This window comes from Leopardus geoffroyi, chromosome B1 (assembly GCF_018350155.1).
Source record: "Leopardus geoffroyi isolate Oge1 chromosome B1, O.geoffroyi_Oge1_pat1.0, whole genome shotgun sequence".
NCBI lineage: Eukaryota > Metazoa > Chordata > Mammalia > Carnivora > Felidae > Leopardus > Leopardus geoffroyi.
This window is the reverse complement of record NC_059327.1, coordinates 163,481,015-163,625,193: the sequence shown is the minus strand read 5'-3', so window position 1 is coordinate 163,625,193 and position 144,179 is coordinate 163,481,015. Positions and strand designations below refer to the sequence as shown.

Here is a 144,179-nt window from a genome sequence, read left to right as displayed (position 1 = left end):
GGTCTCTTCCTGATTGAAGACTTCACAGTGTATCTTCATGCTGGTGGGACCAACACACTCTCTGGAGCCTCTTCAATAAAGGCACTAATCCCATTTATAATGGCTCTGTCCTCATGATCTAATCACTTCCTGAAGGCTCCACCTCCTGGTAGCACCACCTAGGGTATTAGGTTTTCAACATATGAAACTGGAGGGGACACAAACATTGAGACCATAGCAATAAGTGAATGGAGACACAAATTATGCTATAGCCGTACAATGGAAGAATTCTCAGGCATAAAAATGAATGAGCTTCTGGTACATGCAAAAACACAGGCGAATCTCAAAATAAAGGTCCTGTGAAAACAGCCAGATAAAAAAGTGCACAAACTCTTTGATTCCATTCATATAAAATTGTAGAAACTGCAAGCTAAATTAGAGTGACAGAAAGATCAGTGATATTCTAGAAATGAGGGAGGCAGGCTAGGGAGGAAGGGATTAAAAGGGAACAGAAGGAAACTTTGGGGAGTGGTGGTTATATTCATTATCTTGATTTGAGGGGATAGCTTCATAGATGTATTCATATGTTAAATCTATCAAATTGTGGAATTTAAGCATGGGTGGTTTGGTGTATTTCAATTATACCTTAATAAATCCATTTAAAGAAATAATGACGTTTTCTAAAATTAGTGAGAAAGGTGTCATTGCCTGATATTTCTGCACATTTGTTTTGTCACACTTAATAAAAGACAGCTGGATTCTCATATCTGCTTGCTACATTTAATATGTAGAATTATGTCATTTTAGTTTAAGTATATAAAGAAAATCCATTTTCACACAAATATATAGCGAGAAAAGGGAGAAATATTTTAATAGCCTTCTCAGGTACTTGTCGATATTCTTCCTTGATATCACATCAAAACTTGACAAGTGGTACTTTCTTAGAAGTTAGTTGCGGTGTAAAATCTTAAACCAGATTAATGAGTTTTTCATACTCTGCTATGTTAAAATCCCCTGATTCATTTTATAGTTTGAATGGATCTTTTTCCATGTGTAGTTTTATTATAGCATGCATTGGTCATTTGGAAACTATTGACTCACTGAGTTATGCAGAGTTTTCGAGTGTAGACACTGATCTTATCAAAAAGTCCTCAAGTATTGGAGAGCTGCCAAATTCACTGTGGCAAGTACAAGTTTTCCAAAGCTCCTAATTTTCCCTTGAAAACTCAAGTCTTAGAATTGGCAGCAGATGCTATTCATTGTTTTTCTCGAAACAACAACCTCCTTTCAATCATTTTCTGAAAAAAAAAAAAAAAAAGAAGAAGAAGCCTGCCAAACATTCAAATCTAAATACCCATAGTTTCTATGTCACTTATTCTCTTTAAAAAAATGGTTTCCCCTAAGGCTAGTGGCGAGTTCGCTTGCAACTCCACCATTTCACAAGGGCTCTTTTGGAGACGGCCGTCTTCCTTTGGTAGACAGCAAAAATGCTTCATGCATACCTCTCATCCCATCACACCACATATTAAAATGTTCTTTTCCAAGGATTTGAGACTGAGTAGAGGAAGTTTTCACATTGAGAACATTCTTTTTTTTTTAAGTTTTTTTAAATGTTCACTTATTTTTGAGAGAGAGAGACAGAGTGCGAGTAGGGGAGGGGCAGAGAGAGAGGGAGACACAGAATCTGAAGCAGGCTCCAGGCTCTGAGCCATCAGCACAGAGCCCCATGCAGGGCTCGAACTTGCGAACCACAAGATCATGACCTGAGCCAAAGTTGGACGCTTAACCGACTGAGCCACCTGGGTGCCCCCTTACATCGAGAACATTCTTAAGTGACACTGGTCCTTCTATTTTGGTGAGGGCATGACAGGGAATTGGATATTGAGTGCTCTGCTAATAGTTTGGTGCCACTGCTCTAATGTGTACTATGCCATTGCAGGTTTACTCCCCACTGTTTTTGAACTTTGTGTCCAAATGTTAACACAGTGAAAAGGGGTCTCTGGGACCCCTATGGGAGCACAGACCACGTTTTAAGAACTGCTTCCCTAGACTGAAATTACAATGCTTGTTCTTGACCCTCATCATCCTGCCTAGAAATCAGTGTGCCCTTAAAACCAGTCAAGCTTCCAAAGTCCTACTCATTCATCTCGTACGTGTTTACTGAGTGATTACTTTGGGCCAGCTCCAATTCTAGGTGCTGAGAAGAGAGTGAAGGAAACATAAGCCTTGCCCCCTTAGATCTTATATTCTGGGGGGGGGGCGGGGGAGACAGACCATAAACAAACAAAAAATAAATAATTAGGATGCCCGATGATGATAAGTGTCATGCAGAAAAACACAGTTGGGAGATGGAGATACGAGGAGGGAACCTCCATTAACAGAGGGTCAGGAAAGCCCCCCTGATGAGATGCTTGAGGTAAACCTTAAAGAAAGTGAAAAAGCTGACTGGGCAATATCTGTGGGAGGAGCATTTCTTCGGAGAGGAGCAAGTGTAAATGCACTAGATGCTTGGCTCATTGGAAGGACCTCAAGCAGGATGTGTGACTGGAGGACGGTAGGTGAGGAGAGGAAAACGTAGTATCAGAAGTGAGGAGGGAGCATACCATGTAGAGTTTTGTGGGCCAGTGGGTTTTAATCTGAATAGGATGGGATGTCATCAAGTGACTTTGGCCCAGTGAATAAATAACATGATCCACTGAATGTTTTCTAAGGACCCTTCTAGTTGATGTTTTAAGAATGGGCATTAGAAGGTACAGACAGAAGCATGGAACCCCAAGCACCAGGCCAGAGCAGGAGCTGCAGAAGAGGTGAGAAGCAGTCAGATTAGGGATATACTTCAAAGGAAGAGCTAGTCGGATAGTATAAGAGAAAGGGGTGACATTTAACCCCAAGACTTGGGCCTGGATAGCTAGAAAAATGGGATAGCCATTTATGGAGACGGGGAAGCCTGCTGAAGGTCGGAATTTGGAGGCCAGAGGAGACAAAGAGCTCCATTTTGGACATCTTAAGCATGAGATACCTTCGGCCACCCAAGCTCCCTTACTCTTTCCTCCCTGTAGTCACCTTGCAACATAGAGTTGCTTTACGTCACATGATGCCAGGGCCGGTTTTACAGGCACACGATCTGTGTAGTGGGACAGGACCCACCCTCAAAAAGATCCCATTCTTAATTTAATGCTCTGCCATCACTGCCTTGAGACTTCTAAGAATTTTATCCTTGAACTTGTGCTTTGTAGGTGAAGTCCAATGGGGAAATGGGGCGTGCCTGTGAGCAGCAGAGATGCACCAGACGGCCACACTCACTCCCAGGCACAGGGGGAAGCTGGGGTCTGAGCAATTGGCCTTGCAGCCTGGAGCGCATGTGCATACCTCAGGGCGGTGGGACCTGGCCACAGGTTGACTGCGGTAACTGAGGCAGCAGCAGCAACAGTGCATGTGGCCGAGGGAGGAAGAAGGGCAGCAATGAGATCCTTAGGGGGAGGCCGGCTGGTCCATCCAACCTCCAGAGCCCACCCCTGCAACATCAGCACAGACAGCTTCTGGGCCTGAGCACCAGGACCGGAACTGCTAGCTCTTGGGCAGTGACCTCTGCCGATGACTTATTACAAAACAGAGACATACACGTGGATATTGCAATAAAGATAAGCAGGTAATTCTTGAAAGAAACTCCAGTTTTAAAACCCAATGCAACATCAGGGCGCCTGGGTGGCTCCATCAGTGAAGCGTCCGACTTCCGCCCGGGTCATGATCTCACGGTTCGTGAGTTGGAGCCCCACGTCGGGCTCTGTGCTGACAGCTCGGGAGCCTGGAGCCCGCTTCGGATTCTGTGTCTCCCTCTCTCTCTGCCCCTCCCCCACTCATGCTCTGTCTCTCTCTGTCTCTCAAAAATAAATAAATGTGAAAAAAAAAAACCTAACGCCACATCACAAAGCAAATATGCACAAGCCTAGAAATTAAGATGTAAAGATCATCACAGCTGATAGAAAAGAGAGAAATTTTCAGATAAAGTTTCAGAAGAACCAATCTTTGAGGAAGATGATTTTAGAAGGAACTTTTGCTGCACTGAAGCAAAACAGGCTTTTGGAATGATGTCTGTATCACGACGCCACGTTCTGTTTCTTGCACTGCCTCCACGTGCTACAGGAACCACCAGGAGAAAGACTAAAATGCTATTGTATAAATTAACAGTTAAAATTAAATCATTTCAGACTTACTCAACGCAGATTTGGATGAAGGGTCAAATCCCTTTAGAAAAAGAGGTCGGCGAGAACCATCAGCTCTAGATGTGCTAAAAATTCTATTTTGAAAGAATTCTCAACACATAGGTCAGTGTTGTTCAAACTATAAAGGAATCTTAGTAACTGCGATCATGGTTGTCAGCAGAAAGAACCTTCTTAAAATGGAAAATGATAAAAAAAATGATTTACAATCTCGCATTGGTCGAAAGCAACTGAGGTCTTTCAATTATATCAATTGAAAATAAAGCTGCTAAAAGTATAAATTGTGATGAGCTAATACATTTACAGAAAAGTGAGCCAGGAAAGAAAAATCTTATGATCAAGTTCTCACATTAATAAAGCGTTATTATGTAGAATATTGTACAAAAATATAACACTAAAAATATTCTTTGCAGTTTGCAAGCTTATGTTGTTACTCACTTATCACTCTTCCTCCTATTGCATTTTATAAGTAATTAGTGGTTTTAATGGAAAAAGCTTTATATTTTAGTAAGTATAATAGCATTTTTTTCCCCTGTTCTTTTTACACAAAGGCCTCCTGTCTGACAAAGAAGTCTGACCAAGCTTCCGGTGGGTTTCAGTGCATTCCGACCAGACTCTCCACATTGGCCACAAACCAACAGGGCAGTGACTGGATGGGGCCTGTGTCTTCAGGTACCTGCCGAAATTAGCGTTGACTGAGTGATGCATGAATTCAGGGATATTCTGGCTTCCTTCACTGGCAATGCCAGGATACTTAGAAACTACTTTGTAAGGGGATTGTTTTGAGTATGGAAACGAAAAGACACAACAAATGATCACACATGGTTTATTTAACTATGACCATGTTCATCTCAGGTTCTGGATATCCTTTCTACGCAAAAGTAGTTTTACTCAAGACCAATATAAATGTCATTGACTGAGGTCAAAGTGTCATGAAGAAGCTTATTCATAAGATCGTAGGTCCCAGATGGAGTCTAAATGACAGCCGGATATGTCTGGGCACATTTGGTAAAGTGGCCGTGTGGGTCTGCCAAATACTGACTGGCAGAAGAAGATACTGGATAAAACTAGCAGGGCTTAATAAAAACGCCTGTGAGTAGAGGGGAAGGAGGCTGTTTACAGCATGGTGGTTGTAACTTGGTTCCCTCTATGATCCAAACCCATAGCTGGGTGCCAGGATTATAGAGAGCAAAGTAAAAGCCATAATAGCTACTTGGCTGATGTGTGTAATTGGACCCCAAGCAGCACTAGTATAGGGCACCTTTAACAGAGTGTAGCACAGGGGTGCCTGGGTGGCTCAGTCCGTAAAGCGTCTGACTCTTGATTTCAGCTCAGGTCACGATCTCATGGTTCATGGGTTCAAGCCCTGCGTCAGGTTCTTCACTGAGCGCACGGAGCCTGCTTAAGATCCTCTCATTCCCTCTCTCTCCGCCCCTCCCCTTCTTGTGTTCTCTCTCTCTCTCTCAAAATAAATACACAACAAAAATTAAAAACAAAACAAAGAGTGTAGCACAATGCAAGTACAGACAACGACACTGGGGGGTGGGGGGGGGGCGGTGACGGGGGTGGCAAGGAGCATGGACCTTCCCACACTTTCATCTACCTTCCATCCCTAGTCCAACCAACAGCCAGAGAAACCTCGAGAAAACAAACAAGTTTTGCCTAGAACCTTTCAGATTAATCTAAGGACATGGTTTTTCTAAGATAAGATCTTGGGATGAAGTCCAAGCTTAAGTCACAAACATGTCCACTAAATTGCTATGCAGAAGACAATGAAGGAAATAATTCTTACTCCTAGAAAAGATGGAGAAACGGGTGTCCCATCCCAAATCATCGGTAGAGTGCCTAACACCCACAGATGTTTAGTGTGAGGGCACAACCAAGGCAGCATTGGGGGCAGCTGGTATCCAGGATTCAGAGGAGGCCAGAAGAGCCAGAGTTCCCCTGATACTTGATGGAAATCCCTGGAAAACCATTGGACTTGCACATAGCATGGGATGGTGGTGTTCAAATAAAGCTCATGTAGATCTCAAAGAATAGGGAGTTCCTGGTTGGCATCTGAGATAAGGTTGAATGAATGGAATGAATGAGGAAATGAAAGAATGAATGGAGTTAGAGGTGTCAGTTACTTTGAAGTGAGAATGGAGAATTTTAGCATTTTATATACTTCAGTAATCCCAAAGGAGTCTACGATGATGTCTGAGTATCAGACACTCCAAAGTCTATCCATTTGATTAGAAATACCTCCGATAATACTTCTAGGCACTTTAGCACCAGATTTCAAGTTTTCATCAGTCTAAAACCTTGGGGTCAGTCTTGTATCCTCTTTTCCTCTCATACCTCACATCTCAGCTGTCAGTAAATCCCAGTAAGTCTACCTTCAAAACATATCCAGAATCCGGGGCCCCTGGGTGGCTCAGTTGGTTAAGTGTCTGACTTCGCTCAGGTCATGATCTCACAGTTCGTGAGTCCGAGGCCTGTGTCGGACTCTGTGCTGACAGCTTGGAGCCTGGAGCCTGCTTCAGATTCTGTGTCTCTCTCTCTGCCCCTCCCCCACTCACACTCTGTCTCTCTCTGTCTCTCAAACATAAAAAAAATTTATAAAAAAAAAAAAAACGGGGGCGCCTGGGTGGCGCAGTCGGTTAAGCGTCCGACTTCAGCCAGGTCACGATCTCGCGGTCCGGGAGTTCGAGCCCCGCGTCAGGCTCTGGGCTGATGGCTCAGAGCCTGGGGCCTGTTTCCGATTCTGTGTCTCCCTCTCTCTCTGCCCCTACCCCGTTCATGCTCTGTCTCTCTCTGTCCCAAAAATAAATAAACATTGAAAAAAAAAAAAAAATTAAAAAAAAAAACAAAAAAAAAACGTATCCAGAATCCAACCACTTCTCACCAGTCCACAGCTACCACCCCAGTCCCAGCCAACACCATCTGTTTCCTGGATAATTGTGGTAGCTTCTTTATTGATCTCCGTGCCTCCATGCTTTCCTCCCTTGGAATTGTTCTCAACTGTTCTTAAAGTTTTCAGGTCTTGCTACTCCTGCCCAAAACCTTCAGTTGTTTCCATATCTTGGCTACTTTGAATAATGCCGCTACAAACATGTGAGTACAGATATCCCTTCCGCATAATTATTTCATTTCCTTTGGATAAACATCCAGAAGTGGGATTGCTGGATCATATGGTAGTCCTGTTTTTAATTCCTTGAGAAACCTCCATACCGTTTTCCACAGTGGCTGCACCAGTTGACCTTCATGGTTGTGTTAACTCAAAGGGAGAACCCTTCCGCGATGTATACGTGTATCAAACATAGGGTATGCTTTAAATATCTCATAATTTTATTTGTCAATTACACCTCAATAAAGCTAAGGGGGAAAAGTCTTCAACAGCTTCCATTTCACTCAAAGGGAAAGTTATAGTCCTTACAATGGCCCACAAAGCTCTATGGGATTGGCCTGCCCTAGCCCCGCCTTATCGCCTCATCTCCTACTGTTGTCCCCCCCCCCCCTTCTCTTCACTTAGCCACACTGGGTTCCTTACTTTGCATGTGTCTCATGTCATGGCGCTAGGCATCTCCTCTGCCTACTACATTCTTCCCCCAGATAGCTGTACAGCTTCCTTCTTTGATTTTGTCAAGATTTTGCACAAATGTCACTTTCTCTGTGAAACTTTTTCTGGACACCCTTTACCACTGTGAAACTCTCAACCACCTGGGACCCTTCCCTTTTCCTGCTTCATTTTTCTCTAACCATACATTATCATCTGACATAGGATATATTTCATTTAATGGTTTTATTTGTTATCTGTTTCTTCCCAATAGAGTGAAAGCCCCACCAGAGCAGGGATTGTTATCTATTTTATCAGAAGCATATCCCTAGCTCCGCTAACAACACCTGACCCTACCAGGTGTTCAGTAAATAAACAAATAAATGTGTTGGTCATTCTAACTCTTATTTGAGGCCATTTCTCCTGCCAAACCTCAGTTTATTTACAACCCTCTTCACGGCGACCCGATCCTGGCAGCTGGCAGTGGCATGTGAAGGAAATCGTGCTTGGAAAAACACAGTCCATCATCGGAACCCCTAGGGGCATTGCTAGGGCAACAGAGATTATGGGTCAGCTAGTTTGGACTCAACTGCTTCCTCTCATCATTCATAAATCTGGAGCTGAGGTTGGCAGAGAACAAGTGGACTCTGGCTGCCCAGCAGTTAGAGGAGGGACCTTTGATAGGCCCCCCCTGAGAAGTCTAACAACCCCGTCCGAGAACCAGCTGGACTCTGGCAAAATCCTCAGAATTCTGGGAAGCTGTGTCTCAGCACAGGAAGTACTAATTCTCCCTTTCTTGGCCTGCTGACTGGTCATTCCCCACAGAAAAGTCCTTCTTCCTAAACAACAACTATTTCACTAAAATCAGACCAATACCCCTGCACTGCTTGGGATATGTATATTCTTCACCTACCCACCGGTTTTGAGATTAAAACCATGACATCTTATGTTGGCTGTGCATCTGTCCATGAAACGCAATAATTACAAGTTGACTTTTGATGATGCTTTCTGTAAGAACAGACTCTGGCGTGGGGTGGGGGCGGGGGGTGGACGTTCTAGGACAGGTAAGGTAACCTTGCCTGCCTGGTGTGAGTGCTGACATTGGGGGAGTCTACCAATCCCCAGAAATTCTTCCTTACTCTAACTCACCAAAACAATAGAAAGGTTAGTCAAGAAGGCTTGCTGCCTTGACAGGATAGATTTTACCACATTGTATGGGCTGGACTGTATCTTCCCAAAGTCATATGTTGGAAATCCCAAGCCTGGTACCTCAGAATATAACTGTATGTGGGGATAATGTCTTAAAGAGGTGATTAAGTTAAAATGAGGCCATTAGGTGAGGCCCTAATCCAGTATGACTGGTGACCATAAGAAAAGGAAAGGGTGAGTGCACACAGGGGCGATCATGTGAGGATACAGTGAGAAGGTGGCCATCTCCAAACCAAGGAAAAGAGCCTCACAGGAAACTCACCCTTCTGGCACCTTGATCTTGGACTTCCAGCTTCCAGAACTGTAAGAAAGTAAATCTTTGGTGTTTAAGCCTGCCAGTCTGTGATATTTTATTTATTTATTTTTTATTTTTTTTTTCAACGTTTATTTATTTTGGGGACAGAGAGAGACAGAGCATGAACGGGGGAGGGGCAGAGAGAGAGGGAGACACAGAATCGGAAACAGGCTCCAGGCTCTGAGCCATCAGCCCAGAGCCTGACGCGGGGCTCGAACTCACGGACCGCGAGATCGTGACCTGGCTGAAGTCGGACGCTCAACCGACTGCGCCACCCAGGCGCCCCTGTGATATTTTATTATGGCAGGCCCTAGCAAACTAAGACATGACCTTATTTCTCATGCTCTATTTCTGTTCCTATCTGATCCATCAAAATCACAAAATGCTGAAAATTCTGAAGATACGAGGGCCTTCCGAAGCAAATGCATTTCTTTTTTTTTTTCCTTCATGTGTATTTATTTATTTATTTTTGAGAGAGAGAGCACAAGTGAGAGGCAGAGGGTGAGAATCCCAAGCAGGCTCTACTCTGTCAGCCCAGAGCCCGATGTGGGGCTCGATCTCACGAACTGTGAGATCATGACCTGAGCCAAAATCAAGAGTTGGACACCCAACCCACTGAGCCACCCAGGCACCCCTGCAAAGGCATTTCTTACGTACCCACTGCAAAGTTCTTGTAAATGCCTTTAGAAATTATAGCCCGCAAGATGATTCCTATGGCCCTTAACTCTCATGGCGATATAGAGTAACTTAGGGACAACCACGTAGGTGATTTGCAGGAAAAAGCTGACTGGCATCGTGCTCTTAATTTTGTTAGTGTACCAGAGTTGGGTGAGAAAAGAATGCTGACTTTTACCGCTGAAACTCACTGAAATATGTAAACCAAACTGCAGACGTATTACTTGACAGTGAGAGTTATCTCTCTCTAGTGGTTAAAATACTGCTACTCCTATCTGAGGCGTGGTGTTCCCACTCACAGAACACTGTGGGAGACATATTGGCAACTGGTGATCAGAAGTTGAGCCACGTGTGTGGCATCAGATCAAAGGAGGGTAGTGGATAGTCACCCAGGTGTTTTTCCAGGTCATGGTCCCTGTGCCAGGAGAGAGCCCTTCTCCAGGCACCAGAAAGCTGGTGCTGCCCCAGAGCATCTCCCTCACCCAGACAGTGCCAGGTACACACGGACAACTTTGCACGCTCCAAGCTGATGCCGCCCTTTCCTGTTCACCTACCCTTTCTCCTCACAGGACACTATGTGATTGATTCGACTTCCTTTTTCTCATGACAAATCACATTGGAGTTGGAGTTTTAGCTGTTCCCAAATTCGCTGAGCCCTCATTTACAGTTTCTTGCTTTACCCTCAGAGACAACAGTCATGTTCATTTCATGTGGATTTTACTAGAGAAACACTGAGGGCAGCCATTTCTCCAGGTTTTAGGGAGCACGTTAGCACAACAATTTCATGAATGGATAATAATACCTGGTTTTCAGTAGGAAAAAAAATATGTTCTGGGTGTTATTGTTTATTTTATTCCCCTTTTTCAATTCCTGGGGGACGGGGGTGGGGGGTGACAACCCAAACCGAAGCCTCCTTTCGCTGCTCTTCCCCTGCTTCCTGCCCTGTCATGTGTGTGTTTAGCTTCTCCGGCAAGTTCCACTTATGGCGGCCAACATCCCTCTTGAGTACCTAGAACAATAGAAGTAACAAACACTTCAAGGGATCTAGCCAGAATTTGTTTGGTTGCAAGAAATACCCAAGCTAGTTTGAATAAAAATAAGACTTCCTAACAAAGATACACAACCTATGGGAAACAGAAGCTATTAAGTCCAAACCTCACCCAGGCAAAGCACATCCAGTCTGGCTCCAGTGCAGGGGTGGGAGGAAGGGAGAGCTGGAAGAGCAGGGTTTTCCCAGCCCTGCAGCGATGGATCCAAAATCTGTGAGATCTTGTGTAAAACACCCTTCAAAGTTACTTGGGGGGTCTAAGAAGAAAAGGAAATCATTAAAATATATCTGTACGTGATTTTTGTTCAATTATAGAAAGCATTCTGCTGTGCCTCAGGATGAGACGGTGTTTTGATGGCAAAGACCCCCTCTGTGCATCTTTCCTGTTCTTTCTCCAGGAACTGTTGGAAGATTGATTAAGAGGGTCTCTCACAGAGCTTTCGAGTAATCTTTCTCTGCATGTCGCCCTCTCGTCTGGTGTCTCCACCATTTCTCTTTGTACCTTGCTTCCGTTCTTTCCCTCGCTCTCTCTCTCTCTCAGCTGGCTTTCTCACTGGGCCATTTCTGCACCTTCTCCCTTAACTGAAACTTGCCCTGTGGCCTTGGCATCTCTTCACTGGGCCACAAAACTTATTCTGTAGCACCTGTCAGTGCAAATTACTAGTCTCTGTTACTCCCAGGCCAAATTACCAAGAGGGAGAGAATCTGAAGGCCATCAGGTAGCTGGGTAGGTCTGCATCAGGCGTCCCCCATGGTGTAATCAGCACTGAAGAAGGTAGAAGTGCTCACCTCTCACATAGGATGGGGCACAAGAAGCCAAGAGGAAGGGTTGGGTGGCAGCAAATAGATCAATATGTTCCCTACTCCCAAGTCTCCTGGCTCCCCCTGGAGACACCAGCCCTGGAGGCCGAGGCTCCTGATGCCCATTCAGTGCTGCACCCACTACAACATATGCAGTGAATACACTAACAGTAGAATTCCTCCATCCAGAAATAGACCCACAGATACGCTGTCGCTTGCTTTACGACAAAAATGCCACCATACCGCGGTGAAATGGGATGGCCTTTGCATTAAGTAGTGCTGGAACAATTCGATATTCATATGGCAGGGAAGGGAAAGGAATAAACCCTGACCCCTACCTCAGGTCACACTCAAAAGTTAATTTGAGATGTATTATGGATACAACTGGACCTCTTACGCACCGTTGATGGGATCTCAGCCATTTTAGAAAACCATTTGGCCATGAGCACTAAAGTTAAACAAGCATATACCCTCTGAGCCAGGAATTCCACTCCCGGGTATGTACCAAAGAGAAATGAGTTCTTGTGCCAACTAAAAGACATATGCCAGTGTGTCCTTAGCAACCTTATTTATAATGACCCAAGTTGGAAAACAACCCATATGTCCATCAACCGGAGAATGGTTGAATTCTGAGATAGCCAGCTAATGAAATGCATTACCTAGTTTAAGAAAGAAAAATCCACTGATGCAAGCAACAGCATGAATGAGCTTCACAGACGTGTGGAGCGACAGAGGCTAGACACAAAAGACACACCCTGTGTGCTCCCGTCGATACGAAGTCCACCGGAAGGCAAAACTAACGGACGGTGATAAAAATCATGAGTAGTCACGTCTAGTAGGGGGCTGCACACGGGCAGGGGAGAGCATAAGGAACCGTTCTGACGTGCTGCAGATTTTCCTATCCCGATCTGAGCGATAGCTACGTGAGTGCACACGTATGCCAAAATGTATGGAGCTCCCTACTTACAATTGTACGTCTTGCTTTGTCTACTTCGGCAGGCGTTCATTTTTGTGCCACAAGAGAAAAGTAAATGCAGTGATTCCAAGTAAAAGTCTAAGTGGTGGAAGCGATGGTTCTTCTCATTTTTTGTCTTTTCTAGACTATGCTCAAAGCCACCATGAAATAGGGGAATTGAAATTAATAGCACTGCCGCAGTAACGAATCATGAATAGTCTTTAAAAGAATCATCACGTCACCATATTGGGGGTCTTAAAATCATTTGTCCAGAAATCTATATTTTCTCTCATATGGAAAAAAAAATACATTTTACATGTTCTGGGCAGTCTTAACTTTTCTCATCGGCTACCCTTACACCACTCTGGAAATCTGGTGGGTTAGGAAAAATGAAGCAGGGAAAACAGTTTTTATCTTCTCCATCTGAAAAAAAAAACACAAAACCCTAAGGGGGTTTCTATAAAGGAAGAATAGAATGGATTGTTCATGCTATTAACCATGTGTGCAATGGCCTCTCTGGCGGGCAATGCAATCACTGTACAAGTACTTCCCACACTCGGTCTCCTGTTTGTTAGGAAAATAAGAAACAAGATGTGAACACTGGGAAGATAAATCTTGAGCAGAACTCTGCTCCAAACAAAAGTAATAGAAGCAGCCGCCGGTTCAGGACTGAAGGGGCGAAGGGAGGGTGGTGTGCACACGGAGATAAAGTCTGGGAAGCAAGAGGCTTTATCTGGAAGCAGTGTGCAGAAAAGCATCAATAAGCTTGAGCAGACAGAACACGTGGGTCTGAGTGACAGCTTACCTTCGTCCTTAGTGCCTCTGTGCTGACCTTCCAAACACTAGATTTGCACCTGACGGGAAAGTCTGCGTAACTTTCCTTAGCCATTATTTATTTTTATTTTTTTATTTTTATTTTTTTAAAAAATTTTTTAACGTTTTTTTTGAGACAGAGAGAGACAGAGCATGAACGGGGGAGGGGCAGAGAGAGAGGGAGACACAGAATCGGAAACAGGCTCCAGGATCTGAGCCATCAGCCCAGAGCCCGACACGGGGCTCGAACTCACGGACCGCGAGATCGTGACCTGAGCTGAAGTCGGATGCTTAACCGACTGAGCCACCCAGGTGCCCCCCATTATTTATTTTTAAAAAATATTAGATAAGAGAGTAATAACACTTTAAAGGGGGAGGGAAGAGTGGACTTGTGGAACTGAAAGCCTTTTCCAAGTATTTCTCAAAGCCTGGTTCTACTGTGAATGGGTTATGTGGCCTGGTGTGAGTCCCCCAGCATTTCTGGGGGTTGAGCTCTGCACTTGCAAAACAGAGAGACTGAGTTAGAGTCTGAGTTTCTATCAGCTCTCCCTGCCCTGACATTAAATTGTGCTCCATATTCCCCATTTAAAGCACTTTTGGAAAACATGTGATAAAGTTTCAGAAAGATGTTCATCAAATATGCTTCACAGTTTTATTTGTTTATTTTGAGGGAAAGAGAGAAAGAGAAAGAGCATGAGCAGGGGAGGGGCAGAGAGAGAGAGAGAGAGAGAGAGAGAGAGGATCTCAGGGCTTAGAGGATCTTGGTGCAGGGCTCGAACTCACAAACCGTTGAGATCATAACCTGAGCTAAAATCAAGAGTCAGACACTTAACCAGCTGAGCCATCCAGGCGCCCCTCAGATATGCTTTAAAAATGAAGGTTGGTGCTTGAAGGGCTAAGCTTCTGGTAATGTGACATTTTGCTCCTTTGAACATCTTTTGTGAGCTGGTTTCATTTGGGTACTTTTCCTCTCTACATAGAGGATCTTCCAAATGACAGCTTCTCGATTATCATCAGCCTCAACTCGGAACATCAACCACCCTTGTTCTACTTCTTTTCCTGCACAGTCTCGGGGGCCCCAAATAGGGGACCACTAGAAGAGCAGTTTTCGTCTATTCACATGACTTTCATCTACCCTCATAGAGAGGAGAACATAATCATGGCCGCAGTTCCCTCCCTTTGAGACCCGGAACACGGAAACCTACCAGCCACAAGGGAAGGGGGCTTGACGCTCCGCAGTCCTGCCAGGATTTCTCCACTGGGCCTCCAAGGCAGACCCTGGGAAATCTGAAAACAGAGGAGTGTCATGCTACACACAAAAGACAAGGTGGATGTTTATTCTGCATTTACATGATGCTGGATCTCAAGTTTTTGCTGCCCTCAAGTTTAGACCAAACCTGTAAAACGTCCGTGACACAGAAACAATTCACAGCGCTTGAATTCAATACAACAGGTGTTTAACTTTGGATCGGTCCAACAAGTTTCTGACTCAAGATTCTTTTTCAAATGAAATTGCCTTTTTTTCCAGGACTGCCTGGCTGAACATGGTGTTGCTACCTATACTTTATCATTCAAGTTAGCCAGGAAGACATCTGACACAAGTCTGCTAGGCTGAGAGAGTGAAGTAGCCTCTCTTCATCATAAAACGTTCTTTCTTTTAGGGGGGAACCAGCAGGAAGACAGAAGGCGAAATGCTTTGACCACAGTTGACCTTGAAAAGGGTGATTTGGTCTCAGCGGACACTGATCACAATCTTCAATAGAGCTCGGAGATCTGAAGGAAATGGCGGCATTTAATACCACCCTCCCTTCTTTTCTTAACTTTTCTGCATCAGATACCATGCTGTCGTCTTTTTAACATTTTCTGCTTCTGAAATGAGTACTTAAAATCCCCAACCGCGGTCACAAGATAGCGTGTGTAAAGATGTAATTCCCAAAACACGACCCGCGAACAACCGTCATCCAAAATCCACTGGGCGTGGGGGCGTGGTCCTCGCTAAAACGCAGATTCCTGGGCCCAACGTCAGAGCTACCAAGTCAGAATCTGTGAAAACGGGACTTGGCCGTGTGGGCTTTTAGCGGGTGTCCTGAGTGATTCTAAAGCACAATGAATTTGAGAACCATTTGTCCGGCTTCCTTGGCCTCAACAAAACTTGAGGTTTCACCGTTCAAGTTTAACAACAGCTAAAGGAAGACAATAGAAAGAAGTCCTCAGATTTCTGATATATTTGAGGACAAGGCAGAGGAGCTTTTCCGGTTGACCAACGTGGGCTCTCAGGAGGAGGGGCGTGGCTTGTCTCCACGACTGCCACCACTCCAGTGGAGTCGCACTATGGAGATGGGAGGCCTCTGGGGGGATCGTCCTTGGGTGATGGCATGCAGTGTGGGCCACACGAAGTCTGAGGTGCACACTAGACACGCAAATGTCGGCATCAACTAGACAATTGAATAGAATTTTCCAGTTTGGGAGACTTTACTGGTCCACACCCACAGAATGTCCAACACCAAGAGTGAACCCTGATGTAGACTATGAACTCTGGGTTACGATGAGTCAACGTGGGCTCATCGGTTGTAGCAGAGGTACCATCTGATGGGGATGTTGCTAATAGGGGACTGTGCATGTGGAGGGGGCAGGGAGCATATGTGAAGTCTCTGCACCTTCTCCTTGATTTTGCTGTGAACCTAAAACTTCTCTGAAAAATAGTCTATTTAAAACAAAACAAAACAACGACCACAAAAATAACCTACAACCTGGGATGCCACCCCCCTGATACTGGCCACCAAGCCAGTTATCTCTTTAGAAGAGAAGTTTAAATGACCACAGATCGTTCTATGATATGGGGTATCAATGTGTGTGCGTGTGTGTATGTGTGTGTGCTTTTCGTGTGCGCAAGGCTTACCTGGGGATCTTGTTAAAATCAGATTCTGGTTCAATGGGTCTAGGGTGGGTCGTGACCTTCCGTGGTTCCAACAAGCTCCTGGGTGATACTGGCTGCTGATGCGTGGTCCACACTCTGAGCAAGAAGGGCCTAGAGCTTTAGGTCCATTCTGGAGTTCTCGATGTGTCTCACAACTGAAGGACCTGGTCTCTGGCTTCTGTGAACCCATGTACCTTCTTACTGACATGCCTGCATCTGGAACATTCTGGTAACTGATTTGGCCACAGCCCTTTCAGAAGCTAGCAGCATTCTGAAAATAGTGATGAGGGTTTCGAAGTTACAAGTTTGGCTTCATGTCCCATTTTCACTGCCTGTTTCCCGCGAACAACCTTGGGCAGGATACTTAAGAAGCTATGCCTCAGTTTCTTCGTCTATAATGTGGGTATACTAATGCCTAACCCTCCATGTTGTTGGCAGAATCAGGTGAGGAGATGGAAAGTAACAACACTGTAAATTACAAAGGGCAGCGTCACTTCATGGGTGACTGAGAAGGTGGGCTCCAAAGTTTGACAGAATCATTGTTTTCCAGTTGTGGCACTTTAGATGAGTCCCATAATCTCTCCGGGCTTCAGTTTCCTTGTTTGTACAGTAGACCTGTCTCATGGAGTTAAGAAAATTAAATCAGATCATGTGCAATGCAAGGTCCATAATTGATATATTTCAAATGTTAGTAAAAACATTTTTTTTAAAAAAAGGGGGCCCTTGGGGCGCCTGGGTGGCGCAGTCGGTTAAGCGTCCGACTTCAGCCAGGTCACGATCTCGCGGTCCGTGAGTTCGAGCCCCGCGTCGGGCTCTGGGCTGATGGCTCAGAGCCTGGAGCCTGCTTCCGATTCTGTGTCTCCCTCTCTCTCTGCCCCTCCCCCGTTCATGCTCTGTCTCTCTCTGTCCCAAAAATAAATAAAACTTTGAAAAAAAAAAAAAAAAAAGGGGGCCCCTGGGTGGCTCGGTGGGTTGGGCATGTGACTTCAGCTCAGGTCATGATCTCACAGTTCATGAGTTTGAGCCTGGCGTTGGACTCTGTGCTGACAGCTCAGAGCCTGGAGCCTGCTTTGGATTCTATCTCCCTCTCTCTCTGCCCCTCCCCTGTTCATTCTCTCTCTCTCTCTCTCTCTCTCTCGCTCTTTCAAAAATAAATAAACATTAAAAAATTTTTAATATTACGATTTTTTAAAGATATTTTTTATTTCACTATTATAAGCGTTTCAGTACATTCCGATTTTTTTAAAGAAAACATGTACTATATTCACAAATCAGATTAATAAGTCACAGTTCCTCATGTGACAACCTTTCCTGGGTTTATCTAATGTCTAAACCCAGTTAAACACGAATCTCCTGAAAAAGACCATTAGGAAGGATCAGTGGTAGGAATCTGGGCAGAGTGGATGCTGTGGGATGAATTGTATACCCCCAAAATTCAAATGTTGAAGTCCCACAAGAATATAACAAGTACTTGAGAATATAACAAGTTTAGAAATAAGTTCTTTAAAGAAGGTGATGAAGGGGCACCCGGGTGGCTCAGTCGGTTAAGCATCTCTTGATTGTGACTCAGGTCACGATCTCACGGTTGGTGAGATCGAGTCCCGCCTCGGGCTCTGTGCTGGCATCACAGAGCCTGCTTGGGATTCTCTCTCTCCCTCTCTGTCCCCCTCTGCCTGCTGCTTCCCCACTTGCTCTCTCTCTGTCTCAAAATAAGTAGATAAACACTTAAAAAACATTAAAGACGGTGATAAAGTTAAAATGATGCCCTTGGGGTAGGACCCTAATGCAATATGACTGGTATCCTTATAAAAGGATGACTCCAGAGGCGTGTGGATAAGGGGGCGACCAGGTGAAAACACAAGGAGACGACAGCCCTCTGCAAACCAAAGAGAGAGGTCTTAAGAGAAACCAACCCTGTTGACACGTTGATCTCAGACATCCAGCCTCCAGAAGTGTAGGAAAATAAATGGTGCCAAGCCCCCCCCCCCAATCTGTGGTATTTTGTTCTGGCAGCCTGGCACACTGCGGTAAAAGGAACTTGTGTCGTGAGCAAACCATACTCTACAAATACGCTGCTGTTTTCCAGGAGTGCCCCCCAATTCCACCTCATTATTATTACATTCAATAAAACTATTCAATGCACAGCTGACATGTGTCATTCTCATACTTTCACATGTGGAGGTTCACATTTTTCACGTGACCCACTTTGTGAATCTGTTCGTCATACCGCCGTATGAATTTTGACTCACACTCCAGTCTCCCTCTGGGAGCTAACAGGTGCGCCTGTACGTGAGGCTCACGCGAAGCCACCACACGTGGGGACCACTGTCTCATCTGGCATGCCTGGGGAACTGTGCAGCTTGAGGAGGAGCGTGCTGTGCAGAATAACAGCCCCTCAAAGAGGTCCACGCCTACGGGGCGCCTGGGTGGTTAAGCGGCCAACTTCGGCTCAGGTCATGATCTCGCGGTCCGTGAGTTCGAGCCCCGCGTCGGGCTCTGTGCTGACAGTTCAGAGCCTGGAGCCTGTTTCAGATTCTGTGTCTCCCTATCTCTGACCCTCCCCTGTTCATGCTCTGTCTCTCCCTGTCTCAAAAATAAATAAAACTTTTAAAAAAATTAAAAAAAAAAAAAGATGTCCACGCCCTAATCCCCGGAACCTGTGAAAATGGTAAAAGGGACCTTGCAAGTGTGGTTAGGGTAAGCGTCTTGGGATAAAGGGTGATCCTGGATCATCCAGGTGGACCCAATGGATTGACAGGGGTCCTTAAAAGAAGGAAGCAGGAGGGTCAGAGTAGGGAATAAGGGATGTAATGGTGGAAGCAAGAGGTCAACAGGATGTGAAAGGGGAGCCATGAGCCAAGGAATGCAGAAAAGGGCAAGGCACCATTCTTTCCGGAAGCTTCCAGAGCACCATAGCTCTGCTGACACGTTGATTTTAGACTTTGACCTCCAGCACTGCGAGGGAAGAAATCTGTGTTATTCTCAACCTAAATCTGTGATAATTCATTGTGGGGAGCTCTGGTTTGCAGAGGTGACTGGTTCCCGAGGAGCAGGCTGTCTCCCCAGTGGGTGACAGTGTCGTCCAGGGCATGCCAACTGCGGGAGTGTTTGTGGCCACCTCTCCTTGCTCCCAGCTGTCCACTGTAGGGCATTGCCAGCCCCCCGTCTCTGTCTGGGCACCTCACCGACCTGTAGCCAGTCTGACACCCCAGCCTTCCCTGCCCTGCTTACGGGCATGAGCGGTCAGAACTGTCCGTGCCAGGACCTGGAGTGAGGTCTCAGAGGCCCAGACTGTATGGGTTCTACCCTTTTGGTTGCTGGATCCTGGGAGTCTGGAGGCAGGGGCCTGGGCAGCTGAGGGCAGCAGGGAACAGTGGAAGGACACCGAGGGACCTGGGATAGTAGCTATGGAAATATTTCAGTATTTTAGCCTCTTTGGCAGCCTCACTTATCTGACCTGCTTGTGATCCAACCCCACCACACTCCTTGTAGGGTTTTGTCCTTGATCTCTGCCAGAGATAGAGGCCCCACAGGTGAGCGACAGGGCCAAGATGGATTGGGTGTCCCACCCACGGATACTCAAACCGGCAGCACAGCCACCCCGGGCAGCAAATCACAGCCCAGCCACGGGGCCCGCGTCGGACTCCAGTCTGCAAGACAAGAGATGGCAAGACACCAGTTATTGGAGCCAGAACTCGGATAGGGGAGTGAGAAAGGCCCCCATTATGGAAGGAACTTCACTGTCACCAACCAGTTGGGAGCAGATCTGAAACACAGCTTTTCACGTGGCGGGATCCTGCTCTCCTGATACTGCGTTGCTCTTTGAAACAACAGTATGGAAAACACCAGCAGGAGAGCCAGGGTCCCTGGAACCCGGAGCAAGGAAGAAGGACCGACAGCATCTGCCCACACACACCGGCTGTTTGCAGCCGTTAGTCTGCAGCTGCACTTCCCGGTAGAACCGAGATGACCTTCTGCCTTCAGATGCCGGAGGAACAGGCTGGAAAGCGGCCAGGGAAGGCAGTGGGAGCAGGAGTGCTTTTAGCTTATGCAGCACTTAGAAACCCAGATCTCCATCTGTGTTTCCCCCAAAGATGTTTTCGGTCTCTTTGAAAAGCACTCATTCATCTTATAAATGTCATTAGGGAAATTGCATGTAACAGGAGGTAAAAGCAGGACCAGAGCATCCAGAGGCTTTGAGGACTCCCTACCCCGCTCTCCCCATCTCTTTCTATTGTGCTCTGTGCTCTCTCTCCCTCTCTCTCTCTCTGTCTCTCACTGTTTGAATCATGCAAATCTAGAAAGCTCTACTATTTGTAAAAGATTCAAAACAATAATACTTTTCAATAGCAACAGACATTCAATATGTTCAGCATTCTTTCACTTCTTCTTCCCTTCATGTACATTACACACACACACACACACACACACACACACATCAGCTTGATCCCCGTATGATCTACAGGGCCACACTGCCAACTGTGACTTCGGGACTGGAGATCTTCAGCTGACTGCCAAATCAGGAAGGCAGCAGCCTGCCAGGATGTATCCCTCTCTGAAAGCTAGATGTACGGATAGCTGGGGAAGCCTTAATCCCCAGATCAGCTGCCTGTCCTTGGGCAACACTGTTTCATTCATACCATGAAATGAACTAACCAGATTCTTTGGGTATCTTTGATTATTTCCAGATGGGACTTGGGTCTTAGAACCTACCTGAACAGCTCAACTCTGGTCCCGCACACAAGGGAGTTTGCCCTGCATCTTAAACTTAAGAGGCTCCCCAAACATTTTGCATTGTCGTAAGTATTGTGTATGGAGCATTCAGCATTGATGTCTTGGGAGTCTATAAATGATACCCTCTTTCTTCCCACTCCAGAGCTTGGAACGTGAGCAGTGAAACATGGAAGGACAGATGGAGACCAGAACACAGCCCTACTACTGATGAAGTGGCCACAGGACAAGACTTTAGCTCATACACGAGTAAGCAAATGTATATATTTGATCCCTGAATTGGACTGGATCGCCAATTACAGACAACACTCCACAACCACAGACCCCTCCCCCTGAGGGCGGAGCTAGTCCCCCTTAACCTACCTCATGCGGAGACAGACCAGAACACATCCCTCTGTGGCCTGGCTTGTTTGAAATGACAGTGACTGAGCCGTTGGGCTCATTTCTTCTCCCGGACTCCGTATTGGAGAAGTCACTCTGCTGTCCTTCTGGATAGGGGTTGGGCGGTGGAGGGGGAGGGGAAGAAGTAGTGACTGAGGAAAGATTCCTGAAGTCCCTTCACCTGGTAATACAAAAAGTGACATTTCCCCAACATTTCTTGTCTTGGAGCACTGTGCTAATCGTCTCCCTACCAAGCATCAATTCACGTAATTCCCCGAATAACCTTGTGAGTTAGGCTCTCTCATCTAACCAGATGGGCAAATCTGGAAACTTTGGCTCAGAGAGATGCCCAAGAACCCACGGCCAGTGAGTGGCGGCACCAGACTTTGAACCGAGCCAGTCTGATGCTAGAGCCAGGCAAGCCTAAATCGCTTCATTGTAACTGCCCCCATCCATCAGTGTTCCTAACACCCCCGTAGAAGAGAAATCACAAAGGTTACAGGTGGAAGGGCAGTTACATGCAGCCATTCCACCCCTAAAGAAATTCACGTACCTACGCACAGGAACTTTGTCCCAGAATGTAGAAAGTACCATTGTCAGTGAGGGCAAGAGCCAGAAACAGCCCGTGATGGAAGAATGGATAAATAAATGATAGGGGCCTTCCAACAGCCATGCAATGCAGGTCAGTGAAAGGCAGTGAGTCACAGCACACGCAATGATGAAGAAATCTCGAGAACGTGATGGTGGGAGAGAAGCAAGAATGAGAGTATGGTTTCATTTAACCTAAGTTTACAACATTCAAAACTAAAATATACACTGTTTAGAGACAATCAGAGGTGATAAGGCTATAAGGAAAAGCAAAGACTTAATCAACAGAGAATTCAGACAATGGTCACCTCCAGAGGAAGGGAGGGAAATTCAATCAGGGAAACCGCACAGGAAGCTTCTGGGCTTTAGATCATAGTATTTCCTGGCCCAGGTAGGAGACGCTTTTATGTTGTGTTGCTATTCTTCACATTGTAGAAGTATTTTGTTAAGTTTATTTATTTATTTTCAGAGAGAGAGAAAGCAAAAGCAGGGGAGAGGCACAGAGACAGGGAAAATCCCAAGCAAGTTCCCCACAGTCAGCACAGGGCCCAACGTGGGGCTCGACCTCACGAACCACAAGATCATGACCTGACTCAAAATCAAGAGTCAGATGCTTCACCGACTGAGCCACGCAGGCGCCCCTGTACAGGTATGTTTTATACACTCTTGTACGTAAGGTATGTTTTACAATAATGTTTTTAAAATAAAAACAGTCGGCACATTAAGACGCAAAGAAGTCTGCAAAGTGACCCCAGTACAACGTTCATGAAAGAGCTGAAAACAAAACTCAACCTTTTCTGACGCACGTAGGTTACAACTGTTATGGCAAATTCTCCTCTACATACAGTGAATCAACATTAACTCATTCAGTGAGAAGCAAGAGAAGATTCCTTGGCTTTGCAAAACACCCAGCTGCCAGTCAGTATCCTTTGTCCTGGGGATGCAGGGGTTAAGAGGGCAGACCCCAGACACTGACTTCATTGGTAAAATGAGCCTAAAAGTCACGTTTATCTGTCAGGATTGATGTGTCTTAAAAATGATCGTGCACATAAAACCCTTTAATCAGTCCCTAGAAAAGACAAAGTAAAGACTCAATGACCATTAAGAGTTATTACTGGCCTAGAGACGAAGAATCATTTCAGCAAATTTAACTTTCAGGGCACTACCAGAATAGATGTTTCACACCTTCTAGTATTTTTGTGTTGAGGGTAGGTTAGGGACCGTGGTTTTTCTGAATTAGGAAATCAATGAAAAGAGAAATCTGAATTCGTAGCCATGGGAAGAAAGACTTGGCTGCAATCGTGACGTGTTTCAAGAGTGGAATCTGGAACTTGGTCAGAGGCTCTAGTTTCTTTCACCTACGGCCTGCCTCCAGCCTCTTTGGTGCCTGAATTTTCAGGGATCGAATTGCCCTCAAGTTCCTTTCCAAACTGAGGGTCTCATGAGATCTCATGACACCTTCACATTAGGGATCTTTATTCTTTTACTCACCTATCCAAAGACAGGAGTCTGCATTCTGTTGTTGATATTAGTCCGGACAAGACAGAATTGGACAAGCAAATATGTTCTCCTGCCAATGTCTCCAACACCCACCCCCCGTATTTCTTGAACTCCGTCCTTGCTCAATTTCCCAGATGCTAGCACTGCAAGCCATATGGGGTAAGAACAAAGACTCTGAAGTATAACAAATCTGGGTCCAAATCTTAGGTCTGCCACAGGCTAACGGTGTGACCTTTGGTGAGTTATTTACTCTCTCTAGACCTCGATCGCCTCATCTATAAAATGGACATAATTCCAACTTTATCACCATTTTATTATTGTGAGAATCAAATCACATACCGCATGAAAAAGTATTTAGCAGAGTGCCAAGCATATAGTAAGCATTCAAAACAATGGTAGCTATTCTTACACTCTCCCAGATGTTATCAGACTCGATAAGCACCCTGTTGGTTTCATTGCCTGGCTGACCCTTTCTGCCTGCACCATTGACATCGGGTTTCATTTCTCCCCCTGTTTTGCACACTTACCCAGGGAACCTCACCCAGTCCCATGACTTTCACTGCCTACCACAGACAACGCACACACTGATGATGCCCAGAGCTCTCTGTCCAATCTTGTTTCTAGATTTGTATTTCCACCTATCTGCCCCAGCCCCCTACTGCCTCTGCTTTGGTTCTGGTCCTCCTTACTTCAGGCTGCTTGAAGGAAACGGCCTCTATTTGTCGCCTCGTGCCCCACACACTAACTCCCTCGCATACCCAATCATTCTCTAAATGCCACTCAATTTGTCTCCTTCAAAAACAAGCCATGGACGGACTACATCAATACTCTCTGAATGCGGGAGAGAGGAAACATCTTAAATATTTAACAGTGAAATATTGGGGGCATACCCACTAAGATCAAGAAGCAAAAATGATGCCTAATAATGGTATTATCGAACATGGTTCTGGTTTTTATCATTTACCATGGGTATATCCTTCTCCCAGATGGAAGCAGTCGCTCTGCCTTCTAGCCCCCCACCACACTTGCTTAGCGCTTAACATGTATAGCAACTCATCTTTCCCTCCCTGCCTAGCCCACATCATTGTCCTCTTTATATTTCCAGAATCTGCTGTCATGCCTAATGCATAGGCAGAACTTGTTAACAAACAGAAAACAATCTTATAGTTGACTTTTTGTGCTTCCCTTTAAAAGCAAAGACAATTGAAATTTTTCTTGAAGTCACAGAAAGACAGTATCATTTTTTGTGGGATCTAAGCATTTTCCCTTCTTAATAATTCAGAAGTGGTTGTTTTTGTTTTTTTGTTTTTTTTTAATTTTTTTTTCAATGTTTATTTATTTTGGGGACAGAGAGAGACAGAGCATGAACGGGGGAGGGGGAGAGAGAGAGGGAGACACAGAATCAGAAACAGGCTCCAGGCTCTGAGCCATCAGCCCAGAGCCCGACGCGGGGCTCGAGCTCACAGACCGCAAGATCGTGACCTGGCTGAAGTCGGACGCTTAACCGACTGCGCCACCCAGGCGCCCCTGTTTTTGTTTTTTTTAATTCGTTGGCTAGGACCAAGGAGTGGGAAGGCAGCTTTGACCTATAACAAATGATTCATTTCTTAGCTTTGAGTTTCAAACTAGACTTTTATTAAGGAAGTAGAGAGAAAGTCTTGAAGGAACCAAAGCTTGGACAACGGAATAGACCAGAGAAGGAGGTCTTTGAAGGAAGCTCTTGGCCCCTGGGAGGGGAAGCCTTTCCACTTGCAGGAGACAGTCAGTGTTCCAGAAACTTAATGTTATCTGTGTATACAGGACAACTAAGTTTGGAAGGTCAAGCTTCACCCTAACTAAATTCATAAGAGATCAGTGCATAAAACACAATGGCAGGGGTTGGTTTGGTTTATAACTGATTCACCCATTTAACAAGGACATACAGCAAAAGGTTAACACCAGTTCCCGAGTCAAACTATCCAGGCATGAGCCATTCACTAGCTGTGCGACTGGGGCCACAGACTCAGTCAGCCAGTTTATTTAGTCCTTTAGCACAAAGCGAAGATGGTGTTCCCCCCTCCTGTAGAGTCTCAATCTTCTATTCTGTCTATGTTTGTCACATCCTTAGATTAGCATCTAGGAAGAAGTTTCCAAATATTAGCTATGGTTATCAGAACTAAAGTTGTGGCTACCTGATCCCTGTCCTTATGGTGCTCCCTGAATGCCGGACTAGAGTTCTGGTGTTCTTCATCAATGCGTTCTTTCCTCACGGGAAATCTGTGGAAGCCAAATGATCAATGGCTATGTCCCTGGCAAACAGTAGTCAAAGCCAGGGATGTTAGTTGGCCCATTGGTTCTAGTTGTCACACTCTGAAGCATCTTTCCTTCTTTGAAATCACAGGTGCATGCTTCTTGAAGACAAGGAACTCATTTATTGTAGCAGAAACTGCTGTGTTTGCATCAAAGACTCTTCTTACCAGGCACATACCTAACCTCCTGTCTCATCTCCCAGCTTTCCTTGCAGTTAGGGGAGGTTGTGTGACTGGGCATTAGCCAATGCAATGTGAATGGAAGTTGTGTGTGCCCGTCCTGGCCTGGCGCATAGAAACTCCCCCCAAGCAATCCTCCACACTGAGACTTTGAAAGCCGCATATTGAAAAAGTCACAGCCACAAGAGGAAGAAATCCGGGTCCTCAAATTTCTACTTGAATGAGGCATCTACTCATCAGCAATGCCCACCGTGAACTTCATATGAGGAAGAAATGAACTTCCATCATATCTGAGCCATTACACACTCTTGAGTATTTTTAGTATATTTGCTACACATTCAATAATTACATCAACAAATACATGTCTTTATCTTCGTGAACTTACAGTTCCTACAGCAGTGCCGGGTACATAGTAGCAACTCATGCCCACAGAACCCCAGATTTCACTAGAAAACGGAGCCTGGTGTTTAAACAGCAGAGTAAGGGTCATCATTAACATGCAGGAGGGGCGCCTGGGTGGCTCAGTCGGTTAAGCGTCCGACTTCAACTCAGGTCACGATTTCGCGGTCCGCGAGTTCGAGCCCCGCATCGGGCTCTGGGCTGATGACGGCTCAGAGCCTGGAGCCTGCTTCCAATTCTGCGTCTCCCTCTCTCTCTGCCCCTCCCCCGTTCATGCTCTGTCTCTCTCTGTCTCAAAAATAAATAAACGTTAAAAAAAAATTTTTTTTTTTAAATAAAATAAAAAAAACATGCAGGAGACAAACTCCGGAAATTTACAGACGAATGTAGTTATTGAAATTTCCAAACCATAAGAATGCTACGTCCAGGAAGAAAATATAAAGCATTTTCTCCAATTTCAGTTCTCCTTAGATTTCACAAATCAGATCATCCAGATCCAGAATGACCGGAAATGATTTCACTTAGAAACAGTAGAAGCCAGGCCATGTACGTGTGAGGAGAGCAGCCACGCTCTGAGAAGATTCTTCTTTGCACAATCACTGACAGCTATTTAAAGAGATGGAAAATTGATATTGAATAGATGGGAGAAACTCTAGGTTTGCACTAAATAAAAAGACTGACTGAACCATGTGACCCCCAGACTGGCACTGTCCCGGGATACCAGCAGTGTCTGGATAGATGCCTGAGGGAAAAGAACAGTGTTTGGATAGACGCCTAAGGTTTCTTTGCCAATACCTCCCACCCCGCTCCACTTCTCCACATTCCCCAGAAAGTTCTTCCTCTGGGAAGAGTCCCAGCATACTGCATTTGCCACCGATGGTGCACAAGATGTGTGTGTTGTTTCACACCACCATGAAACACTTCCTTCTTCTCAAAGTTTTTTTTTTTTTAATTAAAGAAGCAAAATCATACCAGCTCTCCACCACCCCATCTGTTACTCCCAGTTAAAGAGAAAAGTAACACTTGGGCTCTGTCCAAGTAATGCAGGTGGCAACCTATAAAATGTGATCTTGGGGGACACCTGCGTTGCTCAGTGGGTTGAGCATCTGACTTTTGGTTTTGGCTCAAGTCATGATCCCAGGGTTGTGGGATCGAGCCCCGTGTCGGACTCTATGCTTAGTGTGGAGCTTGGGATTCTCTCTTTTTCCCTCTGCCCCTCCCTCCCACTCATACTCTCTCTCCTTGTCTAAAATATAAAAACAAATAAATAATTTTTAAAAATTTTATCTTAGACCAAGAAGATGAGCATTAGACAGGAAAATGTCATTGTAGGTGGGAGTTAGAGGCAGTCCACGGGTGTATATGGGACAGGAGAAGTCTTGGAACTCACCACTCCCACTGACCCCTCATAAAGGGTTATACACAAGGTTCCTCACTTCACTGAGATGCTGGTCCGTAAGCATAAATGGCCATGTCTGTGCCCTGCCTCCAGACTCACAGCTTATCGAACCAGAAATGGACATCCAACCCAACGTAGTCGACTTAGGGTTGACCAGCAGTCTATGGGAAGGCCTGGTGAGAAATGGCTTCCTTCAGAGATGATGGTGATTAAGGCATCAAATTATCTTTCTCAGCAATGTGAAATGAAGCCAAGAAGAGAGTCTGTCTTTGGTCGCAAGAGAGAAGGATAACGAACAACACAGGGAAAGGACAAACAGGATTGGAAACAAATATTAGAAGGTCAAGGGAAAGCAGAAATTGTGAAACTCCAGGAAGCAGAAGCTATGGGGACACAGAAGTCAAGATATATGCACGTAGTGAAGTAAGTAGCTATTCACAGTGGGTTGGAGATACAAACGGGAGGTGTGCCCCAGAATAGTTGACCACTTGAAGATCAACACATTCCAGCTTCTCAGAAGGAGAAGACAGGCGCTGAGGCTGGAAATAGGGTAACTGGTCTCAAGGACGATGTGAGTACTGAATGACCTTCCTGGTGCCATAATCCATTCTGGGCTCTGTGATGCTGTGCTTCCCGGTGGCTCTTACTCCTCTAGACAGGTTGCATGGCTTTACTTCGATTCCCAAATGGCCCCAGCAACAAGCTTGAGATTCCGGTCTTTCTTATTCCCATGAAGACACGAGCAATACCCACCTTAACTTGAAGTGACACAGGTAAGTATATTCCTTTGTATTCCTTGCTATTGAAGAGTGGAGTGTGTGTGTGTGTGTGTGTGTGTGTGTGTGTGTGTACAATGTGCATCAGCGTGCGGTGGGTTGGCAAGATGAGATGAGACGTCAAAGGATGTTGCAGGCAGCAGAGCAGTGATAAATTTGGGACAGCAGGGTTCTAGGGGAGGAGACCCCGGTAATGGGGGTAAAACAGAAATGGACAAACTCATTGGTGCCTTTTCACACTTTGTCTGGCACCAGTGTGGCTTCCTGTGTCCCTCAGATTCCCTTTCTCCTAAATATATTGCATGCAAAGAGAAAAGGGCCCATGTCCCTTCCATTCACATCCTTTATCTATGATATTTACTCAGAAAGTCAGCTCATCTTCTTCTAAGGAAGCATTTCATGCTCAGATTGCTCAGGACTCTCGGTGGAAAAGGGCAGGAGCTCAGTTCGGGCTAACCTCTGGGACTGGTCTCTGATGGCTCGTCGGGTATCTTCTCACAGGCCTGCTGTCTGCTGGAGGCAGGAACCGTGAGGGGGTGGCTCCTGCCCTCACTCACATCCCTGCGGCTTCACCAGTCTGGACCCCAGACATCCCTAGAGCAAGAGCTGTAACCAGAAGGGAACCATCAGCTCCTATTTACGTCAAATGTTAGACCCGTGGCAAGGTGTGGAGGGCAGACTGGGCAAACTGCCGGGGGGTTGTTGGGACCCCCCCACACACACACTGTGTCTGTTGCGGGGCCTGGGGGTCTCACTCTGGGCTGTGACCAGCACAGCAGCAGTTGTGTGTGGATGCACACACACCTGCCGCTCCCCTCCAGCCCAGAAGGGGGCAGCATTGTCTCCCTCTGCCTGCGAGGCCCTGGCCTCCCCACTGGCTGGGATTCCAGGCTTCTGTCTCAGCAGGACTAGAAATGGAAAAAAGATTTTATCTTACGAAAACCATCATGCCGCCAATGTCAAGACTCTCTGAGGTCAATCTAGATTTTCTTCCTCCTTTTAAAGTCTCAACTTTTAGGGGAACCTGGGTGGCTCAGTAGGTTAAGTGACCAACTCTTGACTCAGGTCATGATCTCACGTTCATGAGTTCGAGCCCCGCATCAGGCTCTGCGCTGACAGCACTGAGCCTGCTTGGGATTCTCTGTCTTCCTCTCTCTCTCTCTGCCCCTCCCCTGCTCATGCTCTCTCTCTCTCTCTCTCTCAAAAATAAGTAAATAAACATTAAAAAAATAATAAGGCCTCACATTTTAAAACAGCCATAATACCCCAACGCCAGAAGGAGACTTTCGGATTATATCCTATCTAGCACTCTGGTTTAAAGATGAATAAATAGGCCCTATAAAGGAAAAGAGACTCAAATACATATTTCAACATTTGGTAGCAAATTGCTAAGTCACCTGAATCAAACATAAAAAGCAACGAAGGAGAAATAAAATATCTGAATGAAATATTGGGTATCAGTTTCTAGAAGGCAGGACTAAACTTTCAACAGGAAGACAACTTGTCAAAAAAATACCCAAATAGCCTTTAAGAGGAAACACGCGCACAAGCGTTTTGGACACGCACTGGGGCAACAGAAATATGATGTAAGCCAGATGTTAAGTCATAGATGTAATTTTTTGTAATTTTCTGATATGAAATTTATTGTCAACTTGGTGTCCAATTTTAAAGTGGTTGCTAGAAACTTTTTTAAAGGTAAAAATCAACAGGTGAAATTAATTTTAATGGTACTTTAATTTTTAACCCATATATCAGAAATATTATTTTGCAATGTAATCAATAGAAAATTATGAATGGTATCTTTCACGTGCTTTTTTCATACCAAGTCTTTGATCGCTGGTATGTATCTTATACTTAGAGCACATCTCAGTTCTGACTAGCCACATCTCAAGTGCTTGGTAGCCACACGCAGGGAATGGCCACCGTATTGGACAGAACACAACTGAACAACACATTCCTTCTAGACCTTGCAAAGACACTGCACAGACATTTACACTCACTCCAGAGCCCCCTGGAGAAATGTTTTATACAAATAGACTATAATGGACTGATAACTTTTGATCAGAAGGAGCTTCCTGTTTCAAAAGAACCTGCTTTTAACTTCCCCCGTCCTCCTCAGAGAAACCCCAGAAGGACGCATGATAATTGCAACATTATTATTCCTAAACAATGAACTGAAGTTGACGTTGTCCGGTCAATGCCAATGGGAATTTGGTGGAAGAGGCCTTCTGTTTTACTCCCAGAGGGACCGCCCACTCCACGAGCCAGAGGGTTTCATAAGATCTCATCAAGCCAGCTGAGAACAAATGGATATTTTTTTTTCCCCCAGTACTGCAAACACCAGCGACAATTTTTGTATAGCTACCCTCCCTTTTTCATAGGAGGTGATGGGAGAGGCAGGCCGTAATCACAGTGTGTTATTTGAGGACAAATAGAGCACGTCAGGCAGATTGCTCTTTCGAAAAAGCAAAACAGCTTTCAGGGTTTCAAGTCGGTTTCAAGAGCTCAGGAAAGAATCGCAGTTTAAACTTGCCATCAAAATGGCGGACAGTCAAAGCCAACCGGGGCACGGCAAGGAGTGGATTCAGAATTCCCCAAGCCCCTCCTTCCCAGTAAAGATGGAGGTGCACGCCAGTGTCCCTTTTGGGGAGGGGATGTTTCACACTCTGCTCTCCTCAGCAGCAGCCTTTGAGATTTGTTCGTTATTGTTGCCTGGCATGGAGACAGGCACAATGTTTGTGCACACCTCCAACCACCTCTCCCTGGGGCTGCTGCTTCCCTGTCTTCCTCAAAGCCCTTGGCAGTGACCTCTGAGGTGAGGGTTTCTCACTCAACAGTGAGCCGCGCTGCAGGCACACCTTGACCCAGCCTCATCCTGACTGCATTGAAGTACAAGCATCTCCCCTAAAAGGAGGCAGTGTCATCCCTTTATTGATGGAGTCTTCCCTCCATGGAAGAATCTGTGATGAGGATATTTGTCATTCCCAGCCTCTGAGTCTTCCGTTCTAACAATAATGATTGACCTTCCCTGACCACTTAACTACAGTCGCCTGGGGTTCGCGTAGTAACTCACTTAATGCCCTTTTTCTGTTCCAAGTGCTTTACTTACTGTATCAGTTTTATGGGGCTAACAAAGGATCACAGACGGGGTGGCTTGCACCACAGAGTTTTATGAAAGTCCAAGGTCAAGGTATTGGCAAGGTTGGTTTCTTCTAAATGTTTCCAGAGAGAATCAGCTCCTTGTCTCTCCCCTAGCTTCTGGTGGTTTGCCGGCAAACCTTGGCGTTCCCTAGCTTGTAGGTACATCAGCCCAATCTCTGCTTTCATTTTCACATGCGTTCTCCCCGTGAATATCTATGTCCGCGCTTCCCCCCTATCTGTAAGGACACCCATCACACTGGATTAAGGCCCACCTTAATCACCTCATCTCAATTAATTGCATCTACAGTGACCCTATTTTCTAATAAGGTCACATTCTGAGATATTAGGGGTTAGGACTTCGACATCTCTTGTTTGGGGGACCAAATCCAACCCGTTTCATATACATTAACTCATTTCATCTTCCCCAAAGCCCTCTGAGATACGTTCTTAGAAGATTTATCCCCATTTGCATAAGACACCTGAGACACAGACAGAGGAAATGACTTGCCAAGGTCATATGTCTGGCCAGTAACAAAGCCACCCCAGACCGTCCAGCTGCAGCACCCAAGAGGCAAGTGTGTGCTATGCAGCCCTGTGAGATAAGCACTGTTATTTCCAAGTAGAACTTACCCCTGAGGAAACTAAAGCACACAGAAGTCATGAAACCCACCCAGGTCTACACAGCTAGTGATTGGCAGAATTGAAATTTGAACCCACTGCTATTTGGCTCCAGTGTCCTAGTTGTTAACCACTAAGCCATACAACATCTTTAAATTAAAGCAAGTTCTCAGAATTCAGGAAAGGCCACACTTTCCAAGGCTGCACAATTTTTTGGTATTGTTGATTCTATGTCATGTTAGCCCTTGGAAGGGAGCGATACTGGTCATTTGTACCCAGTGGAACCAGGCTAATACCAGGAGTGGGGAAAAAGGATTTAGAAACTTTGCCAAGTGCTTGAGGCCGCTTCCCCAGCACCGCCCTGGACCACCTCAGGCTGTACCATGGCCACGGGAAGAGGGTGGACAGGTACGGAAGCCATTCTGGGCTGCTTTGGCTAAATGAAAAAGGGGGGTGGGGGTGAAAGGGTTCAGGTCTTTAAAAGAAGAGTCTGACAGACCCCACCTGATCCATTCTCCATACCTAGAAGTAAGTGAGGCTCATCCCACTCTCTCAAGAGGAATAGGGGAGTCTAGCTCTTGAGCAAGCGGACCAGTCTTGCTCTGCGTCGCAGTGCCATGATTTTTCTCTCTGAAAAATTTAAATGAAGGGACACAGAAACTGGGAGCTGAGACCTGAGTTTCACTAATGTCATCGCTGGTGAACCACACGGGCCTTGGGATCGGCTGTTCAGCTTCTCCTTGAAATCTGAGAGAAATCCTTGGAGTTCCCCTCTCCCAACCCTGCTACTTGCTGTCGGTTAAGAGAGCTTGAGTTGTCTTTTCAATACATTTAGTAAGAGTCCCATATAGTCAAAACAGTAGTGGCGCTAGCTTTCATTTCTTCGTTCCAAAAACCCTTCTCCCCGGGTTCACCCAACTGGAAGAAGGTCCTTCACTTGGTTCTCACAAACTAGGTACCATACTTCAACTAGCTGCTTCTAAAATAAACCAATTCTTTTTACACTCCTAGGGTAAAAGCGCCCCGAGGATAGCATGTGTCGTCTGTTGTATTTACTTCTGCATCCTGAACACCTAGTGAAATGCCTATTACATGGTAGGATTCAGTAATATTAATGATGGATGTATAGCTATGCATAAATAGTTTCTCCCATTTTACGCATTTACTTGCAATATATGCCGTGCTGCATGTTGCTTTTTTTTTTAAACTTATCCATATGCATTGGAGATTGTCAACTGTTAGGCAGGAGGCAGGGGGTGGGACTCTCCTTTCTGTAAAGCAGAAAATAGGAAAAAAAAAAGCAATTCTCCGACCCCTTCATGCGCTAATCCCAGGATACAGCCATCACCCAGCATGAATTAAACCTGCCGTGTAGGGCATGCCTTGTATGTGACACAGACTTCTCTTTGTTGTTTTGAAGCAAGATGACCCACACGACAGCCACTAGTTCTTAGTGCCCAGCGTTCAGGATCTGGCTACATTTTTTTAATGTCTATTTTGCCTGTGGACTCCTGTTATCTTCCTTTCAAGCTAAATATGAGTGACGTCCGCATCACGGGTACTCAAACACGTATGGGATGGATTAAAAGTTAAGGTGCACTACGACATAAGTTATATTAATTTTTCTAATTAGGGTCATTAAAATAACAATAAGATACCGGTACTGTGTCTGGCCAAAATCCAGAACATTAACAACACCAAATGTTGGAGAAGACAGAGCAACCGGAACTCTCACCCATTGCCGGTGGGAATGCAAAATAGTACCGCCACTTTGGAAGACAATTTGGCCGTTTCTCACAAAGCCTACAAAGCTAAACCATACAACCCAGCAGTTGTGCTCCTTGCCATTTACCCAAAGGAATTGAAAACGTATGTCCATTTGCGAGGTGGATGGAGCTAGAAGGTATTATGCTAAGCGAAATGAGTCAGTCAGAGAAAGACACATACCGCATGATTTCATTCATATGGGGAATTTAAGAAACAAAACCGGTGAACATATGGGGGGGGGGGGAGTAAAAGAGAGAGAGAGAGGGAAACAAACTGTAAGAGACTCTTAAAGATAGAGAACAAACTGAGGGTTGATGGAGGGAGGGGGATGGGAGATGGGCTAGATGGGTGATGGGAATTAACTTGTGACGAGCCCTGGGTGTTGTCTGTAAGGGATGATCTGAATTCTACTCCTGCAACCAATATTGCACTGTATGTTAGCTAGCTAGAATTTAAATAAAAATTTGAAAAGAAAAAAAGAAAGAAAACATATGTTCATTCAAAAACCTGCACACAGTTGTCTGCAGCAGCTTTACTCATAGTTGCTGAAACTTGGAAGCAACCAAGATGTCCTTGAGTAGATGAATAAATGAATAAGCTGTGGTATGTCTAGGCAATAAATATTATCCAGGGCTGAAAAGAAGAGAGCTGTAAAGTCATGAAAAGGTAGGCAGAGGCCTTAAATGCAAATTACTAAGTGAAAGAAGCCAGTCTGAAAAGGCTGGATATGGGATGATTTCAACCATATGACATTCTAGAAAAGGCAGAACTGTGGAGACAGTAAAAAGATCGGTGGTTGTCAGGGCTGGGGTGGGGGGGGGGAGGGTAGGAGGATGATTTTTTAATGTTTTTCAATAAGGTAGCTTTTGGAATACCCTTGGGACTTAACACAACAGGCTACTTGTAAAGTCTTTTAAGTAGCTTGTCCCTGCTGCCTGCCCACCCATTGTCTTCATGCCCTAGAGCCAAATTCTTCTGTCTGCACTTGGGTGTGGACTGCTTCCATAAGAACCAGCTAATTCAAGAGTTCTATTCCCAGAGTCAGCTTTCTCATTTATGGCCAGGGACATCTCGGTTGCTTCCAGATTTTGGCAATTGGTGCAACGTAGGATAAAAAGTGGGATGTGGGCAGATGTCTCAGAATCTAGAAGTTGTAACAGCGGGAGACAAAGGGGTCATCTGAGATCAAAGGGGACCATTTATCAGGGTTACTCTTGTCATAGACTGTTTCTTCAGGACATTTACATCACCCTCTGAAATCACTGTGACCAAGAGCTTCTTTTTGTCTCTGTCTCCTCTCAATGGGATGTATGCTTCATGAGATGGGTGCCTCTGCCTGTCTCGTTCACAGTTCTATCTCCAGTGCCTAAAATCACTCCTGGCATGTGTTCGGTGCTGAACACTTATCTGTGGAACGCATGAACAAAGCAAAGAGAAGGATGGGGATGGTTTTCGGCTTTGTACCAGTCCGGGTGCTTAGGAGTCCTTCATTTTGGGAACCCGTCTGGAAATTATCTAAGAAAGCTTTTCCCTGACAAACGAGAGGATCGTTGAGAAAGGAGCAGCCATCTGGGGTTCGGTGGAAAAAATGCTCCGAAAATGTAGTTACGGCCTGATGTCAGTGGAGCCTGACTTCAAGTGTCTCCGGTCATTCTTCGGGCTTTCGCTAACATTCCTCTCCACGTCCTTCGGCCCACCACCCCACTCAAAAATCACACTCCTATTTTCAGGATTTTGTTATGACGTCATCCCTCTTCCAAGTACCAATATCTACATTGGTTACCAATTGCTGAGTAAAAACATCACCTCAGAGTTTAGTGGCTTAAAACAATCATGGTATAATGGGAAATATATATCTGGTCTTTGTCCCCAGTCCCCGACACATAGCTCTTAAAACTCTTGGAATGTACTGAGTGATAAGTGTCTTTATATGCTAATGAGATGAGGGGCGGCCGGGGGAACCCCTAGATAGCTTCAGGATGGTGGCTGGCCCCAAAAACACCAAAGCATAATTAGCAAGTTGGCTCAGCCCCTCCTACACCCCAATGCCAACCAGCGGGGGGGGCAGGAGGGGGAAGGTTGAGTTCAATCACCAATGGCCAATGATCTAATCAATTGTGTCTATATAACGAAACCTCCATAAAACCCCCTGAACAATGGGGTTCAGAGCTTCTAGGTTGTTACACACAACAAGGTGCCGGGTGGGTGACGTCCCCAGGCAGAGGATGAAGGCTCTGCCTAGCATCCCCTCCCCTATACATTGACCTGCAGATCTCTTCCACTCGGCTGTTCCTGAGTTGTATCCTTTATAATAAACCAAAAATAACAAGTAAAGGGTGTTCCTGAGTTCTGTGAGCAGTTCGAGCATGTTAGGAAGCCTGAGGAGGGGGTTGTGGGAACCCCGATTCATAAGCTGATGGGTGAGAAGTACGAGAGGCCCAGGCTTGGGGCTGGCGTCTGAAGTGCGAACGGTCTTCTGGGACTGAGCTCTTACCCTGTGGGGTCTGCGCCAACCCCGGGTAGTCAGTGTCAGAATTGAATCCAATCGTTCAACACCCGCCTGGTGTGCAGAGAACGGGAGAACCGGTATTGGTATGGAAAACCCACACACATTTGGCCTCAGAAGCGTTGTGAGTGAAAACAAGTCAACAATAGACGTTTACTACCGCGAAGTTTCTGTGAGGAAGGACTTAGGGAGCCGCTTACCTGGATGGTTCTGGTTGGGAGTCTTTCTGTGAGGTCACAGTCAAGACGTCAGCCGGGCGGCGGCCACCAGAAGGCGTGACCGGGCCCGGAAGTCCACCTCCAAAGCTCCACTTCACCGTTGCCAAGTTGGTGCCGGTTGTTGGCAAGAGGCCTCTCTTCCTTGCCACTTGAACCTCTCCAGGGGGCTGCTTGGGACATGATGGCTTCCCTCCCAGCAAGTGCCCCCAGAAAGCAAGATGAAAGCTATAATGTGTTCTGTGTCTGGGCCTCAGAAGTCACACCGTGTCATTTCCACAATGTCCTGTGGGTTTCCCAGGCCCGCCCTAGTGTTTGTAGCCGGGAACTACACAGAACACGAATAGCAGGAGGCAAGAATCTTTGGCAGCCGTCTCGGAGGCTCAAACACAGGGCTCAAATATACTTTTCAAATCAATGAATGAATTGCTTAATCAACTCCGCATTTCTCTAAACCCAGTCCGTTTGGATCTAGTATCTAGCACAAGAGCTTAGGCTTCTGGCAACACAAAACTTTTTATGGGCTTTAGTGTTTTCACCCTGGAGAACCTCAGACAAATGATCTACTTTCATTGTGTCTCGAGTCTGAAAATGGGAGTTGTAAAATCACCATGAAATTAAATAACTTCAGAGCCATGAAGAATGTTCATTATTAAAACTCTCCCACAGGCCTGGCCCCAGGCAAAACTGTGAAGCCAGGGAAGCTTGGTTTTTCTAACTTGACTCTGCAAATCTCCATGGCCCTCCCCCCACCACTGTCACCTCACTGTGCAGTATCCAGTTTAGTGGACACAGACGTGCATTTTGCAGGACTCGCTTTCACACACTTTGAGAAAGTTCCGGTTGGAGATGGTAATACTGTGTAAGTGCGTGGTTAAGTAAATTCAGCAAGGTCAGTTTTTTTCCTCTGGCTTTGAAACACATCACCGAATCTTGGGGTGCCTGGGTGGCTCAGTCGGTTGGGCATCCGACCTCTGCTCAGGTCATGACCTCACGGCTCATGAGTTCAAGCCCCCGCATTGGGCTCTGTGCTGACAGCTCAGAGCCTGGAGTCTGCCTCAGATTCTGTGTCTCCCTCTCTCTCCGCCCGTCCCCCACTCACCCTAGGTCTGTCTCTCCTTGAAAAATAAATAAGCATTAAAAAATTTTTTTAGGGGCGCCTGGGTGGCGCAGTCGGTTTAGCGTCCGACTTCAGCCAGGTCACGATCTCGCGGTCCGTGAGTTCGAGCCCTGCGTCAGGCTCTGGGCTGATGGCTCAGAGCCTGGAGCCTGTTTCCGATTCTGTGTCTCCCTCTCTCTCTGCCCCTCCCCCGTTCATGCTCTGTCTCTCTCTGTCCCAAAAATACATAAACGTTGAAAAAAAAAATTAAAAAAAAAATTTTTTTTAAATAAAATTGCGATTTAAAGCACAGCCTCCCCACATATCTTACTCTGCTGTAGGCTTTGTTTCCCAGCACTAGCAAGTATTGAAAGTATTCTAACAAATTATGTTAGTGTTACCCGCCAACATACTACAATGTACTTCCTTATTGTCTTTAATTTGTGTCTTTCTCCCACACCCGCATGCCGCATGCCGGGCCAGAATTTCAGCTCCACAAGGGCAGGAATCTTCATCTGTTTTTGTTTGTTTGTTTGTTTGTTTGTTTCACTGACACAGTGCCTGGCCCGTAATCCATACTAAATATCTGGTGAATGAATGAATGAGTGCTGGGGTGCTGGGGTACCAGAGTGAATAGAACAAAGTTGTGTCTTCTGCATGTTTATCTTTCTCTCTCCCGCTCTCCCCATCCAAGCATACCGTCGCCATTCTCTGGGTTCAGTCCAACAATGATGCAGGTATCCTGTCCTGATCTTCCAGTTTTTTCCTGCAGGGGCCTCCAGCAAGCTGTGGCATCTCCTTTCCAGAGCAGCCCAAGTGCCTTTGCTGCAAAACCTAAATCCCCAGGTCACTCCAGATTCCAATTTCACACTTGTTCTTAGGAAAATAAAGTTTGCCTTCCAAATGTAAACATTCCAGAGCCCCAGTCATGCTTCCTAGACTCTCTTCGTGGCAGTACCTCTGGGCTTCGGGCAGAACACCTGCCTGTTTTCACTCTCAAAATGTTCAGAAATGGGTTATAAGGCTACACACGTTTGTCAGTAAAGATTACCACCCGCCCCCTTTCTTTACTATGAAAGAGACAACGCTGGCTAGTCCCCAAAAGCCACATTAAGAAGAAGAACATTCCAGTAACAGTTTATTAAAAACACAGGACATGCCAAAGGGAAGCGCACAGAGAATGCCAACTGGAATCAGACAAGGTGGCCGGAGAAGCCAGATGACAGGAACACAATTAACAACAACCAATCGCGAACGTTTAAAGGGTTTCATTAAAGTGCAGGAATGCAGTAACCAGCTTATGTAACATCAACCACCTTTCTCCACAGATAATCACATTAGTGTATGTGCTACTGGTACAGATTAGACCCAAGAAAGTATTTTTCCAAGTACCAAAAAGAAAATGGGGACAAAAGGCATGGTATGTCATGACCAACTGGTTGAAAGACTGGAGAAGTAGATATTTTTTTTTTTTCTGGAGAAGTAGATATTTTTAAAAAATAGTTATTCATTTTTGAGAGAGAGACAGACAGACAGACAGAATCTGAACAAAGCGGGCTCCAGGCTCCGAGCTGCCAGCTCAGAGCCCCACACCGGGCTCGAACCCACGAACTGCGAGATCATGACCTAAGGTCATGTCGGACGCTTAACCAACTGAATCACCCAGGCGCCCCCAAAGGCTAGAGAAATAAAGACAAAATGTGAGTGGGGGAAAGTTGCTGAAACCAGCTACTAAGAGCTACCTTGGGAATTTAAAGGAGTGTTTTGGGGGCAGGGAGTGGGGAGGGACAGACGCACAAAAAGGCTTTGTGACTTTTGGCACTTTGCTGAAGAAAGAAAGGCCAGGGGTACCCGTCCGCAGTCAAGACCGAATGGCCAGACCTGACCCTCTACAACTAAGCTGTCCTATAAGGCAGCCAAATGAATTGAAATTAAATAGACTTTAAAACTCAGTTCCTGGGGCGCCTGGGTGGCGCAGTCGGTTAAGCATCCGACTTCAGCCAGGTCACGATCTCGCGGTCCGTGAGTTCGAGCCCCGCGTCAGGCTCTGGGCTGATGGCTCGGAGCCTGGAGCCTGTTTCCGATTCTGTGTCTCCCTCTCTCTCTGCCCCTCCCCCATTCATGCTCTGTCTCTCTCTGTCCCAAAAATAAATAAACGTTGAAAAAATAAATAAATAAATAAAACTCAGTTCCTCAGTCACACTATACACACGTCAAGGCTCAATAGCCACATGTGACGTAGAGGCCTGTGCAGATATTTCGTGTTTCCATCATCCCAGAAAGCTCTGTAGGGCAGCACGGCTATAGATAGAGCTTGACAGGTGGAAAAGAGAATACCCATCAATATCTATACCAGCTAGACCTGTTCTTCTCGTACGCTCCTAAAGAGAGGCACTCACAATGTCCTAGTTGGCAAGGACCTTGGCAAGCTACATCAACGTTCTTACTCTTCCTGATGCTTTTTTTAAAATCCGATGAGGCCGAGAGAGGTTAGCTTAAGCCATTCATTGAACATGTATTTTATTTTATTTTTTTTTTTTCAACGTTTTTATTTATTTTTGGGACAGAGAGAGACAGAGCATGAACGGGGGAGGGGCAGAGAGAGAGGGAGACACAGAATCGGAAACAGGCTCCAGGCTCTGAGCCATCAGCCCAGAGCCTGACGCGGGGCTCGAACTCACGGACCGCGAGATCGTGACCTGGCTGAAGTCGGACGCTTAACCGACTGCGCCACCCAGGCGCCCCTGAACATGTATTTTAAAAGGTGCCACAGACATTAAAGTGGATGAAACGCAGTGAAAACCTCAAGGTGTTCACATTTTTTTAATTTAATTTATTTTTTTAATTCACATCCAAGTTAGTTAGCATATAGTGCAACAGTGATTTCAGGAGTAGATTCCTTAATGCCCCTTATCCATTTAGCCCATCTCCCCTCCCACAACCCCTCTAGTAGTCCTCTGTTTGTTCTCCGCATTTAAGAGTCTCTTAAGTTTTGTCCCCCTCCCTGTTTTTATATTATTTTTGTTTCCTCAAGGTGTTCACATTTTAGTTAAAATGATAACATGAAAGAAACTAATTATATTAAAAGGTAAATTTTATAATAGAGGTATGCATAGGGCACGGTAGCAGATTGGATTTTCCAAAAATGGTCTGGCAGTATTTTTAGTTCCACATGCTTTTCCAGAACCACCCAGGACCTTCCACTCTTCATCAATAGGGGACCTCTAGTTCCTCTCTTCTTTAACTTAGATGGACTCGTGACTGTTCTGACCAATATAATAAAGCAGAAGTGATGTTCGGGGATTTCTAAGACCAGATCATTTAAAGAATACAAGCTTTCTCAATTCCTCTCCTTTCTCTCTCTCTCTCTCTCTCTCTCAGTGTGCACCTTTGGAAGCCTGAGCCACCTTGTAGAAAGTCCAGCTTCCTTAAAATTGCAATGCTGAATGTAGGGAAGCAACAGAGATATACAGAAAGAGCCTCCGGGCTCTTGCTGTTCTAGCATCGACGTGTTCAGCCCTTCCCCTGCAACAACTACCAGCCAAGTGAATGAACAAGTCCTCAGATGATCCCAGCCCAGTCTTCAAGTGTCCAGCTAAGGAGAGAGAAGCTGTTCCTGCTATGCTGTGTTCAAATTCCAGACCCACAGAATCCAGGAGCATAATAAATGGTTGTTTTCACCACTAGGTTTTAAGGTAGATTGTTAAAATTGGAATAGCCACTCTGGGATCATAGAGGGAATTCTCAGCCTTCCTAGGGAAGTCATATAAGATTGTGAAGAGCTGCTAATATTTGAACTCAATCCTGAAGGATGATACATAGGAACAAGGAGGAGATAGATAGTCTACCAGAAACAGAACAGAGTGTGGAAAATACCGAGGCCAGAGAGCAAGGGGTAATCTGGGAACTGTCAGCAGTCAGGTACGACTGGAGTGCAAGTGGGTATGGTAAAGGTAGGAGTTTCATTCATTGGTTTTTACTCATTCATCCAAAAAGTATATATTGAGTCCTATCCTGCTCCGCTTGTGTATCAGTTAGAATTGCTTTTGGCTGCAAATTCCACCTCCAGAAAAATTCGGCTTAAACAATAGGGACTCGTTTCCTTAGTGAGAAAATCAGAGGTGGGCAGTCTCAGAAATGGTTTGCCATCTCCAGCCAGTCTCTTGCCATCCTTCTAATACACTGAACTCCAAATGTTGGTTTTTCATCTCGATGCCTCGTGGTTGCAAAATGGCTGCAATGGCTCCAAGCATCACAAGCACCACATTCTCTCCTACCACGCCCAAAGGCAGGAAGTTACCATAAGTGAGTCACATGGCCACCCCAGCTGGGATGGGAGCAGGAAAGGAGGATGCTGGGAAAGTGAGGATCTGAGACACAGGCAAGGGAAAGGGGGCTTGGGAAAAGTTGGGGGAAGACCACTAGCAGTGCCTACCACACCTCGGCACAGCAGAGCGCTTTAGACATCATGTCCTTTCAGGATGCCAGATGAGGTTGTCAATGGAGGCAGCACCAGGTTATGCAACTCAGAGCCGTAGAAAGTCGTGGAAACACTGCAGCTAACACACTGATTTGGTCAGTAACACGGAAAGCAGAGGACAGAGAAAGAAGGTGAATGAGAGCGTAGTAATTCCCTATGCCACATCTTCACAACTGTCACTAATCACACGCACACACACGCATGCACACACACACACGCACACACATACACATACACACGCAGCCACCTAGTTACTGTTTAATTCAATAAAAATACCAGGGCCTATTAGAAAACGCTGGTGCTTGTGGGAAATGGATTGGATAGGACTAGGTCAGAGGCAGGGAAACTAGACTTTCCCCCCAAATCCACCTTGGTTTCAAAACAGAAATTGGAAGGTAAGTTTGAAAATCTTACTTGGTTACTGTATGATCTGCAGAAACATAAAGACTACCTTCTCCAGAACTCCCTTAAATTTCAGTGTTTTAAATATCCAGAGAAATAGGGTGAAGGGAGAGGGTGAAGGCAGAAGTAAATTTCTTCAGATTCAAAAAAGTTTCCAGTGCATTAAAATGGAACAAAGTAACCTTATAACACAAAGAAGTATCTGCGCCAGAGACAATGCCCAGCCCCTCCCTAGCACAGGGCTCCTCTCTCCCGTGCAGGGGGGGAAAATGCTTCCAATTTTTCACTGAACTGTCAAACCCCATTTTCTCTTCTCCAATTCAGTCCTGGGCTTGATAGATAGAAAGCGTTCAAATAAGAAATGACTCTAAGATATTCCAAAATAATAAAGCCGCATACGCAATTGCTCTAAGCGGAAAGGGTCTCTAAGCATTTTTCAATGGATAAAAAGATATACATGATTACCCGAAGGCTCTGGGTGTTAATATTCAAAAGGCGTATGGAGAGCAAGACTGAACAGGAAGGATAAACTGAACATAAAGATAAACTGGATTATTCTACCAGGAGAGGTTAACCTTTTTTGAGGAAAAGCGAATCCAACAATTAGGTGCTGCGTTTCTCCCAAATGAGTGTTCAGCCAGGAGATGTGAAGGATCTGTAGGGATGACAGAGGACAATAGGTAAGTGTATGTCTATGGATTTCGCGAGGGGATTGAATATAGCTCGTCTGTGGAGGGTGGAAAGGGGGGTGGAGGAGTCCATCTAAGATACTTAAGGCCCCCCTTTGGAATTCTCTTCATCACCGAGTTGCCCCAGCCAGGGGTGACCTTAGATGAAATAAGAAAGCCCCCCCACCCCGGGTGCAGTGAGGGGGAGGTCTGAGTAAGCAGAGCAAATACACATTTCTCCGTTGCCCAAGTTTCTTGGCGGCTGCCGAAGCCTGATGGAGCCACACTTTGCACCTCCCCTCCCCCGCCACCGACTCTCCAGCCGTTGCTTGGAGTCAGGCCATGCCCAGTTGTTGCCCAGTCCCGGCAGGAGCATGGTACAGGTGAGACAGTGACATGTATGGCTGGGAAATAAGGGAAAAGGGGAGAGAGGAGTTACGGAGAAACTATACGCCCTCTTGCTCTTCCACAGTTTGTCTCCCTCTGCCCCTCCCCCCCCACACACACACACATTGTGATGACTAATTTTATGTGTCAACTTAGCTAGGCCACACTCTCCAGATGTTTGGCCAAACACTGTTCCAAATAGTCCTGTGAAGGCATTTTTTAGAAGAGATTAACATTTTAAACCAGAGACTTTGAGTGAAGCAGATTACCCTCCATAATGCAGGTGGGCCTCGTCCAATCAGTTGAAGGCCTTAACAGAACGAAGAAGAAGAGGGAATTCTGCCAGTAGCCCACCTTTGGACTCAAGCTGCAACCCTTTCCTGGGTCTCCAGCCACCATAGAGATTTTGGACTTGCCAACCTCCACTATTGTGTGAATCCATTCCTTAAAAAGCCCTCACTCTGTTGCTGCCATCTGTCGTGCTAGGGGAAGCAAGCAGCCATGTTGGAAGTAGCCCTATGGAGACACCCATCAGGGCAAGAAACTGAGACCTCTAGCCAGCCTCCAGAGAAGTTCTGAGACCTGACAATAGGCATGTGAGTTGGCTTAGAAATGAACATTCTGTAGCCTGCCAGCAATGACCCCAAGTGGGCTTAAAAGACCATCTTGCAGTCAGTGCTTCAACAGCCCAGGCCAACAGCTTGACTGCAATCACATGAGAGATCCTGACCAAGAGGACCTCACATGAGTAACACCCTGACCTGCAGAAACTGTGAAATCATGGATATTTGTTGTGCTAAGCTGTTAATTTTGGAGTAATTTGTTACACAGCCATAGATGACTAATACATTTCTAATGGTAACACAACCACTTGGAAAGCAATTCGGCAACATCTACTAGGCAGAAGATATGCCTGCCTTCGAACACAAAGTTCTAATTTAGGGTATCATAGTGAACCATTATTATGCTTTTTAGCCACCAAACACTCTTTGAAAACTGTCCTCCATTGGAGGAATTTCCTACCCTTGGCATCATGTCCCTTGGGCAAAAGCCTGCCTTCTCTTTTCCAGCCTCCCTTGCTGCTAAAGCTGAGATTATGACCCAGGCTTCCCCATTCAGATGCACCCAGATGAACCTGTGATTGAGAAAAGAATAAGGTGACACTGATTCTGGCATGGGGGATGATGTGACATGGGCCCTTTGGAGGCAGTAGACGTAGAATTCCTAGTGATGACATCCCAGCCTGGCATCACGGGCAAACAGCAGCACCCCTAAAGACAGTGGATATGTTTCCTCACTACAGGCTTCCAAATCTGCTGCTTTGCCCCATCTCAAGCTTCTGTTTGATTCAAAATCCTCTAATAGATCCCTTTTATGCATGCCAAAACCCGCTAGAGCGGAGTCTATATTTTTGCAACCAAGAACACCAAGAAAGTCCAAGGAAGTGTTGGGCTGAATGCCTCAGTTCTTCATTCTCTGATGATCAGAGGCTTCTCCGGGTGTCTTGGTCCATCTGGGTTGCTATAACAAAGTGTCAAAGACTGGAGGCTGAACTACAAACATTTATTCCTCATAATTCTGGAAGTTGGGAAGTCCAAGATCAAGGTGCCAACAGATTTAATGTCTGGTGAAAGCCCTCTTCCTTCATCAAAAGGTTGCCTTCTTGTTATGTTTTCATGAGAGAGAGAGAGAGAGAGAGAGGAGAGAGAGAGAGAGAGAGAGAGAGAGAGAGAGAAGGGTGGTCTCTTCCACTTCTTAGAAGGGCACTAATCCCATCATGGGGGCTCTACCCTCATAACCTCACCTCCAAAAGTTCCCACCTCCAAATAACATCACACTGGGGACTAGGGCTTCAACATATGAATTTTGGGGGGACACAAACATTTGGTTCATAACACTAAAGAGTTCTGCATTTTTGCAAACAAAAAGACATGCTAAAATGGTTGCTGCAACCAGAGAATGGAAAAATAAACGGTGGTGTATTTACAAAATGGAATTCTATACATAGGTTAAAATGAATGAAACATGTATGTGTCAACGTAGATCTGAAACTGTAACGGTGAGTAAAAAAAAATAACAAGTCCTCTTGTATCATTTTAAAAAAACACACAACTTGCAAAACTACTTTTGTTTATGGATACATACGTAACAACCCTAGTCTTAACATATACACACTAAAGATAAATACCAAGTCCAGGGAAATGGCTAGTTCTGGGGTGGGGGGAGAGCAGGAGATTAGGAAAGTGTCTCGGGAACTTCAATCTGTTTTTTAGACAGACCTCGTGTTATGTTACTTCACTTTATTGGGCTTTGCAGATACTGTGTGTGCGTGTGTGTGTATGGGTGTGTATGTGTGTGTATGTGTGTGTGTGCGTGCGTGTGTGTGTGTGTGTGGGTGTGTGTTGTATAAATTGCAGGTTTGTGGCAGCCCTGTGTGGAGCCAGTCTATTGGCCCCATTTTCCCAAGCAGAATTTGCTCACTTAGCGTCACATTTTGACACTCACAATATTTCAAACTTTCTCATTATTATCATATTTGTTATGGTGATCCGTGGTCAGTGATCTCAAGTTGCTGAAAGCCCAGGTGATGGTTAGCAGTTTTAGTATAAAAATAAAGGATTGTTTAACGACACAATGGACACAAAGGATTTTTTTAGACACAATGTTATTACACACGTAATAGACTGCAGCATAGCGTAAACAGAAGTTTTGTATGCGCCGGGAAACCCAAAAATTTATTTGACTCACTCATCTTCTTTATTGTGGTGGTGCTTTATTTCTTTTTTCCCCAAATTTATAGATATAGTTGAGATAACATTATGTAAGGTAAGACGTACAACATGATGCTGATACACGGAGATTGCAAAATGATTGCTACAGTTGGTTGGCTAACACCTCCATCACCTCATGTAATTACCATTTCTGTAGTGAGAATACTTAAGATATACCTTCTTGGGGCAGCTGAGTGGCTCGATCGGTTAAGCGGCCAGCTCGGCTCAGGTCATGATCTCGCAGTCCGTGGGTTCGAGCCCCGCGTCCGGCTCTGAGCTGACAGCCGAGAGCTGGAGCCTGCTTCGGGTTCTGTGTCTCCCTCTCTCTCTGCCCCTCCCCGCTCACGCTCTGTCTCTCTCTGTGTCTCAAAAATGAATAAACATTAAAAAAAAATTTTAAATAAGATATACCTCTCAGCAGTTTTCAAGTATATAATACAGTATTGTTAGCTCTAGTCACCATGCTGCACATTAGATCCCCAGAGCTTATTCATCTCATAACTGGAAGTTTTTACCCTGTGACAACAGGTCTCCATTCACTCCACACTTCCCCGCCCCAGCAACCACTGTTCTACTCTTGTTTCTATGATTTTTAGATTTCTACGATTTTTTTAGATTTCATATATGAGGGATATCAGAAAGTATTTCTCTTTTTCTGTCTGGCTTCATTCACTTGGCGTAACGCCCTCAAGATCCATCCATACTGTTTCAAGCGACTGAATAATATTCATATATATGACATATGTAATATTTTATTACCTATATATATCACATCTTCTTTATCCAATCATCCACAGACAGACACTTAGGTTGTTTCCATATCCTGGCTATTGTGAATAAGGATGCAGTTAACACAGGAGCACAGATGTCTCAAGATCCTGATTTCATTTCCTTTGAATCTACACCCAGAAGTGAGATTGATGGATCATAAGTTAGTTCTAATTTTAATTTGGGGGGAACCTCCATACTGTTTTCCATGGTGGCTGCACCAGTTTGCATTCCCACCAACAGCCCACAGGGTTCCCTTTTCCCCACATTCTCACCAACACTTGTCATTTCGTCTTTTTTTTTTTTTTTTTTCTTAGAGAGAGAGAGAGAGAATGCCCTGGGGAGGGGTAGAGAGAGAGGGATACACAGAATCTGAAGCAGGCTCCAGGCTCCGGGCTGTCCGCACAGAGCCCAACATGGAGCTTGAACTCATGACCTGTGTTATCATGACCTGAGGCAAAGTTGGACGCTTAACTGACTGAGCCACCCAGGTACCCCTGTCTTCCTTCCTTCCTTCCTTCCCTCCTTCCTTCCTCCTTCCCTCCCTCCTTCCTTCCTTCCTTTTCTTTTCTTTTCTTTCTTTCTTTCTTTCTTCCTTCCTTCTTTCTTTCCTTCCTTCCTTCTTTCTTTCCTTCCTTCCTTCCTCCTTCCCTCCTTCCTTCCTTCCTTCCTTCCTTCCTTCCTTCCCTCCCTCCTTCCTTCCTCCTTCCCTCCTTCCTTCCCTCCCTCCTTCCTTCCTCCTTCCTTCCTTCCTTCCTTCCCTCCTTCCTTCCTTCCCTCCTTCCTTCCTCCCTCCTTCCTTCCTTCCTTCCTTCCTTCCTTCCTTCTTCCCTCCCTCCCTCCTTCCTTCCTTCCTTCCTTCCCTCCCTCTTTCCTTCCTTCCTTCTTTTCTTTTCTTTTCTCTTTCTTCCTTCCTTCCTTCCTTCCTTCCTTCCTTCTTTTCTTTTCTTTTCTTTCTTTCTTTCTTTCTTTCTTCTTTCTTCCTTCCTTCTTTCTTTTCTTCCTTCCTTCCTTCCTTCCTTCCTTCCTTCCTTCCTTCCCTCCCTCTTTCCTTCCTTCCTTCCTTCCTTCTTTTCTTTTCTTTCTTTCTTTCTTTCTTTCTTTCTTTCTTTCTTTCTTCTTTCTTCCTTCCTTCTTTCTTTTCTTTTCTCTTTCTTTCTTTCTTCCTTCCTTCTTTCTTTTCTTCCTTCCTTCCTTCCTTCCTTCCTTCCTTCCTTCCTAATTAGAACCATTATAACAGGTGTGAGGTGGTGATATCTCATTGTAGCTTTAATCTGCATTTCCCTGATGATGAGTGATGTTGAGCATCTATTCATGCCCCTGGTGGCCTTGTATGTCTTCTTTGGGAAAATGTCTATTCAATCCCTCTGCCTGTTTTTAAATTAGATTGTTCGGTCTGCCTGAAACTGAGTTGTAGGAGTTCCTTATACATTTTGCATATTAACCCCTTAGCAGATAGGTGGTTTGTAATCATTTTTTTCCCATTTGGTAGGTTGCCTTTTCATTTTGTTGGTTCTTTTGCTGTGCAGAAACTGCCTAGTTTGATACAGTCACATTTCTTTATTTTTGTCTTTGGTGCTTGTGCTTTTGGTGTCATATGCAAAAAAAAAAAAAAAAGGAAAAAAAAAGAAAAAGAAAAAGAAAATCATTGCCAAGACCAATGTCAGGGACCGTTCCCTCTAGGTTTTCTTCTGGGAATTTTACCATTTCAGATCTTGTATTTAAGTCTGTAATCCATCTTGAGTTAATTTTTGTGAGTCGTGTAAAATCAGGGTCCAATTTCATTCTTCTGCAAGTGAGTATCAGTTTTCCCAACACCATTTATTGAGCAACTACACTTTCCCCATTAAGCGGTCTTGGCCCCCTTGTCAAATATTAGCTCACATATATGCAGAAGTTTATTTCTAGAGTCTTGATTCTGTTCCACTGGTCTATGTGTCCATTTTCATTCTAATACTATACTGTTTTGATTACTGTGTGATACAGTTTGACATCAGAAGTGTGATGCCTCCAGCTTTCCATAATCCCCTCCAGTACGTTAAATTTACTGCTATGCACCATACTCTATGTACTACCTGTATACCTGTCGGTTTCCTTGAGGGCAAGGTTTATGATTTACTCATTATTAAATGCCTAGATACCGGCAGCATGCTGAGCACATGGTTAAATTGCTCATAATTGTTAAACAAATGAATATGGCTCAATCTTTTTTTTAAAGTTTATTTATTTATTTTGAGAGAAAGAGAGAGAGAGAGAAAGAGAGCATGAGTGGAGGTGGGGCAGAGAGAGAGAGGGAGAGAGAGAGTCCCAAGCAGGCTCTGCACTGCCAGTGTGGAGCCCGACACAGGGTTCAATCTCATGAACCGCGAGATCATGACCTGAGCCAAAATCAAGAGTTGGACGCTTAACCGACTGAGCCACCCAGGCGCCCCTGGCTCAATCTTTTATAGCACCTGCATATTATTTTATATTTGCTTTACAAGGCACTCACCACTCCACCAGACATCTTGTTCCAGATTTAGAGAGTTCTAAATGTCAGAAAAATAAATCTTTCTTCAAATGGACTCACAACTGCCTTCAGGTAGTTTCCCCCAAGCTGCGCTTAATAAGCCCGATGTCTGTCCCATCAATGACTCCTTGAACGTGAGGAGTCACACTCTCCCTTTCCAGACGGGGCCGATCATCTCCCCTTTAGTCTTTAGATCAAGCATCTGGATACTTTCAACCCATGTGACGTACGTATTTTCCTCGTGAATGCTGCTTATAGGAAACCAAATAGCTTTCAGACCCAAAAGAAGTAAGACATTTCTCAGGGCCAAGAACTCCATGTTATTTTGTCTATACCCACTCCCGGCACTCAGTGGATGCTCAAATTAAACTCTTTTGGCTATTCTTTTCCTGTCCTTGTCTAAAAATGGAAAGAGGGGCGCCTGGGTGGCGCAGTCGGTTAAGCGTCCGACTTCAGCCAGGTCACGATCTCGCGGTCCGTGAGTTCGAGCCCCGCGTCGGGCTCTGGGCTGATGGCTCAGAGCCTGGAGCCTGTTTCCGATTCTGTGTCTCCCTCTCTCTCGGCCCCTCCCCCGTTCATGCTCTGTCTCTCTCTGTCCCAAAAATAAATAAACTTTAAAAATAAATAAATAAATAAATAAAAAATAAAAATGGAAAGATAAGCATGAGGTTCACAAAGTCTTCCCTAATATCACCCTTCCTCATTCTCACCCCCCATCCCTGTGGGAAAGAATTCACTGACCCTTCATGTACTTTCCACAGCACTTTGTACAAGCCTATCTCAAAGTACTGATCAAGATGTATATGATGGTGAAGTTTCTGTCTGTCTATTTCCCCCAGGAGACCATGAACCCCTTGAGGAAAGTCTCATTTGTTATTGTATCCCAGCATCTAGCACCGCGCCTGGCACAAAGTGGATATTCAACATCTGTTGCGGGTAAGTGCAATAAAATATCTAAAATAAAATTACCTTATTTGAACACAGGATTCCTTTTCCATCCATTTTTTTTTTTTAATTTTTTTTTTCAACGTTTATTTATTTTTGGGACAGAGAGAGACAGAGCATGAACGGGGGAGGGGCCGAGAGAGAGGGAGACACAGAATCGGAAACAGGCTCCAGGCTCTGAGCCATCAGCCCAGAGCCCGACGCGGGGCTCGAACTCCCGGACCGCGAGATCGTGACCTGGCTGAAGTCGGACGCTTAACCGACTGCGCCACCCAGGCGCCCCTCCATCCATTTTTAATAAAGGGATAAAGCTCTGTTTTCCTGGGTCGCGTTGGGGCAAGAAAAGATGACTGTACTTATACATTACACATATTTGGGGGATACTGGGAGGGAGTCCTTGCAGGCTTTTGAGAAAGAAGATAGAGGTTTTAGGCTTCCACGTAAGAAATTTGCAGAGCACAGGGTATACCTTGAATTGAGTTTAATAGCATGATTGCTTCCATAAGGGCACTCTGAAGTTCCAAACCAAAGGCCCAGAGAATGCAAATAACCCATGCCCCTTTAGGACAATTTCCACGGAGAGGCAGGTATCTGAGCCAATACGCCTCCCCACCTCCTGCCCGTGGGGTACGAGAGCTTTAGAAGTCAACCCTTAAAATGAAATTTTCTTTCTTTTTTAAAAACTAATCCCCATCATCCCTTTAATCTTCTTTGGGGACCTACTGGATGGGTGGGTTAGAAGTCAATAGCCGTGACAGCATTTTCCCAGGAGGTATGTTCATCAGCTGTTATGAAATCGGAAGTGTGTGTGTTGGGCGTGGGAGTGACAGACACGGCCAGGGTGACTTCCGTTCAAACAGAACCCGAGCTACTGGCATTTTGTTGAGATGCCCCCAAGGACAGACACTCAATCTACAAAAGTGGGGTCCAGAAGAGAGTCCATGGCCACCATCCCTAGGAGATAGGGGGATACTAAAGAGAAGGGAGCTAGGAGCAACAGATTGGCTTTTATCTTGTGGCTATTTCAGGGCTGGCTTTTGAGAGAGCCAAATTTGTGACCCACCCATGGCAAGGGTGCCTTTACGATTTGTGCACAGCCTCTTTGCTGACCCCTTTTACATCTCTACCTTATTCTTTTCAAGGCCTCAAAACTTCATTCGGGAAAAAAGTGAGAAAAAAACGGAAACTCCGAACACAACGTTTGTTGACGGGTGGGCGTCTCTCGTAGGATATCAGGCTAGAGATCATCAATTCTTTTCTCTTGAGCTGCTTGGTTTTACCAGACAGGAATCCTCCAATTTTCTGCCATAGGATAGAGAAGGGTACAAAGCCTCTTTCCGTGTCAGAACCCAGTGGGGAAAGGGAACTTGTTTGCGATTGAAGGTATTCACTGTTCACTTGGTGTCCTCCTGTGATTTCACCTTTTGTTGTCCCTTCACAAGATATTGGTGACAGGGTGGGGTGGTAGAATGAGGTAAGTGTATGTGTTCACCACTCTGTGACTAATGGCAAGTCTTTGCAGTGATGGCTGGGAGAAAACATCACTTAGCCTCCCGTAAGTGATTCTACGAGCAGGAATGTCAAATAGCCATATGACCTAGAGAATACACGATGAACTTTCTGTACTAGAACCAACGCTATTATTCTTCAGCTTACCTGTAGTTCCTTGGACTGTATTAACCTAGTATTTTCCCAAGGGATTAAAAGGATCCATCATTGAGAGTTGCAGAAAAGGTCCATTTAGATTCTAAGCTACTCCCAATCACTAGAGATGTCAGTCTTTGGAACCACTGTTGGGAGGGGTATGGGAACATGCCAGGATGGTCTGGTCCGCCTCCTCAAAAGGGCTACTCCAGATTAGAGTAAAGGTTAGGGTCCTGCTAAGGGTGCCTCATGTCCTTCTCTGTGATCATCATCTCTGGAAAGTCCCCCCAGTGTCCTCCGAGACTGACAGCCTTCCAAGCTGACCCCCAAGCAGACTCAAACCAGGGAAGATTTTGTTAGCAGGTGGACTGGGGAGACCTCAGGCCCTGAGGCCTCGACCCAGCCTGTCCAGAAGATGTCCTCAAAGGCCTTTTTTGGTCACGAGAAAGAATTCAAGGACAGACCCAACACAGTGGATTAGCAGTACAAGCAGGAAAGTTTATTACATCGAAAGTACGCTCTGGAAATGTGAGAACGGGTGAGCTCAAAAGAGAGCTGAACCTGGGGTTTGGGTCTCTACCTTCTGATGAAAGTTGTTAACAAGGGGGAGGAATATTCATCACTTAAGGTGGGGATGAGCAGGGAGCAGGGTTTTCACTTCGTACATTCTAGTGGGAATGACGCAGAGCTTATCTCGAAAGGCAGCAGGACCAATTGTAGGGAAGATCTACCCATGCATTCTAATTTGATAAGAAGAGATTCATTGGGGCTTGTAAGTCGTAAGAAACTCAAGAAGAGTAAAGGCAATGGCCCCGTGGAAGCAGAAGGCCAGGTGAGCAGCACAGCAGGATCCAGCAATGTTCCCTGACCCCCAGGGAGGTCTGGACTAGATGTCCGTCCCCATCCATTGCAGAGCTGGAGAGCTAAGGTCCAAATTTCTAATGTCTGCATTTTCTCTATTACAGAAACACGTATAAAGGGCTGAACGCAGTGCTTTATTCTCCCAAAGCACTCGGATTTTACACTCTAGATAAGACTTCTCAGACAACCCTGAGCCAAAAACATCGGGAAACTTGAAGTCTCCTTTTACCATTTAGGGAGTTACAGACCTCTTTGGTGATCTTAACGTAGAGGACAGGTTTAGACAGGAACGGCAATAGGCATTTGCTGATCTGGGGTCATCCAGTGTCCCTTCAAGCTACTTCCATTAACAGGCTCTGTTCTCATTCTTACGCCCTGGGGCTCAGATGCACACCGCCCCTCATGTACACCTAACCCCATCACCCCCCCAAAGCACCAATGATGACACACGTGACTTCATTCAAGGAGCTCATTCAGCTCCCCCCACCCGCTCCCCACAGTGACTGGTCTAAGGTATCAACAGGTGTTCTAATCAGTGCCGGGGAGGGGGGGAAACACAATGAGACCTTTTGCGGAAATGCTGCAAGGAAGCACGTGCTCTGTCCTCCTGAAGCCGAACTTCACATTGGAAGCTGGAGGGCCACAGCCATCTTTGAAACAGGTGGGCACTGAAAACAGAGCTAACTCCGAGAGAAAAAAGCTGGACGAGTAAGAGAGATGAAAGATATAAAAGGAAAGAGGGATCCCCAGATGGGATCTTGGTGGTATTATTTTGAAGCCTAGGCCAAACGTGCTAGAAGCCGAAGATAGAGCCCTGACGTTTCCATCACGTGAGGCAACGATCTCCCGTTTCTACTTGAGCCAGTTGGCACTGTATTTATGGTCTCCTGCAAAGAAAGAAGCCTAGTTGTTGAGCTGAGTGGCAGCTACCTACCACATAGAGTAGGGGGAACGGATGCCTCGCTGATGTGACTTGAAGGAGAACAGGTCCAGGACAGCCGGGTGGGATGGGAGAGACGATGTGCAAGCAGCAGACTCCCCCGGTCGTGCTCCGCGAGTTGGGACTGAGAGCTTGGAAAGAAGATACCACTGTGGGTGTCGTGCAACACCGCGCCTACTCGTTTGTAAGTGTGGGAGGACATGGGATTTGAGAAATTGCAATTAGAATAACAGCGGCGCCTGGGTGGCTCCGTGGGGGAAGGGTCCGACTTCGGCTCAGGTCACAGATGGCGGTTCGTGAGTTCGAGCCCCGCGTCGGGCTCCTTGCTGACAGCTTGGAGCCTGGAGCCTGCTTCGGATTCTGTGCCTCCCTCTCTCTCTGTTCCTCCTGCTCGCATTCTGTCTCTCCGCCTCTCAAAAATAAATAAAGAGTTAAAAAAACGTTTAGAAGAATAACAACTGTCTAATAGAGTAGATGTCCTGGGTCTCTCAGATTCCAGAAAGGAAATGACTCTCGTAGGGTTCAATTCTATGGATTCATCAAAAGATCATTGAGTCAAGAGAAAGAACCCAGCTCCTGCACTGTAAATCCCAAACAACCCTCTTTTTAATTTTTTTAATGTTTATTTATTTTTGAGAGAGAGAAAGAGAGCACACGAGCTGGGGAGAGGCAGAGGGAGAGGGGGACAGAGGATCCGAAGCAGGCTCTGCACGGACAGCCCGATGTGGGGCTCGAACTCATGAACCTTGAGGTCATGGACCCGAGTCACAGTCGGATGTTTAACCAACAGAGCCACCCAGGCACCCTCCAAACAACCCTCTTTTTAAACTGAGGTACAAAGTAAACCCCTGTCTTAACTCAGGCTGTTATATCAAAACACCACAAGCTGGGACTTAAACGGACATTTATTGCTCCTCGTTCTGGAAGGTGAGAGGTCCCAGATCAGGAAGCCAGCATGGTCGGGGTCGGGGAGGGCCCTCTTCCTGGCTTGCAGATGGGGCCTTCTCACCAGATCCCCACTCGATGGAGAAGGTAGAAGCTCTGGTGTCTCTCCCCGCTCCTTGTACTGCCCCCCCCCCCACTCCCACCATGGGGGCATCACCTGCATGATCACATGTAAACCTAATTACCTCCCACAGGCCCCAGCTCCTAACACCGTCCCTTCGGGGTTTGGGGCTTCAATATACGGGGAGGGGGGCAGAGGAGTGGGCAGGTTTCCTCTTGTGTTTTCCTGCGATTCCAGGTTTGGGCCCGGTTTCTAAAATGGGTATGATGCCCTTGGCCGCTGACCGTGGTGACCTTCCAAAGGAGCTTAGCCAACAGAGTAATCCTTGCTCATATGAGAGACCCCTGCCTCGAAAGCTTAACTTAAACCACATTCCACAAATCACAACCCCCCAGGAGAAGCCTCTGTTCTAAGGAGATGATTGCACTTTTGTCTTTTAAGTAGAGTTCAAGCTCCTGTAAATTTTGTCAGGGATTCTCCATGGATAATGAGATTTGGGAATAGGATTACTACCAGAATATGTGTTCCCCAAGTTTCTAACAAGTACTATTATTTAAATCCCGTTTTTCATTTCGTTAGAAAATGACGTTAAAGGGAGTGCAAATTACTTGTTGGCTTGTTAATTAGAACAATATGAAGCGAGAATTCCATCTTGGGTCAGTTTGAACAAAGCATTCTGTAGCCAACGGATGTACCCCTTGAGTTCCAGAGTGTGATTTCTACTGGTCTGAGCAAAAAGGTTAAAAAAAAAAAAGAATAAAAGAGAAGGAAACAAGGCAAATATTCTCATCCTCTCTGTTATGAAGGGCACATGCACAATTGCAGGAAATAACCCCCATCTTAGTGACTTAACTTGAGACCATTTTTTTTCTTACTCATGCAAAGCGCAACTGACTATTGGGCAGGCAGTCTCGTGGGTGCCATGGTCTTCTGGCTGAGCCTTAGAGTTGTCACTAGACCCCTCTGGCCCTGGCCAGCAGACATGGAAAGCAGGAGACTCAGGACACATGTGCAGGACGATTTAGAGGCAGAAGTCTGTCTACCCACAGATGAGACTGAGAAATGCACCCTGCTCTGTCCCCAGAAGAGGAGATTCGGGATTGGGGAGCTCTAGCTGATTCTGCTACCTCTGTTTTGCTCGGCACTCAATGTCAGTACAATGGCTTGCCTTCTCCCTCCATCTTCCGCGTATTCCTTGTCAACATCACAGTATTTGCATAATACCCCGCACTGCATAAAGCCCTTGCCTGCGCATTCTTTCAGTTAATCCTCCCCAGCAGCCCAGGAGCACCAAACAGTAATCTCCACTGGGTGTCGAACCCAGGTCTTCTGGCTCCAACTGCACTATCCCCCAGGGAGGCAGCGTGGTGACCAGGCCGAGGGACCTGGCTGTGGTGCCAGAATGCCTGGCCGAAATGGGGGCCCCAGCGATCGGGGCGTGCTGGGGACCTCGCTGGCACCAGCCTTGCAGCACAGGGCCATGGAGAAGTGCCTCCCTCACAGGGCTCTGGTGGGGGCACGGGTGGTGATGGCCACGGGCCCAGCAAAGCACCCAGCTTCTAAGAAACATCCACAGTGACTTGTTGACGGCCGCTGTGGGAGGGAGACTAAAAACATCCAGACCCTTGTAGGGCCCCTGCTTACACCTCCAGGTTTTTCTACTGCAGAACATTTTCTCAAATTTCATTTTAACATAGAGAGAAAGCATTTCTGGCTGCGTTTTCATTTTCATGACCACAAAGGGGTGCCCTCTGTCACTTGGTGAGGGACCCAGGGGCTAGGGCCCTCTCCCCAGACCATCAGTCATGTCAGTCCTTCCGCAATGGTCACGATATGCTCTGCCCCCCACCGCCCCAGACAGGGAGGCTACAAAACTGGAAACTACTTCTGAGGGGCCATTGAACAAGGAACCCTTTCCGGGGACCCAAGGGGGCCTTTGAACTTGGGGCATACAAACACTTCAACTGTTTCAACACCACAGGTAACTTTTAACGATACCAAGGCTACGCCAAGTTTCTGTGAACGCTGTCACTTACAAAGGCATTTCTCATTTGACTGTCCCACAAGTCCCCCAAGAGGGAGACATGGAAGATGTTATTACTCCCCATTTCTAAGGCTAAGGAAACCGAACCTTGAAAAAGATCACTTTTTCCAAAACTATACGGCTACTGAAGAGCCTGGTCAGTACTGGAATATGCCAGAATATGACGTGTTACTGCCTTTCTTGGGATGGAATCCTCAGAAGCAGATTCTGAGACGAGGGTTTGAAGGCAAGTGGTTAGAGGTGATCCCAGGAAGTGGAGAAATGAGAGAGGAAAGGGAAGGAAGCCAGTAAAGTGTCCCCCATGGGCAACTGAGGCTCATCCTGCTGGGAAGCTCTGGGAGACACTGAGGGATGTTTATCCTCTAACCTCTGTCTGTTGTTGGCTGAGGGATCTTCCAAGGGCATGAGCTCCCTGGCCTGCTCAACCTACCTCATGCCCAGACTGAGAGCAGACCTTTGTGTGGAGAATGCCCGGGGCTGGCAGTAGGATGCTTCTGCCACGAGTCTGGATGGTGAGCGTGGGGGGGGATTTGGGTGGGGCACCAACAGCATCTGCCAGGCTCCCGTGTGGGACCAGAGGCTCCTGCAGGCGCCCCTCCCTCACCCCAATATCACCCCAACCTATTGCCACTGACTCCTCATGGTGCAGCCCTGGTGAGGACTGTGACTTTCCCAAGGGCACCACATGTTGCCTGAGAGGGAAGGGGTTAGAAATAGCTTACGATAGGGATGTAGGTCCAAGACTGAATCCGGTTCTGCCATTTTCTAAGGTAAAGAGCCCTAACCTATTAGTGCCTATTTCCCCACCAGGAAAACAATATATTGCAGTGGATGGTTGGGAGAATTAAATTTATAAAAGCTAAAGGGTGAGCCCAATGGCAGCAGGAACTGTGCATGTCTTAATCATCAGTGCATTCCCAGGACTTAACACAGTGCTGGGTAATGGGAGGAAGGAAGGAAGGAAGGAAGAGGAAGGGAGAAAGAAAGAAAGAAAGAAAGAGGAGGAAGGGAGGGAGAAAGAAAGAAAGAAAGAAAGAGGAAGGAAGGAAGAGGAAGGGAGAAAGAAAGAAAGAAAGAAAGAAAGAAAGAAAGAGGAAAGAAGGAAAGAAGAGGAAGGGAGAAAGAAAGAAAGAAAGAAAGAAAGAAAAGAGGAGGAAGGGAGGGAGAAAAGAAAGAAAGAAAGAAACAAACAAACAAACAAAGAGGAAGGAAGGAAAGAAGACAAAGGGAAGGAGGGAGGGAGGAAGGAAGAAAGAAAGGGAAGAAAGAAAGAAACAAAGAAAGAAAGAAAGAGAAAGAAAGATGAAAAGAAAAGAAAGAAAGAAAGAAAGAAAGGAGGAAGGGAGGGAGAAAGAAAGGAAGGAAGGAAGAGAAAGAAAGAAAGAAAGAAAGAAAAGAAAGAAGAGGAAGGGAGAAAGAAAGACAAAGAAAGAAAGAAAGAAAGAAAGAAAGAAAGAAAGAAAGGAAAAGAAAGAAAAAAGGAAGGAAAGAGGAGGAAGGGAGGGAGAAAGAAAGAAAGAAAGAAAGAGGAAGAAAAGAAGATGAAGGGAAGAAGGGAGGGAAGGAGGAAGGAAGAAAGAAAGAAAGGGAAGAAAGAAAGAAAGAAAGAAAGAAAGAAAGAAAGAAAGAAAGAAAGAAATGAAAAGAAGAAAAGAAAGAAAGAAAGAAAGAAAGAAAGAAAGAAAAAGAGGAAGGAAGGAAAGAAGACAAAGGGAAGGAGGAAGGGAGGAAGAAAGAAAGAAAGGGAAGAAAGAAAGTAAGAAAGATGAAAAGAAAAAAAAGGAAGGGAAGAAAGAAAGAAAGAAAGAAAGAAAGAAAGAAAGAAAGAAAAAGAAAAAGGAAGGAAGGAAGAGAAAGAAGCTGACAAATGTCAGTAGCACAGAACCTGATCCTCTAAAGTTTCTCAAAAAGTGTTGTTTCCCAACCTGCCTTGCAGTTTCTTGGCCTGGTGATATACTACAACATCATAACAGCTGAATCAGGGAGAAAATGAAAGTTTTAAGCACTATTAACCGTAGTTTCATTTTTCAGGGGAACCATGAAGTATCGACTTGGAAAAGTGTTTCCCAAGAGGCTCAATGTCTCTCTAGCTTGTCTCTCTGTGAAACATGGTGTGGATTTGCCCTCTCTCCTCCCTCTGACCCTGTCCTGTTGTTCCTTCTACCGGGACCAGTAGTTTATCTTCCCCGGGTGTGCCAGGTGCAAAAGGCAGGGGTGGGACAAAAGCCCTGATTTTCTTGCTGCTTTCTGTACCTTTCTTCTTCCATCCTGCTTGCTTGCCACACACCACCCCTGCCTCCCCGCCTCCCCCTCCACCACCGCTTGTCATACACCGTCAGCGAGCCCACGGGGGACCTCATATCACATAGAATCTTCTACCTATGTTGGGTTCCAGTGAATATTACTGCGAATGCTCATGTATCATGAACCCCAAAGCCAGAAGCATGCTGTGCACATTGCAAGTCATCATGACAAAGCTGAGACACCACGAAGCAACCTGCTCGTTCCACAAACCTTTATGGAGCAACTTTTATATGCCAGGCACCGTGCCTGCCTCTGGGGATACAGTGGTAAATATGGTGGAGCGTATCTCTCCTCTTATGGAACTTGAAGGCTCGTGGGTAGGCAGAGAGCAAACAAGTAATCGGCAAAAAAATATGTGTGGTTGACCTTTGAATAACACGGGGGTCAGGGGTGCCAACCTACCGTGCAGTCAAAAACCCACACAGAACTCTTGACTTCCCCCCAAATGTAACTACTCATAGCCTACTATCGACTGGAAGCCTTACCAATGATGTAAGTGGTCAACACAGATTCTGTATGTCATATGCATTATAAACTGTATTCTTATAAGAAAGTAAGCTAGAGAAAAGAAAATGTTATTAGGAGCATCATAAGGGAGAGAAAATACATCTACAGCACCGTACTGTGTTTATGGGGAAAACGTCTGCATACAGGTGGACCCACACAGTTCAAACCCGTGCTGTTCAAGGGTCAGCCATAAATACAGTCATACGCAAGGTGGAGGAAATGTATAAAGTCCTATGAGATTCTGTAATAAGGAGAGGTCACCTCACCTGGGAAGTGTCATTTGGTATGTAGATGCTAAGTAAGAGAGGAGGTATGAGAAAGAGGGGGGGACTGCCTGGTAAAAACTCTTTAGGACCGAAGAAAGCCAACATATGCAAAGACCCAAGAGGCTCAGTGTGGCTAAGGCATAGTGAGCCAGGCACAGCAGGGCCCCGGAGGGAGCCTGAGAATTTCTTCCTAAAGTGATTCTTCCCAAAGTCACACAGCCAGCACATGTGGGGCCTGGCTAGATTCTGAGCTAGATTATGCAAAGCATCGTTTAAGTCATTCATTCCATGAACATTTATTGAGTACCTATTGTGGCCACGCACTGTTTTAGGCTTTGAAATAGAGAAAAAGGAAACAAAGTCTCGGGACGCCTGGATGGCTCAGTGGGTTAAGCGTCAGACTCTTGATTTCGGCTCGGGTCACGATCTCACGGTTTGTGAAATTGATTGAGCCCCCGCATCAGGCTCTCCCCTGACAGCTCGGAGCCCGTTTGGGATTCTCTCTCCCTCTCTCTCTGCTCATGTGTCCGCTCTAAATAAATAAATAAATAAATAAATAAATAAATAAATAAGCTTTTTTTAAAAAATTAAAAAGGAAGAAAAAAAAACAAAGTCTCTTCTGTCAAGGAGTTTGATCTCTTGTCCAAAGAGCCCCAGATGCCTAGGGGGGACTTTCAGGCAGGAGATAGCGAGTGTGACAGAGGTCTGGAAAGAAGTGGGTGCATTCGAGAGGTATTTTGAAGGTAACGTCCAAGGCCCGTGTGATTAACTGGACATCAGGGTGAATGTGATGGGGAGGCCGCAGGTAACTTCTGGGTGAATGTGATGGGGACATCCCAGGTAACTTCTGGGCCTCTAAAAATATGCAGTGCCTTCTGAATCATCCAAGAGCGAATAGTTTATGTGCAGCGTAGTTGAAATATTTGGATTCCTTAAATGTACAGATACTGTTATGGGACCCCGTCTGAACCAGAACCTGCTCTTTTCCTAGCTATGTTTTATTTAGGATAAATAAAAGGTGAGTGTGTGAGGAAGGGGTGTCATTTGTCCTAGCAGAAGTACAATATCTAGGTCTACACTGTAGTTTTCTTCAGTTTCTGATTTAAAAATTTCCAGAAGAGTGCTCACTTCGGCAGCACATACACTAAAATGAAATTTTTTCAGAATGTTTTTTACTATCACGAGGGATATATTAGTTTCCCAGTGCTGCCATAACAAGTTACCACACATGTGGCAGCTTGAAAGAAGAGACATTTATTCTCTCAGAGTTACAGAAGCCAGAAGTTGGAAATCAGAATGCTGGTAGAGTTGGTTCTTTCTGGAAGTTCTGAGAGAATCCACCCCCAGAGCCCTGCTGCTAGGTTCTGGAAATCCCTGATGTTCCCTAACTTGCTGACATGTCACTCCAAGCTTTACTTCAGTCTCCACTGTCTTTCCCCTTGTGACTGTGTCTCTTTTTCTGTCCCTTATAAGGACCAGTCATTGGATTTAGAGCCCACCCTACATCCTGGATGATCTCACCTTTAGCTCCCTAGCTTAATATCTGCTGAGATCCTATTTCCAAATAAGTTCACATTCACAGGTACCAGAGCATTAGGACTCAGACACATCTTTTGGGGAGATACATTCAATCCACTACAAGAGAATAGATACCCATATTAGAAAATGTGATTGCAGGGAAAGACTTTCTGGGTTTTAAGGATGTACACAGAAATGCATCAGTTTTCTCCTTGTTGCTAAACATTAATTATGATAGTCTTTTTCTCCTTCCCGAAATACCATAGAGAAGAGCAGAGATTTCAGTAAGTTACAACCCACAGTTTATGTATAAACAGAGGAAACAAAAGATTTGTTTCATTGTGCATAGCCTTGGAGATATATACAAATTTTTTCAAGCTAGGACTAATTGTTTAGTTTAAAGGTTGATAATTTATTTGCCAAGGAGTCAGAAAATAACCAGAGATTAAAGAACAGCTGTGGATGAATTAATTTTATCCCCAGTCACATGAGCAAGATCTGGAAATGTACCAGGAGGAAAAGCAAATGAGTTGAAAATCCTGGCCATGTACATCATACTTAAGCTGATCATTTTCAATCTATTTCCCACTGCAAAGAATAATAAGAGCTCAAAGCATACCACAACCCTGACAGTTATCACCCCATATTGCAGAGGAGAATATTGAGGCCACAGGGAATTAAGTAACTTGCCCAAGGTCACAAAGCTGCTAGACAGTAGAGGCCGGGATTGGAACTCAAGCACATATCAGAGCACCTATTTTTTTTTTTAACGTTTTTATTTATTTTTGAGACAGAGAGAGAGACAGAGCATGAATGGGGGAGGGGCAGAGAGAGAAGGAGACACAGAATCGGAAGCAGGCTCCAGGCTCTGAGCCATCAGCCCAGAGCCCGACGCGGGGCTCGAACTCACGGACCGTGAGATTGTGACCTGAGCCGAAGTCGGATGCTTAACGGACTGAGCCACCCAGGCGCCCCCAGAGCACCTACTTTTAATCAGTATGCAACTTTTTTTTAAACGGTGATTTTATTTTTATTTATTTATTTATTTTAATGTTTTTATTTATTTTTGAGAGAGAGAGATAGAGTATGAGCTGAGGGAGGAGCAGAAAGAGAGGGAGACACAGAATCAGAAGCAGGCTGCAGGCTCTGAGCTGTCAGCACAGAGCTGGACGTGGGACCCGAACTCGTGAACTGCGAGATCATGACCTGGGCCGAAGTCGGATGCTCAACAGACTGAGCCACCCAGGCACCCAGTATGCAATTTGTAAGGTCTTTGTTATTTCAAAACTATACGTATAATAGTGGTTATTTTTCTGCTAAAGGCAAAATGTTGGGTAAACCCCCGCTGGCCTCTACTGAGCACCCACACTTCTATTTCACCCTCATTTTCCTACCTTCCAAAATGATCACTGGACTATATTTTATGTCTTTCTCCAAAAAATGATAGGTGTAAAAATGTCTCTTAGGGCAGGTTGTCTCTATTTGCATAGCTAGCTGGTATACAAGGGAGTCCAGGCACTGGGGCAATGTCATGTCAAAGACACCCTCCAAGATTAAAACAAGAAAATCCTGACTGTGGATTTTGGTGGGGAGGAAAAAAAGGATAAGAAGAAACTTTAGATTAAAAGAAACTCAAAAGATGTAACGATTTTTTTAAATGATGAAAAATAAACAAACCATAGTGCCCAAGGATGCACACCAGGTGATGAAACTATTTTAAAAACACAAGAAAGTGATAGCAAGAGAAGTCAGCAGAGTGGTTACTTCCTGAAAAAGAGGGACAATGATAAGGCTGGGGCACATGGAGGGATGTGTCTCAAAGTTCTGTTTCGTCTTAGTAGTTACAAGGTGCTCGGCTCACTATATCCCATTAAACCATTCATTGACTTTGTGTGGTGCTCTGTGTCTGTATTCTATTTTGCCTTAAACGCATCTTTTAAATTTTAATGATAATGCAAGCGTATTATTTACAAATCCAGAGGTAAACACCAAGAGAAATGGCTAGAACAGGTGAGTGTGGGTTACTTCTGGGGGGTTGCATGGCTTATGGGTGATGAATTCCTATATTTCCTCATAAATCTTTGATGCTGAGCTTTTCTGATTAAAAAATAAATTTTTAAAATAAAATCAACCAGGGATAGTGAAACTTTACTTTTGGCAGGACTGCTAAAAGATTTCATAAGGGATATGGGGCACCCAAACCCAATGTCTACGTTGTCCCAAGCCCCCCATAAGTAGTTGTGATTCTATTTATTCCCCCATGCCAAATTGCAGGGTGAAGAAATGTGTCCATGACTCCCCAGCACCGCCTGGCACATGGGATGCACTCAATAAATATCTACTTATTAAATAAGTACGTGAATATAGAGGTATCTTTACAAAATTAAAACTATTTCAATATAAACTTCCCGGCCAAACCTTGTTAGTTCTGGCTATGAACCAGCTTGGAAATGCCAAATCTTATTAAAGCATTTGGAATTAGCATCAGGGAGGTATTGGAGCAGGGTCTGATCACAACACTTCAAAAGAATATAGCCCCTCTGACCCCAGAAGCAGTTGAAAAAAAATTTTTTTAATTCTAAATGGCGAAACTAGCATGTACGCTCACAATTTTGAAGCTGCCTTTGTCCCCACCCCCACCCCCAAATGTGAGCTGGATTTGGTGACTTGTTTCCAAAGAATGGAGTATGGAATGGGAAAAATAATGTTATAGTGGTGAAGGGTGCAAATATGACCTTAGCCAAGGGACCAAGATTAATATGACAGTGGTAAGTCCAGTTGGTAGGACACACCCATTGACTGGAGACAATAAGAAGACCCCTCACCTCTGAGGTTTTCTTTCCAAAAATTCATATCGTTGATCCCATGATGAGAAAAGCATCAGACAGGGGCACCTGGGTGGCTCAGTCGGTTAAGCAACTGACTTCGGCTCAGGTCACCATCTCACGGTTCCTGGGTTCGAGCCCCGCATCAGGCTCTGTACTGACAGCTCAGAACCTGGAGCCTGCTTCCGATTCTGTGTCTCCCTCTCTCTCTCTCTGCCCCTCCCCTGCTCGTTTTCTGTCTCTCTCTGTCTCTCAAAAATAAATAAACGTTAAAAAAAATTTTTTTAATAAACAGAAAAACATCAGAAAACTGAAATCGAAAGACATTGTATAAAATATCTGATCAGTACTCCTCAAAACTGCCGAGATCATGAAAAACATGGTAATTAACTTGATCGTGGTAATTATTACACAATGCATACATATATTGAGTCCCCATGTTGTACTCTGTAAAAAGTATCAGTAAAAGTTTGTTGAATGATTTTTTTAAAAAAATCATGAAAAACAAGGAATAAATGCAAAACTACTCCAGATCAGAGTAGGCTGTGGAGACATGTCAACTGAATGTGTTGTCCTGTCCTAGATTAGATCCTAGGACAGGAAGAGAACATTAGTGGCACAAGTGGGGAAATCTGAATGAAGTCAGGAGGTTAGTTACTAATAATAGGCCGGGGGCGCCTGGGTGGCTCAGTCCCTTGAGTGTCAGACTTCTGCTCAGGTCGTGATCTCGAAGGTTGTGGATTCGAGCCCCGCATCAGGCTCTCTGCTGTCCTCGCAGAGCCCGCTTCAGATCCTCTGTCTCCCTCTCTCTCTCTCTCTCTCTCTGCCCCTCCCCCACTCACGTTCTCCCACTCTCTCAAGAATAAATGAACATTAAAAAAACAAAAAATAACATGGCCGTCTTGATTCCTTAGTTTTGACAAAGTACCAAGGGAAGGTGAGATGTTAACAACAGAGGGAAGGAGTGAGGGGATTTACAGGAACTCTCGATAATCTTTGCAACCTTGCTGTAAGTCCAATTAAAAGTTGATTTTTAAAATGCTGCCTTGTAGATTCTCTTGTTGTTAAAAAAAAAAAAAAAAAAAAAAAAAAAAAAAAAAAAAAAAAACACTCCACCAAAACCTAAGCCTGTCACATGGAGTTGGGGTTGTACATCAGCGTGTGCCAAGTCCCAGTTATAGTTCAGCCTGCCTTTTGGGCAATCTGGCATTAAAAACTGAAGCGAAGAGAACAAAAGACAAGTAGCCTTAGGGAGGTAAAACATTTTTGACAAAAATCGTCTTGCTGTGACTTCCGTTTCAAAATAATGGTGATTCCTTACTCTCTCTCTCTGTCTCTCTCTGCTATAGTTGAACTCCTGGAATATACAGACTGACCAAATGCAAGTAGAATGGGGTGGGAAGAGCTTCCCAGGGACAGGGGTGACTGGCTCAAGGAACTCAAAGAAGCCCAGTGTGGCGGGAGTACAGGGAGAGGAAGGGAGTGGATGGGACAAGGGAAGGTAAACAGAAGTGGCCATGAGGCTGTGCGGGGCTCTGTGGCCAGGGCGTGGAAAGGTTACCTGAGGGAGAGGCCACCAGAGGGTGACAAACCCACAGAAGCACCAGCTCTCCAACGGTCTGTCAGATCCCTGCTGTGATGCTCTGAGAAGGAGCCTACCCAAATGAATCACCTGCCTTTACCCGTGAGGAAATCTCAGACAAATCCAAAGGGACGGGTGCTCTATAAATGACTGGCCTGCACTCTTCAAAAATCCTAATTTATGAAAGACAAAGTCTGAGGTTAAGAAAGCCTAAAGACATGGCCACTAAATGTACGTTGGGGATTGGATCCTAGAAGAAAAAAATTATAAAGGCTATTTTGGGGACAATCGGTGAAATTTAAATGTGGACCGTTTATGAATAATGGTATTGAATCGATGTCAAATTTCCCGAATTTGATCATTGGGCTGTATGTAGTTAGTATGAAGAGGATGCCCTTGTCCTTGGAGGATACAGACTGAAATATTTAGAGGTGAAGGGCCATGATGTCTCCTGCATACTCGAAGCAGAGCAGCAAGAAATAAATAAATAATAAATAAATAAATAATTATAATAGTGATAGCAATAAAATACACATATATAGGGGCATCTGGATGGCTCAGTCGGTTAAGCATCCGACTCTTAATTTCGGCTCAGGTCATGATCTCCCCGCTTGGTGAGCTCAGGCCCCACATCTGGCTCTGTACTGATAACGCGGAACCTGCTTGGGATTCTCTCTCTCTCTCTCTCTCTCTCTCTCTCTCTCCCCCCTTTTCTCTGCTCCTCCCCTGCTCATTCTCTCTCTGTCTCTTTCTCTCTCTCTCAAAATAAATAAATAAACTTAAAAAAAAGATACACATATATAAAGAGATAAAGCAAATACGGTAAAATATTACAATCAATAAATCTAGGTAAAGGTATATATGTGCTTATTATTCTATTCTTGCAAGTTTTCTGCAGGTTTGCCATTTTTCTAAGTAAAAAGGTAAAGGCAATCCCTCAGGCTGCTGTGCCATGAATAGACTGGAGGGAGCAATCCAGAAGGTTGGTCCAGGCAAACAGAAACGTGGCTTGGTCTAGGCATTTGACAATGGACGTGAAGGGACGCCCATGTGGTTGACATTTTTCTTGAAGGCGAAGGAATAGGCCTGCGGCATGAGGAGACAGAGGTATCAGATTTACACTTGTCATCGTCACGCAAGTCTACATGTCAGTTTCTTTCAAGTTGACCTATCAGCCTAATATTATCTTTCAATATATTACGATAATCCTTAAAGTCACTGTAAACATAAATGTAGTGTTATCATTCACGTAATTATTGCAGACTACATACTCATAACTTGTTCCCACTGATGTAACACATGTTCGTGGAGGAGCCATAACCACTCCTGGAGTCTGTGATTAGTTAGACGTGGGGTACGTGAGGGTGAGACCCGGGACACGGTGCTGCCGAAAGCTTCCCACTGGCCCTGAGACACAGTCAGTTGGAGAGCCACTGCTCCAGGCATAGTCTTGGCTTTGGACTTCAGTCTCTGACTCCTGTTGTATTCGCCTCCCTCAGTGTTTGGGAGTAACCCTCCTCTTGGGCTGGACGGGGTTTATTAATCGTTGTCCCAATAATGGTCTGACAGACAAACAAGATTATTCAAGAGAGTCTAAAGTCAAAGCAACGTGTGATGGCATCACTTTCATGAAGACTTTGAAACTGTAGCTTCTGAAGTCCTACCTGCTCCTTTCCAAGTCCTACTCTTCAAATTTCAGATCCCCCACATTTTATCTCAAGAAGAGCAGGATGAGAATACACTCTGTGGCATTTTTAATTTAAATCGTGTGACTTTGGCAACTGTTAAAACCCACTCCCAGGGGCGCCTGGGTGGCGCAGTCGGTTAAGCGTCCGACTTCAGCCAGGTCACGATCTCGCGGTCCGCGAGTTCGAGCCCTGCGTCAGGCTCTGGGCTGATGGCTCAGAGCTTGGAGCCTGTTTCCAATTCTGTGTCTCCCTCTCTCTCTGCCCCTCCCCCGTTCATGCTCTGTCTCTCTCTGTCCCAAAAATAAATAAACGTTGAAAAAAAAAAAAAAACCCACTCCCAAATCAAGGAAAAACATTTCAGCAAAAAGATAAGTCTCACAATTGAACCAGTTGGAAATTCTAGACCCTGGTGAAAGGGTAACAGTGGAAAAACACACATAATCAACTTTCAAGCCTCTTTTGGCTCTAGGACACTTGAAAGAATCCCAAACGCCAGATGAGAATAGACATCAAGCCCATTTTATACTGTGTTCCAGTAATGTTAAAATTATGTCTGTGGTTACTACCCTTAGATGATAGCTCCAGGGTCTGTGTATGTCAAACAAACACGAAACTAAAATATCTCTTTGGGCATTCGTAAGCCCAAATAGTTCTGAAGTTCAGTGTTAGCTCTTGTCCAAAAGGTTTCACAGGGGGCATCTGGCTGGCTCAGGCCATAGACCATGCAACACTTGATCTCAGGGGTCATGAGTTCAAGTCCCATGTGGGGCATAGAGATCTCTTTAAAAAAAAAAAAAGTTTAATGAGTCCCTTGCAAAGATACTTACTACAAGCTTGCTTATAATAGCAAGTAAAGAACATAACTGTTCTTTAAATAAGTTATGATATATCCATGTTATAGAATTATAGGAAATGACTTTAAAAAAATTTTTTTAACGTTTATTTATTATTGAGAGACAGAGAGAGACACAGCATGAGCATGGGAGGGGCAGAGAGAGGAGGAGACAGAATTTGAAGCAGGCTCCAGGCTCCGAGCTGTCAGCACAGAGCCCAATGAAGGCCTCGCACTCACGAACCACAAGATCATGACCTGAGACAAAGTTGGACACTGAACTAACTGACTGAGCCTCCCAGGTGCCCCAAGGTAAAGTATCTCTTTAAAAAAACAATAGGGGCGCCTGGGTGGCGCAGTCGGTTAAGCGTCCGACTTCAGCCAGGTCACGATCTCGCGGTCCGTGAGTTCGAGCCCCGCGTCAGGCTCTGGGCTGATGGCTCAGAGCCTGGAGCCTGTTTCGGATTCTGTGTCTCCCTCTCTCTCTGCCCCTCCCCCGTTCATGCTCTGTCTCTCTCTGTCCCAAAAAATAAATAAACGTTGAAAAAAAAAAAAAAAATTAAAAAAAAAATAAAAAAACAATAAACACATCTGACCGGAGCTAGGGAAAGCAAGGGTGTTTCTGAATTTAAAAAAAAAAAAAAAAAAAGCCCAGTAGGAGATCCCTAAATGGCTCAGAAAAGGGGCTGCAAAATTGCTATAGATTTGGAGCAGCTGGGCCAGTCTTCAGTGGATGGACAGGAAGCGAGAAGCCCTTCCACGTGGGCCCCCGTGACTGTCCCTTTAGGCCCGGGAGTGATCCCAGTATCTGTGAGTCAGGGCCTCTGCAAGCCCCGCTGAGGCCCAGCTGCGTGCACGAGGGCGGCCAGCAACCGGCAGGCCCCTTGGCCTTTCCCAAGTGCAGAAACGGCGCTTATGGAGAAAATGCTGACTAATTATTTAGACACCAGCAGCACGAACAGCTCTCAGGGGCGCAAAATTTGTCCCAAAGCTGCTCACAGGCCAAGTTCACTTCAAGTACAGGAATGATGAGTTGATGACCTCAGCTCCTTCTGCCCTTTCTTTCCACGGATTGGCCAGAGCAGCAAGGACCTATGCCCAGACCCTTATCTGCTGACTTTGTTGCCCTAAAGGAAAAGAAGACATAAAACACTAACCTTATGTTCTCTGACATTAAGTCTCTGCTCTTTAGGCTTAAACTGCACCGGGTGGGGGGAAGGGGCATGCGTTCCTTCTAGTAATAGTAGCTTCACTGTTAACCTGTTTGGGCCCAGAAGTGTTCCTCATCTGTAAATGTAATTTAAAATCTGAGCTATGAGGGGCTCAGTCAGTTAAGCGTCCAACTTTGGCTCACGTCATGATCTCGTGGTTTGTGAGTTTGAGTCCCGCGTCGGGCTCTGTGTTGACAGCTCAGAGACTGGAGCCTGCTTCGGATTCTGTGTCTCCCTCTCCTCTCTCTCTGCTCCTCTCCTACTCACACTCTCTCTCTGTCTCAAAAAACAAATATTTTAAAAATGAATAAATAAAATCTGAGCTATGAATATGTTTTATTTATTAAAACAAAAGGTTTACATGCGGGTATGGAGGAGGAGCAGTAACCTTGGAATTAGGCCACAGCAGGGGCACCTGGGTGGCTCAGTCGGTAAGCATCTGACTTCGGCTCAGGTCATGATCTTGCAGTTCATGGGTTCGAGCCCCGCGTTGGGATCTATGCTGACAGCTCAGAGCCTGGAGCCTGCTTCTGATTCTGTGTCTCCTTTGCTCTCTGCCGCTTCCCTGCTCATGCTCTGTCTCTCCCTCTCAAAAATAAATAAATGTTAAAAAAAAAAAGCTATAAGGAAAAAAAGGAACTAGGCCACAGAAGACACCAAACATGAGCTAGCACCTCTCAGAGGCCATCATACCTTAAAAGAATAAAACCAGTCATCTAAATGGTATTAGCATAGTCTCACTTCTTCTCTGAAATTAATCCAGGCAACTTCGTTGGTTCCTATTTTAAATAAGTGCATAAGTGGAAGATTTGACTGGTACCATCGTGTTCAGCCAGTCCAGACCTATTAATGAATTAATAATGACAAAATAATAACTAATACTTTCTGAACACTCATAACATCGAATGTATTGAATGCACTGAACTCAGAGGCAGGAGTTGTGTTACCTGTCTGACATATTTCATCTCATTTAATCCGCATAATGTTTCGATATAAGTACTATTATTATCCTCATCCCCATTTTACAGATAAGGAAACTGAGATTGACAACACACCGCAGGTAGGTGGCAGAGCCTATATTCAAATTCACGGTAATTTGATTTCAACGCCTGTGCTCTTCACTGCTCTGTTACTGAAAGAAAATCTGTTCTTCAGATGAACAAAAGCTTGGTTCTAAACCACCTCATTATTTGTACCTGGAATTCGAACCAGGTAGCTTTGGTGGCAGAATAGCAAGCTTCAGAAGTGCCAGCCTCAGTTTTCCCATCCCTAGATGGGAATAATACTAGACCCCATCTCACAGGGTTGCTGTGGGAACCCAAGGCGGTAACTCATGTAATGTGCTTGGCTTAGTATCTTGCACATAGCAGTTGCTCAATAAATATGTAATACAAATAACTAGTACTTACAAAAGGGCACAAAAGGGTAGACACAGCAGCCAAATGGATTTACCAGGATAGCCAACAAACTCCGTGCAGAAATAGGGTCTGAGTCAGGGAATACTGAACAGAGAGAAGTCTTGATGGAAGGACTGAAGAAGCCATGGGAGTCAAGTTCACCTACTTGATTTATTTGGCCCTGGAACCCACCCAGGCAGAACAAGCTGACTACTTTATCCTCCTTTCCATCCTCCGACCAACAGCGCTATCTTAGAGAAACAGTCAAAATGAGCTCAATCAACCTTATCTGAAAGTTGCTAAGAGAGTAGATCTTAAATTCTCACAACAACAACAACAAACAAACACTGTAACTATTTGAGGTGATGGATGTTAACTAAGGTAATGGTGGTAATCGGTTTGCCACATATATGTGTATTATATCATTCCCTGGTACACTTTTTTCTTTAAATGTTTATTTTTAAGAGATAGACAAAGCGTGAGTGGGGGAGGGGCAGAGAGAGGGAGACAGAATCTGAGCTGTCAGCACTGAGTCTGATGTGGGACTCAAACTCACAGAGTGTGAGATCATGACCTGAGCCAAAGTCTGACACTTAACCGACTGAGTCACCCAGGCGCCCCTTACCTGGTATACTTTAAATGGATAGTGTTGTGCGTCATTTACATTTCTTTTTTTTTTTTTTTTTTATTTTTTTTTTTCCGTTTATTTATTTTTGGGACAGAGAGAGACAGAGCATGAACGGGGGAGGGGCAGAGAGAGAGGGAGACACAGAATCGGAAACAGGCTCCAGGCTCTGAGCCATCAGCCCAGAGCCCGACGCGGGGCTCGAACTCACGGACCGTGAGATCGTGACCTGGCTGAAGTCGGAAGCTTAACCGACTGCGCCACCCAGGCGCCCCCGTCATTTACATTTCAATAAAGCTTGGGGGAAAATCAGCTCAATGTGCTCATCTTGGGGGGGGGGGGTGCGAGCCTTGAAAGGGCAACATTAAAGGCTGAAAGACATTTGGGTAAGGAAATAAAGGAAGCCTTACTTTTTGAAGACCAGATTGGTAGTTTTCAAACTGTGTTCCACACAACCCTGCTTTCAGGGGTTCCAGAAAGGTTTTCATCAGGATTTTCCTTTTTTTTTTTTTTTTTTTTTTTGAGAGAGAGAGAGAAGGCACAAGTGAGCAAGGGGCAGAGAGAGGAAGAGAGAGAGAATCCCATGAGTTGCAGAGAGAGAGGGAGAGGGAGAGAGAGAGTGTGTGAGACCAGATGGGGGCCTGAGCTCACCCGGAGATCATGACCTAAGCTGAAGTCAGATGCTTAACCCACTGAGCCACCCAGGCACCCCATTAGGATCTTACTTTTTAAATATAATGTGGTTTAATAATCAACAGACATACTCAAGTGTGTTATAAATCATATTTAAATTCATTGGAGACTTCCAGCTGAAATAACTTCAGAGGTTAACTTATTTTTATGAAGATTTCAAAAACAAAATTCCCCCACTTTCTTTACTGAAAAGAATACTGGAATTTGCAAGACAGCTTTTTAAAAAACAACAGAAACAAAGACACAAAAACAAAACCCAAAACATTATTTGTAATCATATATCTGTGTGAGCTTGGATTTTCTTAATCCTATGCAAGCAAAACAAAATTCATAAAGCTGGGTCCCGGGACCAATAAAACGCGGCCACTTTCGAAATACCAGGTTCATCAAGTAGTCTCATTGTTCTCATTAGCTTTCTAAAGCAAACTTATAAAAGGAATGTAGACTAATAAAATGTGATATAAACTACTATATACACCCACAGTGAGGTTCTACATAAGATTTTATTTTTCAGAAAAGATCGTGCTACTAAGTGAAACGTTTGAAAACCTCAGCCCTAGCCCATTTGGACAACGGGGTGGGGAGGGAGAAGTCTCATGCACAAGACCCTCAGGTCTCTGCTCTACCCCGACTGCTAAGACCACCTGTTTCTCTTTCCCCGCCCAGACCCTGCAGCTCTGAGGTCCTGTCTGCGGCCAGGCCCTCCTGCCTGACGCCGGGCCACACCAGCTTGGAAAGCAAATCAAGCAAGTCTTGCTAAGAGCTCAGGGCTTCCGGTTCCTGTTAACCCGGAACTTCCTTTCCACTTTAGCATTCATCCGTTTACTCCACTTATCGGCGAGATCTGTTCTTGAGATGGCGGGAGGGAAAATACCAACAGGAAAGGATGGAGGCAAATAGAAATGTTGAGCCTGGCCCCATTTCTCTGGAAAATTCCAGAAAGAGAAAGGGTAGATGGAAAAGTGAAGACCTAGAAAAGAAGGCGTATGAGAGAGATCGGAGCCATAAAACTTTTCACTTTTGCATAAACATACGGAAGACCGTCTTCTAAAATCTAGATTAGTTTATAACTAATAGGAGGGCCAATATTTTCATCATTATTTTCCAAATAAATGTGGTCACCCTCAAACCCTGCAGCTTCAGCATTATGTTTCATATTATTTAGTCATTATACAAGTTAAGCCTACCTCCACCATAAATCTCGGTATTGCAAAAATGTCTCCACTTGTATGCAGAAACATTTCAGGTTCAAGGAATGACGTTAGAGGAATGACAAGATAGACAGGTAATCCCTTAGAGCAGGTTGTTAATCTGAACTGTACTAATGCCTCATATATTTATTAGATATCCAGAAGAGTTGGAGGCTTGTGAGTTTGGGTAACTTTCCAGTGCGAACTGAAAATTCTATCAGTCTAACACAAGACCAGCCATAACTAACTGCTGAAGACCGGTCGTGGGTTCATGGAGGTTCAGTATTCTATCCAACTTTTATACATCTTTAAGTTTTCTTATAATAAAGTTTAAATAAGTGTGTGTATTTATTTGCACTGAAATAAATCTGAAATCTATTTTAGAATAGATCCTTCCTGAAATCTATTTTAGAATAGATCCTATCAGTCACCTGCATCTGAATCTCAGTGTGACAGAAGTCACACACTGACCAGCCATGCCTGAGAGGAATAACCGTTATCTCTCCCTGCTCCCTTTGGCTCCGCGATGCAATTTTTCTTCCTGGATGTTCTTCTCACACCTCATTCTCTTATTCACAGCTCCTGTCCCCAAATGTCACTATACACGTTCTGTCCATAGGTCACTCCCTCATTTGTCTAAATGCAGAAGAGAAAAACCCTGAGCCTAATTGTAATTAAAGTTCTGTTGTCTATACCCTACAGTTGAGGGTCAGCAGACATGATTACAAATACACACCTCCAGAAAAAATAATGTAAGGCTGCCCCCAAATGCAAAAGAGTTTTCCAGAAACTCTAAAACAATAAATGAATCCCTACCCCCATATCACCCTTGCAGAGGTCTTAACAGTGTTTGTGCACAAAAATCAATAGCTTGCAAAGAACGTTCACCAAAGTGTGAAGAGCAGAAAAAAGAGAGAACAGTATCTTTTCCCTTGGGCAAAACCGTAAGGATTAAAATCATGCCTTGTCACCTTAGCTGGCTTGCTGTGGGGCACTCCGTGCTTTTACCTCCCAAACATGAAAGTAGCCGTCAGATGTTTCACTGAACTCTTTATATCAGTTCCTCAGTGATGCCATATTTTTTCCTTTCTTCTTTTTCTATTCTTCCCTTCCTGCTTAGTAACATTAACAAGCTACATGGGACCAGGAATCAACTGCCCTCTGCTCTCCTGTCTTAGGTTCCTCTCCTCTAGCTCCTGCCTGATATCAAGCGCTTGTTTTCACTCTACAGCCTTTTCGAGGCATGAAGCTTCGGATGTGAAAGCAACACTCCTCTGTCTTCAAAGAGATCACTTTCTTCTCTCCTGTGACCCCGCCCATACCTTGCTCCACTGCGCCATCTTGCAGAAAAGTGAGGGCCTGTTTAACTAAAGCCTCCATGTGGATTCAACATAACTGTTGTCAGGTTTAGGGTTTGTTTGTGATGAATAAAAAACCCATGGACAAATAACGTATATAAAATAAAAGCAGACAAACAGTAATTCTTTTGAGAAAATTCAGGGGTATTTTTAGGTCATTCCCATTAGAGGGCACTGGACCCTGCACCATGTTCTCAATCACCTCTCGGACCCTGGGCTTCCCCACCTCTCAGTGGCCCTCACCCCTCACTGCCTCTGTAATTCTAAAAAGCTATTCAGCATACATAACAAGGTCCAAACAGAACCGAGACCTTCTTCGTTGGTGACAATGGGAATTCCTCAAGTAGAGTTTGCACCCTCCCTACAGGTGGAACTCAGGCCCATCTCACGAGTTTTCAGACCCTGCCTCAAAATAGGGGTTCTGACACTTGGGTGAACTCAAGGGGGCTCTGGAGAGAGTCATACCTGAGCCTGAGAAATTCTAAGTGTGGGTAAATATGCAGGTACCAGGGATCCATAAACAATGAGCAATAGATACCCTATCCTGCTCATAATCCCCACGTTGTATGCCTACCATACTCTCCAGTGGTTTTCTGCTCATCACAGTCCTGCTCTAACTTTATTTTACAGGTTAGGAAAAACTGAGGTCTAGATTTATCCGAAGTCACTTGTAAGAAGCCCCTACAGGAACTGTTAAGATCCTGTAATGACAACCTTGAATGTGTGTGGCTCATTTTCGCCAGCCAGGAGGATAGCCGATGCAGGCCAACCCCAGGAAGTGGCTTATCTGTCAGTGTAGGACACTCCTGTGTGGATGCTCTCCAGCCGGACCACCAGGAACACAACTGAAGCTGAATGGATCGTGTTTAATGTTCACAGCAGCGAGACCACACATGGTGTGGAAGCGTGGGGCCCTCGGGAACAGCGTGTAGAAAGATCCAGGGGGATTGGGGCTTTGGTCTGGTAATTTGGGGGAAGGTCCAAGGAACAGGGGTTTGCTCTGGAATGAGTGCTGTCGGGAAGTGGGGATAATTCTTTGATGGCGTATCACAATAAATCTCACCTAGGACAGATGAGAGCAAAGCTAATGCTGTCACCAGTAGAGCAGTGGCAGTGACTCAGACTTCGGTGGGAGAAATGAATGTTTGGTAGTTTGTGGCTTGCAGTGACCTTGTTTTTGCCTGGGCTTAGATAAAATTATGACGTGGTCTTGTTTTTTTGTGTCACTTCATCGTGGTCATGGCATAACCTTGTTTGAGGTTGGTATTTTGTGACATTGGGTGTGTCCAACCAGAAAACACGGTGGCCCAGCCGGAGTGCCAGGTCAGCTCCTAACAACATCTAAAATGTTATCTGTCGCAAGCTAGCTCCCGCCTGTCCGGGCTGTTTTTCTTGTTCTCAGCTCTGTTTACTCTTGTCTTTCACGTCTGGAAGATGTGGTTAGATATAAAAAAAAAAAAAAAAAAAAAAAAAGCAGTACACCATGGTATCCCAGAACTTAATTATTGAAACTGGGTGGCTCAGTCGGTTAAGCATCTGACTTCAGCTCAGGTCATGATCTCACAGTTCGTGGGTTCAAGCCCCGCGTTGGGCTCTGTGCTGACAGCTCAGAGACTGGAGCCTGTTTTGGATTCTGTTTCCCTCAGTCTCTGCTCCTCCCCCACTTGTGCTCTGTCTCTGTCTCTCTCAAAAATAAATAAACATTAAAAAAAAATTTTTAACTAGCAATTACATGCTTTCCATTGTTGTCAGCAGTTGTGTTTTTATCTGCCTTAGAGGCCTGTGGAGAAGGGCCCCTTTGCAAATACCATTCATTAGCCCCCTAACCCCAACATTGTGTCCGACGTCTGACTTAGGTGACAGATCTCTAGCACCATCCAACTAGGATGGCAGTTAGGACTTGAACTCAGATTTTATGGCTTTTACTCTGGAAAACAGTGTGGAGGTTCCTCAAAAAATTAAAAATAGATCTACCCTATGACCCAGCAATAGCACTGCTAAGAATTTACCCAAGGATACAGGAGGGTTGATGCATAGGGGCACTTGTACCCCAATGTTTATAGCAGCACTCTCAACAATAGCCAAATTATGGAAAGAGCCTAAATGTCCATCAACTGATGAATGGATAAAGAAATTGTGGTTTATATACACAATGGAGTACTACGTGGCAATGAGAAAGAATGAAATAGGGCCCTCTGTAGCAACATGGATGGAACTGGAGAGTGTGATGCTAAGTGAAATTAGCCATACAGAGAAAGACAGATACCATATGGTTTCACTCTTATGTGGATCCTGAGAAACTTAACAGAAACCCATGGCGGAGGGGAAGGAAAAAAAAAAAAAAAGAGGCTAGAGTGGGAGAGAGCCAAAGCATAAGAGACTCTTAAAAACTGAGAACAAACTGAGGGCTGATGGGGGGTGGGAGGGAGGGGAGGGTGGGTGATGGGTATTAAGGAGGGTACCTTTTGCGATGAGCACTGGGTGTTGTATGGAAACCAATTTGATAATAAATTTCATATATTGAAAAAAAAGATATTTATCAGAAAAAAAAAAAACCAGAACAAACTAAGGGTTGATGGGGGGTGGGAGGGAGGGGAGGGTAGGTGATGGGTATTGAAAAGGGCATCTTTTGGGATGAGCATTTGGTGTTGTATGGAAATCAATTTGACAATACATTTCATATATTAAAAAAATAATAATAAAATTAAAAAAAAAAGATTTTATGGCTTTTGATCCCTTGCTCTCCCCACATGCTCTGCCGAGGGCACCCACTGGTGACCAACCCGCACGAGAACCTGGAGCGGATTCCAAGTCCGGGAGGACTTTTCACATTGCCACTGAATTGAGCCTAAAATTCTCTCGTCAGAGATCAGGACAGTAACGAAAATGGCGTAGCATCTGTAGGCTGTACACGGGCCAGAGGCACTGTAGGGTTCCCTGGGGCTCATCTAATCCTGCAGGGCAAATGCAGATTGGGGCAGGTGTAGCAGTGAGACCCAGGCTAGAAGACTGGTAGATGGGTCTTATTCCCCTCCTGAGAGCCACACCCCCTTATTCTTCTACATTCTGTACAAATTCCCACTTGAAGACAGATTCTGAGGTAAGTTTCACAAACTTCCAGACTCCTCAGAGGACATAATTGAGGGACCAGGTCAATCAATGAACATCCAGGAAGAGGGATCGTCTCCACAGCCTTCACCCCTCCTTCTGTTCAAAGTCCAGATTGGCACAGAGGACCAACTTAGGTCGGCAGCTCATACTTATTTTTGTTCTCTGGGCTTTGGGGTTGCAGAGATGGAAAAATGAGCAGAAGCAACCTCTTTTCAGAGTTTTCCCAAACAATTTATTCTGGGGGTGGGGGTGAATGAGCCTTCATGCAGCTTTTATCACCCATTAAAAATATTTTCCGGTGTGCCTGGGTGGGTCAGTCTCGCGTCCGGCTCCACACTAACAGAGCGGAGCCAGCTTGGAATTCTCTCTCTCCAAATAAATAAATAAACTTAAAAAAAAAAAAAGATATTTTTCTACCCCTCAGCATGGGAAACAGGGAATTTTCACCTGGAAAAGAGCTCCTTAGTGAAGAGACTCAGCTTGCTACAGCAAGGATGAAGGCTCACTCTTAAATTGTGTGTTTATTTTCAGTTATCCCAGTACAGAATGTTCTCTCAGGTAAGGTGGATTAAAAGCCTCTTGAATACAAATACAGTTGAGTTGGATCTCAGGAGGACTTGGTTAAATACACAGAAATGGTGGCTTCAACTATTAAATTACATTGCCTCTTGCCAAGTCAAATCTACATGTTTTCTTCTCCAAGCTCCCTCCTGTGAGAAGGAGGAGGTAAAAACAAAATAAGAATTCAACCCACGACACAAGCGCCCAACCTTCTCGGAGTTTCTGTGGAATCCCACACTGCCTTAGTAGAACCTGTGCGCTCACTTGTGAAGATGCGTCCACGTTAACTTACAACGCGGATATGCGACGCCAGGGTCATCAATAAAAACTTTATCATGAATGATCATGTGGGGAATGAGCACAAAATTAGGAATCCTTTTTACAACATTTAATGTCGTTTCTGACTCTGGTGTCTCACAACCAAAATGGAGCTTTTCATTTGTTTGTAAGCTCCTACCTAATGTGCTTTGTTCAAAGCACTTGTAAAACAGAAGGAACTTGGGACGCGTGGGTGGCTCAGTTGGTTTAGCATCCAATTCTTGATGTCGGCTCATGTCATGATCTTGCAGTCATGGGATCGAGCCCCACGTTGGGCTCCACGCTGAACATGAAGCCCTGCTTGGAATTCTCTCTCCCTCGCTCTCTGTCCCTCCCCCGCTTGTGCTCCCTTGCTCTCAAGATAAATAAACATTAAAAAAATAATAAAACATAAAGGAACTCAAAAAAGGGAACACAGTTGATAAGTCAATAAAGTCATTAGTCGCATAGCTTAGAAACTCTCCTGCCCTGATCGGTTTTGCTAACTTCAGACAGGCTCCAATTATTTGGTAATAATGTAAAGGGATTGTTTATCTTATTCAAAAATCCTCTGTTAAGACTTTCAAAATTCTGGCTCTTTTGACATGAAATTAAGAGGCAAAACGCTCAAGTCCATTGCTACAACATAACAGATTTATACGCTGTTTTTAAAGATGTGCTGGGACACCTGGGTGGCTCAGTTGGTTGAGTGTCCAACTTTGGCTCAGGTCACGATCTCACGGCTCTTGAGTTCGGGCCCCGCCTCAGGCTCTGTGCTGACAGCTCAGAGCCTGGAGCCTGCTTCCGATTCTGTGTCTCCCTCTCTCTCTGCCCCTAGCCCACTCGCATTCTGTCTCTGTCTCTCCCAAAAATAAATAAACATTAAAAAAAAAAAAAAATTAAAGATGTGCTGTCCCTCCCTCGAAGGAGCAGGCAGAGAGGAACATGGGACTCCGAGAACGGGACCCAGGGGAGAGAGGAACCCGCCTGCCTTATCTAACTGGCCCCCTGCTCCTGGAGACCCAGGCCAAAAGCCAAACTGTGCTCAGTTGTGAATTCCTCTCACACACAGTACTTCCACAATTTAAATCTCTTTTCCACAAATCTTTTCTTTGAGGTTATGAGAAAGGAGATCCTCTGTTTCCTCCCTTTGTCCCCCAACTCCCAACACACCTGGCATGTTACAGGTGCTAGATGATGGCTTCATTAGAAATCTCTCCACTGGGGGCATCTCTAGGACAGGTCTAAGTGGGTTGGTTTTAGTACTATCCCACAATCAAAACCTTCCCTACTTAGCAGATATTATCTTCATGTAAATAGAAGGCAAAGGGAGACTTCTTTCTCTGTTAAAGGTGTTTTAGGTATCAAAATACAGAAATGGAGGATAAATGGAGAACACTCCTTATTCCCCAGGAACTGGGTTCCTCTGGCGGTGACAGGCCTATCCTACCGACCCCATTTAACAGTTGGCCAACACCAGGCCTAGAAAAGAAAAAGGCTTTCCCGAGGTCTTTCCTTCCTACAGCCTTCATGGAGGATACAGATGACTTTCCCACAAGCCTCTGTTGTTCCAGCTCGGTCACTCAGCTGACTTGACCTGAGAGAAGGGGGACAGAAGCTGAGAGACTTAATGGCACACTGTCCCACTCTTGGCCTGTGGGTTTGCATTTCTCATAATTGGGCCCAGACAGATGCATTCAGATGACAAGTTCCTGCCCACACATGGCCCCTTGAAGTGACTGGCTGGGGGCGGGGGCCTGGGGTGCGGTGGGGAAGCCTTGAGCTTTTTAACACAACCTTGAGTCTGGGGCTGGAAGCCACATACTGCCCCTACTCTGGCAGGCCAGTGTAGGCAGTGGTGTGCACCCCGCTGGGGTCCCTCCCACCTCAGCTTGGAAACCACCTAGAGGTCCGGGGCTGGCTGTCAATACAACAGGGCCAGGGCCACACTGCCCGCTCTTGCCTAGAAGCCAGAAGCCGGAAGCTACTTTCTTACTTAAGGAACGGATCTTTTATTGCCTAACTGGGAAAGGATGTGTTGATATGCAGAGTCCCAGCTACAGAATTCACTGTGATGCCTAATACACCGCCCCTAATTCTCCCCACCCCCTACCCATGGATACCCTCAATTTGCTATTCCCCAAATACAGGTTTCTGGATTACTTCTGTTGATCTTTTTTTACTCGGCGCAAGGGATGAGTTACCTCCAGAACCTTGACAGTAGCATTGCCTTTATACGTCACAATGACCAGAATGTTCTATACATTTCCACCGCTTCAAAATTACATTTGGAATGATTAGCCAGACATGAGACTTGCCAATAACTCACATTTTATAAAAAGGATTTTAAGTCCATGTGTGTAACATTACCAAGATATAATTCTCTAGGAAGGGAATTCCTATTTTATTTATTTATTTTTTTTGCAAACAATTTTAGAGGCAGGGTGTTAAACTGATTGAAATTTCACAAGATTGACATTATTGCTTAAAGTGCTTGACTTGGTTACAAAAAAAAAAAAAAAAGATTAAGGTACAGATCATTTTAAATAAAAACTAAACTTGTTTTCTTTAGCAACAAAATGAAATGAATGCCACACAAATACAGTAACTATTTTGGTTACAAAGAAATGGAAGCCAAAAATAAATTAATGTAATACTGGAAAACAGAAATTTAATTAGGCAGAAAAGTAGGAAATAATTTTCCCTGACCCATGCCATTTACATGAGTTAATCACAATAGTGCCGATAAATGCCTTGACCATATAAGAGCAAATGAGGGCAAAACATTTAGTGCACAATATTTTAATACACGTGAATATACAAAGTTGATCAAAATGCAATGTTTAAAGATAAAATCCATCTGTAATAAAGCTACACTCCAATATCTAAAATAAGCCCTAAGCTCCAGTTAGAACATAGTTCATTGTTAGGCATGCCCATGAAATTAAGCATATCCATGAAAATAAATGCATAGGGACCACTCCTGTCATTTTTTTTTTTTTTTTTCCCATTTCATCTGAAATCCAAAATATACCAGGCGGTAAAACCAAATATGACTGGCTTCCGAGTCAAACCAACACCCTCCTGCATTGTGTTCCTTGGCTCTCTGAGAACCAGTCCATTCGATGTTGCCTTGGAAGGAAAAATGCATCCACGTAACAGGACTGGATGTCAGCTCATTTTGCCAAAAAGTGACTTTTAAACAAATGCCTTTTTAGCAAACTGTACCATCATCTAGATGCTCAGCCAGTAAGTCACCAATAAAGCAAATACTCTTCTCTTCTCTAGGTGTAAAACACTGTAACTTATTTTAAAACCCTGCAGCAGTTAAAAGAAATACAGCAGGCCTACTCACTCCTGCCAGAAAAGGACCCACAAAAACCCTGCCATTTGAGGGAATATTGCTGAGCCTTTGTGCTATCGTTGACCTCAGAATGGTCTCACCTACCTCACACCATTCCCTGCCCTGCACGATGAACAAGGGTGAAAGAGAAAGTGTTTGCATGCTACTGTCTTTACATAAAGTGAAATGATTCTGGGGAAACGTAGCTGCCTAGTGTTTGTTCCATTTACTGAAGAGGAAAGAAATTACCAGATAGCTCGAAGTTTAAAAGCTGTGATGGAGTGTTGGTGGATAAGTGTGTTTTGGTCTTTCTCCAAGCTTCTTCTCCTGCATCACACAACCATTTTAATGCCTTCGCATTTTATCTTCCGTACTTGTTTTTATTCCTAAACTCTATCCACGAATTCAGAATTTTAACTGACTCTTTCAATTACTTCTGTTAAGTCACTGGGAAAAACTCTTCACACATACAGACCAAAAACAAAACAAAACAAAACAAAACATAACAAAACACCCCAAACCAAACCAAACAAAAAAATCCAAACAAACAAACAAAAACAGTAGTGAATCTGTGACTTAGCATTTAGATATTACCTCTGTAGGCTTCCAATTGAAACTTTCTTTCTCTAACAAATTAGCCTCAAGAGTCATTCCAAAGATAATTTTAATAGTTTTTCTTATGAACCAGCTCCAAATATATTAGATATGAACCATCATTTTTTTAAAAAAACTTTGCAACCTACAGTCAAATATATGGGTTATATATAGTACAAACAGTTCCTCGGATCAGTTGCCTTCAATTGCAAAGTGTCTCCTCTTAAAAACGGAATAAATACTCACCTTCCAGGTAAGTGATTACTGCATATGTTTCATGAGGAAAAAAAAAAAAAAAAGACAAAATATTTATAAATATGAATTTGCCTCTAAATAAGGCAAGGTATATTTTCATCACTTGTATAAAATAATGTGAAGATCACCCTGTTTTTGTCTTCTCCAGTGAAAAGTAAAACATTTCACTTCAAGCATGAACAAATGAAGTGTTGGCATGCTTATTTAAGTTCTGAGCAATAAACAGTTCAAGATATCTTAAAGACAAGAAACCCAGTTTTCATCTAGATAAAGTGCTATGCTCTTAATTGTTACAAAATGGCTGCTAACATTTCCAATTTCAATTTGAGTTCACATTATGCCAAACATTTGCATGTTCATTCGCTGATTTATTAGGTAACAAAATAGTATGTTCACAGTATCTTAGAAGTGTATGGAAGTCAACCAACTTCCCAAAGGAAGCCAAGATCTATGCCTCATAGTATTTGTAAGAATCCAAAAACCAGCTCAACAGCAAAACGCCAAATTGACCCTTTTAATAAAAGGTACCAATACTCAAGTGATCTAATAAATACATACATAACAAAAGTGAAAAAAGTCAAAGTAACTACAGTGAGATGAGGTTCTTCCAAAAAACGGTCTTGTCAAGCGTTCTAGGAGTCTGAGCCAAAGAAAAGTTGCCATTTTGTTCATTCCTCCGCCCACCCGCTCCCACTTCCTTTGACCCACCTTCACCCCCAGCTGACTCCAGTGGTCCCTCTAGGGAAGGTTTCTTATTAGTCCTGGGACTCGCCAGCGCCTCAGTCAACAGACTGAAATGTTAAAAGGTGAACAGCTGTACAATGCGGCCAATGGTGGTGACACTGCAGTGTCTGGGTCCTTCCTGACCGAGAAGGTGGTGGGTACTGACTGGCTAAGGAGAGCTGTGCCGGAAGCAGTCACCACGGTAGCTCAGCCCTGCGGCCACAGCCTGCAGAACACCAGCCGGCCCGGGCGGATGCCTTGGAAAGCTTAGCAGCGCCAGATAAAGGACAGATACAACTCACAGGACCTTACGGAAGTAGAGCATCACTAAAAACAAATGGCGTAGGGGTATCTTCCTGAAACGTGGTTTTGGTAGAAAGGTAAGAAAAGTTAAGTTTTCACTGTCCACAAAAGCGTCCTCCTCTGGGCTCTGCCTGCCCTGAGCTCCGTGCCTTCTTAGCCTCTGGGGTCCTAGCGGCGGCGGGCGGCGAGGGGAGCACAGCCCCAGGCAGGCGCTAGCCACCGTGAACAGCTTCTCTCCACCCTGTTCCACCTGGAGGATGATTTTAGTATTGAGGTTACTCACTTTTAAACGTTTTCACTTGCACAAACTTAAAGCTATAGCTGCAGCCCTAACAGGTGAACTTCTACCCGATTCTGTCCTTGCGTCAGAAAAGAGGCAGAGAAGCTACAAGTGGGTAGCAGTGCTTCCCGGGACAAGTTAAAGGAATGCATTGACATGAGATCCCGGAAGCCACTTGGGACGTTTAGCAGGGACCCAAAACAGACTGTAGACCTTCCCGTAGGAAATGTCACTCTAATTGAGCCAGACGTAGCCGGTGGCGTAGCGTTTCCCCAATCCTAAAATTAGCAACTGTTACTCATACAAATCTTACTACAATCTGATTGCAGTTAACTCTACCTCAGACTAAAATAAAACCACAAGTAGTGCTGCATGTAAAAAACCAAAGGGAGAGAAAGTCTAACCCAGCCAGACCATTACACTTGGCGTGGTACCACTGGCGGGGCCACTGGGGAGGAAAGTCTGCAGAGAAACCAGGGAATAGTGCCGTGAACAGTTCCCCCCATGTGAACTCGTCCCACAGTTCTTCAAGTTATTCTCTTGACTGATAGAATAAAATATATCCGGACTCTGAATTTTTTGATATATCTGACGTCAGGCCATAGAATTCTTCAATAGCTTGGGCATCTATTTTCTGCAATAAGAGAAAGAAAACAATACAACTGTTTAATGGGATGACTGAGAGAAGGGAAGAAAAACAAATGGAATGAACAAGAAGACTGAAGCAAACACTATTTGCTACAAAATCACAACTGGGAACTTTCGACAGCAAACAGCTAATTCCACAGACCTGGCAATGGGGCATGATTACATACATTGCAAATCCTGGAGGAGGGAGGCCAGCCTTCAAGCTATCGGCAAACATATGTGGGCATGCTTTGAAGCAGCCAGGACGCCCGTCTTTCAAATGGTAAACTGGGGGGTCTGGGGAATAACCTTAATTCTTGCAGGTCGTCAGACTTCATTCCCATTAGTGTCACCCTCTGAGCTAAAACGGACCTTGTCTGAGCGTGGAATTCTCTCCGGCTAGTATTCCTTTACAACAAAATCAATATATGGGAACACTTGAGTGTAATATAAAGATTTCCAGGTCCAACAGACTGAAAACATATTTTTAAATATCAATCCATACAAGAAGAATCTGGCATAATGAAAGAGTGCTTACAGAGCTTTTTATTAAGTTTATTATTGGGCTGTGTGCTGACAGCTCGGAGCCTGGAGCCTGGAGCCGGATTCTGTGTCTCCCTCTCCCTCTGCCCCTCCCCTGCTCGCACCCTGTCTCTCTCTCCAAAATAAATAAACATTAAAAAAAATTAAAAATTTAAAAAATGAAAATAAAGAGTTTATTATTTGGTCTGTAGTAGAGAGGGCTTTAGTCACAGTGGAAAATGAGACTTACATATGAATACAGTTTCAGGGGACAAAGAGATCCCACATCTATGGCTGATCAGTTAACAAGAACGCAGTTAACTCATTAGTCCCCAGTCACACCCCTTTCTCCCTTTCTATAGAGAATAAAGAACAGCAGAATTTAGTCTTGAGAGAAATGTAAATGGTTTTCAAGCCAGGTTATGGGAAAACAGGCCTATTTTAGGAAATGTCCGCACATACACGTTCCCCCAAATACAGTCTACACTGCAGCCCCATTATAGAGTAATCTGCATACCAACCTCTACAATGTCATCATCAAACAAAAGCCAGAAGCCATGACTCTTCACAATAGTAATATAATGCCCACGATTAGGACCACTGGAAAAGAACAAACACAAGTTATCAAGTTAACATTAACTTCTTTCAAAAACTAGGTACTTCTTTTTAGGCAGTGATCTACCTGAACAACCTCTCTCAGCAGGAGAATGGGTATAGGTCACGTCTATATCTACATTTATTTGGCCACAATTTATGGAGGAAGACCCACGTGGTGGTGCTGTGGTGAGCATAAAGGAATCTTCTGCAAAGATGCAAAAAAGTCAGGCTTCTAAAGACCCACGGTCCAGTGGGGAAAGCAGATATTCAAATTCAACAAATATAATTTAATAATTACCATACACCTAATATGTGCCAGACTCTCTTCTGGCCGTCAGACAAAAAAGCAGTGAAGAAAACAGTGTCCCCACTTTCTTGGGATGAGGGCTGGAGAGGTACTGAACAAACTAAAATAGATTTCAATGTATACTAAGTGTGATGAAGGGGCGCCTGGGTGCCTCAGTCAGTCTAGTGTCTGCCTCTTGATTTTGACTCAGGTCACCATCTCACAGTTCATGAGTTTGAGCCCCGCGTCGGGCTCTACACGGACAGTCAACACAGAGCCTGTCTGGGATTCTCTCCCTCCTTCTCTCTCTGCCCCTACCTCCTCCCTCTCGCTTGCTCTCTCTCAAAATAAATAAATAAACGTTTTAAAAAAAAAGTGCCATGAAACATAAAGCAGAGTAAAGCATGGTGAGTGACAGAGGGAAGTACTATTTGATACACAATGGTGACAGTCCTCTGCTAACACAAGATCTGAGCAGAAGGAACTTTCCCTGAGAGACGAGGTAGGAGAGACGAGGTGATGGTGACGAGCCATGTGACCATGTGATGGAAGTTTACAGCAGGTGCAAAGGTACTGGGCATGGCAGGGGTGGGGGGTGGGAGGGTTCCTGCGGGGTTCACTGAAGAGCCTGAGCTCTTCAGCGAGCCAGGGGGAGGGGAGGAAGGAGGCCACAGATGTGGGGCATGGGGTATCGTGGTTCGGATTTTGGACTCTGCGGTGAGTCAGTCAGGAAGACACTGGGGAACTCTGAGGAGTGGCATCATCTAAGTTTTAGAAATATGTTAAACTATAATATAGAATAACACGTGCTCAAAGGAAAAGGTATGTATCACACAATATGGGAAAAAGTGGAACTACACAGCTGTTACTATTAGTTAGATCTGCACGACTGAGAGAATTTAACCCTAAATCTAGAGTTCCGTTTTGTTTTTTCAGTGTACCACTAAAGTTCAAAAGCCAAATTTGCCTTTGTTTTCTGTTGTTTTTTTTTTTTAATTTTTTTAAGTAACCTCTGTACCCAATGTGGGGCTTGACTCACAACCCAAAGACCAAGAGTCACATGCTGTACTGACTGAACCAGCCAGGTGACCCTGTCCACTTTCTTTAAATACAAGACGAGCCACGCGAACTGTTCCTGCCTTTCTCCGACGCCATCCAGCCACTCTCTCCCCTCCCTGGGCTCTGGACCCCTGGTTTCCCGTTCTTCACACGGCAGGCCTCTGCCCTTCAGACACTCTGTCCGAAATGATCCTCTTCCGATGTGGGCCTTCCTGGCTCATTTTAGCCCTTAGGCCTCAGCCCCGATGTCACCTTGGTAGCTTCGCTTCACCAGTCCCCATCCCTGAAGAGGAACCTTCAACTGCTCTCTCTCAGCGCCCTGTTCATTCCTCATAGCGTTCCTCAAACTCGAAGTCATCTCCCAGTGCTTTTGTTTTGGTGCTGACAGGCGGTGTGCTTACTTGCTAATTATCTATCTTTCTCGCCAGAGGCTCAGCCTCATGAGAACAGGGCCCGTGGATCTTCACCACTGCTGTACCTTTGGACTCTGCTACGAACCCAAGAAACAAGGGTTCAAAGAATAACTGCGGGCGAAATCAGAGAATGAGACCGCACCAGCTGCATCCATGGGCCAGGAGGTCCTGGCGTGGATGAGGGAACGCTCAGCTCCCCAGCCTCGGAGATCCCCAGCATCCACGGCCCAGAGCCACCTGATCCCCATGTGCAAGGCCAGCCCTGCTCTGTGTAGGAGGACAGTCCTGTCTCTGGTGGGGAAGAATTTAATGAATGCTAGTTAGTAGCACGTGTGACTCGGCACCAGTTGGCCCTTGCTGCCAGGGCCGCTCTGACCTTGAGCCCTCATTACAGAAAGTCACTATTCTGCAACCCAACCTCACTTGCCCTCCAGGTCCCCTATAGGGGTCGCTGCCTTAGCCTCACCAATGCTCTAGGGATTAGTCATCACCCACAGAGATCCGTACTGAAAACGTGTATATACTTCTGAGCACCTTCTGTCTCCCCATCACCTGCCCACATCAGCCCACTGCCCACCTCGGCCACAATGCCCTCCAGGTACCAGGCTCTGCCAGCCCTAAGACCTTCCAGTTCCTGCCACGAGGTCCCACCCAGCATTCACAGCTAGTTTCCAGATCACGAGCCTTGTGTGTTTTTTAGAAAAATGACTGGTGGAATTCCTCTTCAGGAAAACCACAGAGCTGGCTTATAACTGACCAAAACACAGAACACTGGGAATGTAAGAAAGGATCCTGTGACTTCGAGTCCGCTCTGCATGGGACAAATAAGGTGCTTCAGAGGCAAAGCATCCGCCGCCGTGCAGGGGGAAAAGGAAATCAGTCTACTCCTCTGTGTGGAACCATGCATCCTCTTGTTATGGTCTGTGCACCAAAATCCAATCCAGGCAGATGGAGAAGAAAATAATCCTGTTCAGTGACACACCCCTACGTAAAACCCAGAAGGGCAGGGGAACGACAGAACACAAATCTCTTCCAGCTGAGCAAAGGATAACAAACAGGTGTATTTTCAGTGGACTTTCCCATGCTTGTATCTATAGCTATGGAAGAAAAAAATATCTGCTCAAAGGACTTTCAGCAAAACACTTTTCTTCTCCATATCTAGGAGCCTTCTCTCTTACTCTCTTTTTTCTGGTTGGGGAAGGGCTAAAAACTGCATGAAGAATATCTTGAAGAGTACATTTTGGATTTATTTTGAGATGATAGATAAGAGCCTGGAAGACATTCTCAGAAGTCCCATTACTACGGAGTCTCACAGCCCAGGAAAGGCATAGCTGCCTCTGTTTCGGCACCCTTCTCGCGTGCACCCCGCCGTGCGCCCCGCTTTTCCGCCTGCCCTCACCTGCCACAGTGAACCACCACAGCGACCAGGTCGTACATGCGGTCCAGGTTCACGGCGTCGCTGGAGGTGTTGAAGAGCCGGAGCTCCAGCGGGAAGACCACCCGGTAAGACAGCTTGGTGTACCTGTGCAGCTGTTCCATGTACTTGAACCGCTTTAGGTGCAGGGCCAAAATCATGGGCAGCTTTTTTACTCTCATCCTAAGAAACCACGAAATAGAAAAGAAGTTGTACCCCCTAAGAGCTGTTGGGGGGCAGAATACACTGCTGCCACACAAACGGAGAGCAGAAGGGGTCTAACAGACTTCAGGTCGGCAAGTAACCACACCGCCCGCAAGAATAAAAGGATGCTTGCACACATACAGCTGGTTAACCTGCTTGCTCGGCTAACCGGGCACAGCCAGCAGGAGAGGAGGGCAACAGCAGCTCTGTTTCTCTCTGGCCAAAGGAGACAGTCCTGAAGTTTTGTACCAATGCAAATACGGTGTGCAACTGCTCTCCGTTACTGCCCCCTGCCTTCCAGAAAGGAACAATATTTGGACAGCCACACCCCCCTCCACCCCGCCTGGAGATAATGGAGAGGAGGGGTGACCACTTTTGGGAAGAGGACAAGCAGAAGGCTTGCGGTATGGACTTCTGGGGTCTGAGGACCACGGGGGGGCGCTGGGGGAAACCAAGCACGCTGGGCTCACGCTCACTCACTCTAGTGTCGGTCCTTCCCCTCGTCTAGCTCTTGGTTTCCCCACTCGTAAAATGTAGGGGTTGGCTTAAGGGCCACACTTCCCAAACTGGGCTTGTGGAGCACTGGAGACATCAGCAGAGGCGGGATTCCTGGGGCCAAGTTTGGACAGCTACTTTCTATTTCAAAGTTCCTCCCTGTGCACTGGCAGAGAGGTTCTGAGAAATCCTACAGTAAAGGAACTGTTCTCTTTTGTCTGATGTAGCATTTCCCAAACTTACATGAACACAGAAATCTTTTTTCACTAGGTGACCATTAATATTCCTTGGTAAAAAAAAAATTCATAAAAACAATAGTTTATGGAGACAACTCTGCTGGAATAGAGATCTTTGGTCCTAGAGATCTTTGGTCCCCTTCCGGACCCCCATTCTAGGAATGCCCTGAGTCAGTGTCAATGCTGTTCAGCATGCACACATTTTCAATGCATATTATTTGAAAAGGACAAATTTTAAGAGACTGTTGTTCAGGAATCTATTGAGGTACAACCCTGTTCGTAAAAATAAGCAAAATAACGTCTGCAGAAACAGAAGAATCATGGGAAGCCTGATATTTTACAGGAACACACAGTATTTTAATGAACATGCCTTCATGCCATATAGGAAGGCCTGGGCTGGCCTTGGGTTGACTGAGACTGTAAGGACAGGGAGAAGTGAGCTCCCCTGATGACTCACAAAAGTTAACCAGCTATCACTCCACTCCCATCTGCCACAAGGAGTCACCTTTGTAAGTTTTGAGGCAGCAAGGAAAGATGTGCATGTCTAGGGGGGAAGAGCAGGGAAGGCTGAGCAGAGAAATGATTTCAACCTCAGCTCAAGACCCCTGAAGGTTTTAGATGGCGGTAATGAGCTTCTGTGAGCTATTCTGAATATTCCACAACCATGGGCAGGGTAAATTCAATTCACAGTAAGGCTTCACACGATAATTAAAATGTCAAGTTTCTTGGCTTCCGGGGGCAGATAACAGAGAATCACTGATTCGCACACATTGTCCAGGGGCTCTAACTTGCCGGTGCTGGTAAAAAGGCAACCATGGATCCTGTATCAATTCAGAATGTGATGCTTCTTATCACCTATCCATGCAACTGATGTGTTATTGGTTTCCTCGTGTTTCCACATTAAATCATTAACTTTTTAAACCTCTTGTGCCTCTAAATAAGAAGTTCCAATATGAAGTAACAATTCTACTAGATATCTACTATGTGTTACACTCTATGCTAAATCCTTTTTATAATCTGTCTTTAATCACAAGAAAATAGTAATTATATCTGACCACCACTCATTAACCCAGCATAGTATCTGATACACAGCACACAATAAATATTTGCTGAACGAATGAATGAACAAATGATCAAACGATCAGACAAATGGACAACTTTCCAAGGCAGGCACTCTTATCCTAGTTTATCTAGGGAGGAAGGCAATTGACTTCTTCAAAGCTACTTGGCCACAAGCCCACAGAACTGGGATTCAAAATCAGGTATGGTTCCTTCCCTCAAAACCAAGCCACCCTCTGGGCTAAACCCTTTTACACACCTTTTCTGGGCCTCCTGTTTGCTGCAGCACGTTTCACAATAATATTTCTGTTCACTACACAGTGTTTCTGTGTTGCTGAAGTCTCTGCAGAGAAAAATATTTTCAACTCAAAAAACAGTCCAAAATGTACTTAGTATACACCATGTTTTAAACCCTTTATCACCTGCAGGGTAATTTTTAAGTGAATGCAGGGAAAGAAGTAATGAGAAAAGACTTTTCTTATGAGTAGGGGCTATGATTGCCATTACAGCATGTCTGCTGGACTGGGTTATGGTTTCACCTTTGGAGATTTCCAAGGATAGCTTTATTAAGTGGGACACAAATAGATATAGAGTTTCCAACTGATTAAAAAAATACCAAGTTTTAACAAGACTACCTATAAATTGGAGATTAAAAATTATAACAGAAAATACTATTGTAAACGTCCATCATTACACTGTAAGTCAGGTCCAAAAACCTCAATCACATAAAATGCAAGGTGACATTATTGTGTAGTTAATGAAAAACAGGGTATCTCAGGAGTCTGTATTTTCTAAGATCACGAAAGTAAAGATAATGAAATTTAAATCACATACAACTGCCCTTATATTGAACTAAGAAAATCCCAAGTTAGCAGGAGATGCCAGCTTTCTACAATCCCCAGCTCCCCGCCCCCCCGCCCCCGCCCCAGCCCCCCCCCCCCCCCGGCTCCTTTTGAGAACAAATGTCATTGTGATGTTATATCTGTATTCACCCCTATCATGAGACTTACTGCACTACTTATAAGTTTTCATTTTTTAAATGTCATGGCTTTTCATTCTTTTCTGGTCATTGAGATTCTACTTAACATTCCTGTGGTACCGCTTCAAAGGCTGAGAAGAACATCCAGAATATAATAATACCCTAGAGTCTTGAGAAAGCCTGTGATGTTTCTTTATTCATAGGGAGTATCCTAGCACCAGAATGATCAGATTTTATTAAACAGAAAGTGTTATTTACGTGGTGTTATGGACTCACACACATAAACAGAGCTTACCAAAAGAAAACATAGATTCTCATTTATTCACTACTCAAATGTTTACTGACAGCACTCTGGGCTTGGTGCTAGGGGTTCACAGAGGCACCTGCCCTCACACTGCTCACAGTCTAACACGCACACATGCGAGCGAGCCGCCTAAGTGTTCAGTGCAGGTCAACAAGTCATTTCAGGGGCGCCTGGGTGGCTCAGTCGGGTAAGTGTCCGACTTCAGCTCAGGTCATGATCCCAAGGTTTGCGAGTTCAAGCTCCGTGTCAGGCTCTCTGCAGTCATCAAAGAGTCTGCTTCAGATTTTCTCTCCCTCTCTCTCTGTCCCTCCCTCACTCATTCTCTCTCTCTCAAAAATAAGTAAACATTAAAAAAGAAAAATCATTGCAGGGGCACCTGGTTAAGTGTCAGACTCTTGATTTTGGCTCAGGTCGTGATCTCACAGTTTGTGAGATCAAGCCCCAAGTCAGGCTCCACACTTGTGGTATCTCTCTCTCTCTCTCTCTCTCTGCCCCCCCCCCACCCACGATCTCTCTCTCAAAAAAGAAAAAATAATAATTTCATACAATTCTCCTGCCTAAAATGCTTCAACAGTTCCTTAGTGCAATTCAGAATGAAACTCGAATTCTTTGCCATGGCCAGTAGGCCCTCAGTCCCCATACCCCTAGCTGTTCTGACCTCATCTCCTACCCTGCCTCACCTTCTTCACCCGGCCTGGGCCACACCAGCAGCTTTCTCCTGTCCCTCCAGAATGCCATACCCTTTCTGCTTCAGGGCTTCCGCAGGTGCTGCTTCCTCTGCACTAACAGCTCATTTCCAGATGCTTCCATGGCTGCCTCTGCTCATTGCTCAGAGCTCAGCACAAATGTCACCTCCTGGGAGACTTCTTTGTCCACCTTCTCCAAACCCACTCAGCCTCTATCTGGTTTGCAGTCTTGTTTTCTTCTGAGCACTTACCCTTATCTGAAACCATCCTCCTATTTGATTACATGCCTTCCCTCTATGTGGGCAATGACTCTGTCTCACTCACTGCCGCAGCCCCAGCACCATGAAGAGGCCCAATGCAGCACAGCATTCCATAATATTTGTTGGCTGAGTGAAGACAGAAGCACGTGTATAAAGTCCAGGGGAAAGCACAGAGGAGGGAGAAATGAACTTGGGGTAATGTGAGTTGTTTCCAAGCGGTGATGTGAAGTCAGGCTCTCGAAGAAGGAAAGTGTGCAGGTGGGTAAGAGGCAAGCATTCCAGACAGAGGGAACGCTCCAGCATAGGGAGACGGAAGCAAGGTGTGGGTGTGCCTTAGAAGCTGGTGTGGACCCTGTGACTCTGGAAATCCACTGATGGGGCTCAGCAAGGAAAAGATGTAACCAGACAGTGCTTTCTAGAGCAACCATTTCTGGCAGCACTACGGAGGAAGGACAGGAGGTGTTGAGAGGCAAGAAAATGATTTAGAAGACAATTATACTCAAATCTCAGATCTCAGCTGCTCGGTGCGTAATACAGACTCACACTTAACTGAATGAACACAGGCTAACTCCTTTTTATTTTATTTTTTTTAAGTTTATGTATTTATTTGGAGAGAGTGTGAGAGCGAGCATAAGGAGGGGAGGGGCAGAGAGAGGGAGAGAGAATCCCAAGCAGGCTCCGCACTGTCAGCGCAGAGCCCGGCGTGGGGCTCAAACTCATGAACCGTGAGGTCATGACTTGAGCCAAGGTCAAGAGTCTGATGATGCTCAACCAAAGGAGCCACTCAGGTGCCCCCAGACTAACTCTTTAATGAAGTAACTGATGTGAAATCCTTTCTTGGCCTGCACAGGGTTGGGGTGGAATGGGGCCGGGGGAGACCAGGGATGGGGGGAGGAGAATATGGGTAGGTGATGGTGGAGGTTCATATCCATGGGATTTCTACCACAGATACAGCTCTTTATCCAGCTCAAGAGCCAGAATAACCAAGGCAAGCACAGCAGTGAATAAGGAATTAAATACTTTCTACTCTTACTTTTCAAAGAAAGTTTTCTGAGGTGATTGCAGACCCACACGAGTGGAAATCTAGCAAAAGTTAGTACTTAATATAAAGACCTGATTTAAAATTCACCTCCATCCTGCCACACCCCGGCTGGCTGGGGGCTTACTGCCACGAGACACAGGGCAATGCTTCCGGGGCATCTGTGAGTTGAGAAGTGGAAAATGAGGCTACATCAGGGAAAAGGGCTGACCCCAGCAGGAGACTCGGAGGCAGAGCAGGTCTGTCAATAGAGGCTGTACAGTTGTTGGAATCAAAGCAGGCAACAAGGGGTGAGGGAACCTTTCAAGGAGAAAGTCAAAGAGGAGGGAGAGAGTAGAGAGGCCTTTCTGATGCTCAGGATAAATGACCAAAGCACAGAGGTAAGGTTAGGGGAAAGCACAAAACTCTGTATTTCTTTACAAAGAGTTACAATAACAATAAAACATCGTTCAGAAATATACTTTGGAAATGAATCTAGTAAGAAATAGAAGTCTTTATAAAGAAAACTATGAAATTCTAGAAAAATGTATGAAAGAAAACTTGAAAACCTGAAGAAAGAGTATGTTTCCGGGTGGAAAGACTGTTGTAAAGACAGCCGTTGTGTCCAAGCCTTGTGTCCAACAAGGTTATGTCCATGTTTGACACGTTTTTTAGTACAGTCTTAACTTTTCCACTCAATGCAATAGTTCAGAAATTGATTTTTTTTTTTTTTAATTCTCAAACAACACTTCCCGATAAGTGTCCTGTCATTATCCCCACAGAAAAGTTTACCCTGTAGAAGAGTTAGCCCAGAGCAGCTCCAGGCTGTGCCTGACCTCCCAGGAGCCAAGGGGATCAATCCGCACCTGTAACCTATTTCCTGGTGCACACCAGCTGGGAAACTTTGTTCTGGGGTTGACATCGGCAACATCAGTGGTTCTCCGGGCTGCCCATTAGAGTTACCCGGGGAGCTTTCGAAACACACTCAATGCCTAATTCCTCCCCCAGGCCCCCACTTGATTACACCAGAATCTCTCCAGGTAGAATCCAGGCATTATTGTTCTTAAAGTTTCCCTTTAAGAATATGCTTCAAAGTCTGAGAGCCACTGTGCTCTGTGCTTTGTATACCTTAACATGCACTTGAATCACATGGAGATCCTGTCAAAATGCAGATTCTGGTTCATTCATTCATTCTTGGGGGAGACCTGAGATGCTGTTCTAATGAGATCCCAGGTGATGTCAATGGTGCTAGCCCACAGACCACTGTTTGAGTAGCAAAGATTTAGAGCAGCAGATCTCAAACTTTGGTGGTATTAGGATCACCAAGAAAATTAATTAAAAATAGTGGCCAAGGCTCACTGAAGTTGAATATGGCCAGGGCCAAATTATGGGAGCAGCCTAAGTGTCCAACGATTGATGAAGGATAAAGAAGATGTGGTGTGTGTGTGTGTGTGTGTGTGTGTGTGTGTGTGGGTGTGTGTGTGTGTATTTCTGCCATAAATATTATTCAGCCATAAAAAAGAGTGAAATCTTGCCATTTGCAACAACATGAATGGAGCTAGAGTGTATTATGCTAAGCGAAATAAGTCAAAAAAGACAAATACCATATGATTTCACTCAAACAAAACAAAGGAAGGAAAAAAAGATACAACTACAGAGAACAAACTGATGGTTACTAAGGGGAGGTTGGTGGGGGCTGGGTGAAATAGGTGAGGGGGGTTAAGGAGTGCAAGTGTTGTGATGAGCACTGGGTGTTGTATAATTGCTTAGTCACTATATTGTACACCCGAAACTAATATAATACTAGATGTGAACTATACTGGAATTAAAAGAATATGATGCCCAAAACAAATAAATCATTGTTGGGCCCTGGCTCTGAAAAGGAAAAGAAAAAAAAAAAAAAAAAAAAAAAAAGAGGGAGAGAGAGGCCTGGGTTCACTGAAGTTGAATACTGGCTAGGCCCCCATTTTTATAAACTTCCCCAAGGTGATTTTCATACACACCAAAGTTTGAGAACCAATGAGCAGAGTATTAAAGAAGACTGAAAAAAGAAATCCACAAGAAACACTTAGATGTCAACTATTAGAAAATACTTTATATCAGTAATAACCCAATACAGGTCAGAGAAACAAAACAGAGAAACCAATAAACAAGCATGCAGCAATGGATGTGTGGTGGGGACAGGAGATACATGAACTTAGTACTTAAAAGAAATTTTCCAAAAGAAGTAGAAAAATAATTCGTTTTAGAGAGGATACATTTTTAAAACAGCTGCGGGAGAATGAAAAGCTACTTTCCTCCCAGCTGACCTCGGCAGCGCTGGAAGAACGGACATTTAATAGGAGAGGAGGACAGGGGAAGGGAAAAAAGGTGCTTCAGAGAGTGGAACGCTTCAAGAGAAGGTTTCTGTAAAGGAGCCACAGGGGAGACTAAGGCACTGAAGTGAAAGACAAAAACTACCCAAAAGGCCATAGAAGGGTAATTAAGATAAACTTCACGTATTTGAAGTTTTTGCCTGAGGCCATCCCTGAACTTTTCAAAAAAAAGAAAAAACTATCTTGGTATCTTGGTATTCACTTCTGATACCGAAGGCTCCCCGGGCCTAAGACAAGGCACTGACATATGAAATATTTGGAATGTAGGTCAGTTACAGTATGGATTTAATGGCTTCTGTAGGCCTGTACCCTGAATAGAACCACTATTTATTTCATCATTTCTCTGCAACAAAAGCAGTGAAAACACACTGTAATCGGTCATCTAAAGTCCCCTGAAAGGAGGTGGCAAAGGCCCTACATTCAAATCCTACAATTTTAGGGGTCTTACTTCGGATCAGGTCATGATCTCACAGCTCCTGGGTTCAAGCCCCCCCTCCCCCAAGTGGAGCTCCCAGCTGTCAGCACAGAGCCCACTTTAGATCCTCGGTCCCCTTCGCTCTCTGCCCCTCCCCCACTCACGCTCTTTCTCTCTCAAAAATAAACAAACATTAAAAAAACGTCCTACAATTTTAGCTTGATTTTTAACTTTTTTTTTGGCCGTCAAAATGAAGGAAAGATAAAATATCAGAAGAGGTGCAAACATAAAAAGAAAATTCATAGTTCTAATTTTAAAAACAAACCTTTAAGAATGCAAACGAAATTAAACCATGAATGGGGCCCAAAAGATCAAGATCTGTAATCATTCCTTCTCCCTTGTCTCAGACAGAAAATGCTAATGATCAGCTGGTATCATTTAGTCCCCTGGGGCCTTGGCTCCCCCCATCACTCCTCTGGGGCAGGTGAGAAAGCCGCCACTCCCAGCACAATACTCTCCGGGAGGGTGAGGGTGGGGGTGGGTGGGCCTGGCAGGGCCTGTCTTCCTGTTGTGGGGGTGATGTCAGGCCTGCCTGCGTGAGGGCAGGTGTGGGGAAGTCAGTCAAGGTCTAGTTTAGGGATGATGTAAAATGGCGGCAGGGCAGGCAATTCGGGAATATCAGACGGGAAAGCCCAATCGGATGGGAATCTAATGTTTAAAAAGGCGTTCTGAAGCTATTTCATGCTCATCCATCCCAGCTTTAACGTCTCCAAACACCTCTACATCAGGTATGCATGACTAACATATACATTTCTCAAAATAATAATGATAATAATAGAAACGTAAATCTGGGTTACATTTCTTTATAACAAGGTTCCCCAAAGATTAAAATTATAACTAACAAGTTAGCCCTCCTCTAGCTGGTTGACTGAGATCTCAAAGCTACAGCCACTGCCATCTGCCCTTTTGAGCAGCCCAGGAATTTCTGAGAAGGAAGGGGAAGCAGTCAATCTAACTCCAAATGCTCCCTAACACCCACTTGTTTAAAAAAAAAAAAAAAAAAAAAAAAAAAAGAGGCGGGGAATGAGGGGCAGCTGGGTGGCTCAGGTGGTTAAGCCTCTGACTTGGGCTCAAGTCATGATCTCAGGGTTTGTAGGTTTGACAGCCCTGATTCTGTGGTGACAGCCCAGAGGCTGGAACCTGCTTCGGTTTCTGTGTTTCCCTCTCTCTCTGCACCTTCCCTGCTTGTGGGCTCTCTCCCTCTCAAAAATAAATAAACGTAAAAAAACAAAATAAAAAGGGGCAGGATGGGCAAGTGATACCTTTCCTCCCAGTCCTTTGTCTGCAACTGACGTTGGCAAAATCATAACTTTCCCCACTCCCTGTGATCATAAGACCTTGGGGAAATAAAAAATGGCTTCTTGTCACAGGAATATTAGGAACCCATGCTATAAACAGAATCATTCAGAAGAAAGAGGCCACCCTGGCCTACAAAACACTTGGCAAATAAAGAGTTAACACACCTGTCCTAGACATCTGGGCCTAAGGCACTTGGACACAAGGGCCGGTGGGCCACACCAACAGGAAGTGCTGGGTAACTGGTCACTCATGGGGGAGCGGAGGGGAACCTGGGGCCCTGGGAAATCAGAAAGCAATCAGCTCCCCACCTGCTCACACAAAACATGAAACCCAGATGAAGCAAGACACTCTCCCATGTTGACGTTGGTGCCTTTGCCCTGCAAGATGACTTTCTAACAGCCAACCACCACAGCGAGTCCCCTTAACCTATCCTTCTAAAAGGTTCCAAGTAACCTGGACTAACACCTCTGTCACCCAATCACCATTGGTAAAAATCAACAGTGCCTTGTTAGACACTATAAAATGTCTCAGAGCTCTGGGCTCCTGAGCAACGGGGAAGCCTGCCCTGACCACGAGGTCTATCTACACTGGCACCCCCATGACCACGCACTCTGTGGACCTGTTAAATTTCTTGGAGGCACCAACCGTTGCCTGTGGATCCCCCCTAGGATGTAAGTGCTGTGAGGGCCCGGAATGTGTCTGCCACTCACTTCTCCATGCCTAGTGGCTATAGCAGGGCTGGGCTGCTGCTTAGCCCTCCCGGCCTATTGAAAACAGGACAGGAAAGAAGGGATGGAGTAGGGAAAAGGGAATCGTGTCTCCGTATCAACTCTGGGCACATTTCCAATGTTCAAGTCAATACACGACACGCATGGAACCCTGGACATGAGCTGTTCCTGCATTCCAGGCTCGTACCTTCTCTCAACCCTAACAAGGAAGAATTCCTTCTATTAACGATCTCCACAGAATGCCGAAAGGTGGAGGAGAGGCAGTCCCCCTCACCGGGTCTCCGCTCAAGTACATAATTTTTAATATTAGCTTACAAAAACAAAACAAAACAAAAAAAAGGGTAACGGTAGGTATGTGCAGCATTTAATTGTGTGATTGTGTCAAGGAGACAAAGAGGAGAGAGAGAGAAACTGATGAAAGCTGAAAGCCCACATCTGTGTTAAAGACTAAAACTTATTTTTAAACTTAATGACTAATGACTTCCACTTGATCCTCTTTCTTCTCAGCAGGATCCTTCTCTAGACCACATATATTTATTTTTAATCTCTCTTGGGAAAGAAGAAACAGAAAATAATAGGATTATATGGGTTTAACAGAAAGGAAGATTACCTCCTGAGGAAATACAGGATTCCCCGCTCCCCCCCTCCCCCCCAACTTATTTACCGGTCTGATCCAAATCTCAGATCATAGTCAGAATTCATGAGGTTACCTCAGACAGTGGGTAATAGATGTATTCTGCTCCACATCGACAGAGAGGTCAAGAAAATCTTCGTCTTTGCTACTAACCTGAAGCAAAATAAGAAAAAAAAAAAAAAAGTATTAGGTACAAAATACATAATAGACATAGATAAAATTTTGAATGCTCCTAGGCAACCAAACCCCACGACTGCAGAAACAGCCACGTACGGTTTTGTACGCTCGCTGGCAACCAGCTACGCTGAAGACGACCTGGAGAAAATCGCAAATTCTCAATTTACCCACGGTCCCATTCCAGCCTTGATCTAGAACTTTTAGCAGTGAACACTCAACCAGATGTCTCTTCCTCTCTATTCATTTTCCCCATCATTTCAAAGTAGGAAGTTATCAAATAAACACCCGCATGGCCAAGACTGGCACGATGATAAAAATGGAAATGGAGTAAGGACAAGAGACTTTGAAAACCCCCGGCTCAGACGGTCACCTCTTCGTGAGGCTAACTGCCAATCCCTTGAAATCACTCGCTCCTGCGCCTCGTCATCCAAACCGTGTCTGGGGCCAGGGAGCCTAGTGTGAGCCGGGCTGGACAGTCACACTAACAGCACGTGCACCTGTCTCTCAGCTTGGGAAGTGGCCATCATTTGCAGAGCCCTGTGCTGTCTGTGGTAACAGCTGGGCCCGGAGCTGGCCGGGGGCCCTGGCTCACACGGGCCCCATGCTGCGGCCTGCTCTCGGGGGCTGGCTCCCTGGCCCAGCTGTTTGTCAGCCCCTACAGTTCACATCACACCGATCCTGGCTCTCGTACCTATCCAAGCTCACCGAGTAAGTGCTTGCACTTGCCAGAAGTTCACTGGCAGCCTGGCGTTTTACTCTCTGGCAGTGGGAGGAGCAAACTAGCTCAGCAACAACCTTGAAGTGTTCTGCCAATTGGCAACCAAATGAGAAAACACTCCTTTAAGTGTGACATTTACCCTATGACCCAACACTCTACCGCTAGGCCATTCTCTACAGAAATATTCAGAGGGTGGGCACAATCTTTTATATTTCCATTAGTATACACAAGGAAGGGTATTGAGGCAGGATATGAACTTTCCAGTTCCATATCCTGTCTCTGCCACCATGCAGTGGACGACTTAAGGCCACTTAGCCTCGGTGTAGCTCAGTTTCCTCATCTGTAAAGTGGGGACGGTAAGAACATCAATTTCATAGGGCTGTCATAAGGATAAAACAACACACGTGAAGTGCTTTCAGAAGTAAAAGTCGGGGCACCTGAGTGGCTTAGTTCGTTAAGTGTCCAACTCTTGATTTCGGCTCAGGTCATGATCTCATGGTTCAGGAGTTCAAGCCCCACGTCAGGCTCTACGCTGACAGCACGGAACCTGTTTGGGAGTCTGTCTCCTTCTCTATCTCTGCCCCTCCCGTGCTTGTGCTCCTTCTCTCTCAAAATAAATAAATAAACTTGCAAAAAAAAAAAAAAAAAAGGAAACAGTCACTAAGCCAGAGAGGGGTATAAAAACTACAAATGGCCTAACATGGTCTAAGAGCTGGCAAAGGTTTACTGCATGGTGGGTACCACATTAAATGAATAAGTAGGCTATACTACCATCTATAGGCTAATTTTTTTTTTTTTTTTAATGGCACTTGTTACTGCTATGGTAGGATGCATAAAAAGCCCCAGATCTTCACCACTGCCTATACTGGCTTCTTCGCCATATGACTTTACAGATCCTCCCATCAAGAGACAAGCTTCCCTATCCTTGATTCTGAGTTCAGCCATCTGAATGCTTTGGCCAGTGGGATATTAGAGGACACGTCATGAGCAGAAGCTTGAACAAGGACTTATGAAATCGCTCACTTCATTTCTGTCAGCGCCATAAGAAAGATAAGCCCAGGGTAGCCCACCATCCCCAGGAAGAAGATGAGAGACTGACCCATGGAAGAGAGCTGTTCTCACTAAGGTGCCCCAGACAAGACCAGGCTAGAACAAAACGTGTAGCTAGCCTGTAGACATACAAGTGAGTCAGCTGAAACAGAAACACCCGAGTTCAGCCAGGTCCAGCCTAGATCAGGTGACCCTCAGCCAACCCACAGTTGAATGAATTACAATGAACAAAAGTTGATTTAAGTCTCAGTTTTGGGGTGGTTTGTAACAAAGCAATAGATAACTGATACAACCGTTTCATCACAGTATAAATGTTTTATTTGTATTTTTTTTAATTGTCTGACTCTCCCTCACTAAAATGAAAGTTCAAGACTGGCTCTAGTAATGACTAAAATCTTATGATTTCAACACTCCTCCAGAAAACTATATAAAGCTCAGAGAACTATAAATAAAAGAAGCTACCTGAAAGCGTTAAGAGAATAAACACAGGGAAGTCCGTACCTGAAGGAGGACAGTTGTATACAATAACCTTATGGTTTCACAGCCTTTATCTGGGAAACAAATGCAGTCTGTTTGGTTTTGGAACCAGAAAACTGAATCTGGGAAGCCATGTCTACTGGCAAGAAGGGAATGAGTCTGGGAAGGAATCCCCGACTCTGTCTGTCCTCATCTCTGCCTGACTCCTGAGCACATTATGCACAGGATACACTCTCAGCAACTCGGCTACAGACAAAAGGGCTGACCCAAGATTCAAGTGGCTGTAGTTGGATCGGTAGTTGGAGTCCAACCAAGAAAAACTGCCTGCTGAAGTTCAAGAAACACGATAATCACTGAAGAAAAAATAATAGAACCCAAGGACTCTCAAATTTTACATCCTTAGTGTCCTAGATATCCCTCAAACTTACAACGTGTGTGAAGAACCAGGAAAATGGGAGACATTCTTAAGACAACTAACACCGATCCTTAGATGATGCAGATGTTAAAATTAGCAGACAAGAATTTTTTTTTTAGCAGGTAAGAATTTTTAAGAAGCTCTTCTAACTATCCTCAGTAAAGTAAAATATACTCACAATGAACGAAAAAAACCAAGACATCTCAGCAGAGAAACAAGAAAAAAAAGGAATCAAATGGAAATTCCAGAACTGAAAAATTAATATGCGAGATGGACCTACCAACGAACTGGAGATGACAGTAGAAAGAAAAAGTGGATTTGAAGACAAATCAATGAAAATTACCCAATGAGAAGAATAAAGAAAAAGAAGATTGGAATAAAAAATTAACAGATACTCAGAGAACTGTTAGAAAATATCATACATATAACTGGAGTCCCAGAAGGAAGGAGAGAGAATAGGGCAGAAAAGCTATTTAAAAAATAATGGCTAAATATTTCCTGATTGGGTAAAAGATATACATTTATAGATTCAAGATGCTCAACAAAGACCACGTAGGATAAATACAGAGAAGGCCAGCCAAGGCACATCACAGTCAAACCATTACAAGCCAAAGGTAAAAAGCAAATCTTAAAAACATCTAGAGAAAGATGACACATTACAAAAGAATGATTCAATTGGAAGCTGCTCTCTCATCAGATATTCCGGAGGCCAGAGACAGTGGAACAACATCTTTAACGTGCTAAAAGAAAAAACTGTCAACGCAGAACTCTTAGAGTCCAAAACAGATCCTTCATGATTCTTTTTTTTTTTTTTTTTTAACATTTATTTATTTTTGAGACAGAGAGAGACAGAGCATGAACAGGGGAGGGTCAGAGAGAGGGAGACACAGAATCTGAAACAGGCTCCAGGCTCTGAGCTGTCAGCACAGAGCCCGACGCGGGGCTCGAACTCACAGCCCTCACGGACTGCGAGATTATGACCTGAGCTGAAGTCGGCCGCTTAACCGACTGAGCCACCCAGGCGCCCCCCAAAACAGATCCTTCAAATGAAGTCTGTAAAATAAAGAGAATTCATTATTTACAGACCTGCACTGCAACAAAGGCTAAAGGAAGTTCTTCAGGCCGAAGGGAGATGATACCAGATGGAAATCCAGAGCCTCAAGACAGAGTGAAGAGCATCAATAATAATTTTGGGGGCGCCTGGGGGGCTCATTCAGTTAAGCGTCCGACCTCAGCTCAGGTCGTGACCTCGCAGTTCATGAGTTCAAGCCCCACGTCGGGCTCTCTGCTCTCAGCACAGAGCCCGCTTCAGATTTTCTGTCTCCCTCTCTCTGTCCCTCGCCCGCTCCCTCTCTCTCTCAAAAATAAACATTAAAAAAAATATAGTAATTTTGACATTGCCCTGTGGGGTTTATAATGTGCATAAATGTAAAACATATAACAACTACAGCATAAGGACAAGGTATGGTGGGGGTAGGCGGAAGGAATATGCCTGTACAGTAACAAGCTATGTTTTACGTGCACAGTGACATTATTAATCGCAAGTGGACTGTGAAAAGTAAAGATTATATATTGTAATCTAGAGAAACAACCAAACCACAATACACACACAAGTGCACACTAAGAGGAAGATTAAAATGGAATTGTTCATATAAGCATATATGAACATATGAGTATATGTACATACACTCAACATATGAGTATATGTATATATACTCAACATATACATGTATTAAAATACTTTTTTTTTTTTTAAAGCAGAGGAGGAACAGAAGAATAAAAAACTGAGGGGAGATAAATGGAAAACAAATAATAAAATGGGAGCCCCAAACTCAACCACACCAATAATTACATTAAACATCAGTGGTGGCCTGGGGCTTGCAACAGAGATTAATTGCTGGGTACACAAGGGATCTTACTAGTGTGACAGAAATGCTTTAAAACCAGATTATGATGATAGCTGCACAACTCACCAAATTACTTTAAAAAAAAAATTTTCATGTTTATTTATTTTTGACAGAGACACACAGAGCATGAGTGGGGGAGGGGCAGAGAGAGAGGGAGACACAGAATCTGAAACAGGCTCCAGGCTCTGAGCTGTCAGCACAGAGCCTGACGAGGCTCTTGAACTCACGGACCGCGAGATCATGACCTGAGCCAAAGTCGGATGCTCAACCGACTGAGCCACCCAGGCACCGCAACTCACCAAATTACTTTAAAAATTACCGAATGGATGAACCTTATGGCACACAAGTTATACCTCAATAAAGTTTTTTAAAAAGTAAAAGACTTATGAAGCGAAAGCTGACAGAATTAGAGGAAGAAATAAAATAACCCCATAATCATAGATATTTTAAACCCCTTTTCTCAGCAGCTGATAGAAAGGTTAGGTGGGAAAATCAAGAAAAATCATAGAAAATGTGAAGAACTCTGTTATGTGAATAATGTATCCAATAACTGTAATATATATATTCTGTTCAACCCAGTAGTTCTCAGCAAGGGAAACTTTTCCTTCCCGGGAACATTGGGGCAACGTCTGGACACATTTCTGCTGTCACATCTTGGGGAATGTTACTGGCATCTGGCAGGTAGAAGCCAGGGATGCTGTTAAACATCCCATGATACACAGGGTAGCACCCAAAGAGTTATCTGACTTTAAATATTAATAGTTCCAAGGTTGAGAGACTCGTTTTCAGGTACATTTACCAGGATAGACCATGTGTTAGGATACAAAACATGTCACATTAATTTTTTTTTTTTAATTTTTTTTTTTTCAACGTTTATTTATTTTTGGGACAGAGAGAGACAGAGCATGAACGGGGGAGGGGCAGAGAGAGAGGGAGACACAGAATCGGAAACAGGCTCCAGGCTCTGAGCCATCAGCCCAGAGCCTGACGCGGGGCTCAAACTCACGGACCGCGAGATCGTGACCTGGCTGAAGTCGGACGCTTAACCGACTGCGCCACCCAGGCGCCCCTCACATTAATTTTAAAAGACTGAAATGATACAGGCTATCTTCCCGTTAACCACAGAGAATTGAATTTTGAATCAATAAAATTAAGGTGTCCAGGAAAATCCTAAATAATTGCAAGTTAAACAGCACATTTCTAAGTAATATATGGATCAAAGGGAAAAAAGCACAAGAGAAATTAGAAAATATTCTCAACTAATGACAAAGAAAAATCAGAATTTGTGGGATCTAGCTAAAGCAGTAAAGGGAGATGTATAGGTTTAAATGTGCATCTTAGTAAACAAAAGAGCAGGGACTATCTTTTCTGCTTGTTTTAAATGCTATATCCCTAGTACTTAAAATAATTTCCAGCATTTAGTAGGTACCCAATAAATATTCACTCAGTGAATGAATATATAACTGAACAAGTGGAAAGATATCTAAATGCCAATAGTGGCATCTGGAAAACAGAATTATAAATGATTTTCATTTTATTTATTTATTTTTTTTTAAATTTTTTTTCAACGTTTATTTATTTTTTTGGGACAGAGAGAGACAGAGCATGAACGGGGGGAGGGGCAGAGAGAGAGGGAGACACAGAATCGGAAACAGGCTCCAGGCTCTGAGCCATCAGCCCAGAGCCCGACGCGGGGCTCAAACTCACGGACCGCGAGATCGCGACCTGGCTGAAGTCGGACGCTTAACCGACTGCGCCACCCAGGCGCCCCATGATTTTCATTTTAAAGATGCTTGTGTATGATTTGCAAAAAAAAAATAAATAATAATAATAATAATAATAATAATAATAATCCACAGGTATTGCATTTTTTTTTAAAATTAGTAAAACTTTTTAAACCTAAATGGTCCTTGTCTGGGAGAAAATAAACGGATTGATGGCTAACTGAAATCATACATCATTTAGAGAGGGAGGATCAGGTTCTCAGAAAGCTTTCATTTGAAGGGGGCAAAAACAAAGAAACATGGTTTCCTGCTGGATGCCAATCTTTTCTCTACTTAATTATTTTAGGGAGGGGAGAAAGGTACAAGCCTAATTAACGAAAGTAAGAAGCGTACTGTAACTTTCCCAATTCCCAGTGTAATAGATCACCCCCGTGGGGGATATGAAAGAATGGCTCTGAACCACTTCCATCAGGATTCTTCTTCCCTCTGACTCAGACTGACATGCTCAAAAGCAATGGGTGATCAAGCAATTTTTTTTTTTTTTTTTTTCCCCTTTCTATCTTCCCAGAAAGCTGCCAGATAATGAAACCATTTTCTTCCCACACACAAGGATCTCATTCTGGTCTAAGTGAAAATACAGCTTGTCTCCAAGGAAACATCTATGTCACTAAGGTTCCAATACTCTCAGCAAGCACAGGCTACATCTCCTTCTCCTTTCTTCTCCCCTAGTTCTGGGCATGGAGTTCCCCAAAAACTAGTTGAAAAGGTATCTAGGAAAATTAAGTGACCCTACCTGCTCTTCGTTGTAACAAATCACAAATCAATTCATAAAACAAATTAATATATAAGGTATACATATAAATTAGGAGCTTTCCAAGGGCTCTAATAATTAACATCATATTGAAATGCGCTTCGAGTCCCCAGATGCCTCTCCTTGGCCTGGTGGAAAAGGCCAGGGGGCTATTCGACGCCCATCGGCCAGGAACTGAAGATGTGCTACCTTAGGGCAGTGCCAAAGCAGTGGGCTTAGGAAAAGTGGTAACAAAAGCCCACCTGAGGGACTCAGAAGCACCAGTGAGTGATGTCACCTGGCCGCACCACCCACCCCAACTCCTCCTCTTACGGAAGAGCTCAGAAGCTCTACTGAATCAGTGTTAACCTCTGCAAATAAGCAAGAAGGAGCCGTACGATTGGTACTTAATAAAGCAGTTCTTTAGACACCCTTTTGGCTCCAGCGACAGATATAAATGTGCCTTAAAGCCCCCGAGAAGCACTAAAAACCACCAGTTTGCAAAGCAAAACCTCAGCTTAAATGGAAAGGGGGGAAATTAACACCAACAAAATTAAGCTCCAAATGGCCCAGCAAATCTTATAAACCAAGCAAAGGACAACCAAAGGAGCACTGAGACTAGGCTGGAAAATCCCCATGCTGCAATTCTGAAGTGCCTAGATCAAGGTTATCTGGGAAAGTCTGCACTGAATTACCCCCCTTAAAACAGTTTCTCCAAGTCTATTGAAGAGGGAAACTATTTGTCTCCATAAATCTCGCAGTTGACATTTTGCACTGCAATCACAAGCAACATTCACAAAGGGTAAGACCAAGAAAAAAAAAACAATCATTGTTTTCTAAAAGCATGAAAGCCCGCACAAAGAGTTTTTTGCACAATTGGCTGAGGTGGCTACAAAGGCAAGGCTCCCTCCCTGCTCCCCCAAGGGGCTCATTTGCCGCTTAGGATCTAGTGCAGTTGAATCCCACTGTGAGATTTCACAAATGTGACTCAAGCACCATCTAAAGGCTGCTTGCCTTGGGCAGAGGACCTTACTCAAAGGCTGCCCCCTATTTCTCAGCCAGTGAAGGAAAACTTAAATGTTAGGTCTTCTTTTACACTAAGTCCTCGACATTTTACAACAACGGACGACTACAACACGATGACCACGACAAAAAAAAAAAAAAAAAAAAAAAAAGCCTGCAGGCTTTGTATTTTCTTAGAAAGTAGAGGGCTTTTCTAACAATTAAAGCTTTCTAAAAATGGAATGCACTGCTGGGAAGATTGAGTTCCCCATCTCTGGACAGAGTCCAAGCAGATGCTGGTGACCAACTGGCTAGGATGTCACAGAAGGGACTCGGGCACTGGTAGGGAAGGATTAGATGACTCCCAGGATCCCATCCAGTTAAAGGACCTATGAAATGAAGGTGACCACCTAAGGAACTCCACAGAAAACTCCTGCCACAAATCGAATCCCTTTTTAAAAAACACAGGTTTTTCAGAGTGTGCCATCCTCCATGAAGATACACTCACACAAAAACAACACAAAACAAAACGATACACTCACACATTCACATTCACTTCCACCAAGTATAATGGTTGTATAATTAGAATCCCATTATCCCAAACAAATTTGGTCTCACCCCCAATTTTTTTTTAATTTGTTTTTTAATCTTTATTTACCTTTGAGAGAGAGAGAGAGAGACACAGTGCGAGCAGGGGAGGAACAGTGAAAGAGAGGGAGGCACAGAATCCAAAGCAGGCTCCAGGCTCTGAGCTGTCATCAGAGAGCCCGTCAAAGGGCTTGAAGCCACAAACCGTGAGATCATGACCTGAGCCAAAGTCAGACGCCCAACCGACTGAGCCACCCAGGCACCCATCACCCAAAAGTTCTGAAGGGTATCTTTGGGCATAGGCATCACATCTATGGTAACCCTTTAGGAAATAACAGGCTAAGTGATAGTTACTGCCATACAAATGTCTGAGAGTGCGGTGTTTGCATTTGTTGGGCTCAAATAACTGTTCACAGACAAAAAGAAAAAAAAAGAAACTACAAATGTGACTAAGCCTATTATCTGAGCCTTCCTGAAAACTCTCACTTAGTTTTCCACAAGATTGATTTAGTAACCGTGTTAATTTCAAAGATAACCAAAAGGACCAGACCAGCCACACCGTCTGCTGCAGGTTTCCTGGCTAAATGAAGACATGTGATGCCCCACTGTTCTGGTTCATGTAGCATAAGTTCGCAGAGTATCTGGTACTTCTCCTTCACAGCATTTTATAATCTTAATTGCAAAACTAATTATTTATTTTGTTATTAATGCCTGTCTTCCATGTTGAAAGTTCCAGAAAGGCAAGGCTCTCATTATATCCTCAATATCTGTGCCTTTGCATAGCAGATGTGAGGTGGGTTGGGGGGGAGGGGGGAGGGTAATAAAAGAGTATTCAGCTACATAGTCACTGTATTATCCAAAGTGAAGCCATCTAAGGATGGCTCTCTCAAAGGATAGTAGATATAGATATAGACAAGAATGTGGAGAAAGGAGAATGGTCATATACTGGATGTGTAAAATGGTACAACCATTTTGGGGATTTAACATTTTCTGATAAGCATACCATATGATTAATACATAGATATATACATACATATACGTGTGTGTGTGTGTGTGTGTGTGTGGAGGGAGAGAGAGGGGGGAGAGAGGGGGAGAGAGAGAGAGAGAGAGAGAAAGAGAGAAAGAGAAAGATTTATGTCCACTAGATTATATGTACTGTAAGGTTCACAGCAGCATTGCTCAGAGTTGCCCCAAATTGGAAACAACCAAATATCCACCAAGAGTGAAATGAATTAGTAAAGTGTGTGTGTGGTATATTCATACAATGGAATGAATACTATATGGTGATGAAAATGAATGAACTAAAGAATCCTGCAACAACACAAAAGAATCTTACCAGGGATACAACAAAGCAAAACCAAAAAACAGTACACAAAAGAATACATATTGTATGATTTCATTCATATCAAGATAAAAAAAAAACAAAAAAACAAAAAAACAAGCCAAATGGAATGATACATTTTAGGGATGCAAAAGTAAGTTGCAAGTTCTACCAAACACTCAAAGCACCCATAGACTGCTATAGGTTAGTAGGACAGTAACATGCAGGAGGCAAGAGAAAAGGCAGAAAATCCCAACAGGAAGTTACTGCAATTTAACTGAGACCGCCTACCAAGAGCTGAGGGGGCCTGAGCCAGGGTGCGATAGTGGGGGCTGAGAGAAGTAGAGGATTAAAAAGAGCAGTGCCTGGGTGGCTCAGCTGGTTGTATGTCTGACTTTGGCTCAGGTCATGATCTCACAGTTCGTGGGTTTGAGCCCTGAGTCGGGATCTGTGCTGACAGCTCAGAGCCTGGAGCCTGCTTCAGATTCTGTGTCTCCCTCTCTCTCTACCCATCCCCTGCTCATGCTCTGTCTCTCTCTCTCTCTCTCTCAAAAATAAATAAACATTTTGGGTCTCCTAGCTGGTCAGTCAGATGAGCATCTGACTTCGACTCAGGTCATGATCTCATGGTTCGTGAGTTCGAGCACCACACCGGGCTCTCCACTGTCAGCACAGAGCCCTGCTTCAGGTCCTCTGTCCCCCTGCCTCTCTGCACCCCACCCCCCGATGTCTCTCAAAAATAAACATTAAAAAATAATAAATAAATAAATAAATAAATAAATAAATAAATACATTTACTTACATAAATAAGATAAAATCAAAATTAAATAATAAAAATACAACGCTCTGTGCTGACAGTACAGAGCATGCTTGGGATTCTCTCTCTCCCCCTCTCTCTGCCCCTCCCCTGCTCACCCACTCTCTCTCTCTCAGAATAAACTTTAAAAAAAAAAAAAGAAAAAAAGAGATACAACAGACAGAACCTGATGACAGAACAGATACAAGAGGTAAGGTGGCAATGGTACCAAGGAATCCTCCCTTATTAAAAAGAGGGAAGAAGGAAAGAACAGACTATACATCTCCAGATTATAATATTTACAATATAGCTCTAATTTTGATGTTTAAAAGACATGAAGGTATTCTAAAAATACATTACCAAGAAGAATAAAAAACTGCAATGGATTAAAACACGTAAAATGCTAAAATTCATGAGGTCATCAGAAAACAGTAACACAAAATAAGGAAAAGGGGATGAAGTATGCCACAGGTTCCAGCCATGTTGGGAAAGTGGTAAAAAATTAAGGCAAAGATGTATATCATGGAGTCCAGAGTAACCTCTAAGAGAATTTAAACCTAACAATACAATAGATGCAGAAGGGGGGTTAGGTGGAGGAGAATCCATTGATATAAAAGAAGGAAGAAAAAGGAATATAAAATAGGAGGGTTAAATAAGAACAAAGAATAGGATGGTAGAAACACACTGCCATTTTCCCGTACCTGTTAACACCCCAGGATGCTTCCAGAATGTGGGAAATTCTACAAGACAAACCTGATTTCTTCAACAACTAAATTGCAAGGAAAGAAGGAAGGAAGGGGAACAGTGGGTGGTAATTTATAGATTGAGACACATACTGTTTAAATGCAGTGTGTGGACATTTGGATCCTGATGTGAATTAACCAACTGCTTAAAAAAAAAAAAAAGAAAGAAAAAAGAGACATAAACTGAGAAACTTAAACACTAAGTTAATAATGATTTAAAGGAATTCTTTTTAGGTGTGATAACAATATTGTACTTTTGTTTAAAATGTTTTTTCTTGGGGCGCCTGGGTGGCTCAGTCGGTTAAGCGTCCGACTTCGGCTCAGGTCACGATCTCGCGGTCCGTGAGTTCGAGCCCCGCGTCGGGTTCTGTGCTGACAGAGCCTGGAGCCTGCTTCCGATTCTGTGTCTCCCTCTCTCTCTGCCCCTCCCCCATTCATGCTGTGTCTCTCTCTGTCTCAAAAATAAAAAAATTAAAAAAAATATGTTAAAAAAAAATTTTTTTTAAAATAAAATGTTTTTTCTTACCTTCTAGAGATCTGTAATAAAGTAGTAAAGGAACTACAAAGGAAGTGATATGTTATCTGAGATTTGCTTTAAAATGACCAGTTTGGCAAGGGTCGGGGGGGGGGGGTGGGAAGTAGGGGAGGCATGAAACAAGAAATGATCAAGACAGGCCGACGTGTTAACAATCATAGTAATACTCATATGGGATTTACTCTACTATTCTACTTCCGTATTCATTTGGATTGCACTGGTATATAAAATATAAAGGGACAGAAGGAGAAAGGGAGGGAGGAAAGATCTCTAGATAGAAAAGTATGTGTAGAAAATGTTTTGGCAGGATGTATCTCAAAATGTTCAAGTGGTTCTCTCTGGGCAAATGTGATCACAATTTTTAGAAAATGTTACAAATTTATCATCTCTGGGTAGGGAGATCACTGGTAACTTTTAGTCTCTTTTCTCTTTTTGCTTAGCTATGCTTTCTAGTTGTTTCTACAATGAACAGATCAGAATGTTGATTCAAAAATTATTTAAAAGGACAGAAGAAAGACTGCCAAAAAAACCCAAAGAACCTCCCACTTAAATCCACATTTTTTAACCAATTCTGGGTCCTAGCCCCTTAGCAAAAACTAATGAGAGTGACTCTCTCTCTCCCCCCAGAAAAATGCACAATCCTACAGAATTTTTCATATGATGTGAAGAAACTCTGAGATTCCTAACGAACTCGGAGGCTTTCTACGTTGTTAGCAGTTATAGTAAATAATAACAGCTGACATTTATTGTATATTTGCTACATGCCAAGCACGGCCCTATGTGCTTTCCGACTGTTAACTCATTTCACCCTCCCACGCAACCCTATGACATAGCTGCTCTCATCGTCCCCAATTTACAGATGAGGAGAGTGAAGATAGACAGGCTGAATAATACGCCCAGGGTCCCATAACTAAGGAATGGCAGAACCAGCATACAAACTCAGCAGCCCGGCTCTAGAGCTGAGCTTTTCACTTCCCAATTATGAGACCATTCATAGAGTTAAGTCAAATATACCAAGCAAATGTGACGTCCTGAGTCGCACTCCGGAGACCATGATTCAAATTCAACTAACAGTAAGTGCCCACCATGTGCCAGACTCCTCCAGACAGATGAACCCACCCAGCCCTTGCAACAGTGCTGTGAGGGACCCGCCCCAAAGACACCCAGCTAACTGCAGCAGGATCAGAAGCCGAGTCCGACTTCCAACTTCAAGTTCACCATCCCATAGCTGATTCCTTTCAAGTTGGAGGGATGGTCTGTTCTAAGCCTCACATGACCTCCGCATGAGCAAAATCTTTTCAAGGTAACTGGTGGAGATCTAGTTTAACCCTTAATTTGCATCCTTAATTTGTTCAATATGTGCACCCTTAATCTGCCCATGATCCAAAGACATCCAAGTTTTGAGATTTTCCCGCATCAGTCTACTTTAGCCACAGCTGAGACATCTTGGATGGAGACACGCTTCCACAAGTTTGCTCATATACAGAAATAGAACTGTCTGCATATCCTGAAGACAAGTGCCAGGTGCTTGCACTCACAGACAATGCACTCACACACACCACGGCCTGTACAAATACGCCCAAGCGAATTACATGAAAGCCCTCATAATGCTCACAGTTTCACAGTTTAAGCATCGAGTTTCATTGGTGAGCGTTCCCTGAAAAATCTCATGGACCCAGGTGAGTTCTGGTTTATTATTCTCTGCAGGTTCATTCATGTTGCCATTTTTTAATTTTCCATTTTGTTTCTCCTGTTTCTTCTCTTCCTGCAGGATGTCCGCAATAGTGTTTAGCAAATAATTTAGAAACTCGTGAGCATCCTGCTGCATGTAGTTATCAAAGAGATCTGGAAAAGAGAAGGTCATCGTTTCAGTGTCTGGTTCTTGAAAAGCAAACACGGTGCTCCATTTTACACACCACGCTTCAGTTTCTATATTGAAATGTCCAGTGGACAGGTATCACATATATTCATCTCTATTTTCCAACTTTAATGGGTACATTTTAAAAGAATTTTGTTCATTTTTCTCACCACCCACCAAGAACTAAATTTCCCATGTCTCCTAAAAGTCATCATGTATATAAAAAGCTACCAAAATTTTTATTTGTTCTACAAAAAAAAAAAAAAAACCCAAGAAATTATTTGATAAGTTCCCTGATAAAATATCAATATTTAATATGATGTGACCACCAATGATCAATTATTCATTTTGCAATTTATCTAGAGCAAAAGGGGTCTCTTCCCAAAGATCATATTAAGCCCTGGACCAGACTGGAAGCAGCTTAAACGAAACACATATGGGAGATGAGGGATATATGTGTCTATCTGATAGTGTTCTGAAACCAAACACGAGTGATTCCAGAAGCCTACTGCTGTTCCCTGCCGTAGGGACAATCAAGAGACGAATGCAGCTGTGAAACTTCGTTATTAATCACGTTCGCGACAAGACTCGGGGGCGCTCTGCCTCCTGCTCACATTATTTTTATTCTGGCACGTATAAACTACAACAACGTTAAGAGACAGCAATCAAATTAAATGAGACTTTATAAAACAAACATCTGATTAACTGTGCAAGTCTGTTGGAGTAAGGCTGAAATCTAGGATAAACACAAGTTGCCATACCAACTATTTCTAGTCATAGAAATTACCAATGCAAATCTTCTGGAATAACCTAGTCCCCACCACCACTCCCCCACCCCCCAAAAAAAACCAAAAAAAAAAAAAAAAAAAAAAAACCCAAAAAACAAAACAAAACAAAAAAAATCAGAAGAAAAAAAAAAATCAGGTGACAGCGGGCATTTTTATAGTATAAAGATATCAACTTAATATCCTTCAATTGTCTCAGGCATAAAAATCAGAGGTATTATTTTTAAAAGAGCAGAGTCTCCAATTAGAGAATATACATTTATTTTAATCACTTACGACAACTTTATAAGAGTACCATTTTATTCAATTACTGCATCAACTTATTTATTCCAATCCGTGTACTGGCCTAGAAGGCTGCCTTGGGCAAGTTTTCTCTTACATGGGTCCTATCCAGAAAAAAGCCCCTCCCGATGCACGGCAAATAAAAAGACCATTCCAAAACGAAATGATAAATCCGAATTTGTAAGCATATTTTTTATCCAGTCTTATTTTACGTATACGTGGTGGAAAAGGAGAATTATATCTGCCTTTATGAGTAGTTGGCCAGACCATTTTCCCATGAAAAAAAGCAAGAGGGGAGGTACATTTTGAGGATACACAGAACTATGAATACTCCTTTTTTCGGACCTTCAAACACATTACTCACCATTCTCTTTTCTCAGCCTCGAAATGAACTTCTTTGGTGGGATCACGCCAACCTTCTTCTTCTGCGTGGCAATGCTGTGGAAAAGGTCTGCCAGGCACGTCAGTAAGTTTTCCTTCTTTTTTTGCTGGGCCTTGTATGCCAACACATTCTCCCGGAACGGCCGACAGAAGTATAATGCCTGAAGCACGGAGTTACAGTAGCACGTGTTTCCGAACTGACAAAGGACAACAGGGATGGTTCAAGTTCATGGTCTGGAGACGTGCCACCTCCGGTGGGAAGAGGGAGAAGCCCACCCTCCGGGAGCCAGCCCAGATTTCCCAGTATCGGAGGCCTGCTCGCCATGTTAGAAAACCAGCAAACCACTCTAAACACACACCAGTGACTATCTGAGCAACAGGGAAACGAATACAGGTTTATATCAGCCTGGTGCCTCTCTAGCCCATGAAAGTCCCTAAAATAGATAAGAAGCTCTCAGCCTTAATTTAAAAAAAAAACAAAAAATCTAAGGAGAGCTTCTAGTACTTAAAAAGAAAAGAAGAAAACTCGACATAATATGGTGACGAAGGAAAGCAGCTGGCTAAATAAGAGAGGCCATGTTGTAGGGGGGTGCCTGGGTGGCTCAGTCAGTAGAGCGACCAGCCTCGGCTCAGGTCATAATCTCATGGTTCGTATGTTCGAGCCCTGCATCAGGCGCTGGGCTAACAGCTCAGATCCTGGAGCCTGCTCCGGATTCTGTGTCTCCCTCTCTTGCTACCCGTACCCCACTCACACTTGTATGTCTCTCTCTCTCTCTCTCTCTCCAAATAAATATTGAAAAGTAACAATAATTAAATAAATAAGAGAGGCCACATTACGACATATCTAAACTCCTATGGTGGAAAATAAAAATCCAAATCAGAAAGAATCCAAGAAAAAGAACCAGTTGGTCAGCTGAAGCAGCCTCATCTACATGGGGACTTGTTTTAGTCTCACTCTTCCAAGATTCTGGCGCCCCTGCGCATTGCTTCAGACCCCATGTCCTCACTTACTCCAGAGCAATGGGACAAAGAGGTGCCTCCCTAGGTCATCCCACCAGCTTCTTCCCTTCCAACTCCTGAGTCACCCTCAGTCTTTTTTCTGCCATGATGGTAAGTGTCCCAACACAACGGCACTCAGTTCCTGGTCTCCCACAATCACATTAGGACTCACACCCTAATATTCTGTTCCTCTCAAAAACCACGGATACTCAGATTATGATTAAAGAAGGAAAAAGTCATCATCTCAGTGGTTTTCAACAGACTGTGACACCAACTCTGTGGAACAACACAGCCCAGACTATCACTTTAGGAATCTTCGCAGCGAGGAAAATATAAAGGGAAAAATCTAAAGAAACCACAAGATTAATAACATAGATTTCAAAATCCTTTGTAAGATTAAAATAGAACATGAACATCTTCTCAAGATTGGTTGTTGGCTTGTGTGTCATTTTCCCAAGGGTGAGACAGATGCTCCGCCATACTTAATGTGACATTTCTACGTATGCTAAGAGAGAACATTTCCTATTTTTACATATTTTAATCTACTTTGACATAATTATGTAATAGGAGACAAACCTCTTTTTAAAGAGAAGCTGGAACTTTCATGAATTACCATTTGAAGTGAACATAAATGAAGCTATTAATAAATGTAATCTCACAATGCTTCCACAAACTAGGAAATGGACTTAATTCTTTTTTTCCTCGTTTGTATTTTCCCTAGCTAGGGCAGAATTTTCCACAACTTGAACAACTATCTTCATAGAGCTCGGCACAGGCCTGTGCGTAATGGCTAAAAAAACTGTATTAAAAATTAGAAGTCCAGGGGCGCCTGGGTGGCTCAGTCAGTTGAGTGACCAACTTCGGCTCAGGTCATGATCTCACGGCTCGTGGGTTTGGGCCCCGCGTCGGGCTCTGTGCTGCCAACTCAGTGTCTGGAGCCTACTTCAGATTCTGTGTCTCCCTCTCTCTCTGCCCCTCCCCTGCTCACGCCCTATCTCTCTCTGTCTCTCAAAAAGAAATAAATGTTAAAAAAAAACCATTTTAAATTGGAAGTCCGTATTTCGCCAACAGAATGCCCTATATTCTAGTACTTTAGCCTTCCTTCTTCCACCCTTTTCTCTTTGACTCAGTGGATCCGCCTTTGCCTAGACACCCTTTAGTAATGCTCGGCCCCGATGCAGCGGATGACTCCGGGAAGGAAAAGGAATTAACGTTTACGGAGCGTCCACAATGTGCCTCAGCCTTGTGTCAGGGTCTTCGGTAGGAGCTCGCTCACTGACCCTTCATTATAACCCAAGAGAAAGATATCGTTATGGTGTCCGATTTACAGACGGAGAAATGGAGGCTCAACGAGGCCCAGTGACTTGCTCTAGATCACACAGCTAGTGAGCAGCGCAGGCAGAATTCGGGGCTCTATGACTTCAAAGCCAATGTTCTTTCCATTATGCCACAAGGGGCATTTGTTCACTGAGGATACTTCTAGCTTCCCCAGTGGAAATTACTAGCTGTTACACCTGGGTACTGACAGATTCTGCTCAGAGCGGTTGTACCAGAAAACCAGGTGCTTGTGAGGTGCTTATGAGGTGGAAAACCTTTACCCCAGAGGGAACGGATCAGGTGAGGAAGAAAGCTCACAAGGGTATTGGGTAACATCGCCTAACGACTTAGTCATAACTAACTCATCAAGGAAGCAGAGCCTAAGTGTGGTCACATGCAAGGCAGCATTGCTGAGCACAGATAAGACGAGGCCCAGGAACTGGGAGATAAATTGGTCCCAGTCTTCCCCCCCCAATCCACCCACCCCAGTACCAGCATCAAGTTTGATTGTTAAACAGTTCCTGGTGATGAGCTGGTAACACTTTTAAAACTCTGTACTCATGCATACTGAAACAGAGACTGGCCAAAGACCAGCTCACCCACATGACACAAGCAGATTTGGCCATAAAGGCTAATAAAATTATTCCAAAAGTTACAAAGGAAATCTCATGAGCACCGGGGAAAAAAGTGAGAATGTGACCCAACAATGCAGTAATTAAACCCTTTTTTCTGGGACAACTGACACTTTGAAAAACTGAACTAAATTTCTCCTCCCCAACACCTGCCATTTCTAGGAACTAAAGCACATGAACAATTATTTAAAAATTGGTAATAAGAGAAACTGCCATGGAGTTGCTTCAAGTACTCTAAAACATTTGATAAAAATAAGACATCTTTATATACTTACATTGACCAATCCAAAATAGTGTTCATTGATTGGAAACTGCTCTGGACCAATGTCTTTTTCCAGAGCAGAGGCATTGGTGCCCTGAAAGAGAAAAATAACAAAGTTTCTATTGTACATAAAATGGACAATAGACTCTTAAGAGAGTCCACTATTGAGATCAGCATCTCTCTCGCCCTCGTGGTGGTTAGTGCTGTTTGTGCTGGGAAAAAAAAGTGTCAGAAGTAAGTCGGTAAATGAATTAATAATGTCAGCCTTATTCTTCTCTTCATCCAATGTAATCATCCCTTCAAACCCATTCTACCTGACTTCGATGATCTTCTATTAGTAAAGTTGGTTTGAGATAGGCAAATAAGCAAATTATCATTAAGAGCTTGTGAATAAAACACTGTAAGCCCAGCAGCTTTTATAATACCTGGTGGTGTAGAGAATCATGTCACCACTCTCAAAGTCAACGTCTTCATTCTGATAACGATTTACTGCACGCCCACTATGTGCCAGGTACTATTCCAGGCAGTGACAATGTAACAGTGAACAAAACAGACAAGGAAGCCCACACTCACGGAGCTCACATTTTAGTGAAGACAGCCAGAAGAAAAAGCAAATACAATGGACAGTATACAGGAAGGTGGTAAGCACAGTGATGAACAACAAATCAGGAAATGAGGGTGTGGACCTCAGGGAGGAGAGAAAGGAAGGCGGGGGGCGGGGGGGTGGGGGGGAGTGTACATAGTTGAAGCTTTAAATGTGGCGCTCAGAGAAATGCCTTAACTGGGAAAGTGAAATGTCCAAGGAATACTGTGAATAATGGAACGATATCCTTTAAAACCCTTCCCAAATGCATCAGATTGGTAAGCCATGTGAACCCAAGTTGAAAGCTCCAACGTGATGATGAGAAGTTACTGGGTACTCCTATTAAGTGCCAGGGACTGCACTATTCATTCTCACAACAATCCTAGAGGGAAGTACTATTACAACGCCTACTTAACGGACAGGAGCATGAAGTTTACAGTGATTAAAAATCTGCCCAAGAACCACAGGCAGTAAGTGGCAGAGCTAGGACTTGAACCCAGGAGTCAGGCTTGGGAGCCCCTGAGCTTAACCAAATGCTATGCAGGGCAATCGAACGCACCGCTAAGGGCAAAGTGGCCACTAGCGACACGACACCCATTTCTCCCGGAAGGCCCAGACGAGCCCGCTGCAATTAGGAAAAGTGACCGAAGTCCAGTCCAACAAGGTAAGCCGTTTGGGGTGCGAGGATCAGGCTCCACATATACCTGTGGCTCTATCATCATTCTATAGCCTTCTTTCGTTCTCAGGCTATCAGAGAAGGACTCCGTTCAGAGAATCTCAAACATCTGGGAGACAGGAAGAGACACCGTTGTGTTTTCTAAAAAAAATGAATCTGCTGCTAATATCTATTCTTGATCCATATAATTGGCATCTCCTGTCATGGGAAGAAATGGCCAAAAGGTGGACTGAGAACCAGACAAAATGGTCACTTGTCAGCAACAAAATGTTAAATGTAAAATAACCCAATTTTCAGCAAACAGGACTGCAGCAGAAATGGCCAATTCTATTCCCTTATCATAACATCCTGTTTTCATGTGTTTTCTAGGTCCATTATACAGCCCACCAATCTAAATTCCCTTTCCTGTCAGCTGAGACTTTGAGCTCAGTGGTCATTTGTGCATATTTGATAGTTTCACTGTCTTCTCGTGCGCGCGCGTGTGCGGTTTTCATCACCTTTCACAATAAGCGACGCCATATACAAGGCTGAGTCTTTTCAACAGCAGTTACAATATTACAGCAGGATTTTACGGTATAGACAAAAACCACTAACATTTTTCAAAAAAGCCACATCCCAATCATAAATCAATATAAATAATGCATAGTAAATACACCCACGGCCATATCTGAAGCAACATTAGAATATATGGCTTAGAGCCCAGGAGGAATTTCAGATATAAAAGTATAGCGCATGGAGACAGAGCTCATTAAATCTCTCTTTATGAGGTAGCCATATATTCAAGTGAATCCATGAGTTTCGCTATTTAGGAATTCTTGGATCGAGTCTGCTTTTCTCTACCTAACTTAATATTTTCCCACTGGAGGGAGAGTTGGGGAGGTGATTACCCAAATGGAGGGCAATGTTTAAGAGGAATAACCTGTGCTAAACACCTGCCCTCCTGAGGTCCACACCTCCCAGGTCTGTGCAAGGCCCTTCCCATCTCCTTTTCTCGGCTGACCTCCATTCACGGCCGACCTCACCCTCCCCTCTGCCTCCTGCTGTCATCTGGGGTCATCTCAATACCCACGTGGAGGAGCATTCCCACAGCCTGCTCTCTCGGTAACTGGATGTCCTCTTTGCCAGCTGGCTTTTATTCCACTCCACGCCAGCTCCTCTGGACCTGGTCACCACCCTACAATCGATCCAGGCTCCGCTCTGCCTGCCAGCTTCCTTAAGCATCCCGGCACCATGGCTACACTCACCTCACCTGATCCTGTCACGCCTCTTCTTTCTTACTCAGCGTAGAGCCCAGGGAGCGTGACTTCAATTGCTCTTAAAAACCCTGTCCTCTGGTCACACCACCTGGCAAAAAACTAAGCCAGCAGGAGCCAAATGGTCCACCATCTTTGAACCTACACCCGTAGAGACGTGCAATGCTAATGGAAGAAGTCCCACAACGATGCCGGCTGGACTCACTTGAACTCACCAAGCAGGCCCTGAACATGTCCTGCCTCCAGTAATGTCTCTTCAGTGCACTCATTCTCTCCGCAGTGACTGTTTCCAACTTTCCTGGAGCTCCTCAAATCTTCAACATCCCCTAGTTCCCCTCTGCCCCACTCACTGGCTTCCTACTCAACAGGGGAACATTTTTTTTAATTGGATTAAATTAAACCAGCAGAGAGGAACTCTCATTCCCAAACCTTCAAACCTACATGCCTCCCTCTGTTAATGACGGACACGTCTCTCGTCCAAGCCGGTCTCTCCTCCACAGTTAGATCCTTCCTGTCAGAATTTAACATGCCTACTGCAGGGCCCTGTAGAGGGTGTTATCATGATGTGATTTCTGCCCAGTGCTGCAAATGTCAACGTGAAGAATTTAGCATGCCTAACTGCCTCCCCCACTAAAAATGCACACGTGCACACTCTCCCACACATCTCCCCAGTGACCTCCCCCTCGTCACTGTCCCATGAGAGCTCAACTTCTTTGAAGAACTCTATTCTGAAACATCTACAGATGAGTCAGATAACTTCTAAGATTTATTTTAAATAACCAGTGGTGAGGTGGGGAGAAGTGAGGACACGCTGTGTTGTTGAAGCTGAGTGCTGGGTACGTGGGGCTCGTTATACTATTCTGTTTATACGTTAACATATATGTGTACTGGCAGAGTAATGGTCCCCCAAAGATGTCTATGTCCTAATCCCCAGAACTTGTGAATACATTACCTTACATGGCTAAGGAAAATTCAGCTTGTAGATGGGATTAATTTGCTTATGAGTTGACCTTAAAATAGGAGGACTGTCCCAGATTATCTTGGCGGGCCCAATGTTATCACAAGCCTCCTTAAAAGTGGGAAACACGCAGACCGACAGATCAGAGTGACGCCATGTGCGAAGGACTCAACTGGCCCTTGCTAGTACTGAAGACGAAGGAAGGGGACCAGGAGCCAAGGAGCACACGCAACCTCCAGAAGCTGGAAGAGGCAAGAAACAGTCTCTGCTGGAACCTCCAGGAAGAACTCAAACTCATACATCCTATATGTTAGCTCCAGGAGGCCAATTTCAGGTCTTTGACCTCCGGAACTATAAGACAAGAAATTTGTGTTGTTTAAGGCACTAAGTCAATCCTAATTTCTTATAGCAGCAATAGGAAGCTAATACAATTTTGGGAAGTTTTCCATAATACTCTTTAAGATTCTTCTGTTTCTTCACCTCCACATTTCTTCATCTGGATTCTATCTCCACTTCACCCCTGATGAGCTCGAAACATTGCCAACTACAGAGGGCGCTTTTAGCTACCCTGGGCTTTCTACAAGCACTGAGGCCCTCTTCCCTCTTCTCCATGCCTCTCTGTAGGGTCCAGGCAATAACCACTCATGTGGCATCAATCAGCAGCTACCATTTCCAATTTCATCTTCATTCCAGAAAACTTCTGAGCTCATTCAGACTGGATGAACATTGACATTTCCACTGGTTTGTCTCATAGGCCCTCAAAATCAATCTACTCCAAATTAGAGCATTCCCTTCTCCTTCCCCCCAATTCCAACCCTTTCCTGGTATTTCCCCACAAATGACAATGCTGCCACCTTCTTGGCTGACGCTAGGTCTAGCCTGGGGGTCTTGCCCGACCCACCCACTACCATGTCTGTGGTTTCAATCTCTCAGAGCCATCCGCTTCTCCTTCATCTTCTGCCACGAGCAAGGCAAGGCCCCCAGCATCTCCCACCTGAATTACGACAGCCTCCTATGGGGCCTCCAACACCCTCCATACCCACCTCTAACCCCACTGTCATCATGGCAGCACAAGTGTTCTTTGTAAATACAAAGCTACTCTAAAACCCTCCAGTGACTTCCCCTGCTGTCTCCAGCGTCACCTCTCACCACCCACTCCCTTGTACACTTGGCTGTCACAACAGCCTTTCGTTCCATTCCTCATACAGATCAGGACACCTCAAATTCCATCCCACTCACCACCTGAAGGTTCTTCCTCAGCTTCTTCACCTGGCTGTACCCCATCATCCTTCTCAGGGCATTCTTCACTGACTACCCCCAGGCTCTGGTAGTCCCTGTGACAGAAAGAGTAATGGCCCCTCCACACCCTAATCCCTGGAATCTGTGAACCTGTTACCTTACATGGCAAAAGGGACTGTGCAGGTACAGTTCATTTAAGGATCTTGAGATGGGGACATCACACTGGATTATCTGGGTGGGCCCAGTGTAACCACAAGGGAGGGTCCTCAGGAGAGGGAGGTGAGAGGCAAGAGTCAGTGAGAAGACATGACAACAGAAGCAGAGTTCCGAGAGTTCCTGGGCGACGGAATGTAGGCAGCCTCTAGAAACTGGAAAAGGCAAGGAAACGCATTCTCTCCTAGAGCCTCTAGAAGGTGTGGGGCTAGCCGGAACCTTGACTTTAGGATTTTTGACCTCTGGAGCTTCAAATGAAGCTCTGAAGTCTGTGGTAATTTTTTACAGCAGCAACAGGAAACTTCACCCACACAACCTCCACCCCCCACCCGGGGACCCTGTATGGTATCCGTGCCTACTACAAGGGGACTTGGCAGGTGTGAGCGGCCATGACCAGCTAACATCAGAAATGGAAAATGGGTGCCTGGGTGGCTCAGTCGTTTGAGCGTCTGACTTCGGCTCAGGCCATGATCTCACGGCTTGTGAGTTCAAGCCCTGCATCAGGCCGTCTGCTGTCAGTGCAGAGGCTACTTTGGATCCTCTGTCCCCTTCTCTCCCTCTGTCCCTCCTCTGCTCGGTCTCTCTCTCTCTCTCTTCCTCTCTCTCAAAAATAAATAAACATTAAAAAACAAGAAACAAAAAAAGGACTGGAAAATGGATATCAGGGGGAACAACCAATGTTGTTCCCAGAGGGCCCTCAGTCAATGTCTCAGAGGGCCCTCAGAGCAAGGTTTGCGACAGAAAAGGTTAGAAACAGCTTGAACTGGTTAAAAAGTTATAGTGATCCATACAATGGAATACCATGCAGCTATTTAAAGAAGTAAAGTTGCCATACAAGTCCCGCTATGAAAATCTGTCCAAGATAGAGCAGTAAGTAGAAACGTGCTGGCGAGTGACAATGTGCAGGATGACGCTGGAGATGCCACTCAATTTAATCAACGGACACCGAGCCCTGCTTTGTGCCCAGCACTTGTATCTGAGGCACACAGCACACGCAGACCAGGCCTGTGTTTAATGCCGACATTTTTTTGTTGTTGTTGTTAATGAGAGAGAGGGGCAGAGAACACGTGTGCGTGCCTGAGCGAGGGAGGCACAGAGAGGATCCGAAGCAGGCTCGCGGTGTCAGTGCAGAGCCCGACGTGAAGCTCAAACCCACAAACTGAGAGATCATGTCCCGATTTGACCTGATTTGATTTCACGATCATGAAATCAAAAGTCAGATGCTCAACCAAGCCACCCAGGCGCCCCTCCGTGCCTACATTCTAATGGAAACCCCTTGAAGAATACTTGGGAAATTATGAACACTAGTCACCAGGGTCTAGGAGCAGGGCTGGGAACTGAGGAGGCCACCAAGGGGCTTTTCGTGTTCTCTTCCCAACTATTCACCCTTTTTACACTGGGCATTGTTATTTTTGTCATTAAAGAAAGTTAATGGGGGCGCCTGGGTGGCTCAGTCGGTTAAGTGTCCGACTTAGGCTCAGGTCATGATCTCATGGTTTGTGAGTTCAAGCCCCACATCAGGCTCTGTGCTGACAGCTCAGAGCCTGGAGCCTGCTTCAGATTCTGTGTCTCCTTCTCTCTCTGACCCTCCCCCACTCACACTCTGTCTCTTTCTCTCAAAAAATAAACATTGAAAAAAAATTATAAAAAAAAAAAAAAAGTTAATGAAAATTAGCAAACTAATATCCTGCAGACCAGTTATCTCGAGCCCACAGCACACAATTCAGACTGTATTTGGCCATTTTTTCCTCCCAGTGTGAATTTGCCTTTGGTTTTGGTCACTCTTCTCTCTTGGCCTTGGTTTCCTGGCTGGGGAGGGTGTGGGTGGGGGAGGAGCTGGAATCGGGCCAACCCACTACTCAGGGTAACAGGGAGAATCAAGCAAAACTGGGAATGTCATCAGCACCATGCAAATTGCAAGGTACACTACAAATCCCAGCGCCTACACTCCCACTGCTAGCACCCAGCCCACAGGCACAAAAGGCAAGTGGGAGGCACTGAGAATAATTACTCCATGACCAGATGCTGAACAAAAGAACTTATCAATGGTGGTAAATCACAGGGTCTGGAGGTATAGAAACATAAAGATCTTATTTCCATCAGTAAAAAATTTGGTAACCTTTGAGAAACAATGCACCACACTTTATTAAAAATAGAATCTGAGCTGGGACAAGTTCCAACAAGAAGACTGTAATGTTAGCTCTTCAGAGCACTTCTGAGAGCAATCCTGTGCCTGCCGAGGGGGGGCTACAGAACCACCAAACAAACAAGCACCGCCACCGGGAAGGATGAATCGTAAATGCATAGATGCATATAGAAAGGCATCTCTTTTTAAAGTGATTTTAAAGGCAGTTTATAAGGAAAGCATATTAGGATTTCTTCCAGTGGGGGACAAAAAGGAGACAGAATCTTGCTCAGGAGGATGGTGTAATCAGAACAGCAGCACCGCAAGGTCTATAAAAGCTAATGAGAATATTGCCAGACTCTGGGAGCATCTGAACAAAAGCCACAGAGACCAGGAAGAGCCCTTGGAGATCATCTAGACCCATTTCACAGATGAAAAAACTCAAGGCCCAGAGAAGTAAGCCTACTTGGCCAAGATAACCCCAGGACAGCCCATTTGTCAGCATCCTAGGTTAGGCAACCTCTCTTTCAAGTTTTTACAAAGTAAAGAAGGGCCACACACAAAAAAGGCCAAAGAGAACATGTAAAAATCTCCAAGTACACACAGAATAAGTCATCAGTTATAAACCCGGAATTAAAGTATGTGACAGGAGGGGCTCCTGGGTGGCTCAGTCGGTTAAGCACCCGACTTGGCTCAGGTCGTGATCTCCCAGTTTGTGAGTTCGAGCCCTGTGTCGGGCTCTATGCTGACAGCTCAGAGCCTGGAGCCTGCTTCGGATTCTGTCTCCCTCTCTCTGTCCCTCCCCCAGCTGTGCTCTGTCTCTCTCTGTCTCTCAATAATAAGTAAACGTTAAAAAATTTTTAAAAATAAAATAAAATATGTGACAGAAGAAGATAATGTTGTTGCCAAAGACATACTTTTAGGTCTATGTTCAAAAGGCTATTCTACTTATCACGTAAGTTTTCCAAGTACAAAAGTACATAAAGAACTAGATTTCAAAAAAACTAGGTTTCCCTGACTTCTGTTGATTAAAGTCACTCCTACAGCCTTACACAGAGGGTGAAACAAAAATGAAGTGATACAGCCCAAGATCTCAGGATGAGTCAGGAGCCACTTGCCAGAATTCAAGGATGGTTAAAGGAGGAAGAGGGCCACTGGTTCCCCAGCTGTAACCAGTAATAATAACAACGGATAACACAAATCATCCTCCCTACTGCAGTCACTGCTCCAAGGACCTGATGTGTATTTTATTCATTTTACTCCTCTAATCCTCTAAATTTAACTGCATGAGGTTAATGCCACGATTGTTCCCATTTTAAAGAGAAGAAAACTGGGACCCAGAGAAGGTAAGTAACTTGATCCAAGTTCACACAGCCAAGGAACAAAACTGGGTTTAACTCACACCAGTATGCTCCTAACCACTGCACCGCAATGACTCTCATGCAGGCAGAGTCCCCTCGGAATCCCAGAATGGCAGAAAGAGAAAACTTGACGGGGTCACAAAGTTGTACAGACAAACCCATAACTCCGAGGCACCCCTTCAAATAGTCCACAGTGAGCAACATACTTTTCCGTAAAATCTCTATGGAATACTGTTAAGATGCTACAGCCTGTCTAAAGGAAATGTACAGGGGCGCCTGGGTGGCTCAGTCGGTTAAGCGTCCGACTTCGGCTCAGGTCATGATCTCCTGCTCTGTGAGTTCCAGCCCCATGTCGGGCTCTGTGCTGACAGCTCAGAGCCTGGAGCCTGCTTCAGATTCTGTGTCTCCCTCTCTCTCTGGCCCTCCCCCGTTCATGCTCTCTCTCTGTCTCAAAAATAAATAAACGTTAAAAAAAAAAAAATTAAAGGAAATGTACAATTGAGGTTGGAAATTGGGAAAAACTCAGGATGTAGTCAATAAGAAAACAGATTTTTTTTTTCCCAAAATGGTTTTAAGGTCTGTGAATCTTTAGCCAAATAGGAAAAGAAGAGAATCTTAAGTTTAACCAGGCAAAAAGAGAAAAACAACATCAAAAAGTAAAAATGAGTTCTAAGGGGTAAAACGTTTTGTACCTAATAATGAAATAATGTGCAATCTTACTACTCTAACTTCTGAATTTTTAGATACTGACAATATAATGAAAACACCTGCATAGAGAAAATAACCTACCAGAAGAATGCATAACAAAATGTGTTTGTTTATATATACATATATATCTTTTATATGTGTATATATACCTTATATACATATATATACATATATACCTTGTATATATACCTTATATATATCTCTTATATATGTGTATATACACACACACACACCTTTTTTTTTTTTTAGAGTTTTTTAAAGTAATCTCTACACCCAATGTAGGGCTCAAACTCACAAGCCTGAGATCAAGAGTCACATGCTCCACCTGCCCCAAAATGTGTTAATATATTAATACAGTTCATCTCTCAGTGTTAAGATTATAACAGGAGTTAGGGAGGTGGGAAGGGGAAGACAACTGGCATGAATTATATTTCAGGGGAAATTTCCCATTTCTGTTTAAATTTTTTTTTTAATGTTTACCTGTTTTTGAGAAAGAGACAGAGCATGAGTGGGGGAGGGGCAGACAGAGAGAGAGACACAGAATCCAAAGCAGGCTCCAGGCTCTGAGCTGTCAGCACAGAGCCCGATATAGAGTTCAAACTCACAAATCATGAGATCGTGACCTGAGCCAAAGTCAGACACCCATTTCTGTTTTAATTCAAAGAAAACTTCAAAATATCCAATGTGCTCCAAAAGACAGAAATGCAGGCTGTAATTCTGAGCCTCTTAGCTAACAACTGGTGTGGCAAGTTTAAAACTGGCCACTAGAGCTATGCCTGCTGCAGCTGCCCTTTCTTCCTTTGGCTACCTTCCTACCATTTTGCTTCAATGTCACTTCTTCAAAGCTACCTTTCTTGACCTTTTTCTTATGTAATCCTGTGAGATTTCCGTTTTATAAAACCTATCACGACTTCTGATAACATATTTGTGCTTACTTAACATGTTTTCCCACTGAACCACAGGTTGACAAGTCATGATCTATGGACCAAATCTGGCACAACTGCTTTTTTAAATAAAGTTTTATTGGAACACAGACACAGTCATCCATTTATTTATTGTAGCTACTTTCACAATATGATAGTAGAGTAGTTGTGACAAAGACATTATGGCCCAGAAAGCCCAAGGTATTTACCATGGAGCCTTTTACCAAAAAGCATGCTAATCTCTACACTAGACCATAAACTCGACAAGAACAGACTCTATTACGTCTGATTCGTTTGCCAGCACCTAGCAGAGCACCTGGCATGTAAAAGGCACTTAAATAAATTTGCTAACTGAATAAATTTGGCAAATGGGGAACAGTAAGTGCTACGTGCCACTCATTCAGAAACTTCGTGTCTACATATTCGCTTAATTTTGTCCACTAGCCCAAGCCGGATTATGTTTATTACCCCTGTTCTACTTACGAAGACATGGAGGGAACTTGCCCACCTTCACTCAGTCTGTAAAGGAGACAGAACTTGAACACAGGCCGTTCGGATTCAGAGCCCGAACTCCTGACCCCCAGGCAAGGGAGATGATCTTTTCATTTGTATTTTTCATAATTCCATAGCTGCAGATATAGGGACTAGGCAGGGAGCCAGAGCTGCTCCTGAGCACGTGCTCTCTGGCCCTTGGTCACACATCACCTCATCACCTAACCATCGAACGCTAACCACCGACTACGCCAACACCCCGGTATGGCTATCGGTGCCCATCCTGCTTAGAGAGCAGACAGGTCACCCAGGCCCAGTGAGCAACACTGAACAAAACTCTCCTTCCAGGTAAACCACTCCCAGGGACCACATTTCATAGGTGAGGGAAATGTGGTTAGTGGGGGGTTAAGGAACTTGCCAAGGTCAGGTGTTAGTATGAAGGAGAGCTCTGCTGTGAACCGACGACCTAAATCCTGACACGCTGCAGCCCCGACTCCTGGCACGAGCACTCACCCGCCTCCCGGACCTCTGCCGGCTTTCCCCGGGAGCCATCATCCACGGAAGGCAGTGAAAACACATCTTCATTCTGCACCACGATAGCATGACATTTCCATGCCTTCTATGATATTGGGTAGGGGGAAACACGCGGAAAAACATCTCAACAGGATTTAATTTAATGATCATGACACAACAAAACAAAAACGTCTGCTACTGAAGAAAGATGACCCTGGGATACATAATGATCCCAAGTCATCACAGGAAGGGACATTAAAGAGCAGCTAGAGACTCTGGTTTGTAAAATAGCTCTCCGCATGCCTAGAGACAGCGTAACAAAGTCCTCATGCAAAGATAAAATTTCAACTCAAAAGCAGAACAAAAGACACTGGTCTGTGTCTATATTCTGGCTGAAGGGGGAGAAAAAGGAAATTTCACCCACAGTCACTGAACTCAGTGTGCTAGAAGAGAAACTCACCCCCAATCCAACGTTCTGCACAGCCACCAATGTGCCACCTTGATTATGAGGTCTCTTAAGCTCTTACTTTACCCAGGAACCCCTCCCATCACTTCCTAGAAAAGCAGCATGAATGGCATGGGATACTGGCAAAGTCCCAGGTCATAGAGGTCAACTCTACAAATTGGACTAATTGGGTGATTTTGAGCGCCACCCAACCCTGTCTAGTAGTTCAAGTTCAAGGTCTTCATCCAGTGAAAAACCAGGGCACCAGTATTCCATGTTACAGCCTGGGAGAACTGAAGGGGTTAAGGTACCTGGATGGGTTTGCATGGCACCCTGCCCTTCTGGATCAGTACTGCACCACCAGAGATATTCTACTCTAATGGAGCAAAAGCATCTAGTACTGACTGTGAAACATAAAATAGAGAATTCTGTGCTCTCTTCTCTCATCCCCAAACAGGGCTGCAATGGAAAAAAAGAAACGACAGGAGTTCTTTACAGCAATATCACCCAAAGTGTTGATAGTGCCATGAGCTAAGTTCAGAAAGTAAAAACAGGGATAATGAATGGATAGAGTAATTCTGTATCTGTCAAGTTAATCATAAAAAAATAGGGGTTTTGAGTGCGTCTGGGTGGCTCAGTCAGTTAAGTGTCCAACTTCGGCTCAGGTCATGATCTCACGGTTCATGAATTCGAGCCCTGCATCAGGCTCTGGGCTGACAGCTCAGAGCCTGGAGTCCGCTTCAGATTCTGTGTCTCCCTCTCTCTCTGCTCCTCCCCTACTCATGCTCTGTCTCTCAAAAATAAATAAACATTAAAAAAAATAGTGGTTCGTGTGCTTATGTATCTTTGGAGTTTTTAACTCTGTTTTGCTAATAATTCTTTTTTATTGCATTTTATAAAAATATCAGTCTGCCACAGATTGAAAATAAAAATAAAACTGGTCCTTCTCTACAGACTTCGAAAGTAATTGCCAACAACAAAACAGTTAAATGAAATTGAGCTGGTTTTCTTGAACGTGTGAATAGCTGCTCAAGCTCACTTCTAACAAGAGAGACGCAAACTAAAAATATACTAAGACTCCATTTTTCCCCTGACTGGCAAGGATCAAAAGGTTTCTGGATAGCACACTGCTTTGGCAAGGCTGTGGGTAACGAGAGTCGCACATATTGCTGGTGGAGGGCAATTTGGCAGAATCCGTCAAAGTTACAAATGCAAATCCATTTCTGAGAAGTAAGCCGACAGCTATATTCCCACACATGTCAAATGATATATGGACATAAGGATATGCGTTCCCTATAGCCTTGTTTGTAAAAACCAAAGGGTGGAAAACTACCTTTATGCCCATTAGTGCTTAAGTGAATCCAATACATTCAAGTAACTGAATACTCTGTAGCCATTAAAAAAGAATGAGGCTGCTCTTCACTTACTACTAGCACAGACCCACCTTCAAGGCATAAAAGCAAGGGGCAGATCAGGATAGATCAGTATATGCTGGAGGTACTACCTGTGTTTTTAAAAACTATGAGAGAAATATAGAGGCGCCTGGGTGGCTCAGTCGGTTGACCGCCCGACTCTTGATTTCGGCTCAGGTCATGAACTCCAGGTGGTGGGGGCTGAGCCCCGCATCAGCTCTGCGCTCAGCACAGTCAGTCCCCTTGGGATTCTCTCTCTCCCTCTCTGTCCCTCCCCTGCCCCTTCTCTCTCTCTCTTCTCTGAATAAATAAACATTTTTTAAAAAACAAAAATACTCTCTCTCTCTGACCCTCCCCCGTTCATGCTCTGTCTCTGTCTCAAAAATAAATAAAAGTAAAAAAAAAAAAAATTAAAAAAAAAAGGGGGGGGGGCCTGGGTCACTCATGCGGTTAAGCGTCCGACTTCAGCTCGGGTCATGATCTCACGGTCCACGAGTTCGAGCCCCATGTCGGGCTCTGTTCTGACAGCTCAGAACCTGGAGCCTGCTTCAGATTCTGTGTCTCCCTCTCTCTCTGACCCTCCCCCATTCATGCTCTGTCTCTCTCGGTCTCAAAAATAAATAAACATTGAAAAAAATTTTTTAAATAAAAATAAAAACTATGAGAGAAATATAAACATATTTGTTTGTATATGCATAGGATACGTCTGAATGGAAGCAGAAGAAACTGCAAATATTAATCAGGCCAGTTATAACAACTGGGTGCTGGCTATATTTTCAAGATATATCCTTTTGTACAATTTGAAATTTCTACCATAGGAACTCATATTACCTTTTTAAAAACTTAAAAAAAAACTTTTTTTTAAAAAAGAAACTGAGCTCAGTTACTTACGTATTTCTCAGGTAGGAACACCTAACTGCAGATGCCACGTAGTACAAGAGGGTATGTTAGATGCTTATTAGGTGATGAAAAGTCTTTGACTAGATGACGTGCTCTCATTATCAGGAAAGGGAAAAACATTGTATCCTGACCGATGATTACAAAAGCTTTGCCTGCACTGTGCCTCCCCAGGACCTTTCAGTGGGAAATCACAGCTTCTTCCTCCTTTTGTCCCCTCCCGGCTTTCCCCACAAGTCCAGTCTCTGACTGGAAGCCGTGCTAGATTGCAGTGTGCAAACCCAAAGAGGTCTAAGTCATCTGCCCCTGTTAGGAAAGCTACAAAGTGGCAGGATCAAGACTGGAACCTGAGACCTCAGATCCCACGGCAGTCTCCACTCCATCCTTTGGACTGCAGTGCTAGTGGGAAAAACAGGGGCACTAGAAGGCAATAGTAGTAAAATGGTCAGGTTCTGGGCTAAGCACCAGACATTAATGAGTCCATTTCAGCCCCATAATACCACAGGGAGGGAAGTTCTCTTGCCACCGACATTATGGGTGACAAGCAGAGTCTCTGAAAGGGGAGCATTGGCAACTCTCACACTCAACCAACAACAGTGTGGAAACCCCAACCAGATTTCCTCCACTTGTTAACCTGCCCCCCAAGGAAGCTCGCCAACCTGTAACCTACAAACCACCGTAACAGTATTCCTCCAGAGGCGCCTGGCTGGCTCAGTCGGTAGGGCATGGGACTCTTGATCTTGGGGTCATAAGTTGGAGACCCACATTGGGCATGGCGATTACTTAAAAAACAAACCAACAACAACAACAAAACCACAAGTGTTCCTCCAATAGTCGGTTATTTGAACCACCATAAAGAACCTCTTATCTGAGCCAATGCCTCCCAAACTAGGAACCATGAATCCCAGTGGGAGGTTAGATAATCTTAGGTGGCACAACTATGAACACTTTTAACTCTAGCAATTATGCATTTTTTATTGAGGTATAATCGACATACAGCATTAAATTAGTTTCAGGTGTACAACATAATGATCTGATATTTGTATCTATAGCGATTATGTTTCTGATATGCATTACAAAAGCATATAACTAGCTCACCAAACCCATTACTTCACAGATGTCTTAGCACAGAATGAGACCAAATTAAAAGAAGTTGGACAGATTTAAGGAAAACTACTACTAAATTCAAGTGGTTCAAAGATACAGTGAGGGGGGCCCAGGTGGCTCAATTGGTAAGCGTCTGTCTTCAGCTCTGGTCATGATCTTGCAGTTCGTGAGTTCAAGCCCCGCGTCAGGCTCTGTGCTGACAGCTCAGAGCCTGGAGCCTGCTTTGGATTCTGTGTCTCCCTCTCTCTCTGCCCCTCCCCACCGCCTCTCTCGCTCTCTCTTTCTCTCTCAAAAATAAACAAACATTAAAAAAAAAAAAAGATACAGTGAAGACTGGGAATAAAAACAAAAAAAAAACTGCAGCATACAATACGCACTAGTTCTGAATGTCCCTTTTATTTTATTTGTATTTGCCCTCCTCTCTCTACACCACACTGCCTCTTCTCAGGTGGATGAGGCAGTATCCCCAATAAATAAAGCACCCTGAAATGTTGCATTTAAATGCCAGTGTCCTTCGGTGGCTTAACCTTGGGTTGACCACAAGGCCTGGTTTGCCCTGAATAGCTTTGATTACACCTACAGTAAATCAATTAATGCCTAATAGCTATTTAGAGCATCCCCCTCTCACTGTAAGAAGTGTCTGACTTGGGGAAATAAACTAGAGAGCCTCCCTACTGTCCTATCACCTGCTACAGTGCAGAGCTGAGTGGGAGAGAGTTCTGGGCCTCTCTCTAGTCCTGTTCCTCCCCCTACCACAAACCAGTGAAGAGGGAACCCCACGTCCCAGCACCGCAGTCAGAACCACACAAGGTGAATTTTGCCTCTGCTCTTTGCCTGACCTCCTTCCCCCAACTCCACTCCTCCCAAAATGCCCACTAAATGTAGACAGCAGGTCAAATGAGAGCAGAATTCCATCAAACCAGTGATTCTCAGACGTCAGTGTGTTATCCTTTGTGGTTTTCAGTGTATCTATAAACTACCTGAACTTATTAGCTGCTTTCCCTAAAGCCGTTCAACTTCTTTTAACAACAGCTCTGTGCTTTGGGTAACCTGAGGGAAAACATTAATTCCCTAAAAGAACGAGAATAATTATGAAAAGTAGAATGTGTGAGGGCATCCAGTTCACAAAATGCTTCCACAGGCAGCAAGATCGTCTTTGATTCTTCCCCAGAATGCTGTGAGAAAGGAACTTTATCACCTGCCTTTTTGTGTTATCAAGAGATGAGGAGACAGGCTTTGAAATTTACCAAGCAGGATTCCGAATCCCAAACTCCTCACTTTAGAAAAAAAAAAAAATTTTTTTTTCTTTTTTTCCCCTGGGGACTTGCTGTTCTACGTGTGCTTCCCAAACCAGGACAATCTGGCCACGCTAGAAATGCAAAATCTAGGCCCCACCAGAGGCCTCCTGAATCAGAATCTGCATTTTAACAAGCTCACCAGGGAATTCCGGTGGACGACGGAATCCGAAATCCGAGGAGCACTACCCCCCTCCGAGGCAATTCTCCCATTCTCCCAGGCTCCAGCTCTTCATTGGATCAGCCAGGAATCATTGGTTGAGCCTCTGGCACGTATGTGCCAGGCACTGCGCTGAATGCCGGTGAAGAAGATAACCTTGAGGAGCCGCCAATCTACCACCCTGGTGTCTAAGCTTGGGATGTTCCTCAGAATCAGCGGTGGCACTTAAAAAACTCGCAGGTGATTAAAACCCACCGCAGACCTACCTACACCTCTGTACAGTCACAAACTCTGAGACTAGGGCCCCAGAAGCTACACATCCAAAAAGCTCCATTTCATGCAACCACCTTGGGGAGCAATCTGGTGACACCTAGTAAAGCCCCAGATGGGCACACTCGGAGAGCAGCACTTTCCTTTCGAGGCCTACATCCTGGAGAAACGAAGGCACGTGTGCAAAGAAGACAGGCGTGAGCACGTTCACGGCAGCACTGTTTCCAGAGAAATACACCGCCTTTCTAAAAGAACTTCCGAAAGCAACTGGGTAAACAGGAAAACTCTGTAAGTCCAGCCTCGCTGTCGTTCTCACCGGAAGAGGCCCCAGACGCCAAAGCCAATTTCAATGAAATGAAGCATGAACCACATAACTTGAACTGGGAGGCCTGGCCCGCCCAACGACGTATCACGAATTTACTCTCAACACTCAATGTATCTTCTCCCTTCTAGTCTGTAGTCTTGTCGCTGCAAGTCTTCAGCCCCTTTCTATCACTCCGTCAACCTGTATCTTCCATTCCACCCGTACCGTTCTCAACTTGTTCTCGGGTCTCCCCACTTTCCCCCTGCATCCTCCCTTTCCCTATTTTCAGACAAAACCAATGCAATCCTGACTTTCAAGCCCTGGAAAACTGCCCCAGAGTCGCTGGATGAAAAACAACCCAGCACAATAAACACACGAAAAGATGTCCAGCCTCATTAGTAAACAGGAAAGTGCACATTTTAAACCACAAAGATGCCACTTCAGACTGGCAAAACATCAAGTCTGACAATGTCGGGTGTCTGAAAACACGTGCGGCCGCTGGCGCTCCCCAGCGCTGCTGGTTGGAATGCAAATCGGCACGACTGCTTTGGAGAGCAACCAGGCAATATATTAAGAGTTGAAGATGCCCATTTCCTTTGACCCAGCAATCTCTCTTCTACGTATATGCCACAGAGAAACTTCAAACATATGCACAGGGAGACAAATTCAAAATGTCATGACAAACACAGAAAAGTGTAAAGCCAAGTGCTTATCAACAATAAAGTGAGTACATTGTAGCATACGCATGGAGAGCAGTTAATAACCTAGAATCACATAGACTTTAATGGATGAATCTCGAAATCAGAGTTTATTTTTTGTTTGTTTGTTTTTAATGTTTATTTATTTTTGAGAGAAAGAGCATGAGTCAGGGAAGGGCAGAGAGAGAGGGAGACACAGAATCTGAAGCAGGCTCCAGGCTCTGCTCTGTCAGCACGGAGCCCGACACAGGGCTTGAACTCACAAACCGCGAGATCACGACCTGAGCAGAACTCGGACGCTTAACTGACTGAGCCACCCAGGCGCCCTTCGAAATCAGAGTTTAAAACAAAGGCAATCTCACTATCAGGAAGCATGCTTAAAACATGAGGAAGTGACCCTACATGTGGTTGATGAACATACACATATCTAGTAAAAGTATACAAACAGGGGATAAACACCAAATGCAGAATAGCGGTCACCATCTGGAGGAGGGGGGAGTGAAATGAGGAAGGGTTCGCCTGTATTTATATTTTATTTCTTCACTGGGTGGTGGATGGAAACACACGGGCATGTACTCTAGTATTCTCCGTATTTTTCTGTGTGCCTGAAATTTACCACCCAGGTAGGCACCCAGAAGAAGAGTCCCAAGTCTGAACAACTTTAAAGCATTTTCAGGCTCTGCAAGTGGCATGAAAACTGGACGGGCGGGAGAAGAATGGACCGACAGGTGAAACGTGAAGCTTTGGGAACCAACAAGGTTTTCATCCACACGCTCTTAAAAATATCCAGCACAAATAACCATTCTTAAAACTGTAGTAACATCTCATGTAGAGGACTTATGACATACCCAAAATTCTTGGCAACAATCTCCGAGCACAAACATTCCAAAAGCCTTTAATGCCAGGTTTGATTGTTGATACAGAATTTATTTGTCTCAAAAAAGTATCTGCTTGTTCATGTTGGAGTGGCTTTTTCTCTTAAAAGATCAGCAAGGCCTTTCAAACCCTTAGATTAGCATTGGTTTCACCACAATTGCAATTTAATCTGCATTAAAATATTTGGTCCAGAGCACTAACTAGACTAAAATACACCAAACTCTTCCAGTCTGTTTGCTTTGGGCTAGCTCCATGAGAAGGCTAGAGGTAAAACCACCCAGAGACACCTTTTGATGATACCACAGAATTGAACACGATTATAAAGCCTGAAGTCATTCAAACAAACAAGCTGGGGAAAAAGGAAACATGTGACTATAGATTTCTCTTAATTGCTAAGAGAATCAAAATCGAAAAATACTTTCAATTACAACCCCAAACACCCAAATTCCACATTAGTTAAAAAATAAATAGGTTTGGAGGCAGCTGGGTGGCTTAGTCAGTTATGCGACCGACTCTTGATTTCGGCTCAGGTCATGATCTCGAGTTTGCGGGTTCAGGCCCCACATTGGGCTCTTTGCTGATAGCGCAGAGCCTGCTTGGGATTCTCTTTCTCTCTCCCCCTCTCCCTGCCCCTCTCCCACTCATGCTCTCTCTCTCAAAATAAACATTAAAAGAAAAAACAGGTTTTATTCTGTGGGTGAACTGGAACACAAAGTTGATATCTAGAAAATAATATTATAATCTATAACGCTAACTAAATATTGGCATTCAAGTTTGTTTTCATATAGGAATCCAAGAAAAAACAGAGAAAAATCTATAGGCCTAATTGTCAGGTCCTGATCCAACACAAACATCTACATACTAGACCAAGAGGCCAGAAGATGAGAAATTTTTTTAAACCTCAGCCCACCCCACCCCAGGCTGCAATTTCTAAACTCTGACCACTATCGGAGTAGACCCTCACACATGACTTTAAAGACCCCTAGCTGAGGGGCGCCTGGGTGGCGCAGTCGGTTAAGCGTCCGACTTCAGCCAGGTCACGATCTTGCGGTCCGTGAGTTCGAGCCCCGCGTCAGGCTCTGGGCTGATGGCTCAGAGCCTGGAGCCTGTTTCCGATTCTGTGTCTCCCTCTCTCTCTGCCCCTCCCCCGTTCATGCTCTGTCTCTCTCTGTCCCAAAAATAAATAAACGTTGGAAAAAAAATAAATAAATAAAAAAATAAAGACCCCTAGCTGATACATTAAACTGAGTCTCCAATTCTCTTTGGGAAGGGGAAACAACAGTAACAGTACTAGAGGAAGAGATAAGTTATGTCTTCTCCCATATTATAAGATGTACATACTTTTTGAATAGTTTAAAAAATTTTTTCCAACTAGTCTCAAAATACTGCCTCAGGCAATTGACTTAGCAAGATAAAATGATCTCTATAAAATTCTCTAGCTCTGTTCCAAATTGCTACTCAATTTACTTTCCCTTCATAACAAGGTGACTTCATTTATTTAAGACAATTCAAATACGGCACTCACTATGGTGTCCAATAATATCCTGGGACTGTTCAATGAATACAAAAATGCTAATATGTGGTAAATTCCACATGGTTTTAAATAAGCTGGTTCGGTCCTCAAATGGTTGCTAACCAATTAGGAGATGGAGATTTTTTATAAAGACTCTAAGAAATACCGTTCACTAAGAAGCTTTGGACAACCCCAAAAAGTGTATGAGTTTTACAAGGTGAGAAAGACTAAGGTCCCAAGAAATACGACAACTTGTCCAAAGGCACCCTTAGACTCATGCCTAAAAAAAGAGACAGCCATGGAACAGATGCCAGGTCTAAGCTACGCTACTATAAAATAAAAAATAACCCAACTTTGGTCAAATGCAAATTACGTTAAAGAAACATCCTGCTGTGTTCATCAGCCTTTTCTTTGTATTGCTTCTGAGATTCTGTTCAACGTTCATCTGTGCAGATACCACACCGTACGCGAACTGTTTCATCTTTACCAATGTTATGCCCACAAAATACGAAATTGCTGAGCTCTGTGGGGATAGGGACTCCCCTCATTCATGAAGCACCAACACATAGTTTATGCCAACCCAAACATAGCAGGTCCTCAACAAATGGCTGCTTATGCGAACGAAACTGTAGTCTATTTGACACACAGCATTTTCTCTATGGTACATCTTAGAGCGCTCCCAACAAATGAAGATTCAATGATTCAGACCAATTTGCATCGGTACAAGTCCCATTTCTAGAGGGCACATTTGGTTTCTCCTAACAAATGCTTCCTCTTTAGAAAATTTCTCAAGCTCTTCAAACTGAAAACAGGAAAAAAAAAAAAAAAAAAAAAAAAAACCCACACCAAACCTTTTCATTCGTAGAGCCATAAAAATACACAGGAAGTTAAATCCATTGATCTGGATAAAAATCAGAGGATTATCAACAAGGGACGTTTCCTCATGCTTGGCAGCAGCTAGTACATTTTAAAAATTACAACACACTAGCCAAACAAGCTTTACTCTCTCTGAACCAGATGCGCGGTGTGGCGAAGCTGACACAAGCAAGCTGATCCAGAATCACTACGCCAGGAGTTCACATGGAAGTAAAATGAAAACAAATAGGAACTAGCATGAAACTTCCAAGAGACAATAAAATTTCAGCGGGCAAGGACACAGGCAGAGGGGTGTGGATAGTCTCCAGAACGCCCGTATCTAAAACCGGCATGAGAAGTGCGGGGGAAAGAGAAGGTGATCATTTCTCAATCACATAAAGGATTTGCTCCAAGTTTAGTTTCTGCTCTGTTGGGTCCTTTCTTGTCTGGTAGAGGAAACAAATCTACTTTTCAGTGCTCGGTTTTGGCTTGTTCAAGTCTTACCTGGATGGATGGTATCTTTTAACACCCTTTCTAGACACATTAGCCTGTTTAAAATATGCCAAACGACCTGCTTAAAAAAAAAAAAAAAAAAAAAATGAAGCTGCCACTTGCTCTTACTACAACTATCCAAACCAGCGAGGACCTACCCACGTTCGGAGTGGAAAAGACCAGTCAGAGCCCCAGGGAGAAGCTAAATAGTGAAGAGAGATTCAGACAACACCTACCTGGAAACAATTCATAATCGTGAAGAATTTAAAGGGGGATCCGGTGCAAAGGTACGTGCGGCCAGGTGAAAAGACAGCAGTCGCCTCATCAGCAAGCCTTTTCGCGTGGGAAGGAAGACTGGGAGGGACAGGGGTGATCTGAGCAGCCTTTTACAAGGGGCGGGGTAGAGGACTCCCATCCCAGCCTTCCCATACAGTCTCTCGGCTTGGTTTGCATAAATGATCCTGGGGCTCGTTTACAGCAGTGGCTGCTTCCACCAGGTCCAAGAACGCATCATCTTCATTGGTCTTTTAAACCATTGGAAGGTGCCATAATAGCGAAAAAGAGCTTAATAATAGCAGCTGCCCCTCACTGAGGACTTGCCAGGTACCAGGCCGTGTAGTGCAGGAGCTCATTTAATACAACGCCTGATGAGGTAGGAGCCACTGTCATCTCCTTTTGCTAGATAAGGAAGACAGCAACTCGTTCAAGGACAAAAAGCGGGCACGTGTTAGAGCCAGGACTTGCACTCGCTCAAGACAGTGTCAAACAGGAGCGGAAAAATCCTTTTTTTTAGGAATTACCGGATCCTCATTTCACCCGGGTGATGACGCTAATAACCCTGATGCCTTTGCACTTACGGTGTCGACTCTCCAGACACGGTACTGGCCTGCACCTCTCACGTCCTCCCTGCAGTCCGCCTCCCTGAGTTTTACTGGAAACTGGTTGTGACATTCCACCCAGGTGTGCCAAGAAGCCCCAGCAGCACAGAGGGGCGGGGGGAGGGAGGAAAGCTGGAGGCTGGCTTCCTCTTGGGACATGTAAGCTCTCAAGTTCCCAGCCTACTTCAATACAGAGAGGTGTCACCACATCCAAGCAGGAGAGGAACGCCACCAAGGGCTGGGACCATGCCTCACTGCCCTGTAAGCCCGAGGCCACACAGCAAGCACGAGAGAGTATTAGAGCTGCTCTGGTTTCACAGTTCCCCTCAGGAGCTGGTCTTCGCAGAGAGAGAAACCGAGAAGAAAGGCATCACCTTTCCACTGCACCAAGCAACGTTAATGCCACTCGACAGGAAGGAGCAGGAGACCCATCTCTGCGTGGAGAAGGAAGGAAAAGGGAGGAAATGGAACGGCTCCAGGGGCCACCCACCACATCTAACTGGTCCTGCGCCAATACCTTTGCAGCTATCACCCTGGGAAGCCCCAGCCTTTGCTCTGCTGGCCAAGGCAGCAGCGACGTCCAACGGTGCTGAAAACCGAAGCCAGGGCCAGTGGGTCCTGATTCCACCCCTGAGCTAACAACCCAGGACTCCGTAATGCTCCTTGAACATGTGTTAATCTTGTAGGAGAATGTGGGACAGAAGATTTAAAAAGCTGTGTGACGGGGGCAGGGTAGCCAGATCACCTTACCCCAAGGCTTCTCAATCAAGCCTTCTCAGATTCCCTTTGGGGGCCTGTATTATTAGCTTCAAGGGAGGTTCTCCCCCAACTGGCATTAAAAGAACACATGTTCCAGCTTGGGGGTGGGGGGGGGACGCTTTGATGGAAGGGAAGGGGACCCTGGAGAATGGAAGCAAAGCAAGGTCTCTCACCCTGCACAGGAGGGCAATGCTTTATGCCAGGGGTCAAGCTGAGGCTTCGCAAAGCTCTGACAAGTGGGGGGTGCCAGCAGGACGCACCCTGGGCACCCAAAGGGCTGGAGGCTGTTCCCACAGAAACTGAAAAGGTAGGGAGAGCCAAGGGAGAAACCCAAATTAAAGTGAGCAACACATCATGGACTCAGCCCCACCAGAGCCCAATGGCGTCCCCTTGCTGCCCTGCGCCCCTGCTCACCAGCCTCTACTGGGTCTGGCAGTGCATCAGGCAGGATAACCCTGGAGACCTCCTCCAGGCCCAAAGACCGCCCCACCCTCTGGGCCTCCACGCGTTACCGCCAATAACCTTGACCCTCCTTCACAGGTGGGGAAATTGAGGCATCCACCACAAATTACCGTGCTTTCCCAACCAGGTAGAAGTTCACTTCTGCACCTACAATTCTGCACTTCTTTACAGCTTTATTGCATTTCAAATTTCTCCAGATACAACCGGCTGCCTTTGCAAAGTGAATTTTAAATACAGTTGAAGGAGTGAACTCAAAATGAGATGAGGGCGGTCAGGGAGACCGGCAGGGCTTTATCTACCGCAAGGGCAGGATGGGTGCCTCCGATCCCCGGCATATCCCCCCAACCCCCAACCCCCAACCCCCCCCCCCCCGACGCCTCCACCGCAGCCCGAGGGCGGAGGCACGGCGGCGCGGCCGGGCACCCGCGGGCGAGCTCCCGGGTCCCCGGGCTGGGAGGGGGGCGGGGGAGCGGGCCCCTCCCCCGCGGCCGCCCCAGGGGCTGCGGCCCGCCCGCCGAGAGCAGGGGCCGGGAACTTCTGGCCGCGCCGCACGGACCCCGGCGCGCCCCCCCCCGCCCCCGCCCCCGCTCCCGCCCCCACCCCGGCGCCCCGCGGGTGTGCGGCTCGGGCTTCCCTTTCTTCGCCTCGTCGCGCCTCGGGCGCGACCCCCGAGGCGGCGCTGGCCGCCACTCACCATATTACAGATGGAGGCGATGTTTCGGACAGTCATTAGTCTAAAGGTTGCAGCGATCCCGCACCGCCATCTTTATAAGGTGAAAACAGGACTGTCCATGGTGGAGCGCTCGCGGGGAGGCCGGGCGGCGGGGCGGCGGCGGCTGCGGGGAGGCGGCCTGGGGTCCGGCTAGCAGTTTGGCTGGGAGAGGGAGGCCGGGAGGGAGGAGGAGGAGGAGGGGGAGGAGGAGGAGGAGGAGGCGGGGAGGGCGGGGAAGGCGGGGAGGCGGGAGGGAGAGCGGAGGGGCGGGGAGTGGCGGAGCGAGGGAGCCTGGGCCGCGGCCGGCGGCGCGGGGAGGAGGGGCGGCCCGAGCGCGCCGCGTGCAGCCCGCGTTCCGAGCGCTCCCGCCGCGCGCCCGGCCACGGCCCCCGCCGCGCCCGCGCCGCTCCCCCGCCCGCCCGCGCCCCCGGCCACCCGGCCCGGCCTTTCTCGTGGCCTCTTTATTTCCTGCTTCCCCCTCTCTGGGCTGGAGCGCACGGCCAGGCCCCGGCTCGCGTGGCTGCAGCAACCACACCGCGCGGGTCCCCCGGGCTGACTCCGGCGCGGGGGCGGCCGTCCGGGGCCCGCGGGGAACCGGGGACCGCCTTGGGCGCTGGGCGCCTGGAGGGGCCGCGCCTCCCGCGG

The 144,179-nt window shown here is 44.9% G+C and overlaps 1 protein-coding gene across 3 annotated transcripts; it reads right to left on the bottom strand.

Annotated features, from left to right (window-relative positions):
* Positions 1-81,742: 81,742 nt before the first annotated feature.
* Positions 81,743-143,827, bottom strand: USP46 (ubiquitin specific peptidase 46). 3 transcript variants are annotated; one of them, XM_045474081.1, is made up of 9 exons: positions 143,517-143,827; positions 119,369-119,449; positions 116,129-116,342; positions 114,455-114,684; positions 100,673-100,749; positions 92,098-92,181; positions 89,830-90,027; positions 86,597-86,675; positions 81,743-85,560 (listed from the first exon to the last, which is right to left on the bottom strand). In XM_045474081.1, exons 1-9 carry the CDS (start codon positions 143,550-143,552, stop codon positions 85,459-85,461), a joined length of 1,101 nt encoding a protein of 366 aa, XP_045330037.1. In that variant the 5' UTR covers positions 143,553-143,827; the 3' UTR covers positions 81,743-85,458. The 3 variants fall into 3 exon arrangements, with proteins under 3 accessions (XP_045330037.1, XP_045330038.1, XP_045330039.1); XM_045474082.1 differs by lacking the exon at positions 143,517-143,827 and adding an exon at positions 140,960-141,232; XM_045474083.1 differs by lacking the exon at positions 89,830-90,027 and having other exon boundaries at positions 143,517-143,709.
* Between the last annotated feature and the right edge of the window lie 352 nt (positions 143,828-144,179).

What these genes read in the sequence shown, in the direction of transcription:
- USP46 (XM_045474081.1), bottom strand. Translation starts at nt 143,552, where the DNA reads ATGACTGTCCGAAACATCGCCTCCATCTGTAATATG. An exon ending in TCGCCTCCATCTGTAATATG is followed by an intron (nt 119,450 to 143,516) that starts GTGAGTGGCGGC and finishes TTTCTCTTTCAG; the next exon opens with GGCACCAATGCCTCTGCTCT. An exon ending in GATGCTTAAACTGTGAAACT is followed by an intron (nt 100,750 to 114,454) that starts GTGAGCATTATG and finishes ATTTTGCTTCAG; the next exon opens with GTTAGTAGCAAAGACGAAGA.